We start from the raw sequence: 105946 nt of genomic DNA, 5'->3' as shown, positions 1-105946 counted from the left end.
AGCAGCAGTTGCCATCACCGGCGGTGGGAACCTTGAGCGCCTGCTCCCCTTTCAAATCACTCCCCAGCCACACACTCACATGCTCCTAGCCTTACCCAAGGGTTGCCAGCACCGTTGCAAACACACCAGCTCCACCCGAGTCATAGCAAGGATTCCAACCACGTCCATTCACGCAGCGTAGCTGCGGCACGGCAGGGATTCCTCCCAGCTCAGTCCAACATTGCTCCACGGAAGAGTCCCTCAGCACTCTCTGCCCCCCCCCCCCCAATGGTATCCCATGAGCTAATGGCACGGGATTACCTGTGCAGGAACTCTACCGGGACTTCCTAGCCCCAGATCTCATGGACCTGTTCTAGCAGCCCTGCTACCAAGGGGTGCTGAGCTGAGGATTTGGCCAGTGAGAGATCCCGTTGGGCAAGGCATAAAGCTTGGATCATTTCCACACACCGCCACTGGCTTTACTGTGCACGTATTGTGGTCTGGGGGAGGGAAAGATTTGGGTCAGGGAACTTGGGGTCACTGCTTCACAGGGCACAGCTGTTGTGGAGGGGCCAAGTCATCCCTTCTTGCTCCCAGGATGGAGAGAAAGGATGGAGAAGTGATTAGCACACTACCCTAGGATGTGGGAGGCCCAAATTCAATGCCCCGCCTTGGCACAGACTTCCTACGTGACTGTAGGGAAGTCACTTAGGTGCTCTTTGCCTCAGTTTCCCCTCTGTACAATGGGGATACTAGCACTGCCTGGTCTCACACACGGGTGTCGTGAGGATGACTACATTAATGATTGGGAGGTGTTCAGATATTATGGTGATGGTGCCTGTAAAGGGTTCCACTCACCACAGTTGCACTTCCTCCTGGCTAGATCGTGCCCTGCTGTGGAGTCTCTCTCTTCATGACTCAAAGCGCCCCCTGATTGTGACTCTGGGCCCCCCCTTCCAGCATCTGAGGTATCAATGTGCCACTGGACAAGCTGTCTGGATGCCACCTTGGACAGTCTCCATACCACTTCTGGATCCTGAACCACTGCCCAGTGGGTGGTAGGGGAACCACTGAACCACTGCCCAGTGGGTGGTAGGTGTTTTTACGGGGCCTGCTTCAACGCCTACGGAAATCAGTAGAACGATTCCCATTGAGTTCAACAGCCAATGTGGACAGCAGAACAGCTGGGCCCACTTTGCTCCCCATGACAGGTGAATTCTAGCAGAAGCCGGAATAAGATGTACGAACTAGAGCTGCTCCAAAGATCGCCAATATCTTTGATGGGAATTTAAAGAAATTTTGATTTTTTTTTTTCCAAAATTTCCTGCAAAAGTTTTTCCAATTTTTTTCTGCACAAACTTGAAACCGCAAAAAGGTTGGTTCTCTATGATCATTTTTAGTTTTTAAAAAAACAGAGTCTTCCAGAAAAAAAATCCGTTTTTGAAAGCCAAAAGTTTTCACTGACAGCTGAAAATTTTGAACCAAAAAGTCCCCTCCCCCCCCCCCCCAATTTTTGGTGGTTGAATCAAACAGAACATTTTTGACAAAAAAAATCTTTTTTTTTTTTTTTTTTAAAGTGTTGCTGTAGATCACAGCCAAGTCTGTTTATTGCACTGAACTAGTTACTGGGCACGAAGAGCTTTGCCGCTAATGGCTAATCTGTGGATCAGTCTGGTCAGCCAGGACTGGGAGTCCCTAGCACAGGGACGAGTGGCTCTTGGTTTTATTCTGCTTTCCATGTCCGGATCTCAGAGTGGTCGATCGCTTGTCTGTTCGACTCCACCAGCTGGGCAGTTGTGAGCCAACTCGTCTTCCCTGGGATTCCACTGAAATTGTTGTCCCCCAGAGCTCCAAGGTCTCAGCAGCAATGAGTCTGAAGAAATCCAGTGCAGATTTATCCAAGTGGCCTCTGAGCAGTGAACTTCAGTATCTCAAAGTCCACCCATCAAACCCTTCTGCAGCCTGTAGCTTCCTGTGGTGGGCAGAGGGATAGCTCAGTGGTTTGAGCATTGGCCTGCTAAACCCAGCGTTGTGAGCTCAATCCTTGAGGGGGTCATTTAGGGATCGGTCCTGCTTGGAGCAGGGGGTTGGACTAGATGACCTCCTGAGGTCCCTTCCAACCCTTATATTCTATGATTCTGTGTTTGCCACTAGCAAACTGAAGGATGTGAGACCCTTTGCTGAGCCTGCCCTCCCAAATGAAGAATGTTGCATTTTGTTTGAGATCAAGAACATTTACCAGGTGGTTCTTTATTCTCTGCTCTTGCCCTTGGGCCGGAGCCAGATTTATTATTCAACACCAGCTACGTTCTTGACTGTGTACATGGAACAAACAAACAGTCCCTGCCCCAAATTGCTTATAGTCTAAAGGCAGACACTGGTGAGACAGGATGCTCTGGGAGATCCCCTGCCAACGTTGATTGATTTTTAAAAAATGTATTTTGTTGTTTTCACACCCTTCTCCTGCTCTACCTCTTGCTCTATGTGGGTGAAGTGTCTTCAGACCTTGGAGAAGAAATGAATATAACATAAGAACGGCCCTACTGGGTCAGACCAAGGGTCCATCTAGCCCAGTATCCTGTCTTCTGACAGTGGCCAATGCCAGGTACCCCAGAGGGAATGAATAGAACAGGTAATCATCAAGTGATCCACCCCGTCACCCATTCCCAGCTTCTGGCAAACAGAGGCTAGGGTCACCATCCCTGTCCATCCTGGCTAATAGCCATTGATGGACTTATCCTCCATGAATTTATCTAGTTCTTTTTTGAACCCTGTTATAGTCTTGGCTTTCACAACATCCTCTGGCAAGGAGTTCCACAGGTTGACTGTGTGTTGTGTGAAGAAATACTTCCTTTTATTTGTTTTAAACCTGCTGCCTATTAATTTCATTTGGTGACCGCTAGTTCTTGTGTTATGAGAAGGAGTAAACAACCCTTCCTTATCTACTTTCTCCATACCAGTCATGATTGTATAGACCTCAATCATATCCCCCCTTAGCCATCTCTTTTCCATGCTTGGTTATTAGAGCTGTGTGACTACTTCAAACAATTCTCCAAGAAAACCAACTAATCAACCCCTTTTAGCCGCCTCCGCAGCTCTCACTCCCCTTCCTGCTTCTCACCAATGAGTTTACGGTGAGGGAGGATCCCAGACAACGAATCATTGGCAGATATTGATCGCAAACGGTGACAGGGATATCAAATCCCAGGTTCCCATGTGCAGTAATGAGTAAACTGGGGAACGCATGTGTTCCCTCGAACTTTTTTTTTTTAATTTGTTTTCCTGCTGCTCACTGATCCTTCAGTGAGATTTTGATCCTTTTTTGCTCTTCTCCCACCCTTTGGTTAAAAATTGAACCCAGGCAAATGGAGCACTGATTGCACAGAGTCAGGCTTTTAGTGAATTGTTAACGAGGAGAAGGGGCTTTTGAAGAGGTTTATTGATCACTAAGAGAAACTGTCCGATTCACAGGGGTGTCCTCACATTATTTCATGTCTTAGTAGGAAAGTGACTGGGTTTATAAGTCCAAATCATCAATGTCATCATCATCATCATCAGTGGGTCCCACGTTCCTCTTCCTCTTGCGGGCGAGCGTCTCCACCTCCTTCATGAACCGCAGACACAGCTCCTCCTGCCACGGCAGAGCCACGCACTGAACGGCGACAGGCAGCCCCATGGCTCCTTCCACGGCCTGCAGAGGAGACAAGCGTCCTAATGTCACCCAGGGCACTTGGGCACTGACGGCTCAGTCAGAAGCACCTACCAACTGGTGGGAGGGGCACCAAGGGTCAAGTGCCCCCGCCGGACCAGGCAGGGAGAGGAAGGGGCGGGGCCAGAGCCTCTCCTCTTCTAGCCATGCTGCCTGGGAGGCTGCCCGGTGCACTGGGCAGCATCCGGGAGTGGCTTTGGGGCCTGGCTGCAAGGAAGAGCAGCCGAACATGCCAGGGGGAGCCAGCGCAGCGGGAGGGCAGAACCCCACGTGGGATGGGGAGAGGATGTGGGGGGTGGTCACGTGCCCCCCTTTAGTCCCTCCCACGAGTGGCCTATCTAGAGCAGTCCTCCTGAAGTCACGGGCACTGCTAGCAGACAGGCATAGAGATACAGGGTGCCAGATCCTCAGCTGGTGGAAATCAGTGGAGCGACACTGAAATCGATGGAGTTCTGCTTTCCTGTGTGCTCACTGTTAACAAAGTTACCTCATCTGTCTCCCATCCCTTCCCCAGCCCTCTGCCTCACCCTGTCCCGTAATGCAGCCTCGTCACTAAGGAGTATGAGAAATTTCCCCCACCCGACCACTCAGAGGGAAATCAGATTGGCAGGGTAGGCTTCCCTTCGTATTGATCAGGAAATTGTCCTCTGTAATGTCAGCTAACCTCTCTCAGTCTCTTATCCCAGGGGTCGCTGTAGTGCCCTCTGTAATTCTTCAGCTCTTCTTCGTCAGCCTCCGTGACGACAGTGACCGGCAGAACCCCAGCGGGGAAGTTCAAGACGTTGTATAAATTTGTATAGGAACTAGCAGCTGGGAAGAGACAACAGAAAGAGCACTGATCATCAGGTTTCCAATTCTGTCGAGCCGCGCTTGGCATCTTGAACCCCAGCTCTGGGCAAAGTCCTTACTCCAAGGAATAGAACACTCGGAGGATTTGCCAGGTGGTGCAATCTTCACTCGTGATGAATGATCGGCAGCCATGAAAGGCTCCCTGTTGAGACGTTGGACAATTACCTTTCCCAGGACATTTCTATAAGACGGTGGCAGTCAGACGTCTCCCAGCCTTGGGCTGAGGCCAGTGTGATTCTGGGGTGTATTAACGAGAGTGTTGTATGTGAGACACAGGCGTTAACTATCCCATTCTACTCGGCACTGGCGAGGCCCCAGCTGGAGTAATACTGGGCACCACAATTTAGGAAGGATGTGGATAAACTGGAAAGAGTCCAGAGGAGAGCACAAAAATTATTAAAGGGTTAGAAAACCTGAGCTATGAGGTTGAAAACACTGGGCACGTTTAGTCTTGAGAAGAAAAGACTGAGGGGTGACTGGTAACAGTCTTCAAATATGTTAAGGGCTGTTATAAAGAGAAATGTGATTAATTGTTCTCCATGTCCACTGAAGGTAGGACAAGAAGTAATGGGCGTAAACTGCAGCAAAGGAGATTTAGGCTAGATCTTAGGGAAAACTCTCTCACTCTCAGGGTAGTTAAGCTCTGGATCAGGCTTCCAAGGAAGGCCATGGAGTTCCCATCATTGAAAATAAGTTGGACAAACGCCTGTCGGGATGGTCTAGGTTTCCTTCGTCCTAGCACAGCACAGGGGGTTGGACTGGATGACTTCTCGAGGTCCCTTCCAGCCCTATGTATCTATGATTGATAACTACTCTTTGAGTAGGTTTTTCAACCTTGAAAACTTGCTTCCATTTCTGCTAGTACCTCAACCATACCAGCCTAAATTGCTAGAGTTAGACATAGCCGGGGATTACCAAATAGCTTCCCAGGATAGCCCTTGTTAAACGCCGGACCCAAAGCAGGACACAGCATAACATTCAGCTCCAGCTCCCTCCATTTAGCAATGAATTCTGTACGGTAAGCCTAGGAAGAAAGAGAGAGAGTTACAGTTGTAACTAAGCTATAGTTGTAGCCAATCTGTATTTTCTTTGAAAAGTTGCGGGTTTTGTTTCACACATCTTTGTGCTTCCTAGAAGACTACATTATAACTTACAGAGCTGATCAAAAGATGAAAATTTGGCCAAAATTTCAGAACTGCAAAGTAATTTCCAATTCACTGGGTTCAAAGTGGGCCCATTTTTTGAGATCTATTTTCATCAAAAATCTTTTGTTCACCGAAAACCAAATTTTTGGTCAACAAAGCACATTGATAACTATTTGAATAGGTATTTCAAAATGCTGAAATTTGCCGTTTCCTGAAAAGTGATTTGGTAAACTCAAATTTTTGACTATCCATGTCATTAAAAATATTGAGAAAAACAACAAAAAACATGTCTGTGATGTTGATAATTTTTCACTAAATATTTCCGGTTCAAAAAAAGGTGGTTTTTCCAAACTAAAAAAATTTTATTTAAAAAATTTCAGCCACCTCTACTAATATACCGATTTACGTGTGCACGACTGCCCTTTGCTGGATGGAGTATCAGACTTGCTTAAGCATGAATATATCTTCAGCTAGTGGTTGAAGCCTGCAAGAATTCTGTTTTGCAAAAAAAATTCCAAGTTCTGACATTTGTTTTTGTTCCGCACTGGAATGAAAGCGAGATCTTTAGAATTTTTTCACAAGAAATCAAGAATGAGACACCAACACACACTGCAGAATAGCCAGTTAGGGCACTTGCCTAATATGAGAGAGAGAGCCAGAATCATGTCCCTGCTCCAAATTAGGCACAACAGAGGTTTGACCCTAGAGACCCTACATCCTAGGTGAATGACCTAACCACTGGGCTATTGGTTAGTCATCCTGGAACTGATGAATGTTCCATTGAAACCAATAACGTTGTTGTGAGAAGTTTCAACTGGCATTTTCCAATGGGAAATCAGTTAGTCCAAAAATTCCCAACCAGCTGGCAACAGAGGCCACAAACTCTCATGCAGATTCTACCTTAAGTCAAGTGCTGACCATCTGTGTATTTGAATCCTTAAGTTCTGGGTTCTAGTCTCAATACTTCTACATGTGATTTAACTAGCAATAATGGTATCCAGTGCTTGAAGCTATGGATATGCTTCACGAGGAAATACATGAAATTGTCCATTACAAGTTCTTCTTGTGCTATTTCTTCTTGGAGAAAGCAGGCTGAAGGATCATCTCTCCCTTGAGTGAATAAAAGCCTCTGTGCATATAAGCGTTGCCTGTACTCTCATCACCTATTCTAGAAATGCGTGTTTCTCAAAGTGAAGTATGTCTGGTTTATTTTCACGTGATCAGTTTCAGTACTGCACTGACTGTGTAGCTGAAATGACCATTTAAATATCAATATGAAATCTTGATGATCTGTCTTAGTGAGAAAAGAATATTACCGCCACTGCAACATGATGCTTCCAAAGGTTTTTTGCTGATCTGGAAAATTTACAGGATTAGTCAGTCAGTGTCAGTATGTCATATAAATAAAAGGCAGATAGACATGCCGTTAAAATGATGAGTGTCATTATTACAGAACACAAATGACCACATATATGACAATGATAGAGATCAAGCAATCATACAACATATGAGCCAAATACGGCTAGGAATACATTTAAAGAGCTTTTCAGTATTTATTTTAAAAGGGTATCACCACGTTTCTTTTCACTCAGCCATATGGACAAAATCCACAATGAATTCACTTAAATCCATTCCCATCTCGCTTCATTGTCTCTCTCACACACACAGAGAATATGTGATACTGTGATGGGGTGTAAATCCCACATGGATGGGCAAAAGATTAACTGGAGACAGTGCTCAATTAGCCCACTTTATTGCACCTGGAGGGTGTGTCAGGCTTGATTTGTTATCAGACCCATCTGGGGAGGAGCTGGGTCTTCTCTATAAAAGAAGGAAGTGAAAGCTAGGAGGAGACCCAGGACAGGACAGAGAAGCCCAGGAGGGAGAGGATTAGAGGCCCCTCACTCTGGGCCAGGAACCACAGGGAAGCTCTAGAAGAGGAGCTGGGCAAGGGTCCAGGGAAGTAGCCCTATGGGTCAGTGTTCCACAAGAGGACCAAGGAGCTGGGGAGAACCCACCAGGACTAACAGCTCGAGCCTGGATGGGCGGAGGTTCCTTCAGTTTTCTGCATTCTGTTGAGAGGAGACCCAGGACAGAGGATGTAGTGAGCTCCCTCTTTCAGGGAAGCGGCTGCTCCTGAGGTCAACCTGAAGCCCAAGGGAAGACCAGGAGGTGCTGAGGGACAACAGCCTGCTAGAAACCCTGGGAATGGGGAGAACTGCACCAGCCGTACACTGTGCAGTGGGATGAGATACAGGAGCCAGAGCACAGATGTGATGTCACTGGGTTGCAGCTGAGGCTGGCCTGAGTGAGAGGGCAGCCAGATAAGCCCAGTTGGTTCTGAAGACTCAGTTGTCTTTATATTTCCGTTGGATCTGTTAACAGACTCTAGGGAGCCGGGAAGGGGTGGGAACAAGATGACCTGGCTGGAGGGCCAAGCGACGAGAAGAGGCAGATTACCATGGGACTGCAGTGACCATCCCCTGGGGGGTGTTAGATGAGGAAGTCTGCCTTACCATGCCCAGCCACAAGGGGGAGTGACTGTGGTGAGTCAATACTCCCACAGATACATACATGTCGTGAAATCAAAAGAACGGCCACGCTGGGTCAGACCAACGGTCCATCTAGCCCAGTATCCTGCCTCTGACCGTGGCCAGTGCCAGGTGCTTCAGAGGGAATGAACAGAGCAGTACGATTATTGAGTGATCCATCCCCTGTTATCCACTCCCAGTTTTCTGGCAATTAGAGGCTATGGACAGTCAGAGCATGTGGCTGCGTCCCTGCCCAGCCTGGCTAATAGCCATTGATGGACCGATCCTCCATGAACTTGTCTAATACTTTTTTGAACCCAGTTAGACTTTTGGCCTTCACAACACCCATCGGCAATGAGTTCCACAGGTTGACTGTGCGTTGTGTGAAGAAATAATTCCTTTTCTTTGTTTTAAATGTGCTGCCTATTAAGTTCATTAGGTGACCCCTTGTTCTTGTGTTATGAGAAGGAGTAAATAACACTTCCTTATTTACTTTCTCCACACCAGTCATGATTTTATAGACCTCTATTATGTCCCCCCTTAGTCATCTCTTTTCCAAGGTGAAACGTCTCAGTCTTATTAATCTCTCTTCATACAGAAGCCGTTCCATACCCCTAATCATTTTTGTTGCCCTTTTCTGTACCTTTTCCAATTCCAATATATCTTTTCTGAGATAGGGTGACCACATCTGCTCACAGTATTCAAGTACCATGGATTTATATAGAGGCATTATGATATTTTCTGTTTTATCTATCCCTTTTTTAATGATTCCCACCATTCTGATCACCTTTTTGACTGCTGCTGCACATTGAGTGGATGTTTTCAGAGAACTATCCATAATGACTCCAAGATCTCTTTCTTGAGTGGTAACAGCTAATTTAGACCCCATCATTTTATATATATAAAATCCCACCTATTTATCTTTTTTCTGGGAATCACAGCTACTTTTGTAATTACTGTACTTCAAAGAATAACAGAAAAAAATTGAAAAATAAGAAGTCCTCATTAGTCATATACACACACAAATGTAAGGATTTCCATCATTTACTGGATGATTTAATGGCCCTTGAGGCTCAGAAGATCTGGGTTCTATTCCTGGCTCTTGTCAGTTCCCTGCCTCAGTTTCCCCAACTGTAAAATGGGGGATAATGACACTGACATCCTTTGTAAAGCACTTTGAGATCTGAGGATGATAACAGCTAGAGATTATATGATAACAGATAGAGATTATTAGATTAATGGGATTCGGAGAAAAGAAACGTTACTTGCTATTTCTATGTGATATACAAGCTGGGGCAGTTCCATTCAACACATACAGAATAAAAGTGAAAAGGCTTAATGGCATGATCTAATTTCCATTAGGTCAAATGGAAAAGACCTCAACTCGTTTCAAGGGAGCTGCTTCAGGCTTTACATGTGGGGATAGCATTCTGTAATCCGGGGGATCTCATCCAAAGCCCACTGAGGTTAATGAGACCCTTTCCATTGGCTTCAATGGGCTTTGGGTCCATTTATGTTCCCAAAAGACTTTCGCATGCAACACACAAACTCTTCAGTATGTTTCTCAAACTCGGACACCAGCTACGAGCTGGAAGTGGAAGTGCAGTGTGGGTATAGACCAGTGTCCTACTGCGATTCACAATTCATACCTCTTGTACTGCCATCCAAGTACCTTTGTGAGCTAAAGCAGGGATTCCCCGGGCCAGGTATGTAGCCACGGATGTGTGTTTTGCCCCGCTAGGAGAGCAGCAGCCTAGTCTGGCACAGAAGACGCTGAGCACAGAGCACAAATCAAAACCCAAGCAAGAACAGGGAGCTCTACATTCCCTGAGGTCATATCAGGCCTCCAGTATAAATAAAAATGATCTGCAAAAAGAAAAGGAGGACTTGTGGCACCTTAGAGACTAACCAATTTATTTGAGCATGAGCTTTCGTGAGCTACAGCTCACTTCATCGGATGCATTCAGTGGAAATTGCAGAAGACATTATTATATACACAGACACCATGAACCAATACCTCCTCCCACCCCACTCTCCTGCTGGTAATAGCTTATCTAAAGTGATCATCAAGATGGGCCATTTCCAGCACAAATCCAGGTTTTCTCACCCTCCGCCCCCCCACAAACAAACTCACTCTAGAAAACCTGGATTTGTGCTGGAAATGGCCCATCTTGATGATCACTTTAGATAAGCTATTACCAGCAGGAGAGTGGGGTGGGAGGAGGTATTGGTTCATGGTGTCTGTGTATATAATAATGTCTTCTGCAATTTCCACAGTATGCATCCGATGAAGTGAGCTGTAGCTCACGAAAGCTCATGCTCAAATAAATTGGTTAGTCTCTAAGGTGCCACAAGTCCTCCTTTTCTTTTTGCAAATACAGACTAACACGGCTGTTACTCTGAAAAATGATCTGTACAGCCTTGATTCTTATAAGGAAGGTGTTAAAATGCATAGTCTCCTTGGGAGATGTCGTCTTCCTTTCTACTTCTGATACCACGACAAGGGCACCCTTTCTATATCCCTGAATTTGATGTTGCAGAGAAGCTTTTGACAGAGCCACTTACCCCACTCCACACAGTGCGTTCAGATCTCTGGCGATTCGTGGATACTTGGAGAGAAACAACATTTGGAATGAGTGGGTCACACAGCGCAGGGAAGTCAAAAGCAGCATCGTTCAGAAGAAAGCAGCTAGTCTGCTTCAGCTTTCCATGAAAACCAAATGCTGCCGAGGCCCAACCAAAGCAGGCCTGGGTAACGGAGTCTGTCTGTTCTACTCTTTTCCACTGCAGCAGTAGAAATAGTGCAGCGGCTTGTGAACAATCAGCATTGCCACAGTGAACATATATGCTGCTCGGAGGGTACCCTCATTTCTTGAACTGTGTCTCCAAGATAAAACCCAATGGCTTCCCTTTGCAGAACAACAGTATAAGCAGAAGTGTTCATGAGACGCCCTAAAATCACGTCAACACCAGAAAACAGGAATAAACGTGCTTCTGCATTGCTTTGCCTGTCACATGTACCCATTTCCCCAGGCTTTGTACCTTCCAGATTCAATTACGTTTTTTAATCTGCACCCATCATTGTCGTTACTAAGGGCTTGTCTACATGAACAATGAGTCTGCAGCAAAATAGGGTGTGAATCTACCCTGCCACGCACTAACTGTCTGTGTGGATCCTGCTGACGCACACTAACAGTGCCTTAGTGTGCTTTCATCTAGTCCCATTGTGAATGGGTATTAGATCAAAGCACACTAAGGAACTGTAAGCCTGCATCAGCAGAATTCACATGGACAGTTTAGTGTATGGTAGATTCACCCCACAGTTTGTCATGGACTAGTTGTTGATTCAGACAAGACTTGAGTGTAAGTGAAGTAGCTCTGAATAAGCAGACACACAGGACGGTGCCCTTAAAACAATACAAGGAAATACTGTAATGAACAATCATTAAAATGATGAAACACTATACATATTTATTAGAGAGTGATCCAAACTAAAATCCCAGATCCAAACACCACCAAAGCCTTAGGATATCCAAGATTGGGATCCAAACTGGATCTTTATTGTCCACCATGAGTTTCTAGAGAAAAAGTTCATAGCAAAATGCTGGGGATTGCTCCCACCTTTGGGATTTAACTGTTTGTAGCTAAACTCTAAATCTGATCATCAGCAAGAAGAAATGGTAACCTACTGCCAGTTCCGTAAGGTTTCTGATTATTACTGTCCTGAATGACCTGTTCTGCTCTGTGATAAGGTCTTCATACAGTATGAAGCAAGGAGAGCATAGTTTTATTTTGATTCACCTGTTGGACCCACTAGGGTTTAAGTCAGAAGGAGGAGAATCATATTCTTGACGCAATTATTGTCGTAAGGGAAATGGTCCTAAATACAAGTTCTTATTCAAATTAAATTGGAGTAAATTGGAGCTTTGGTTTGGCGCTTATTCAAATTAAATTGGAGCTTTGGTTTTACACCAAGATTCCAGCGTTGCTTCAGACTGATTTATATCACAACAGCAGAACAATGCAAATAGGGTCCGGGACTTCACCACAAATGCTTGCTGTATAGATGCTCGTTGGATGCCTGTTTGCAATCTCATTTTCCAATGGGGGGGGGGGGAAATAATCAGGAATTCAGTACACATCCAAAGGCAGCCATGTGTTCCTGCTCAATTCTTTCTGGGAGATTACCTGAATGGGTCTGTACTGAGACAGCTTGCATCAAAAATATTATCACTTCTCTGCTGGTGTGTGGCTAAGGGCAACACAGCTGGTTTCAAAGAGCTCTTTTTGTACAAGGTATATTGGCCATAGACCCATGGAAGAGGAACATACTATGGGCTCATTCCCAAGTGGTGCAGAAGGCCAGCAAAAGGTTCTTATGCCACTTCAGACCCACCTCAACCTGTCTTTGAGGTCTCTAGTAGTATGTAGGCCTCTGCACGTCATTGAATTTCACCCTTTATGCCTAATGGGCACTAACGCCCGGATCATCAAAAGCATTTAGGGGCCTAACTCCCAGGTACCACCTTGGAGGCTCTAGGCCCAAAACTAACACTAAGTGGAAAAAGAAAAGGAGTACTTGTGGCACCTTAGAGACTAACCAATTAAAGTGTCAAGGGAGAGGGTCTTCCTTCTCCATCTGTGGGAACCCTCCCAGCCTGTAGACGTTTGAGCATCTCCCACTGCAATAAGCCTGCGAAGAGGATACACATCGAGGCGACTTACCACAGGCTTTAAGATGAGGGCCAGAATCCTCTTCACCAGAATGGGAAGACGGTAAGAGCTGATCTGCGATTTCAGGTTTGGATCCACAATGTCCCCTTTGCTGGGAGGTAAGGGAGAAAGGAGGCAGTCAGGCCAATCCAGTTGTAGAGTTCTGCTTCTCAGCCAGCATTTTAGCATCTTTAGATAGTAAAACGAGAACCCACATAGGCACCAACCCAAGGTATCAAGTCCTGAATCCCTGAGCGTAAAAGGAATCATTGCTCAGGGTGCAAGTGTAGATGCTCAGGAATAACTCTCTGCAACATGACACGAACGCGTCATTTCCTATATTTCCATTTTTGCAGGATTTTCTGTTTTGTTTTTACACACCTTGGGGACTTGCCTGCACTCTACTGGCCTTCTACCTTCACGTCCCATCACCCTAGTTCTGAGCACATCCACCATGAGTAAACGTATCCTCACGCGATCCTGTTGTTACTCTCCCCATGTTACAGCTGGAGCAACCGAAGCACTTGGAGATTAAACGACGTGCGTAGGGTCACGTGAGGAGTCTGTGCCAGAACCAGGAATCAACCCCACATCTCACGAGTCCAGCACCTCAGCCACAAGACCCTCTTTCCCGACCTTTCCCTGTTTGTACATGTATTATGCTGGTCTGGGGAGGTGCTCTGGGACGCAGAGTACTGTATACATCTGGCAGCATATTTTGATTTGGAATTCGGATGCTGTTGTGTAAAGTGGGGTGGGGCCCAGATATCTCAGAGACCGCATCACTCTCTGAAAACCTATCTTGACAGCTGTGGTCAGGCAGGATGCCACAGTGGATGGAGCCCAGCATGAAACTCACTGGGGCTGGACGTAGTCAGTGAAGGACCCGCCACCATGGAATTCCCTACCAGCAGGGATTAGAATGAGCTTCAATCCCTTTCAGACTTTTCTCTTTGAGAAGCCTTCTCCATCGAACCACAAGAGCAGAACGGCCAGCAGTCACGGAGACAGAAGACCAAGAACCACCACAGCGGTGCAAATGATGAAGAAGTGGAGAATATAGTTCTACCCCACAGAAATGATGCAATTCCTAAGGGTCTCAATGTCGCTTTGACGCTACAGCACCGGACCCATTGTGTGGACGTATATGATTCAGGTGAGTGTGATGTGGCAGATGATGCCATACAAGTACAACGGGCAGGGTGATTAGCCTAGACAATTGAAACTTAGCACCCATTAGAAGTGAGAATAATGGGACTGACAGAGCTTGCTCTCTGTTTAACATCCTGTAAATTTTCCCAAACTAGTATGTACTGGGAAGCCACAACCTTAGTTTCTTAATAGCGTTCCTCAGAAGAGTCTCAGCAGGATAACAGGACACGCAGAGACAACCCATCCTCCATGTTAATTTCAGGCTAACCAAACCTGGCCTCCTTGTAGAAGGAACCTGTCTGCTGGTTCCTCCTCACGCCCCCTTGCCTGCACAACGCATAGAGCCACAGCAATCGGCCACCAGCCCTGTTCAAAGAAGACGGGATTTACTTACAATTTGTCCAACAGATTTGCAGCTCCATCAGAAAAGAGGCCTCTGGTGAAAAGCTCGTCCACCACGTAATCAATCCGAGGGGGGGTAAAAGGGATGAGCTGCGTGAAAACCATCATTGCTCAAGAGGAGGCAAAGACATTATACAAAAATATGTGTTTGTGAAAACCTTGCAACCTTGCTAGAGAAGCAAAAAAGGGGCCTCAGCTTGTTCCAAATTCAGATTAGCCCCAGGTGTCCAGATGCATTTTCCCTAAACACCAATGTTGGAACACATCTGCAAAGTGTGTGTCACTGCCCCCCCTAGTGGCGGGTCCAGAGTGGATAACAGCCTACTACTTCCGGGAGCTAATGAAATTACTCCTTTACTCAAGTGGTAGAGATGCTTTGGTACTGATTGTCCCAGGTTCAAACTCTCATAAATCTGGGTCTCCCTGAATATGAAAATTTGCCCCGACCTCTGACTTATGCCCCCTGAAGAGAGTTGCCCTTTTGCCTGGCAAACATGAGCTGAATTAGGGGACTGAGAGACCAGGAGCCATACAGATTCAGATGTCTTGTTATTCGTTGGGACACAACCATAAGCAATATTATGGGGAACTGGCATGCACTGCTGTTTGGAAGCCCTGTGCCATGGTTGGAGTTTTGGAGTATGGAAAGAATTTTGACTTGACGATGTTTTAAGATGTCAACGTCAGACCAGTGGGCCAGCGAGGCTAGTGAGAGAGCAGTGGCTGGGAACAAAGACTATTGAATTAAGCTTTTCACTTTCTAATCTTCACAACAGGTTAGTGAATAAGCATGATCTCCATTTGACAGATGGAGGGGTGGGGGAAGCAGAGAAGTACATGATTTGTCCAAAGACACCTGGCCCTCTAGCCCTTTTCTTCCCTGCTTCATCCCCCTCCCTTCCCTTCTTTCTATTTAACTGATCACCTCCTAAGTAAATCCACCCCCCCCCCAAAAAATGGTGGAATTAACATGACGTTTGCCACCATCCCATTGTTCCCTCTAACTTGCATGTTCTGCCCCTTCCTTCAGGCTGTCTCTCTCCTGTCTATTTAGATGATACGCTGTTTGGGTCAGGGACTGTTTTACGCTAGGTGCTGCACGAACACCGAACAGTATAGGGTCCTGGTCTCTGCCTGGGGCTCCTAGGCGCTAGGAAAATATACATGCGTCATATTTTATGTTACTGCTGGGATTAGAACTCTGACCATCCCTGGCCCTCAGGCCAGCACTCAGCACAAGAAACGTACCGTATGCCCTGCCTCCTGGAGAAGCTTTCTGGTTTCCTGGACAGCCCGTCTCATGCTGGGCGAAGGCTGGAAATAGCCGTCTCTGTCGTAATACCCGATCCGAAGTGGGGCTGAACTGGAGTACACCTAGAAGCAGAGGAGCTTTCACTTAGGAATGGTGGGATTGCCAGACTGGATCAGACCCGAGGTCCATCTAGCTCAGTATCCCGTCTTGGACAGTGGCCACTGCCAGGTGGCTCAATTGTGGGTGAACTGAGGTTCTGTCCAACAGTAAACCATGTTCTAAGATGGTCTGGCCATAGTTGGTTCCACAGGGCTATTTCCAGAATACAGATCATAGGTTTGCAAAGACTAGGATGTTTTAATCCACGGCGCCATGTCTCACGGAGGCTCCCTCATTGAGGAGCATTCTGAGTCTGTTACCTCCTCGTCGAAGGGCAGGGGTGGCACGGTGGGGTCCAGGCAGAACATGTCGTCACACAGGAGCGCTTTCATGCACAAAGCCAGGCTGTCCACGTCCCTCGCCATTGGCCCGACCATTCCTGTAACTGCAACCACAAATGCAGGGATGCCCATCACTGAAGATGCAATGCAGAGGTGCCCCATTACATAGTCCATCTCTTGGCTAACGTGTGGGAGGCTGTTCAACAACACAGGGCATGGTGGGTCAAATGCTTGGGGCCAGATCCTCGATCCTACTCTGTTTCCCTTGCATCAGGCAGAGCAAAAGGAGAAGACAGTGTCTGTAATCTCCCTGTTGGGGATACCCCTAGCAGGGAGGAGACCCCAGAACCAGCAAAGCCAGTTCCTATCCTTCCCCACCTGCCATTCCCCAGACCAGAGGGGTGGCCAGAGTGCAACCTGCTCTGGCAATCTCCAACTGGCCTTAGGGACCCCATGCCAGCTGGTGCAGGTTAGGGCAGCCCCCAGGCTGCTCTAACCTGTATCTGGGGCCAGGCCAGGCAGAGAATCAGGGTGCCATTGCCCAGCTCCCCAACAACACACCCCTCTGCGCTGCACCCAGAGACAGCTGGATGTAGCAGACAATCTTCTGCTTAGTCATCAAAATAATCAAGATCCTCTTCTATACAGCATGAAGTGCTATGGCAGTGTGAAATTTAAAGGGACAGTGTTGTATTTCTTAAAATATCTACTCACCACTAATAAAAATGGAAAGTGACAGCACAAAGGGGCTGTAGCAGGGGCCAGGATCTGGCTAACCAACTTTTCCAATTTTCCCTGCTCAGAACTTGTCATCAACCAACCATGTCTTTAACTAGCATCCATACGTTATCTTCCAGGTAACTGGGACGGACTCACCTGATTTCATGCCGGCTATCGGACTGGCGAGACCTTGGATGCTATGAAATATATAAAATGGGAGAAACAAATTAGCAACAGGTAACGGTATTTGGAGGGAATAGCTCTGGCTGAACTGCAAATACTGCACTTGCTTCCGAAACAGACTACCGATGCTAGCGTACAGGGCGATTTTGGCAAACCAGTCAAGTGCCTGAAACCGCTGTTGGTTATTGCTAAAAGCAGCCAAGCCCGCAGGCCGTAGAGTGGCCATGCAGCAGCCTCAGCGTAACCATGGCGGGGGGGAGGGGGTTTTGGGTGCCACCGAAAGGGCAGCTTGACCCCGCGTCCTTCCTGATAAGAATTGTGTTGAAGTTGCTGACACATGCATTTTAGAAGAGCAGGATGTGCCCCAGGAATGTCGATTAGGGCCTCAAGGCTGCAGACTCTGGGAAAACCCCACACCTGGTTAATCAATAATCAGAAGGAAACCTCTTGCTGGACCATTGAAACTGCTTACTTAACAAAGTTTTCTTTAAGGGACATGTCACTGTATTAGAAATAAGGGGGAAAAGTTTGAGGTGGGGGGGACTCTTCAAGTCTGGACTGGTCTCTCCCTCTGGATGCATCTTGTGTTCCCCACTGGCAGACGGGCTGCCGCTGTGCCACTCGAGAGCCACACTCAGCTTCGGTAATCATCGAGGGTTGGGGCCGTTTTACTAACCTGTTGCAGACGTGTGTAAGTGCTTGAGACTAAGTAAAGTTTAGCTTTAAGTGAAAGCACTCATGTTGTCCTGTTTGTGCCAGCCATTGATCGGTCGGATGGCCGTGTCTCCCCAGATTTATTTCCTGACACCACCTCGCACAGAGTAAAAGTTACCAAGAGGTTTGGATTGAAAGAACCCCGGGTAACACTACTTGGTACGTGCATTACCAACATGCATTGCACTGTATCTGGTCTATAGTAAAGGGTCTCATTAAAGCAGGAGCAAGGTGGGAGGACAGAGCTGAGTAAGTGGATCCAAAGATGGGTACAGGATAAATTGTCTCATATCTTCCCATGTGGATATAATCTAACTTCCTCTACAAAGGATAGTCCACACCCTTTGAAAAGGCAGGTGAATTCTTGTCTCTATTAAATGCCCCAAAATTTAGCGAACAAAGAGTTACAGTTGCTCAGTGGTGCCTTGTACCCTTCCAGAACGTGAAGGCTGGCTAAACTTAACCCTTTGAAAATCAGGAAATACAAAATACCGTCCAGGACCAGAGACAAGGAGGTCCAAAATCAATTTCTAGCAGCCCCACCTGTCATGTGGCCATGAATGGAGCAACTCCCCTGAAGCAATTATACCCAGGTTAGCACCTAGGCATCAGTGCTTGTTGCCTCTGGGCGTTTTAGAAATGTCCTAGGCAGGGAAGCAGCCATAATACAAGGGTTATGCAGGGCACAACCATGGCTTGGGGATATCTGATGCCTTGCTCCATTGACTAGTAAAACAGATTTCACTTGTGGTCATGTGGTCATTCTCTACGTCAGCGCGTACCTCAGCCTGAATCCCGTTGGCTTGAGTCCGCACAACCCGCAGAAGCTGGACGGCACGCGGATGCTTCCAGCGACATCTGTCCCAAAGCCCAGGATGGATCCTCCTCCGGCGATCAGCGCCCCCTCCCCTCCAGAGGAACCGCCGGGACTTTTCTTGTGGTTCAGCGGATTCACCGTCTGGCCGAAGATCAAGTTGCTGCAGTCGTAGCTGAGCAAGACGGAAAGCAGCAGGTCTGTTGTTAATTATTTCTCTTTGCACACACAGCGAGAGTTCAGGGTGTGGAAATGGGCCAGTGCGGGAGATCAGCATGGGAAGGGTTTGCGGATGACGTTGGATTGGAGGGGAGTGAAGGGTGGGATGGTGATAAGAAACAGGAGGGCAGGTAACTTTTCTCCTGCGCTGGAGGTGGGAGGAATGGATTCTGCAGGAGAAGTGCTGAAAGGGAGAAGAAAGCAAAGCCAATGCCTCACTTGCACGATGTCTTTCGTGGGATGACAGAAGGAGGCCTGGGACAGCTGTATTAAAGAGAACAAGCTATTACTTTATCATGCTCTGTGGGACGTTGGTTTTCACAAATGGAATCGCCCCCTGCCTCTTCAAAACCTGGACTATCACGCTGTCCTCTTCCTCCACTCTGCCGAGAAACTGCACCAAGCCACCGGTGGAGACGTGACCCTTTGGGGGAGTGGGAAACAAAGCTCATTAGACATGCTGGGCTGACACAGTTGGAAGCTGGTAGATTTTCTCCCCAGGCTCGAGACATGGCAGCCCAATTGGTAAAAAGAAAATAGAAGACCCCCCACTCTTTAATTCAGAGACTCTTTGTCACAAGGAGAAGCTGCTTTGTGGCAACTGGAGGCGGATGGTCTCCCCACTCGGCCACCAAGCATCATCAGAACTGACCAAAATGGACCTGCAAAGGTAACCAGATAACATTCCCACCTTCCTCCCTGGGGGCGTATATTGTTGCATCTGTGGCCTACTGCTCAACTTTTCACTATAAGTCTAGCTCATCCTCCATCCCTCTTCTTGCTACATGGTCAGTCAGTACATGGCCTCTGCAGCTTTACAGTCTTCAAGATGATTTTCATGAGCTTTCAAGCGTCATACACATTTTCACCGTGTGTCATTTGTCCAGATTTTAGCCTCTTCTTGGAACTGTCCATATTTCGATTCTGTTATTATGCCTGCACGTACACAGCATCGAAGACCTTCTTTGAGTATTGTGGCACCCACACCATGATACTGTCCACCCCAAGGGTTCTTCATCCAGCCTTGATTCTTCTCCATGGCTCATTTCCATGGCTTGGGACTCCCCAGTCCCAGGATAACACAGTGTCCTCAGGAGTTTCCATTTCTTTCTGATGTTCTCTTCTCCCATAATGACCAGGCCAGAGTGTGGCTGGCTTCTGTGCTGTTAGCTGGATGATGAGGTCTCCACAATATGCTCAAGGCAGCGAGGAACCACCAATTATATCCGTGTCTCGGAGGGTATGTCAACACTACAATAACACACCCACAGCTGGCCCATGTCAGGTGATTCCCATGCACAGGGCTTGGACTGCAGGGCTATAAACCTACAGTGGAGACATCTGCAAGGGGAGAGGCTACAGTGTCCAGGCTCCAGCCCATGCCCAGATGCCTACAGTGCAATTTTATAGCCCCACAGCCTGAGCCCTGTGAACCAAGCCAGCTGACCTGGGCCAGCCGCAGGTGTCTTATTGCAGTGTACATTGCAAAGCAAGGTATGTCCACAGGTCCCATACAACCGGCCCATCTCTTTGATGCTAGAAATTAGGTGACATGGTGGTGGGATCAATCAAGCATTTAAGTTAAACTTCCCTTCCTTCGGAAAGGGATAGACATGAAGGGCCAGATCTGCAGTTGATGCAAAGCTCCCAGTTCATCGGAACTGCCTGATTTACATGAGCTAAGGATTTGGCCAATTTTCACAGCACCAAGAGGTGGGTGATATCCCGGAGTCTGTGATTAAAGAGTCTCATCGAAAGCTGTTCAAAGGTTGAGGCCATCCATTAGAAAGCTTATTAGTAGGGCTGTCGAGCGATTAAAAATGTATCGCAATTAATCGTGCTGTTAAACAATAAGAGAATACCATTTATTTAATTATTGTGGCTGTTTTCTACATTTTCAAATATATTGATTTCAATTACAACACAGAACACAAAGTGTACAGTGCTCACTTTATATTTATTTTTGATTACAAATAGTTGCACTGTAAAAAAGAAATAGTATTTTTCAATTCACCTAATACAAGTAGTGTAGTGCAAACTCTTTATCATGAAAGTTGAACTTACAAAAAAGTTGAACTTACCAATGTAGAATTATGCACACAAAAAATAACTGCATTCAAAAATAAAGCAATGTAAAACTTTAGAGCCTACAAGTCCACTCAGTCCTATTTCTTGTTCAGCCAATCGCTAAGACAAACAAGTTTGTTTACATTTGCAGAAGATAATGCTGCCCACTTCTTGTTCAGAATGTCACCTGAAAGTCAGAATAGGCATTTACATGGCACTGTTGTAGCCAGCATCACAAGATATTTACATGCCAGATGCGCTAAAGATTCATATGTCCCTTGATGCTTCAAGCACCATTCCAGAGGACATGCATCCATGCAGATGACAGGTAATGCTCAATAATGATCCAAAGCAGTGCAGACCAAAGCATGTTCATTTTCATTATTGGAGTCCGATGCCACCAGCAGAAGGTTGATTTTCTTTTTTGGTGGTTTGGGTTCTGTAGTTTCCGCTTCAGAGTGTTGCTCTTTTAAGACTTCTGAAAGCACGCTCCACACCTCATCCCTCTCAGATTTTGGAAGGCACTTCAGATTCTTAAATCTTGGGTCAAGTGCTATAGCTATCTTTAGCAATTTTACATTGGTATCTTCTCTGCATGTTGTCAAATTTGCAGTGAAAGGGTTCTTAAAATGAACAACATGTGCTGGGCCATCATCCGAGACTACTGTAACATGTTTCAGAGCAGCAGCCGTGTTCGTCTGTATTCGCAAAAAGAAAAGGAGGACTTGTGGCACCTTAGAGACTAACCAATTTATCTCAGCATAAGCTTTCGTGAGCTACAGCTCACTTCATCGGATGAAGTGAGCTGTAGCTCACGAAAGCTTATGCTCAAATAAATTGGTTAGTCTCTAAGGTACTATAACATGAAATATATGGCAGAATTCGGGTAAAACAGAGCAGGAGACATACAGTTCTCCCCCAAGGAGTTGAGTCACAAATTTAATTAACACATTTTTTTTTATCGAGCATCATCAGCATGTCCTCTGGAATGATGGCCAAAGCATGAAGAGGCATATGAATCTTTAGCACATCTGGCACATAAATATCTTGCGACGCCAGCTACAACAGTGCCATGTGAATGCCTGTTCTCACTTTCAGGTGACATTGTAATTAAGAAGCAGGCAGCATTATCTCCCATAAACGTAAACAAACTTGTTTCTCTTATTGATTGGCTGAACAAGAAGTAGGACTGAGGGGACTTGTAGGCTCTAAAGTTTTACATTGTTTTGTTTTTGAGTAGTTACATAACAAAAACCCCCTACATTTGTAAGTTGCACTTTCATGATAAAGAGATTGCACTACAGTACTTGTATGAGGTGAATTGAAAAAAATACTGTTTCTTTTGTTTATCATTTTTACCATGCAAATCTTTGTAATCAAAAATAATATAAAATGAGCACTGTGCACTTTGTATTCTGTGTTGTAATTGAAATTGATATATTTGAAAATGTAGAAAACATCCAAAAATATTTAATACATTTCAAATTGGTATTCTACTGTTTAACAGTGTGATTAATCACAATTCATTTTTTTAATTGTGATTAATTTTTTTGAATTAATCGTGTGAGTCAACTGCTTATGAGTGGTCTTTAGTCTGAAATTTTTAGGGTGACTTGTTTGAGATAAAACGCCCCTTTCAAAAGTCTAAACTCCCCAGTTTTTACAAACACCCCTGATTACTTAGAACGGTACAAGGTAGTCAACAGACCAGCAGTTTATAGGAAATACCGTGCCCACCTTGCAGCCAATGTGATCCTTGATGCTGACAGGAACTCCATACAGTAACCCTCTCTCCTTCTGCCTTTGCACTTCTCGCAGTTGCTCCTCGCAGCCTTGCATAAAATCTGTCACACAGTTCACCTCCCAGGTCACCTCCAAGGCCTTTCCATGGACACGGAGAACAGCAGCAGGGCAAACACACCGAGAAGGGAAGGGGGTATAACAATTAATAAAGACAGTATATTTGAGGTTGAAAAGAGGGACCTTGCCAAACCTTCGGAGCTCCATTTTTCAGACTTTAGATTCACGCCTTGGCCTTTCTATAGAAACTGCTAAGAAGTATGTTCATTGTGATCAGTTGTTAGGACAGTTTTGTGCTCTGAGCACTTGTCCTATTCATCTGACATAGGCCACCGAACAGCTATTAAGATTTTGATGACTTCTGGTCTCCAATGTTGCCAACTCTTGCAACATACAGCTTGGTTTCTTTTTAAAGTCCCAGCTCCTGGAGTCATGTGATGACTTGAGACTCTCAACTTTCATTTAAAAAAAATAATACCTGGTGGTTGCGGAGAAAAGCTTGAGCATGTCAGTCCGAAGGGCTCAGATACCAGAAGGCAAATAAAATGAATCCCAATGTTTATTTAATTCTCAGGATTTTTAAGCCAGCCAATCTCTTGATTTTTAGCACTTGACTTGTAACTTGGCAATACTGAGTCTCTATGACTCTGGGCCAAATTCCAATTGGTGAGCTAGAGGTGCCAGACTACATCTCTCCTTACCAATCCCCTTCCCCGCCTCCCCGCCCGCCAAGATATCCAACTTCCCAGAATGCACCTGGAGAACATAGCTCATACTTGTGTGGTGCTCTGTCACCCTCAAGTGGCTGGGCCATACATAAATGATGAGTCTTCTACAGGCTTGGGTAACAGGAGCTAAAAGAGGTTTTAGTTCACGCAAAGTGGCTCACACTTTTAGATCCAGAGGTCCTGGGTTTTATCCCCACTTCCAATGACTAGTGGTGGGTGGGGAATGATTTTCCTGTCCCATAAATTTTTTTCTCATCCTAAATGGAACAAAAAGTTGAAATTTTCATGAACTGAAAATCCGAAGGAAAAAAAGTGATTTGGGTCAATTGCAACATTTCATTTAGATTTCAACCCTTTCTTCATTTTTTAAACTGCAATTAGCTTAAATTTTGAAACAAAAAGGCCATCTCAAACGGGGAAACCAGAATTTTTCATTTAGAAATTATTGAAACATCATGTGGCCAATTTAAAAAAAAATCAACTATGTTCAGGTCAATAAAATTCATCAGAACCAAGCCTTTCCCACCAAAAGTTTCTGTTTCCACAAATCTGCATTTTCTGATTAAAAAAACCTTTCACTGAAAAATTCCTGAGCAGGTCTACTGACGACGTTACATTTATGGCTCGCTCTTCTACCTCTGCAAACACCCCACCTCAGAGGACATGTGCAGTACCCGTTCTCCACTGCTAAATATTCCAGCGCACTGCATGCCATTTCCTAGGGCTTCATACTTGCCCCCATTACCGGAATATCTGAGCATCGCTGTGGTAATTCCCCTCTCTCACCCAGCTTGCTCAGCAGAAACATAAAGGCTTCCCCTCCTAACTTTATAGGGCCAGTACACTTTGTTGTAGTCACCTGATCTATGTACGTGTAGAGGACGCTCTCTGGAGAGAGGGAACCTTCCTTCAGTTTCTCAGCCAGCTCCACAAGTGGCAGGGAGAGGATGTGACCAGCCTGTATCCTTGGGTTCTGCCAGGTGTAGATGCATTGTTACACAGGGAAGGTTTACAGAAAAGATATTACAAACAGTGGATCAATTACACTCAGGGAGTAACTTGACTGGAGCCTGCAGAGTTACAGCAGGGATGAGCTTGGCTCCCTGGGTGAGCTTATAAACACCACCCAGGAGTATTAAAAACCTCTTGGTGATGATTTATTCACGCTCCTCCTCCTCAATAGATATTCCCCTGCCAACATGATAGAATCCATTCTCCTGGACTCTATGTGAGTCCGCCCGGGTGAAGCTCCTTACAGCACTGGGGCTTATCTTCTGGTTAAATTATGGGACAAAGTAGAGACTTATTGAAAAATAAAAACATTGCTTGATTTCAGCGAGAGCACTCAAGCAGGTTGTCTGCCAAAATAAGTTAGCAATATAAACGAGTTAGCTGGGTCTGGGCAAATTAGGGGAGTGGGAAATAGTTGCAGAAATTTTATTTTACAAATTCTGACACTGATTTACAAAGTGATGCAGATAAAAACTTCTAGTAAGAACAGAAGAATCACGATACATTTTGCAGGAAACAAGCCAGAAAATAGTTCCAGTCCGAGTCTTGTAAAAGGCAATTTTGCAGCAGTTTCCCTATGAAATTGTTTTGCCATTTTTGATCAGCAATAACTTTGCTGGATGATTTCTGCCTAGCTCTGCTAAACACCTCGTACAGGGGATTTTTTAAGATCATAGAATCATCATAGGTTTCAGAGCAGCAGCCGTGTTAGTCTGTATCCGCAAAAAGAAAAGGAGGACTTGTGGCACCTTAGAGACGAACAAATTTATTTGAGCATAAGCTTTCGTGAGCTACAGCTCACTTCATCGGATGCATTCAGCTGTAGCTCACAAAAGATTATGCTCAAATAAACTTGTTGGTCTCTAAGGTGCCACAAGTCCTCCTTTTCTTTTTTCAGAATCATCATAGAATCTCAGAGTGGGCAGGGACCTCAGGAGGTATCTAGTCCAACCCCCTGGTCAAAGCAGGACCAACCGCCAGATCATCCCAGCTAGGGCTTTATCAAGATGTTCACTTTAAAGAGGTAGCCTTGCAATGCAACAGACCGTGCAGGAGGAGGGAATGCACGGGCACGCAAGATCCTGTTAATAATACAGAGCCTTCTCATGCAGAAAACCCACTAATTTCCTCTTTGTCCAAGGAGCTGCAGCAACCTCAGTGGTTTGAGTTGTGTGACACACTTGCATTACTTACTGTACAGCCTTTTCCTTGCCTAGTTAGTGCCTTGATTTTTCAGCTGAGACCCAGTCAGCATTTTCAAAAGGTAATATTTAGATGGAAAAAGAATCAGAAACGTTTGCATTCTTCTGCCCCCAATTTGCAATTGGCTATAATTGTCAGTTTATACAATCTCTGCTCCAAGGACCTTACAATCTAAGAGCGAGTAGATACACCCTGCAGCAGAGTGTGCCAAAACACCCTTCTGCTCATTCGTATGCAAGAGTTAAGCAGAAATAAAGTCCCTTTACTTGGGCCTTGCACTGAGGGCCCACAGCTCTCCAAAGGGAGCGGGGCTGAGGCCATGGAGAATGGGGGTGCAGCAGGCTGCACCTGATAAAGGGGGTATGTCACTGTATATGGAAGAAGAAAAGGAGTACTTGTGGCACCTTAGAGACTACCCAATTTATTTGAGCATAAGCTTTCATGAGCTACAGCTCACTTCATCGGATGCATCGAAAGCTTATGGTCAAATAAATTGGTTAGTCTCTAAGGTGCCACAAGTCCTCCTTTTCTTTTTGCGAATACAGACTAACACGGCTGTTACTCTGAAACCTGTATATGGAAGGGAGCTCCCCCTCGAGATGGGCTGCTGCTCGGCATGACCGTGCCCCCAAATGATTGTTCATTCCCTAAACAATCTCCACCCACTTGCTTAAGGTGACCCAAATCCGCCCCTGGCCAGAAAGTGAAAGTTACCTGCTGTTTAAACCGCTGAGCCACCTTTTCCATTCGTTCTAGACCGAGATCCCGCGTCCTCCTTGCCTGTTCCATCTTCTCCTGGATCCGCCTCTGCCCCACCCATCTCAGCGCCAGCACGGCTGCGGCTGAGCCGCAGAGCAGGGCTGCCACGGCGCGAGGATCAACCTCGCCCTCAGGCAGGAGCAGCCACAGATCTGCCCGAATCATAGCGGGACCGTCTCCCAGCCTTCACGCCTGCCGATGCGCTGGGCTCGCGAGCAGGAAAGGACAGGCGAAGGCGAGTGCTACTTAGCCGCCTGCAGCGTGCAGTCAGCTAGAGACCAGCTCTGAAACAGGAGAGCATAAAAATCCAGGGCTGGGCGTCCTAAACCCTGGACTTCACCCTGGCACTGAACCTTCGCCCCATCAGCGATAGCCGAGTGGGGGCTTCATTTCTCCTCTGTGCAGGCCAAGAGGCTGTCCTGTTTGGAATGAGATGTTGAATGTCAACGGGAACCAACGAGAGCCTCACGGGTACGAGACAAGCAGCACCCGTGTCCCTTGTTTAGTCTCTCTGAGAGCCTCCTCTCTACGGATCAGCCTCTTTCTTTCATAGAATCTCAGGGTTGGAAGGGACCTCAGGATTGCCTGACCCTGTCTCGTGAGATTCACCCCAAATTTTCCACTCTCAGACCAGGACCCTGGCACACTGCGCTGTGTACCAACCACTTATCCCCCTGCAGGTCCAGCTGGGTTTTGGTCCCTGTGTTTCCTCCCTTCGGGGACCTGGGGCCCCCGATATAGCGACCATCCGCCTCCTTGCAACAAAGTGTTTTTATTGAGTGGCTGGAACAAAGCATCAGAGAAAAAAGGGTTTTGAAAACATAGAATCTCAGGGTTGGAAGGGACCTCAGGGGATCATCTAGTCCAACCCCCTGCTCAAAGCAGGACCAATCCCCAATTTTTGCTCCAGATCCCTAAATGGCCCCCTCAAGGATTGAACTCACAACCCTGGGTTTAGCAGGCCAATGCTCAAACCACTGAGCTATCCCCCCACCCCCTGTGTTTATTTCGCCCTATCTAACAGACAGAACCAAATCAACTCACGTTCTCCTAGCCAGCCCAGCAGTGCTTAAAGGGGCCTGAAAGAAATCAGCACTCCCACGTCTGCCTGTCCCCTGGCCCATTAATTCTGCACCCAACCCTCAAGTCTACCCTGTCCCCCCATCAATTCTAACCCCATAGCCCCACTTCTGCTCCTCCTGGGGTTCTTCACGCCCCTCTCCAAGGCCTGGGGATGGCAGCGGGGTCCCCTCTACTCCTGCCAGGCATTGTTGGGAAGCACAGAGGAGTGATGTGGTTGCTCACAGGAGGGCACTGAGCTGCTGGCCTCCTCCTGTTTCCTCCTCTCCCTCTGCTTGTTTCCTGCAGCAGCCCTGCTTGGCTGCTCATCCCCAGGAGGCGGGCAAGGAAGGAAAGCAGCCAGTCAGGGGGGGTCTTCTCCCAGGCGGTGCTTTAAACACTGCAGCCTGGGTCGTGCTGGGACCACCCCAACTGGCTGTAGGCCCTGCTGTTCTCCTTCCAGCCCATCAACCTTACTCTCTCTCCCCTTGTCCCCTAGGTTCTCCGAAATGTATGTGGGTCCTGACCCACCCTATCAAGCCAGGTTGGGGGCTGCCCAGGAGACTGGCCCAGGGCTATTAAGGCTCTGGCACGGTCTCCTACTGACCCTTACGTAGAAGTGGCCTCCTTGCCTGGAGCACCCTAGACAGAAGCATTTAATCAAAACCCTCCGGACAGACACACCAGGCTAGTGCCAGATTCAGAGACCAGTATCAATCATTAACAAAGAGCACTCCCACATTTGTCGCAGCTTCCCCGTCTCCTTCCCAAGATGTGGGCATGGGGCAAAGAGCCGCAGCACTCCACCTGGGGCAAGCTGAAGGATGTCTCCATCAGACTCTGTGGTTGTCACAAAGAGAGAAATCCAGAATACAGCAATCACTGTAACTAGCTCATAATCAGAAAACGAGAGAGGTCGAGATGGGGCCCATCTAAAATCCCAGAGCTTTGTGGACAAGGTGGGTTGAGAGGGAAAACCTTTTTCCCTCCCCCCCGTAACTTTCACGATTGACCCTTCTCACTGTGGTCTCAGAGCACTTCACACTCTGATTCTTTTATCCTCAACACCCCTGTGAGGCTGGGCTGGGGTATTATCCCCATTGCACAGATGGGAAACTGAGGCACAGAGCGATTGACTTACCCAAGGTCACATTGGAAGTCTCTGGCTGAGCAGGGAGTTGAACCCAGGCTCCCAAGTCCTACATCTAGTGTCCTAACCACTGCGCAGTCCTTCCTCTTTCTATAATGGACAGACATCTGACCAACCCTGAGCTTAGGGTGCTCAAAATCCAGCTCTGAACTGTGTGGCTTAGACACACCTCTAGCAATAATTAATATAGTAACTAACCCCACTAACTAAAGGTTACAGCAGGAGTAGATGTTTTCTCATACCCTGGCTAAAATGCAACCAAGTTTAACCCATCGATCTCTGCAAGCGGTTTGGGGTTTTTTGTTTTTGCCTCTCTTGGTGTGTCTTCACTACACCATTAACCTGGCCTCTGACCCCAGTTTTAGCCCAACCCTTCCCCCCCCCCCCCATCTTCCATACACAAAAACCCCTGGCCTGGGATTCGGTGCTTACAGTGGTCTGAGAAAACTGTCTGTGGGGGATGGGAGAGGGGGTCTATCACCAGCCCCAGATGTGACCATCCTCTTGCTTAGAACTCAACCCCCCCAAATTAATGCTGTGCCCCGAGACCTCCCATCAGATCTATCCCCATGCCTGTTCTGCCCACCATCAGTTTTGAGCCCCCCCAGCGAGAAAGCTGTCAGCTCCGGAGGGAAAGGGGAAAGCACTCTGCCTGCTTTCTGACACATCTCTGATTTCTCTGCCCCAGGTGGCTGATCAGCTGCTTTCCCCAGCACCCTAAGAAGCCCCCCTCAGCCTCCTGGCACACTAAGCACTGCTCGGCTTGGAGGTGCTCTCAGCCCCAACGAGCAAGCATGGCCTGGGGGTAGCCCAGGCTCTGCTTTCATTCATGCTGGAGTGCACCCAGTTTGCAGTGAGGACACAGGTTAAGCCATTCCAGTGCGGATAGTCCTCCAGTGCCTTCCCACAATGGCCTCCCAAGAACAGACCAGTTCTCCTGCAAGTCACACAGTGGATTGGGAAAGACTCAGAGCATCTCAGCTCAAAGAACCAAGGAACGTGCCCCCCGAGTTTCCTGGAGGTTAATGCAGAAACCAGGAGGGCACAGAAACGCAGGTGAGACTTCACTGGGGGCTGCTCACCCCACGGCTAGGCTAACCCATGTGCTCAGACCAAGGGGCTGATCCCCTGGGCTAACTGCGCAGTGAAGACACAGCCTATCGTTTTGTTGCCGATTGCCATTCCGCCCTGATCCCCTCCTGGCAGCTGCTCGTCTCTAGTCCAGCCATCACACGTCTGAGGGAAGCCGCCTGCGGCTGCGAGAAGGGCCCAAGCATACTCGACAGCAATGGATTTCCGTTCTAGAACGTGGCGCTAGAATCGCCAGGCCAAGAGTTTCAAACACGACTTCTGCTTATGGGTGCCTCCATTTTTGGGAACCCAATTTAGGGTGTCTTAAAGCGGTCTGATTTTCAGAGGGTGGATGCTCGGCCCTATCTGTGAATCAGGATCTTTAAAGTGGCTCAAGCTGGGCACCCAAAATTCAATAGTTTCCTAAAAAAATCTTGGCTAATATCATCAGAGATCAATAGTTACATAGGTAAAAAGAAAAGGAGGACTTGTGGCACCTTAGAGACTAACCAATTTATTTGAACATAAGCTTTCGTGAGCTACAGCTCACTTCATCGGATGCATAAACTGGAAAATACAGTGAGGATGTTTTTATATACACACAGAACATGAAACAATGGGTGTTATCATACACACTGTAAGGAGAGTGATCACTTAAGATGAGCTATTACCAGCAGGAGAGCGGGGGGGGGGGGCGCCTTTTGTAGTGATAATCAAGTTTCTCTCCTTTTTCCCCCAATGTTTTGACCAGCAGGGGGCAGCAGGGCCACCATGTTAAACACCCCACAGAATTCAACTTTTTTGAAACTTCATAGCAAATTCCAGAATCACAGCCCAATGCAAACAGTCCAAACAACCATCCTCAGAAAAAATGTGTGTCAGATCCAGAGAACAGTCTTCCTTAGCTTTCCATGTGTTTACATCAGGCCCTGTGTTACTCAAGCTTAAACCGAGAGAAACTCCACTGAAAATCAGAGGAGATACTCCAGATTCACACCAGCACCACCCAGGGTGGAGTTAGGCCCAAGAGCTTTCAAACTGGCTTTGCAAAAACGCTTTCCCTTTTCCATAATTACCTTAAGAGCGGGCTCTCCATATTGCTCCTAGTTCGGTTACATAAATTTCAAGGCGCTGCCAGACAGTCAGAACAGGCGAGTGGATTGTAAATGTATATATTTACATCACTGCCAAATAGGATTGCAGGGGTCGTTGGATTACTCATCTGGGTCTTGGAAGATGTGGGTTCAATTCCCTGCTCTCCCAGTGTGCCGGGGACACGCAGGGGTGTGTGTGCTCCAGTCTCCGGTGGGCAGAAGGGGAGGGGCAGGGCCTCAGGCAGAGGGGAAGGGGCTGGGGGATAGCCTCCCACAATGGCACGTTCACCTGCCGCCCATGCAGAGAAGGAAGGGTCAGAAAGTCAGGAAAGGGCTCAGGGAAATGCAGCAAGGTCTGGGGTGGAACAGGCCTAGACTGCTGACTAGAGGGTCCCTGATCCGGAACACGGAGTAGAGGGTGGGCCCAGGTTCTCCAACCAGCCACTGGGGAAGTGGCACCAGAGGGGCAGTGAATAAGGAAACTGGTGGAGCCTGTGTGTGAGGAGAGACTTTTCTACCCCCTAAGGGGAAACCACAGTAGTGACCTGAGTCTCAAGGGGGCCGCAGCACGCCTGAGGTGAGAGAGGGGCTGCAGACAGAGACAGAGGCAGCAGGACAGCACGCAACTGCAGAAAGGGGCGTCGACCTGGTGAGCTATTCCCAGAAGGGCCAGGAGGAGGCACCATACCTGCCATGAGCAGAGCACCCCATGATAGCTACCTCCACAACGGATATGAATGATGAAGGAGCAAGTGAGGTGACCTGCCTTGGATGTGCTAGGTTTTCATTTCTGCCAAAGGACAGAAGAGACTCCTGGTGCAGGCCGACCGACCAGAGGAGAAGATACACGGGCTGGAAGTGCAGATTTCAACCCTGAATAACATTCGAGAAGACAAGGTCATCTTGGACAACCAGATTTAGGAAGAAACTGTTGCCACAGAGCCCAGAGGGGAAGGATCCGTGACAAGGCAACTGGAAAGAGTGGAAACTGAAGGAGGACTGGCTAGCTGCGACCAAGAGGGGAAAGAGAACCAGGAGGTGGGGTGCTGGAACGGGGAGGGGGCCAGGGCCCTCCCACTTTTTACCACAGGCCCTGCCCCTTGCCCCTCCCCTTCCCCCCCCCGACTCTCTGCTCCCCGGCCAACCTGGCAGCTGGAGCCGTGAACCTTCCATCTGCCTGGGGTGGGGGGACCCTGAAAGCAGCTCCCGGCCCATGTCCCCGCCCTCTGGGCCCCCAACCAGGGCAGATGGAGGGTCTGCAGCTGCCCGGGCAGCTCTTACCATGGCCCGTTCTGCCACATGCTATGGGTCAGTCTTCGCTGCGAAGTTAACGCAGGCCATCGGCAACCGGATCGGAGCACCCAGCTTAGCCTAGCCCAGGTGCAAGGACCACCCTGCAAAGCCTTACTAGCATTACTGTGTCCTCACTGGTGCCGTCCTCCCAGTGTGTGTGTTGCTGGGACCTCCGGTGTCACATCCCAGGGTTCTTTGTGCTGCAAATAAACTGAGCTACTCGCTGATTCCTTCCCAGTGACCTGTGGGAGAACTCATCTGGCCACGCAGGGGGGATTGTGGGACGGCACTGGAAGACTACCAGCACGGGAGTGATGTAATCTGCACCCTCACTGCAAAGTGGGTGGGTCACCAGCCCGAGTGAAAGCAGTACCCATGCTCTAACCTGCACCCTGAGCCAGGCCAGCGAGCCTGGTTGTGAAGTACCAAACTCAGGGGAGAGGGTTGTGTGTGTGTGTGGACAGGAGGGGGGCTACGGGAAGTCTGAGTAAGAGCGAACTCTGCAGTGAAGACAGACCCTACGAGGCCTGAACCGACTTACAAACAGCTCCGTGCCTCAGTTTCTCTGCCTATAATATGGGGAAACCAATACTTCACAGGCGTGTGGTGTGAGCCTTAGGCCTGGTCTACACTCATAAATTAGATCGACCCAGCTCCGCCGCTCAGGGCGGTGAAAGGTTTTGCCCCCAGTCGCCATAGTTAGGCCAACCTAACCCCCAGTATAGCTGCAGCTAGGTTGACAGAAGAATCCTTCCATTGCTCTAGTTACTGCCTCTCGGAGAGGTGGATCAACAACAGGAATGGAAAAAAACGCCTTCCATTGCCACAGGATGCATCTCCGCTACAGCATAGACACAGCCAGAGTTAGCAAATGCTTGCAAAGAGCTCAGAGATCCTTCAATGCAAGAGACGATGGCAGTGCCATGAATCGTACTAGAATGTCGGTGCTGAGGCAAGCCCCGCCACCGCTGGGCGCGCCTCCCCCACCCGCCGCCTGGAAGGGGCAGGATCCAGTGATTAGCCGGAGAACAGAAAGCACCATCAAGTTATTTAATTAAACCAAGGTTGTGCCATTAACTTCCCTGCTCGATGCAGACGGCTGGCTGGGGCAGACGAGCAACATTGTAACCCAGCGGCGTTCTATCCTGCCCGCCGTTCAAAGGTTTCTTTGACTCCTCCGGGTCAGCGTCTCCACCTCCTTCATGAACCGAAGGCACAGCTCCTCCTGCCACGGCAGAGCCACGCACTGCACTGCCACGGGCAGCCCCACTCCTCCCTGGATAGCCTGACAGAGAGAGGGAAACAGACTGATGCCCGAAGCCCAGGGGAAGCCGCCGAGGGCGATACAGGTTGTGGTTAGATGTTCGGCTGCGTGTGGGTTTTTCTCCCCCTGTGCTGCCCCAGCTTTGCGCAGACAGCCGGCACAGCAGACCCCCGAACGAACTGCCCAATGACCACCAGATCCATTATGATCTTGAGCTGTTAAATCAAAACATCTCAATTTATGACACTGTGATCCTGACCTTATCTTTTAGGAGGGGTCAGTGTCTTCCTGTTATCCGGGGGGAATGTTTTTATACCATCCTTGATATCGGGATGTTCTGGTACCACTTGATATTGGGATGTGTTTGCGTGAGTGCTTTGTGCTTAGCACTTCTTAGGAATGTGCATTTCTGCAATATCAGCCCTGTTCTTGCCAGATTCTGTGAACTCGCAGGTAGAGCATGATGTTTGCTCACAGCGTGACTTTGGCTGACTTTGCTTTATATCAGCAAAGCTTGCCCACGACTTTAGCTCAGGCCTCATACCGGGCCTTTGATACAAGGGCTTCTCTCTCAGGCTCTCTTCCTCCTAAACAAGTCTCCCGAGAGCGGTTAGCCACTGACCTTTACAAAGATCTTGTCCCACGAATCGTTATAGTGTCCTCTGTGGGACTTGAGCTCTTCCTCATCTTTCTTCGTCACCGTAGTGACAGGCACAACCCCGGTGGGAAAGTCCAAGTAGTTATACAAAATAGTGTAACTCGCTGCCACTGTGAGAGAGAACGAGAGACGTCACATTCAGGTGACCAATCGGTACGAAGAGCCTCCTTTTTTTTGGGGTACGACACCAAGAGCAAAGATTTTTCATTGACTATCGACTCCCTTTGTGAGGGAGGCGTTAACATTGTTAGCTTAGAGAAGTTTTCACTGCTGCACGTGAGGAACCAGCATGGTAGGAACATTGGACCATAAAACGCCTGACAGCCCCTCTACATCGGTCTTCTCTTTTGGAGGTCACTCCATCCAAGAATACCTCTTTTCTAGCAGACATTTCTCAAACGCCTGCCAGCGACCCTTCTCTATTCAGGGGCTTATCCCACGTCTATCACCGTGGTATCTGCTCCCGAGATTATTCCATACACAGACTATGCAACTCTCTGTAAGAACCACAGTATTGCGAAAACTTCAGGCTGTGCTGGGGAGGATATTTATAAAACATCGGGGGTAAAATTTTCAAAAGTGTGCAAGCGACTTAGGAGCCTCCGTGCCATTTTCAGAAGTGACTTAGGCACCTAAATACCTTTGAGGATTTGGGCCTAAGTCCCATTGACTTCAAAAGGAGTTAGGCCCCCAAATACCTTTGAGGATGTGGACCTATGTGGCTAGGTCTCATTGACTTTCAATGGGACTTGGTCTAAGTTATTTTTGAAAATGGGATGTAGGTGCTTTTGAAAATGTCATCCTGCATCCTTTGCTATGTGTTCTGTGGCTGTGATCTGACTTACAGGTGGACAAGTGTCATCAAAACCAGAGAACTCCACAAAGAAACCACTGCAGTGAGACTACATTAAATCCTCCGGCATTAGTGCTCGGAAACTGGACCAGCATTGAAAGGAATTTGTAACAAGTGCCTCCTGAACCGGTATCAAAACTGGTTGAGTTACTAGCCTAGACAGGACAAAACCACTCTCGGCATGGAACGAAACCTCAGTCACGCTTTCCAAAACAATACTGAAGATGGTTTGGTCCAATCTACATTAAACGAACCCATTTTCAGCAATGGTTCAACTTCCTAGCATTGGCAGGGATTTCCAGGGAGAAGAAATCTCTTGGTGCTAGGATATACCCTCATGCAGGGGATCTGAGCCTGGGGGCTGCGACCACCCTGGTCTTTCCATGTTGCTAAATGTCCTAGCTGGGTCCTAGATGGATCCAAGCTAGAAGGACAGGTGCTCCTGATGTAGGCTAAACTCCAGCCATTTCACAGTGGACTGAGAGGGCTATTAAGCAGAGTAAGAACAGATGAGTCAGAGTTCCTTGAACAACCCAAAGAGTTGAGATGGGCCCAACTCTAGAAGTTCCCAAGGAGTTCTACCTGAGATCTTCCCAGGAAATCCAATCTGAAAAGCAGGGCCCACAATTGGACACAGCATCACATCCAGATCCAGCTTCCTCCATTCAGCGATGAATTCTTGGCAATACTCCTAAGGAGCAAAAATACACTTGGAGTTCAGCGTTGATAAGATCATAAAAACGACCCTACCAAGAATATACTTAAAATAATAAACCCGGGGCCAGATCCAAATTCCTGCTCAAGTCAATGAAACAAAAAACCCTTCCCATTGACTTCAACGGTCTCTGGGTCAGGCTCCGGGTTAGCAGGATTGTCAGTGGGGCTCCACCATTAAACAGAGTTTTAAGTGTTCTTGGCAGTGGGAGTTTGTCAGGACATCTCTCCTTCTGACAAGGCTCCCAGCTATTACAATTTCAGAATAGCAAAGAGCTTTCCAGTCTTTTCTCAAAGCCTGTACATAATAATTAACAGCATTTGGCATCTTTCAACTGCCGATCTCAAAGTGCTTTTTAACGGTGGGTAAACACCAATACCCCTGGGAAACCAAGGCACTCAGCAATCAAATGACTTGCCCAAGGTCATGCAGCAAGCCAACGGAAGAGTCAGGACTAGAACCCAGATCCCCAGTCTGCCCTATCCCCTTCCTCCCACCAGTGAATGGCTGAAGATAAAACACAACCTATGACTGTTAACACACAAGACAGTGTTTTAACAGGTCTGGCTGGAAAGCAAGAATTCTGTTTTGTGAAACATTTTGAGGATTCAGAATTTGGTTTCATTCTGCATCTCTCTCTCTCTGGCCAATGGATATTATTTAGACAAAATGGATTGGCTCCAACAGAAGAGACAGAGACACTCTATAGCCTGGTGATCAGAGGACTCAGGAATTCAAATCCCTGCTTCAGATCACAGGGTACAGTAGAACCTCAGAGTTACAAACCCCTCGGGAATGGAGACTGTTCGTAACGCTGAATGAAACATTCTTTCAAAAGTTTACAACTGAATATTGACTTTGAAACTTTACTAGGCAGAAGAAAAATGCCGCTTTGAACCCTCTTAATTTAAATGAAACAAGTGCAGAAAGTTGCCTTCCCTTGTCAAATCTTTTTTTCAAGCTTCCCCTTTATTTTTTTTTTTTTTTAGTAATTTACATTAACACAGCATTGTATGGGCTCTGCTTTTATTTTTTTCGTCTCTGCTGCTGCCTGATTGTGTATTTCCAGTTTCAAATGAGGTGTGTCAGTTGGCCGGTCAGTTCGTAAGTCTGAGGTTCTACTGTGTAAACCTGGATGTCTCACAACCCAGAGGGTGAGTCTCTCTCTGGTTTTGACCAGAAAACACGGTGTCAAAAAAAAATTCCCGACCAGCTGTAGCTACCAAAACTAAAGTTAGGCTCTTAAATGCCTATTTAAGGTCCTGAATACAAGTGGCTTGATTTTCAGAGCTGCTAAGAATTTGCAACCCCAATTAAGTCACTTTAGGAACTGCAGGTGATCAGTATCTCTGAAAATTACACCACTTCTATTTAGGAGCCTAAATATGCATTTAGGGTCCCCAGCTTTAGGCATTGGGATTTGAAAGTATCGGCCAAAACACTCCTCGGGAAAGGAGCAGATTCCAAAGCCTTTGTTTAATTTTCTGTCACTCTCAGTTAGAAGACACAGGGAGCAGAGTGTATCCTCTGTATCTGCTAACGGTAAAGCTATGGAGCGGAGACCTGATTAGAATACGTGGGAGAGGAGCCTTGTTTTCATACACTATGAAAATCACAGAATTATCCAGAGGCAATGTGGTCTAGAGGACAGAATCCAGGTCTCAGTCCAGTATTCCAAACTCTACCACCAACCGGCTGGGTGACCCCAGGAAAGTCATGTCTCTCCGTGCCTTGGTTTCCCCTCTTATTTGTTGTATAGACAGTAAGCTCTTTGGGACATGAACTGTTTCTTACCATGTGCATACAGCACCAAGCACAGTGGAATTCTAGGCCTGGTCTACACTTGGAAATTAGGTGAGTAGAACTACATCGTTTAGGGGTGTGAAAAATCCACACCCCTGGGCCACGCAGTTAAACCGACCTAACCCCCACTCTAGACTGCGCTAGGCCGATGGAGAATTCTCCCGTTAACCTACCTGCCACCCCTCGGGGAGGTGAAATCCCAACGCCAACAGGAGAACTTCTCGTGTAGTTTTTTAAGTGTAGACAAGCCCCTGATCTTGGCTGGGCCTCTAGGGTCTATCACACTAATGAGTTCCAAGCTTTTTATGGTCTCTGAAAAAATGTCTCCTTGTTTAGTGGACCCGACCTGGAAGGACACCCCCAATTCAATCCTAGCCTCCAGGAAGATATTTCAGAGCTGACAAAATAAAGTAGCTGAGCAAATATATTGGACTCGATCACGGTTTACCCAAGAAATGTTTAGGGCCCAACCCAAGTAACTGGTAGCCTTTCGGCTGATGTTAATGAGCACTGAATCAGGCCTGACAAAGAAGAATTAAAGAGTGGAACCAACTGCTCCAGATGGTGCTTTACCTCAGTCTCACAATGAAGTTTCCAGAGTTCTTTCACTGACCTATAGATGTCAGAAAGAAAATTGAAAGACTTAAAGTCAACTGCAGGAGACAATTAAAAAGAAGCGGCTTTCGCACCCCACAATCTGCTGTCATAGTGTGCAATTAAGAAAGTGGGGGAGTGATTATGACTTGACTGAGGCTGGCTGTAGACATGGGGTGAAATACAGGTCAATGGGAGTTTTGCCATCAACTTCAGTGAGGCCAGAATTTCATCGATTCTACACTACAAGTAAGGATTTCAATATTGGGCTGTGGCAGGACAGTCGGGCTACAACACAGCCTGTCAAGGGGAGGCGCCATCAAAGAGACAGCTAGCACATTCCAGACAAGTGTTCGGTGAGAACGGCAAGGTAGATTCTCCATCATTTTTGAATCAAGCTTGGATGGTTTTCTAAAAGATCTGCTGTAGGATTTATTTCGGGGAAGTTCCATGGCCTGTGTTAGACACAGGCTAAGAAAGATTAGATTTTGACTCAGTAAATGTTGGTCAACGATTTCACCGCACACACACAAACCGATGGGAAAAAGAGATACTTCCATAGGCAATATCTGAAATGGACAGACAGGCGAAGCTAAAGAAATGCTGTTTGAGAACTTAAGAGTTTAATTTAAGGCTATTTACTTTGCATATTTTGACATGTGATGTTGACAATTTGTGTTTGAAGCTTTAGCTTTTTACATCTCGAGGTCTGCTCTCATGACACAATTATCGTCTCACCCCCACCCTATAATTTCCTGCAATCATGAAAATTTAAAATCGAGACAAAGAAAAATTCTTTATCACCCATCAGACTTGAATTCTGCCAAGCCTAGTTACAGAGGAGGTCAGACGAGATGACCACAGTGGTCCCTTCTGAACTAACAATCTCTGCACAGAGATGGGTGTGCTTGGCTGTCCAGCTGCCTCTCTCAGCGGTTAGACGGCACTCAAACATTGTATGACCCCTGACTTAACGATCTAATGGTTTAAAGCGTCACTGATCCCTATTACTGGCCTGAACCGGGGAAGGCTCACCACCCTCTGCTGGCGTGGAGGGTAACAGGACAGCACTTTATAGACTGGGCTTATTCCCTCCAGAGGGAATTGTCATTTCAGGGCAGACGTTGGGCAAGATTCTCACCCTGCTCTGGCCCCCTTGCATCACGTAACATGGCTGGAGCAGTGTAAAGTGTCCCTAAAAGTCCTGGGTTAGGAGCCAGCGGGGGAAGCCAGGGGCGTGAGGGAAGGACGGGTGTCTTAGAGGCAGCGCCCGTGTGTGCCATGCTGCACAGATTCAGGGGCTCTGGCCCATAGGGCAGCCCGGGAAGGTTAACACATAAGAGTGGCCACACTGACTCAGACCAACAGTCCATCTAGTATCCTGTCCTCTGACCGTAGCCAATGGCAGGTGCTTCAGAGGGAGCATTTTATTGCTTAGCCATAATAATATGAGGTTAATTTTTAAACTCAAAATGGTAAAAACACAGAAAAAGTAGAGCGAAGCCCTGATGTATTGTTCAGACTCAGAATTGTTTACCTCTCGTGCATGTTTCTCAGGACTTTTGCTAATCTAGGCTCCTAGAGAGGGAAAAAAGGAGGAAAGAAAACTGACATAAAATACAGGTTTGTTTGTTTAAATATACGTCTAACAATTCAGATGACTCTGGCTACAACAAATACACATTTGGGAAATTAAAGATGAAATGTGCATGTCTCATGGTTCAAGCAGGGGGCTGGGAGTCCGGACTCCTGGGTTCCATTCCCAGCTCTGGGAAACAGTGTAAGCTAGTGCTTGGAAGAGGGATCCGTGGGTGAGGACTCCTGGAGTCACTTCTTGGTTGCGTGACCTTGGACAGGTCACCTCAAAATGGGGATACCACCGCTTCATCGCTCTCACCCTTTGTCTGCCACGTCCATTTGGAGCACGTCTCTTAGGGTCCATCTACGCTCAAGATGTAATCTGCAATTTCCAGCTCGAGTTTAAATATACCCTTACTATACCTACGTACAGCACCTAGCGCAATGGGGCCCCAGATGTCACTGTAATACAACCAACCAACCCACAGATCTGTGACCAAGCCCAGGTTTTGACCCAAGTCCTGACAAAGCTGGACTGAGTTTTGCTTTTGTATGGAAATCCCACACTGCATAAATTGAGCCTGATTTGACTGGTAATAGACGGAGCTGGGTGAATAATATTCCTGAATAGTTCAGTCAATTATCCCCCTCTATGGCCCCAAGTGATAAACGAAGGACCTGTGAGCACCACTGGTGCGTTATTCAGCCAGCGCTGCAGATGGGTGAATACAATTTGTCCAGTAAGTTACCTGTAATTCCCACCCACCCCTGTCTATCAACAAATCATTCACCTCACTATTCAACCGGCTCCACTGGTGAATGTTTTGCTCGGCTCTAGTTCAAGGTCATGGCAAAGTGGGAGAAATTGCCATTCCCTGCCCACTTGGAAGAGAGGCAAGCCCCAGAGCTTACCCCTTCTCTCACTCATGGTACAGCTACACTGCAGCTGGGGGGTGCAATTCCCATTCTGGACAGACACACATGCACTAGCTTGGATCGAGCTAGCGTGCTAAAGACAGCAGGCTAGTGATCTCAGGACGTACCTATCCCGAGCTGCCATCTGAGGCACCATGGCCACGCTGCTACTTTTAGCCTCTCTATGCCGCTGCGTGTACTGGATGGGGCCATGCTTCCTAGGGAGTGAGAATGGGGTCCCCATCCAGAGACTGCCAGCTAAGCCAAATCATATGAGAAACTGAGACTGAACCTGCCATCCGCAGATCATTGCTATTTCTCTCCCCCTGCGTATATGGCCTGCGTTCTTAGACGGCCAGCTCTTTGGGGCAGAAATGGGGTCTTCCTACGTCTGTGGCAAATGCCCGGGCCTATTGTGGACACTGCCAGAATACAGATAAACAGTAATAATCTCAATACATAGATGAGTGGTGAGTCACCTATTTAAATTAGCTGAATAAATATATACAGTAAGTGGTGGCCCAGAGGTGGCTGTCACTTGGATGGGCACGGTGCAAAAATCAAAGGAAGTGGGGCTTAAAAGGAGACGCCTTTGTACAGCAGTGGACTGAAAACGGCTGATTAAAGACAAAATGTTTCTATCTTAGGTACTTAGCTGGCCCCCCACGACTGTAGAATCGGAGCATCTCGCAATCATTAAGTGTATTTATTCTCACACAGGGACTGCTCTCATCCCTATTGTATAGCTGGGGATCTGAGGCCCAGAGAGGCTATGTAACTTGCCCCAGGTCACACAGGGAATTGAACCCCTAAGTCTTAGGCTAGCACTCAAACCACTGAACCATTCTAGGTATGATATTTTTTGCAGACAGAAAGAGGCACATGCCGGGGGTTCACCTTGCCCACGGGCTGTCAGATGCCTCCTCTCCCAAACCCTGCTAAACTTCTCAGGGCCAAGTTCTGGCTTACACCACTCCGGCAGCACAAAGGGGCCTTAAAGCGGCAAAATAATATATGCCGACTTTAAGCCCTCTTTACACTTGCAGAGCAGTGTAAAGGGGTCTCAGTGCAATTTGAGAATCAGGCCCTCAGTGCTCCCCTTCGTCACCAGCTGTTCAATACATTCTAAGTAGGTTAGCAATAAATGAACCTTACTATTGGTTTGAGAATCCAGGACAAGAGGCGTCTTAGCCAGCCTGGTGCTTTACACAACAGAAGTAATTGTTTAACGTTGGGATCTTCTAGCTCCCCTTTGCTGAAAGAGAACAAGACATTCAGTTTATTAGGCCTTAAGGCTGCAGCTGTAGTTCTCATACCATCAACTCCCCTGTGTGGCATGTTAAAGGACCATATTTCTGAGCTCCATGAAATACTCCATTGGGTTCTCCTGAAAGCTTTACTTCTAACATTCCTGAGCAGATCAGCCTACCTAAAATTCAACTCAAAATTTACGTTCTTAAGCTGCCAATACCACTGATATCAGGGGGTGTCGGCTACCCTCAACATCCAGAAGATCTGCTTTTCTATCTAACTATTCCCCTGCTGCCCCCTCAATCACTACAGCATCTGAGCACCTCACAATCATTAATGGTTTTATCCTCTCAATAGCCCTGAGACAGGAAAGAATTAACCCTCATCTACAAACAGGAAACTGAGGCATAGAGAGGTTAAGTAACTTGCCCAAGGTCTCACACAGAGTGTCTGTGGCGAAGCATTGACCCCAGGGCTTCGGCGTCCCAGTCCAGCACCTTAACCAATAGTTCGTCCTTCACCCCTCTTTGTCACTTGGCCTTACCCAATAGATTATCCTTCGTTCCCATTTGTATTTTTTAATGAGACCCATATGTACATTTTAAAATTCCTGTGTATCTAGAAATACAGATGCAGATGCACATACAAACAGTTGCTCGAGAGGATACTTACAAGTGGTCCAAAAAGGTGGAGGACCCGTCCGCAAACAATCCTCTTACAGAAATATCGAACATAAAGTGCTCAACACGACAGGGTTTGAAAGGCACCAGCTAAAAGGGACAAATGACAGAGGGGTAGGCGACACTTTAGTGACTCAATACAGCGAGTGGCACAGAACTGGGATGGGGGACCGGTTAAAGGCTCCTGCATCTGCACGTTAGCACAATTCACTCACACCCTGTTCACCAGGGTTCACAAGGAATATCTGATGCTCATGTTCCAGCCCCCAAAACTAAAAAAAGCCCGAAGGACAAAGAAAGCTGCTATTCCTGAAACCAGTTACTCTGCACGGGGCAGCGGTGAGCCCGAGTCTGCTTAGAGCACTTGAGCACATACGGATGGAGCAGCTGTATTAACTTACACCCATAAAGAGTTTGGCCCAAAGAAAAGCAGATCTGCAGCCAGCAACTGCTCTGCTCACCCCGTATACAGCCCCTGTTCCTAATCATAGTGGAAACTGGATAAGAAACAAAGACCTGATTTCTTACACTATCATGTCTGTGGTGATCAAAAGGGATCCCCCAAACAATGGGGACCTCTAAGAATTTAATAGGCTCCCAAAGAAATTAAAATCCTACAGAATTTAATAGAGAAAGAGCCTCTCTGTAGGTTTTTTGAACCTTTCTATATAATTCTATTCCAGGGATATAGTTGTCTTTTAAATCCTATAGGATGGTTTTAACATTGTTATTTTCTATTGCATTCAATAGGACCCTTTCACAAGGGACTGGAGAATTTTAAACAAGTTACTAAAATGGTGCATTTCTCAATTAAAAAAATTAAAAACCCAAGCTGCACAAAATTACCAGACAAATGACCATTTATTTCTTGCAGTAAGTGTATGCTAACGTCATGGAGGCTGCTTTAAGGATAGCTATATACTGGACCCAAGGGTGAAGTCCTGACCCCATTTAAGTCAATGGCAAAATTCCCTCTGAAGTGTTTAGAGCAGGCTTTATGCACAGAAGCCCCGATTTGTGCTCTTTGGGTGGGACGCTGGCTGAGGCATGAAAGAAATGGGGAAGGCTGATAATGTACACTGACAACAGGCCGCTGGTGAGCCAACCAATAACGTCTCATTGTTTCCTTGTGCTATCCTATCTGTCTCTTGTCTTATACTTCGATTGTAAGATCTCTGGGGCAGGGTCTGTCTTTTTGTTCTCTGTTTGTACAGCGCCTAGCACAACGGGGTCCTGGTCTAAGTTCTCTCTAAGCTGCGCAGCAAGCTATCAAGGGCCGCGCACGCACACAGCCACAGGGGCCTGGACTGTGGCTGGGGAGAGGCATCTCTCCCCCAGCCCTGGCCCCAGAGCTGCGGCGAGAGAGGGCTGTGGGGGAGTCCTCTCTTCCTGCCGCAACTCCGGGACAGCCTGCACCCCAAGCTCCTCATCCCCAGCCCCACCCCAGAGCCCTCACCCCCCACATCCCAACCCTCTGCCCTAGCCCTGAGCCCCCTGCCACACTCCGAACCCCTTGGCCCCACCCCGCCACACATCACCTCCAAATTGGTGCACATAACAAAATTCATTCCGCACATGAATGTAAAAAAATGAGAGGGAACATTGGTCCTGGTCCACAACTAGGGCTCATAAGTGCTACCGCAATACACACAAGTGTATTGTTGTTATAAATACCGTATGGCCTGCATTCTCCAGAAGCTGCTTGGTCTCCAAAACCGCCCGTCTCATGGAAGGACCTGGCATTGTAAAAGAATCAGTGTCATAATATCCTACGCGGAGGGGCCGTGAGCTGGAGAACACCTGGAAGAAAGGGTTTTAAGGGAAGGTTGTTGGTGGTGGTAGTAGGAATGAAAGTGAAGCTTCTACCAAGAACTACAGTCACATTTTAGGCTTTAAAGCCAGGAACATATACGTATCAAATCAATCCCACTGGGCGAGTCTTGCAGGTCCTCTTGTGCCAGCATTCACATCTTCCCTCTGCCCGTATACCGATGGGTACAGATCATAGAAACGTAGGGCTGCAAGGGACCTCGAGAGGTCAGCAAGTCCAGCTCCCTGCACCAGGGTGGGACCAAGTAAACTTAGATCATCCCTGACAGGTGTTTGTCCAACCTGTTCTTAAAAACCTCCAGTGACAGGGATGCCACAACCTCCCTTGGAAACTCATTCCAGAGCTTAACTAGCCTGAGAGTTAGAAAGTTTATCTTAATATCTAACCTAAATCTCCCTAGCTGCAGATTAAGCCCGTTGTTTCTTGACCTACCTTCAGTGGACATGGAGAACAATCGATCACTGTCCTCTTCATAACAGCCCTTGACATATTTGAAAACTGTTACCAGGTCCCCCCTCAGTCTTCTGTTCTCAACACTAAACATGCCCTGTTTTTTAAACCTTTCCTCATGGGTCAGGTTTTCTAACCCTTTGATCATTGTGGTTGATTTCCTGTGGACTCTCTCCAATGAATTTCCCATCTTTCCTAAAGAGTGGCGCCCAGAACTGGATCCAGTTCTCCAGTGGAGACCTCACCAGGGCCAAGCTCTTCTTGGCCCTGGCGAAGTCTCAGCACCAAAGGCTTATGCGAAGATGGATATAGTTCATGCACATTTGGATAGGAGTTAAAGTTCATATGAAGGATGGTCTTGCAGGTAAAGCCAGAGACTCAGAGAACTTGGTCTCTTCTGACTTGGCCATTATTGCACTGCATTCCCCAAGCAAGTTATTCCCCTGCTGTGTGCCTCAGTTTCCCCACTGGTAAAATGGAGATTATATTAATCTCACAGGAGGGAAGGGAGTTGGGGAGACTTAATTTTTTAATTAGTGCTTTGAGATCCCCCCAGCAGAATGCAAGTGACTGTTATTGCTCTATTTTCAAAGGTAAAGGATAACGAGCTGCTCATCAGTGGGATGCTCTTGGAACATTTCTCGTCCTTCAGAGACCTGTGTGGTTCTTTACCTCCTCGTTGAAGGGCAGGGGCGGCACAGTGGGGTCCAGTTGGAACATGTCTTCACACAGGAGCGCTCTCATGCACAAAGCCAGGCTGTCCACGTCCCTCGCCATTGGCCCTATCCCTACTACAGCTGGAACAAAAAATCAGGGAGAACATTCATGCAACCAAACAGATGCCCACAAGGTCCATATTCAGGGGGCACAGCTTACATAGGAATTGCCATTCAGAATTAGATTGTGGTCCTCCTAGTACACGACCTGCCTCTGACAGTGGCCAGTACCAGCTGCATCTGAGAAACGTGCTAGAAATCCTGCAGCAGGCAAAGATGGGATAATCTGTCCCCAAGGAATGTTTCCTCCTGACCCCAAAATCAGAGGCAGATTTATGCCCTGAAGCATGAGGGTTGATATCTCTGCCAGAACTCTTTCCCACTCCTTCAATTCTTACTATAACAATTCTGGATGTTCTCATTCGCCATGTAAATATAGAAGGCTTCCAAGTATCTCTGATACTTATTTATTTCATTCATTTCTAATCAAGAAAATTGCCAAACTGTGTTGAGTTTTGTTGTTGGGTTTCTTTTAAGGCTTAACAAGAACCCCCACAGCTCTGTCACAAGTGGAGACAGCCTGAGCTAGAAAAGAGGCAGGGAACTCTGAAGAATTCCAGGAAGAGTTGGTCCAAGCTCTGGCCTGCCGCCAAATCTCTTGCTATGCCTCCGCACTCCCGTGAGAGAGGCAACACTTCACAGTTCAGACCTGGAACAGGACATGTGAATCAGTGCCCAGTAAGATAGCAAAGGGATTTGGGAAAGGGAAGTGCCAGCAATCTCAGGAAACCTTCAGATGTTTTTATGGCTGGCCCTTGTGAATAGACTAGTAATCGGGATCTGTCCTTCAGTAAGAACGGACACCAGGTATCATAGAATCATAGAATATCAGGGTGAAGGGACCTCAGGAGGTCATCTAGTCCAACCCCCTGCTCAAAGCAGGACCAATCCCCAACTAAATCATCCCAGCCAGGGCTTTCTCAAGCCTGACCTTAAAAATATCTAAGGAAGGAGATTCCACCACCTCCCTAGGTAACACATTCCAGTGTTTCACCACCCTCCTAGTGAAAAAGTTTTTCCTAATATCCAACCTAAAACTCCCCCACTGCAACTTGAGACCATTACTCCTTGTTCTGTCATCAGCTACCACTGAGAACAGTCTAGATCCATCCTCTTTGGAACCCCCTTTCAGGTAGTGGAAAGGAGCTATCAAATCCCCCCTCGTTCTTCTCTTCCGCAGTCTAAACAATCCCAGTTCCCTCAGCCTCTCCTCATAAGTCATGTGTTCCAGTCCCCTAATCATTTTTGTTGCCCTCCGCTGGACGTTTTCCAATTTTTCCACATCCTTCTTGTAGTGTGGGGCCCAAAACTGGACACACTACTCCAGATGAGGCCTCACCAATGTTGAATAGAGGGGAATGATCACGTCCCTCAATCTGCTGGCAATGCCCCTACATATACATCCCAAAGTACCATTGACCTTCTTGGCAACAAGGGCACACTTAACTCATATCCAGCTTCTCGTCCACTGTAACCCCTAGGTCCTTTTCTGCAGGCTGTGGCTGAAAACACACGGTTTTCATATTTGGCCTTTACCAGAACAAGCCATGAAAAAAACCCAATAGCAAAGCACCCTTTATCCAGAATCATGGGCCAGGTGCTCCCTTCAGCACCGAAGTGCTGAATGCAAAATAGAAGAGTCCTAGCAGAGGTACATCTTCACCAGCCACTTGTCCTGCACGCAAGACTCTCTATCTAGGCACTTATATATTCCCCATTACCACACTTTCCCAGGGTCTGTAGTTTTCTAGTGTGATCTTCCACACCCCACCTCCCACGCAAGAGCAGCGAACAGGCTACCAAGTTCACATGTCTAGCAAACCCAGCCTCTTGACCTGAATACAACCCAGCTCATCTCCAGAGAACATCTCAGGGTGGGGTTCTCTCACTCTGGCTAGGTTCTTCTCTCGAGCCCCTAAGGGACACTACGTCCCTTCGCAGATCCCCAACCATGTGGATCTCATTTAAGAGGAGCAAAAACCAAAGAAAGAAAGATTCCCCAATAATCAAAAGATAAAGTCCTACCTGATTTCTGCCCAGGAATACAGGCGACCACTCCTTTCTTGCTGTGGGGAGAATATAAAGACAGACAACAGAGATTTATTTTAAGATCGTGGGCAATATTAAGTAAAGTGGAGAACCAGCCGAGATTCTCAGCCACCTTCCTGTGAGTTGCTGTTCCTTGATCTGAGCTGGACCCCAACAGCACTTGAAAACAACTAGGAGTTCCTGAGATAAAAGGAATCAGGTCTATTCCTGAAGGATCTGCTTTCTTTCTTCCCGCTTTCACTTGGTCGTGAATGCTGGAGCCAAGCTTATGGAGGATTCCATTAGCTCACGACCACCGTCACATCCTTCCAAAGCATTCATACTTTGGGCTGAAGTTTTGTGGAGTTAAGTCTCTGCCCAAAGGAGAATTTGCATGTGGACGGACCTGGACACAGAAAACCCGGGTTCTAGTTCCAGCACTGCCACTGGTCTGCTGGGTGACCTGGGGCAAGTCGCTCCCCTCTCTGTGCCTCAGTTTCTCCATCTGTAAAAGGGGATAGAGATCTACTGATGATAGCGAGTTAGGTAGTGTTAATTAGGTAGCCATCTCCCCCTGAAATGAGAGTTGAGCACCTAATGCCTTTCACTGTCTTTTTAATCCCAGCCTCTCTCTCTTTACGGGAAGGCTACATGTGGTGGGGAAGGAACTACCCTGTAAGAGTGCTTCTCGTGGGTTTTGCTTTTGGGAATGAAAGGAGGAATTTGCTGAGTTCTGATAAACTTGTCTGTCAAATGCCAACATAGAATCATAGAAATGTAGGGCTGGAAGGGACCTCGAGAGGCCATCAAGCCCAACCCCCTGCACCAAGGCAGGGCTAAGTAAACCTAGCCCAACCCTGACAGATGTTCGTCCAATCTGCTCTTAAAAACCGCCACTGATGGAGATTCCACAACCTCCCTTGGTAGCCTGTTCCGGAGCTTAATTGCCCTGGTCATTAGAAAGCTTTTCCTAATACAGCTTCTTTGCTGCAGATGAAGCCTGTTACTTCTTGTCCTGCCTTCAGTGGACATGGAGAACAATTGATCCCCGTCCTTGTTATAACCACCCTTAAAGTAGTTGAAGACTGTTGTCGTGTCCCCCGCACAGTCATCTCGTCTCAAGACTCAACATGTCCCCGTTTTTTAACCTTTCCATGTAGGTCAGGTTTCTAAACCTTTTCTCAGATTTGCATGATCATTGTGCACGGTGGAAGAGGTGCCCACTCAACATGCTGCCATAGTGAAGTTACGCGGTGTCATACTTTAGACACACAGGCAAAATCCTGGTCCCACTGAAGTCAATGGCAAAACACCCCACTGACGTCAGTGGATCAGGGTTTCCACCCCGGAATGGTTTTCACTGAAGCATGAGTTACTACGAGGCAGCAAGACCCAGCGATACACAGTACCTCAGTCTTCCCCCAGTGGCTTTGAGCGCACAAATCCCACAGAAGGCAGCTGGGAAACGGAGGCTTCCTCCTACATCCGTCCCAATGCCCAGGATGGATCCACCGCTGCTAATCAGCGCCCCTTCTCCTCCGGAGGAGCCTCCAGGTGTCTTGGTGTGGTCCAGAGGGTTCACTGTCTGGCCAAAGATTAAATTACTGCAGTCGAAGCTGAAAGGGATGGGAAGAGAAAGAACATCAGGTACACACAAGGCTCGCTTAAACCCTGATCCAACGTCCACTGACCTCAATGACAGTCTTTCCATGGACTTCAATAGGCTTTGCGTCAGACCATTATAGTGTAATATGGAGTCATCAGTTACAGTAGATTTCCCTTCCCCCACTTAGCTAATTACACTGTAATTAACATGATCTTTTCCAGTTAAGTTTACAGATAAGTGTGGGGGGATGGGAAGAGGGGAAATCATATTAAATTTTTAAAAAGTCCACTTATTTGTAGAAATTTAAATTAATTCTATTTTGAACAGCTCTAAAACTGGCTGAAAATGTAGGGGGAAATTGGGGGAGGGAATCATTAGATTTTGCCCCCCCCATTTTTCATTCAAATTAGAAATACCATCACCATTTTTTCACTGAAATTTCAACCAACTCTAGTTACGTATAAACACGCTAAAGAAACAAAAATGGGTCAGATCCAATAAAAGGATTCCAGTTACTTTAACAGAGACTGGGGAATGTTGGTCTTCACAAACGGAAGCGCCCCCCGTCTCTTTAACACTTGCACCACCACGCAGTCCTCAGTAGCAGGCTGATTGAGACGCTTCACAAACCCCAGGGTGGAATCGTGGCCCTGAAAAAAATCAAAGGAAAAGAGATGGTCGATTCAAACTTCCAAATGGAGGATTGCAATTTTCTCACGATTAAGCAGCAGTGTTTGGCACAGTTTACTTTATGAAGCAACGTATGCGTGTGTGCGTATGTCTGCATGCACAACAGTGTGCGTATCCATGTACACACACACACACACACACACACACACACACACACACACACTTTAGAAGAACATTTCAAACTGGCTTGGGGAGACCCATTGCCATGCAGAATGATGCCTGACTGAAGCCCCCGAACAAAAATAAAGAGGGGGAGGAGTGGTCAACAGGAGAGCATCAGGTCACAAGGTCACATTGTAAGGAGAGTGATCACTTTAGATAAGCTATTACCAACAGGAGAGTGGGTTTGTTGGGGGGGGGGGGGGGAGAAAACCTGGATTTGTGCTGGAAATGGCCCACCTTGATTATCATACACATTGTAAGGAGACTGATCACTTTACATAAGCTATTACCAGCAGGAGAGTGGCTTGGGGGGAGAGAAAACCTTTTGTAGTGATAAACACCCATTTTTTCATGATTTGTGTGTATAAAAACAAACATCTTCTGTATTTTCCATAGTATGCATCCGATGAAGTGAGCTGTAGCTCATGAAAGCTTATGCTCAAATAAATTGGTTAGTCTCTAAGGTGCCACAAGTCCTCCTGTTCTTTTTAGGTCACAAGGAGCGATTGTAACATCTGCTCATAGCTAAACTTGGAAGGATTCGATTTTTCAACTGGTAAATTTCAGCCATGTTGCTTGCACTGTACAAGCACAAAACTAGGAAAAAATATTTCCAGTAAAATTGAAATGTACAGATAGGCAAAGTAAAAAACAAACAAACAAAAGCAACGCTGCTTGAGAACCTAGAGTTTGATTTAAGGATATTTGCTTTGTATATTTTGACACACAATGTTGACAATTTGTGTTTTAAGGGTTATAAAAGCTTTAACTTTTTGAATCTCAACAGCTGCTATCATTAATGACTGTCTGACCCCCGCATTGTCTGATTCCCCCATAATTTTCTGCAACTGTGAAAACTGTATTTGATAAAAATAAAAATGCTTAAAAAAAAAAATCAAACACTGATATTATCCATCAAAATAATAAAAAAACCCACGGCATTCTGCCAAGCCTACTAGCAGCTAAATACTTTCCTAATATTGCTTTCCCATGCAAGCAATTCACAGGGTGGGTTGCAATTGTTACTGAGAGGGAGGTGTCCCGTGAGATGATTTCTCTATGAAGAGGTTGCCTACATTATGGAAATGTTTGTGAGCACACACAAAAGTTTGTCTTAACCCATCCAGCCATTAACTGACAGAATATGCCTGACCCAGAGGCTGCTACCGACATTACAAATCATGAAGATATAGACAGCTGAAGATAAGTGAATAAGAAAGTGTTTTGCTCACAACTTTCCATTGGGCTTATGATCCTGCAGCTCTCAAGCAACTAGCTGATGTGTGCTGTACCTTGCAGTTAATGGAATCCTTTATACTGACTGGGACCCCATACAGCAAGTCCTTCTTCTCCTGCCTTTTCACTTGCTGAAGCTGGGATTCAGACTCCTGGAGGTAATCAGTCACACAGTTGACTTCCTTGGTCACTTGAAGGGCCTTTGGAAAGCAGACAAAGCCAGTGAGGGAGACAGTCATTCCAGAGATAATCCCACAACCAGGCCATGTTCTGAAACTGCCTACATCAGAGCAGAAAGTAGCTCTGTCAGTTCTTTGCTCCATTCAGGCAGCTTTATCTGAGGACAATTATTTCTGGATGTGTGCGAAATGATCATTAGAGAAAGACACCGAGACACAACCTCAGATGGTATGGCAATGTCTACAATTAGACAGGATTCTCCCACCAGTTCAGACGGACAAAATTCTTCTGTCGACCTACTGCTGTCTACATGGGGACTCAGGTCGGCTTAACTAAGTTGCTCCAGGGTGTTGATTTTTCACACCTCTGAGCCATGTAGATGGGTCACTCTGATTTTCTAGTGCAGACCAGCCTTTACACTGATGTATTTCAGAGGGGTTACCCTCATTGACACCAGCTGAGGATCTGGTACAGACAGTGCTTCAATTTATTTGGAGAAGTGTCTGTGATTATATTTTTAAAATAATGGGTTGGACATTAACTATTTGGTTTTTTTTGTTTTTTTTTAAATAAAGTCAATTCTAAGTACATGTCAAAGTTTACGAGCCATGATTAAGGATATGATTTTGTCACAGGGGTCACGGATTCCATGATTTTAGCAGACCTCAGTGACTTCTGGCTCCGGCTGCCAGCCTCCCACCGGGGCTTGGCTTCCATTATTTATTCATTATTTATTGTCCATGTCCTGTCCACAAATTTTAATAAAAAATCCCCATGCCAAAATCTTAACCTTAGACACGGTGATGGAGGACAATGAAAAGTTTGATGCTTTATTTGCCCATAAAAATAAGTTGGTCAAATGGATGTATTGATTTTTGGAAGGCAGAAACCACCATGCCCGAATCCACGTAGGCAGATGGCGTGACAGCGTGGGGTCTCGTTGATTTCACTGCCTCACAAGCATCAACCCATACAAGTCCCTTTGCACAATTGGGGCTTTATTGTTCTTTATTTACCTTAGCATGAGTTGTAGAATACTCCACAGCAGTTCCCCTAACTTGGGGCAGTGCAGGACTGTTAGCAAATCCAGCTTTTTCATGAGTCAGGTTGTGACGTGGTGAAGGATACAAACTTTCAGAATGTTAGCTTGCTTCATAAGCTCTTTTGGGACACAGATTGAGCCTAGACACTGCCCCATTAATAGCTTTTCTTTGTAGTCATCTCGAATTCCAAGTAATTCGGAACATCCCCTTTGTTTCAACGTGAATTGTTTGGAAAGGCTTAAGCCTTCAGCCCCAACCATATATTCTGTTTGCACTGAGCAATGCTCTCTTTTCAGACCTCCAAGCACAAAATCACACAGTCTGATTAGCAACAAGCCTTGGAAATACGTGCATTCCTCACCTTGTCCACGTAGGTATAGAAGACCCAGTCTGGAGAAAGAGAACCATCCCGGAGTTTCTCAGAGAGTTCCACCAAGGTGAGAGAGAGGATTGGGTCTGCATCTACATCAGGATTCTGAGGGAGGAATTAAACATGGAATCCACACGTCTGTACTTGTGAAGCGCTGGGGAACGCTGCTGGGCTCTCAAACAGCTGCTGCAATCTGCACCAGAGACGGATCTATTTTGCCAGCACTTGCTGCCATCTCTGTGTATAATCTATGTTAAATAAAACACCCCTTAAAGGTGCATAGTTAAGGCTGCAGAACAGCCATGATGCTCTGGTTGTCATACGCTCCGAACTTTTCAAAACCAGCCGCCTCTGGGCTGACTTTCCCCATGCTTGCTGTCTGCCTAAAAGTCTTTTTAGAAGTTCTAACAAAGTCGTTTCTTCTGGTTTTGGATGATGGAAGGGTCAAAGCCAGCACAATTTCCCGCCCTGAATTAAAAAAACCAAAAACTAAAACCACTTTTTAAAAAAATCTTGCTACAGCAAAAATAGAACAAACAGTGAATCTTAACACTGAGAGAGACCCCAGTTCTGCCATTTGGTGTCGGGGGATGCCGTGTGGTGTAAGGGTCAAATGGCAGAACTGGGGCCATGCTCCTTGGATTGAGCAGAACAAGTGTAAAAACAGACAAGTAACAGCTGGCTCAAAGGTCACTTCTGGGGTAGCTCTGGGGAGGTCAGAGAGCTAAACAGCCCCCCAGGCCTCTCTCAAAGATCATGAGAGACTCTCAGGCACTATGGAAAAAAGCAAATAAAAACAGAAGTACCTTAGGCCCTTTCATCTCTTAGGCTTGTATTTTAGTCCAGACCTTCCCGCTTTCCCAAGCCCCTCCTTTAACTTTCCAGCCTCCTGGACACAAACTCAGGGCTCAGTCCTGCAGGCAGCTGAGTGCCTCGGACCCTGACCCAGCAAAGCACTTCAACCATATACTCGCAGCCTCAAAGTTCCGAAGTCTCAGCCGAAGCCACTAGGTTTAATCACATGCCTAAGTTGCGAGGCTGGATCAGGGACACGTCAGTCCTCAGCAGCCTGCAGGACTGAGCATTTGGCTCAAACACTGACGCCTGTAGGTTAATTTACAAACATACCCAAGAGTGATTATGGAAGCAGGGCACTAGGTATCTCTGGAACTCATCCACGCTTACCTTCTCTAGGTTCAGATTCCCCGGTGGCAGAAGTTACACGGTAGAACCTTGTTCATCTCAAAATGAAAACTGGCTTTGAAGCAAACCCCCGCCCCGTGAGCTGAACACACCAGAACTGCATTTGGGCCCATGTGCAATGAAAACCCCTATTTTCCCTTGCCATATATCACGAGCACTGAAATCTGAATCGATCCAAATCTCATTTCTCTAAAGAAATTCTGCATCCTGAATATTATCCAGGTAATAAGACGACGGAACTCTTCCACAGCATCAGTAGATCTCGGAAAGCTTTACAAAGGAGGTTAGAATCTTTATCCCCATTTTACAGATGGGGAAACTGAGGCACACAGGCAAAGCAACTCGCCCAAGGTCCTCCAGCAGGCTAGGTCTCCTGACTCCCAGGCCATAGCTCTATCTAGCAGACCACACTGCCTTCCTAAACAGCAGGGGCCTACTACACCTGATCAACTACATGCCTTTATTTCTGAATCTATTCATCCTGGTGAAATACACTAATGATCGCAGCCCAGTGAGACTCTGGCACTGGTGCTTTCACATCACAGAGTTAAAGTGGGCAGAGGTGACGCAAGATGTGGCTGCAATTAGGATGAAACCTTTGAGACGTCAGGTGTTTAAAAAAACCTGTATAAATCTGCTCTCTCCAGTTTTATAACCCTGCCACATGCGATGCATGTGGGCTGTTCACCAGCCAAACTCGCTAATCAGCCTTGCGATTAAACTGCAGCAAGCGTGGTCAAACAAATGGGGACTGGACAGAGGAGCCAAATTCACTGACATTAAGCCTGCAAGGTGATCGGGCCTCTCTTTTCTTGCTTCTGGTCTTGCTGGTGTACGGGGAATTGAAGTGCACGTTGGCTCCCCTCCCCCAGGCCAGTTGTACTTTGTCCCTAGCAAAAGCACTGTTAGGAACAAAGACACAATGCTGGAAAGCCAGGGAGCTGGCAGTTAATGTTCAATTCACTCTTAGTGCATTGCCTCCCTGCGTCTGGAAAAGTCCCCTAGAACTCAGCAGAGAATTAACTGCCCCGCTGTAGAGTTCTCTACTGACCAAGTTCCATAGGGGTTTGGGATCATTCCCACTAAACCCTATTACAGGGGCGGCCAAACCGCAGCTCGCGAGCCACATGCGGCTCTTTTCCATTTCCAGGGCAGCGCACAGAGGCCTCCCGCAATTCTCCACCTACCAGACCAGGGCAGGGGGGAAGCTCGGAACTTCAGCCCTGTAGGAGACACCTGCCCGGGCTTGGGGCTTGAGCAGGAAGGGGGCTGAAGCCCCGAGCCCCAGAGGGCGACTCCCACAGGGCTGAAGCCCCGAGCCCCAGCAGGAGCCCCCCCCCGGCATGCCCAGCTCTGGAACTTCTGAAGATGATCGTGGGCGGCTCAGAGGGTCCCTACATTTGCCCCCCCCCCCCCAGCCTTGCGACAGGGCCCTGGGGGGTTTCTCTTTCGGACAGCAGCTCCCACCCACCCCTGCCCTGCCGCCCGGTGGCAGCTAAGCACTTGGGCCTCTCGCTGCCCGTCGGCTACAGGCAGCACGCACCAGGGCATCCCCGGCCCGGCTGGGGGCAGGTGCCGGGAGCCGGCGGGTCCGGCCCGGCGGAGTCTGGCTTGGAACTCAGCCCGGAGCAGGAGCATCGGGGCGCTCACCTGCTCCCGAAACCGCGCGGCGGCCTTCTCCATCCGCCCCAGCGCCAGCCCCCGCCGCCGGCCAGCCTCGGCCGCCGCCCGGCGGAGGCCGCTCCGCCCGCGCCAGCGGAGCAGCAGGGCGGCGGCGGCCGCGCCGCCGAGCAGGGCCGAGACCGCCGAGGCGCCCGCTCCCATCGCGGCTCCGCGTGTGAACGCCCGGGCTGGATTCCCGCAGGGGCGGCGCCGGGGCCGCGGCGTTCCCAGGGCAGGATGCAGCTGCTCAGCCGGCAAGGCAGATGCGTACGCGTGTCACTTCCGCCATGTGCAGGAAAGCAGTGTGTGTGTGTGTGTCCCCTTGTGCAATGCAGCCCCCGAGGGTGGCAGGGGGGGAGTTTCCTCTGGCAGCTGCCCCCGGCCTCTCTGAAGCGGAGCAAAACGCTGCTGACGAGCACCGCTTGCACCAAGCGGCCGGAATTTGCAGGGGATCCCCCCCCCAGCAATGATCTTAAAGTGGGGAAAGGCGTGCATTACTCCTCTGCGCTGTACTATGCGGGGAGGGGGGCTTAAAAGCTCCCGTGCATTGCCTGAAAGATTCTGCAGGCCTCTGTCTTTCAAACTTTCAACACCATGGGGGAGAGATAGCTCAGTGGTTTGAGCAGGGTTGTGAGTTCAATCCTTGAGGGGGCCATTTAGGGATCTGGGGCAAAAATTGGGGATTGGTCCTGCTTTGAGCAGGAGGTTGGACTAGATGACCTCCTGAGGTCCCTTCCAACCCTGATATTCTATGAAACTGGGGAGGGATTGCGTTAGCTAAGGTCAAGCTGATGGAGGTGTTAACAAGCCCCTCCCCCCCGGTGCCTCCCGGGATACACATTCATTTCCCAGATCGGCTTGACTTTTGCTGTAAGAGAATAATGTGAATAGTGTGTCCGTTTCCCCCCTAGGATCCCGGACAGGTGTGGCAGAGTGGAAACTGAATTTGAGCCCATCTGTAACTTCTCAAAATGGCAAGAAGAGGTTCTTAGTTTTAATGAGTTAGTTAATTAATTAATGGTTTTAGTTAATGTATTGGTTTGATCCCTTTAGTCAAGTTTTAATTTATGGCTGAAGCACAGAATGCCTACACAGATATTCACCCTTGATTTAAAGCCTAGGTAATCTGTTCCAGTGGCTTCTCAGCTAAAGAATTTGCATCTTATTTCCAGTTTGAATTTCAAACTTTTGGTCTAAATTCCACACTCCACTCTAAAGTAATAATGTCTTACTACACTAATCCCTTTATAAGGAATATGGCACCATTCTTATAGTATATGGGAGAGGACAACTATCCTTTACTTTAGAGAGAAGATAAGATGTATTCCAAAGCTATCTGGGTGATCACAGTTTCGTGGAAAAGGGAGGAAAGTCATTGCTTACAGATAATTTACCAAGAGGACACTAAACCTGATTTGTAGCAAACCTGAGATCAGATTACAAAGGCCCAGATCTATGTTTAGTGAAATACACTCAATAATCTGGTCTATCATTTCCCTTTCATTAACAATGCTGCCAATGGGATGAGCGGGAAGGTTCTCTCATGGATCGGCAACTGGTTAAAAGACAGGAAACAAAGGTTAGGAACAAACGGTCAATTTTCACAATGGAGAGAGGTAAATAGCAGGGTTCCCCAAGCATCTGTACTGGGACCTGTGCTGTTCAATGTATTCATAAATGATCTGGAAAAGAGGTAAGCAAGTGAGGTGGCAAAGTTTGCAGATGATACAAAATTATTCAGGATAGTTAAGTCCAAAACAGACTGTGAAGAGTTACAAAGGGATCTCACAAAACTGGGTGACTGGGCAACAAAGTGGCAGCTCACGAAAGCTTATGCTCAAATAAATTGGTTACTAAGGTGCCACAAGTCCTCCTGTTCTTTTTGCGGATACAGACTAACACGGCTGCTACTCTGAAAAGTGGCAGGTGAAATTCACTGATGGGAAATGCAAAGTCATGTACTTTTGAAAACATCACAACTATACATAGAAACTGATGGGGTCTAAATTAGCTGTTATCACTCAAGAAAGAGATCTTGGAGTCATCGCAGATCGTTCTCTGAAAACATCCGCGCAGTGTGCAGTGGCCGTCAAAAAGCAAACAGAATGTTAGGAACCATTAGTAAAGGGATAGATAAAAAGACAGAAAGTATCATAATGTTACTATGTAAATCCATGGCACGCCCACATCTTGAATACTGCGTGCAGTGCTAGACACCCCATCTCAAAAGAAGATCTATTAGCACTTGAAAAGATACAGAGAAGGGCAACAAACATGATTAGGGACCCGCTTCCATATGAGGAGAGATTAAAAAGACTGTGACTGTCCAGTTTGGAAAAGAGACAATGGGCGGGCGGGGAGGGGGATAAGATAGAGCTCTATAAAATCACGACTGGTGTGGAGAACGTAAATAGAGAAGTGTTATTTAGCTCTTCATATAACACAAGAACCAAGGGTCACCCAATGAAATTAACAGGCAGCAGGTTTAAAACTAACATAAGGAAGTATTTCTTCACACAATGCACAATCAACCTGTGGAACTCATTGCCAGAGGATGTTGTGAAGGCAAAAAGTGTAACTGGTTTAAAAGAGAATTAGATAGGTTCCTGGAGAATGGGTGCATCAATGGCTATTAGCTAAGATGGTCAGGGATGCAACCCCATGCTTTGGGTGTCCCAAGCCTCTGACTGACAGAAGGTAGGACTGGACGACATGGGATGGATCACTGCGGAATTGCCCTGTTCTGTTCATTCTCTCTGAGGCATCTGGCATCAGCCACTGTTTGAAGACAGGGTACTGGGCTAGATGGACCATTGGTCTGATCCAGTGTGGCCGTTCTTACGTTAGGTTCTGATGCGTGTACACAATTATCCAAGTTTTCATCATTTCTGTGTTTTCTTCACTACAAGTCTCCTCTGCAGAAAAATGAGGTTAAAATAGTTCCCTAAGAATAGGGCTGGGCACAAATTTTCCACGTAACCCTTTTTTTTTTAGAGATGGAAATTTTTTCTTTTTTTGGACAAAATGCAAAGTGTCTGCTTTCTGCAAAAAAAAAAATCAATTTTCGTTCATGAGGAAACTATTTTGTGTGTGTGTGTGTGTGGTTTTCAGCCATTTTCAGCTGACCTTTGTTTTTGTTTGGTTGGTTTTTAATAAAAAGTCAAAATGTTCTGTGGAAAACCATTTTCTATCTAGCGCTTTTCCTTAATCATTCGTAAATGTTGGGTTATTGGATCATGGGAATGCTGACATGCTGGTATTGGTGTTATTTTTTCCTCTTCAGAAACGATCAAAATAGTGTTCCACCTTTCTGACTTGAGCAGTTCGTCAATTGTTGGTGTACTGTGGTTTGTTTCCATTAGGAGGAGGGCTTGATGATGGATCTTTGATGCGTCAAGGAAACTTAACTCAACCCATAAAAATACCAACAAAGAATTACACAGACTTTGTACAGATAAAGGGAAAAGATCAAGTGCTGGCTACACAAAGTGCATTATTTGCAGTGGTGCGGTTTTTAAAAATATAGCTATAAAAATAATTTTCTGGCTTTCTTCCCACTTAACTATATTGTAGTACATGAAAACAAGGAAACTTACAATTAGGAGTCATCACTTTTAAGGCCAGAAGGGACCATCCTGATCTCTGTATAACACAGGCCAAAGAAACTCACACAATGATTTCTGCTTCAAGCCAGTCACTTCTGGTGAGTGTATCCATTAGAAAGATATCCAGGCTGGATTCACAGACTTCAAGTGATGGAGAATCCACCACAGTTCTAGGTAAATTAATTGAAAAAGACCCTGAACGCTCATCTGAAATGACACCCATCAGACTTGTCTTGGTTTGAAGTTGTGTCTCTCTTCCCTTCTGAATTGTCTGCTGGATACCTCTTGTGACCCAACAAAGTAATGAAACCTACAGCAATCCTGTGCCCAAATGCAGAATTCTTGTAAGTTTCGATACATTTTCAAGCATTAAAAATAGAAGTGTGGACGTTGTGGCTTGGGGTCTCAAGCCCACAATTGTCCCTGGATCGAAGCTCAGACAGTTAGCCCGAGTGTCTGCAGGAACTGCTAACTTGAGTCTGTCTACCGGGCTGGACAGTTCATTCCCAGCTGTAGCCATATCCTGTGAAACCAACCAAGCCCTACTAAGTTGCTGGTAATTTATGTAGCTGTGAATACAGAAGCTACGGTTTTATTTGTAATGCAGCCCTCTGGCCATATTAGAAATCAGAACAAAACAAATGCAAGGTAAGGTGAGGGGTTTGTGCTTGAGAACTTTGATAGTAACTATTTTAATTTTCAAATACTTGTTCACAATGGGTGTTACTAGGCTAATAAGATGAAGACTACCTGTGACTGTTAGAGGTTTAAAATTAGGGCTAGTTGAAATTTTTCTGATGAAATGAAATTTATCATGCAAATTGTCTGCTTTTGACTGAAAATTCTAATATTTTATCATAAAAAGTATTTATTCTGGCTGAAATTTCACCAAAACATCAATTTTGTAGTGAATTTTTTTTGACAAAAATGAAAAATAATTAACTGGGGGAGGGGACTATATCCCAACCAGCTCAGTTTAAAATCCCTAGTTTTTTAAAGGCTGTCAAATTTTAAAGGGGGGACACACCCAAACTGTAAATTGAAGTTGTTGAAAGAGAGACAATAACATGAATTTTTTGAGTAATGAGTTCCTACAATTCTGGCTAAGTCTGAACTTCCATTTTTTCCCCCCATTCCGTTGGCTTTCTCTGTAATGGTTTAACACTGGATTCACACCACTGTTAGCCAAATAAATAAGAGCAAAGTAGTATTTTAAGCAGGACGTTGCCCGGTATATGGGCCTTGTCCATGGTGGATTTAGATCCTTGCTGGAATAAACTTGCTCCTGACGACAGACTGATGGCTTATTCTTAGCAACTTAAAGTTTTAAAACCATCAGCCTTTCCTCATTAACACACCCGGCTCCTTTCACCCTGGCCCTGATGCACCAATCTCACGCGTCTACACTGCAAAACCAAACCACAGCAGCGAGTCAGACCTCGGACTTGTGCTACACGGCTGAAAATAGCAGTGTAGGTGTTCCTGCTTGCGTAACCCACACACCTCCTGGGTGTGGTGTTCTCTGTCCCGTCTAGTGGCCCTGAGACCACTTAGAGCGAGATTAATGAGTCTGCTCTAGAGCCTCAGCTAACAGCCAGTTGGGTTTTAGCTCATGGGTAGAGGCTCATGCACTAAGCTCCAGAGGTCCCCGGTTCGATCCCGCCTGCCGACGACCGGGGTCTGCCGGCGTTACATTTGGACTGGAGCCTGGGCTGTGACACCCTGCGACACCCTGCGAGGCGGCTGGGTCTGGGAGCCCGGGCTCCCGCCTGAGTGGGAATGCCCACACGGCTGTTTTCAGCCCGGTGGCGCGAGCTGGAGTCCGTTGACGGGGCTCCGAGACTCGCTTCCACGGGGTTGCTGTTTTGGACGTAGCCTGGGCCTCTCCACCCCAGGCAGTGCTGCGCCGCGTGCTGGATGTAAGCGGATAGCTGTGGCGCGATCGGGGGCCCCCCCTGCCTTTCAGGGAGCGCGAGCCCCTGGCTGAGGGGGCAGGGGGCTGGCCCCGGGAGGTTCCGCGGCCCCGGGGAATGGCAGTTGGAAGTGGGCAGTTGGCGGGAGGCTGAAGGCAACGCCCAGGGCGGCGGGGTCCCCCTGCGCTGCGCACGAGGGGCCAGGCAGCGATGAGGGGGCAGAGCGATGGGAGGGACGGGGCCTGGGGAGCAGGGGCGGGAAGATGAGCTGAAGAGAGAGAGAAGCAAGGCGTAGCCTGAGGGGAAATAGGGAGAGAGCCTGGAACGCCCCCCAACAGAGAGGTCAATGTGCTGCTCCTGGCTCTGAGATGGGGGTACAGGGAGGGGGGATGGAGGGTGCAGGGTAGGAAGGAGGAAGGGGTTGGGTGTGGGGGGGAGGTGCGGGGAAGGAGGTGGATGGGATGGGGTGTGGGGGCTGTGGGGAAGGAGAGGGGGTGGGGGAATGGGGTGCAGGGAAGGATGGGGGTGGGGGAAGGAAGGGGGATGGGGTGTGAGGGAGTTTGGGGAAGGAATGAAGATGGGGTGGAGGTGGGGGGGCTGTGGGGAAGGAGGGGACATGAGATGGGTTGGGGGGGATGGGGTGCAGGGAAGGATGGGGGTGGGGAAAGGAAGGGGGATGGGGTGTGAGGGAGTTTGGGGAAGGAGCAAAGATGGGGTGGAGGTGTGGGGGCTGTGGAGAAGGAGGAGGAATGGGGTGGGGTGTGGGGGCTGAGGGGAAGGAGGGGGGATGGGGTGGGCTGTGGGGGCTGAGGGGAAGGAGATGGGGTGGGGGAATGGGGTGCGGGGAAGAATGGGAGTGGGGGAGGGAAGGGGGATGGGATGTGAGGGAGTCTGGGGAAGGAGTGAAGATGGGGTGGAGGTGTGGGGGGTTGTAGGGGGATGGGGTAGGGGGATGGGGTGCAGAGAAGGAGCGAGGAAGGGGGTGGGGATGGATGGGGGAGTGCAGGGAAGGAGCAAGGATGGGAAGGTGCAGGGTTTGAATTCCCGCCTACTTCCTCTTTGTCTGATGTTGCTGGGAGTTAAACCCCCCAGGGGATTGGGCCCCTAGTGTCCGCCCCAGCAGGCCACCTAAGCCAGCCTGGTGCAGTGGGCTGACCTTTGGTTTGCTGCTCAGCCTGGGGCCCACTTCTCCCACCAGTAGCTCCCACTCCTGTCAATGGAGGCTGATCAGATCCTGCAGCGACAGGACACCAGGGCGTGGGGTGAGGGGAACGGATCTTACCGGCCGCGTGGCTGCACCTTGCAGAGCTCCTCCTGGCAGGAAGGCCCTGCAAAATGTCCCCACTCCCACAGCCCTGCTGTAGCAGGGACCTAGGCCCTTTGGGAAAGCAGGGCCTTAAAGCGAGACCCCTTGAGAAGCACCAACATCCAGCGCTTCCATTTTCTGACCCTCCTTTCGCTCCAGCGGTCGTGGTCTGTGCTGCTGGTGGCTGATCATGGGTGGTATTCGAATGGCTCCGAAGCGGCCCCTCCTTACTGGCCCTGTCGATTTTAGGGCGCCCTGGTAGCTGGTGAGGCCCGTCTCGCTATGATCCCCGAGAAGATGCGGCAGCTGCTGCCGGAGGTGGAGCTGGATCCCAGCGTTATCTCCGTCCTGCTCTGCAGCTCCACCGTGGCCTTCCTGGTGCTCAAGTGGATGGTGAAGAAGCTGGTGCAGCAGAAGATGCAGGAGGCGAGGAGGAACCGAGTGCGCGCCCTGGGACAGATGGAAGAAGCTGTCCAGCAGTTCAAACAAGAGGTGACACATCTGGGTATTCCTCTCATCCTCAGAAAGGATCATGCACGCTCATCTCATTAACAATCTCACATATATATGTCCTGGGTCCAGCTGCAAAGAAACTCCCCTCAGAGCCGGGAGAATGAATGATCCCTGAAGTCTTGTGACTTCTGCCCAAAAAGTTTCCTTTATAATCTCCTGCACAGAGGGGGCTTAGCTGTCAACCTCACCCCACAGCACACAGACCTGTCTCCCAGCGTGAGATTTGCTTTGTCCCCTGATCATCCAGGACCCCAGGACGGCTCCAAGCTTGCTAGCCCCACTCACGGAATAAGGAACTGCTCATCTTAAGGGCAACAGGATCAGACCCTAAATTATTTGCAAGTCTCCTACATAACCCCAGACTGTTTAGCTGAGTTGCAACCTGGTATGTCAGAATCAGTGAACTCATTTGAATGCTGTCTGAGCTACAGCCCCATCTCCTGTCTACGCAGTGACCTACCACCTGGGGAGACCCTGAGCTCATTCTTTTTTATGGGTTACATGAAATTCGACTTTACCGTGCACCCTGCCGGTAGCAGTTGGCGCTGGTGGAGCTGGCTGAATTTGATGTAATGCATTGCGTCATAGACCAGACCGCATCTCAAGTTAACAGTTCTGAGCTACGCAGCTATAAATAATGTAGCAGCAAGAGATCCTTAGCAATAAGTCCAGACCACATTCGGCATGGAAACTTGCAAATGAGCGTCTATGTGTCATATACCCTATACTGCAGTGATGTAAAAACTGATTTTGTTTGTGTTTTCAGCCAAATTTCCTGGGACAGCATTGGGGGGAAAAGCAGCTGTTTGCTCAGAAATTAGAACCGTTTGGGAATGAAAACAGGAAATCTTGCAGATTTTGTTCTTTTTTTGGGCTTGGGTGGAATTTGACCATCTTTGCAATGAAATGCAACTGTCTTGAATTCACAGGTCTTCAGATGTCGATGGGAATCGCAAACCCAGAGACAAGATAGAGAGAGAAGCTGACCCCGGAAGTGGGGGGCAATTCTTTGTGAGGGCTGGTCAGAAAACAGGGGGAAATATTTAGGGGGGAAACAACTGATTGAAAGTTTTCACCTGCTCTGTGCTCTACACAATAATTGCCATGTATCTACTACACCTTGCAGAACCCAGAGGTACAGGCCAGTCGCATCCTCTCTCTGCCGCTTATTGAGCTGGTCAAGAAACTGAAGGAAGGTTCCCTGACACCAGAGAGTGTCCTCTACACATACATGGACAAGGTGAGGAACTCATTCCTTCTTCAGGAGAACAAGGATGTGGTTAAAGCACTGGATTGGGACTCAGGTGATCTGGCTTCAACTGTAGACTCTGACACACATCTCCCTGTGTGACCTTGGGCAAATGAATTAACCTGCCTTGAGCTCTGCTAACCAACTGTAAAATGGGGATTATAACGCTCCCTTTAACTCGCTATTTAGTCTGTAAGATCTTCCAGGCAGGGACTGATGCATTATGTGTCTGAACAGTGCCTAGCACAATGGGTGGCCCTGATTTTGGTTGGGTCCTCCAGGCCTACTCTAACAGATACAATAACAATAACTGGTGCTAGATTTAGGATAAACTGGGATGGTTTGCTTAACATTTCTCTTTGAAGTAAGTTATCAGAGTTGGTTAGATCTAGGGCTGGCCCTCTGCACTAGGGCAAATTTCCCCTGTAGATTTGTTGGGAGTTTTGCCTGGACCAATGCCACTTAGGGCTTGTCTGTCTACACACAAAATTGTTCCTGATTAGGTCCCTGGGTGGAAATGCTTATTCCAGAGACAGAATGTCTTGTTCTGTGGGGTATTGAAAACTGAAAATTGTGATCTATCACTTTAAGTTCTCAGGTTTTGCATCCGATGACGTGACCTGTAGCTCACGAAAGCTGATGCTCAAATAAATTTGTTCGTCTCTTCGGTGCCAGGTTTTCCTCGTCCTTCTTGCACACTAGGGGGCTCTGTAGGGAAGCATAAGACCTGCCTAGCATGCAGCAGCAGTCAGTCTGCAGCTAGCCAGATAGAGTAAGGTGGAGTGAGTTGTGCCTTTTTGTTTTAAGGAGCAGCCTGTTTTGTCTCTCTCTGTTGTTGAGTTTTTTGTTTTTTGTTTTTTGCATTCTTGTGTGTGTGTGTTATGGGTCTGAATTCTGAGAAGTAAAGTTGTGTTACATTGTAACCTTGCAGCAAAAGTATTTTGTGTTTTTTTTATCTAACTTCTCTATTTCTATGCCATGAAACACAATAAGGCATTCTTGTTTCAGAATAAGAGTGTCCACACCTGGAGTTAATCAGGAATAGCTATTGCACTTTAACTAACACCCTACCTTAATCAGAAACAACTTTCCAGCGTAGACCTGGGTACAAGGTTTTGCTTTTCTTCCTTAGTTATAAAGCATAAACTCAGATGCAGGGTGAATTAAAAGTCTAAAGAGGTGAATGACCCTTTCTTTCCCTCCTGTGGTTCCTCGGCAAGGCCTTAGAAGTGAACCAGGACGTGAACTGTGTGACAGATTTTATTCAGGAGTGTGTGCACCTGCTCCAGGAAGTGAGGACGCAAAAGAAGAAAGGATCGTTATATGGTGTTCCTGTCAGTATCAAGGATCCCATTGGATATGAGGTGCTTCTGTATTTCCTTTTTTTAAAGACGCATGTCATGTTGAGATAAGGGAGTGCAATACGTTGGGGTTGGTAATAAAATACATGGACCACTGTATTGAGAGGTATAAAGAGCAATAGTTCATGTGGCTGTGCACTACTGCCCTCTGCTGGATAGAAGTGAAACTGTTCATATGTGTCAAAAGCTCTATGCTGCTGCCAGTGATCAGAGATTCTCCTTTAGTTCAATGGGTAAGGGGCTGTGCTTTTGGAGCAGGGGGTCTGAGTTCTATCCCTACTGATGCTGTGAAGTTCCATGTGGCTGTGGATTCATTACAGTGTCATTACACTTCATTAAAAGTATTGGCTCAGCCCTGAAGTATCGGTGAGCTTGATTATGGCTCTGCCATCAGAGTGTGAGTGCAATGAGACTGCACCGAAACAGCATCAAGGCCAGGTTGGCAGAAAGATCCCTGTGATCGATTGAGTCAGCTGCCTTGAGGGGTGTGGAGATATCAGAGGGGGGTGACTTGCAGAGGGCTGCGGGGGCAAAACGGGGTGTCACACTGCTCTCCAGTCCATAGCCTAGTCCATGGCTAGGACTGGAGAGCAGTCAGGACATGTGGGGGAAATCGCTCAGAAATATGACCCCGAGGAGAGAGAGGAGGACCTTCAATGGAGCTGCCAGCCCTTGTATCATCATTAGTGGCCACGTACCAGAGGACACGGGGAGGCAGCTGCCTGTCCGTTTCCACCCCTCACATCAGGGCTCAGAGGTTTCATTCGTGGTGACCATGGTGTCAGTCCCATGTATCTAACATGCTCTGTGTCTGCCCCCGTTCCAAGGGTCACGTCTCCACCTGTGGCTTGGGACAGTACCTCGGCTACCCGGAGCAAGAGGACAGCGTCTTAGTGAAGGTGCTGAAGAACCAGGGGGCCATTCCGTTTGTGAAAACCAACATCTCCCAGTGCTTGATCAAGTAATTGGCCGGTTCTCCTCGTGACAAAGATTGCTACTTTTCTATATCCCCCTGCCGTGGCGATCGGTGTGGGAGGGTGGAAAGACAGCTATTGACTCCAGTAGCCTTCAAATCTGGCTCTCAGTGCTTAGTGAGAGAGAGAAACTCCAAAGGCCAGACTGTCATTGCCTTGCCCGTGTGACTAATCATGTTGGCTCAGATCCAAAGGTATTTAGGCACCTAACATGAGTTGAAATCAATGGGAGTTAGGCGCCTAATAACCTCTGAGGAACTGGGCCATTGTCTTCTCTGGGACTTCTCTCAGCAGCAAGGTGGTCCCAACTGGACCGTGAACATTCAAGATCCAGTGGAAGTTAATGTATCCCTTCTTTCTGTGCTCAGTGTAGGGTGCCCCTCACCCCACCAGAGAGCCTTCCCAGCGCTGCTGGGGATTTTGCTTCAGGAAGGTGCTGATGGAAAGGGCTGAGCGAGAGCTACACGGCTCTTAGTAACTCTGTGCACTTGGGGTGGCTCAGGCCCTGCTCCCCCTTCCTGCGTTTACCTCAGAAATGCTCACACAGGGCAGCAGCAAGGGCTCCGGCAGCTCCCGCTGGGAGGAAATTTCCATGCAGTTCTCTTGTTGTGCCATCAGCTGCAATAGTCCAGGCACCTATGCAGGAGAAATATGCTGAGGTTACTGCTCTCCAACAGATAGGACCCTACCAATTTCACAGCCATGATAAACGGGTCATGGACCGTGAAATAAGTCCTTCCCTGTGAAATCTGATCTCCCCCGTACTGCTGGGAGTGCCCCAGCTGGGGGCTCCTAGCTGCTAGTCCGGGCGGGATGCGGTGGGACATGACTTGTCCTTCCCCTACACTACTGCTCTCGGTGGGGAGATCAGACCCACCTCCAGAGGGAGTGCAGAAGTGAGGGTGGTACCACCCTCACTTCTGTGCTGCAGCAGTCCCAGAGCTGGGCTCGGGGTGCCCCCAAATGGTCCGGAGCTCCTGGGCATGGTTAATCCACCACTGGCCAAGACTAGCAGCTGGGAGACCCTGGCTGGGGCGCTCCCAGCAGAAATGGGGAGATCAGACCCACCTCCACCTCCGGGAACCTCCTCCAGGTGCAGGAAGCTCCGGGGCTGCAAGAAATGAGGGTGGCAATCCTGTGACCCCCTACAACAGCTTTGCAATCCCCCGTGATCCCCTTTTGGGTTGGTTACAACTCTGTGAAATTTCAGATGTAAACATCTGAAAACGTGAAATTGACTAATTTTCAAATCCTATGGCCGTGAAATTGACCAGAATGGACTGTGAATTTGGTAGGGCCCTGTCAATAAAGGACTATATTGTATGTGGATCAGGGGCATAATGGAGATCCAAACTTCTACCCCCCCGCCCCCCGCCATTGTTCTCCAGTTGTGAGCTGCGTTGTACCTTATTCACCAGTAGCGAGTGGCCTGTGGTTGTCACCCTTTATTGAGATCACTGTTGAAGTAGGAGTCAGGACATTTGGTCTCGGATGATCTGCTGGGCTCTTTTGCCCGTCAGCTTCAATGGTCTTTTGAGCTGAGATTTGGGTGCTGTAGTCACTTCAGACATGTCCCCGGAAGGTGAGAGGTTAAGCAGGCCTGCGTGTCCTTCAGCACTAGAGAAGGGAATGTGATGTAGGGAACTGAGCTCACTTCTATTAACTGACTGATGCTTTCCATCTCGCTCAGCTACGACTGCAGCAACTTGATCTTCGGCCAGACGGTGAATCCGCTGAACCACAAAAAAAGCCCCGGTGGCTCCTCCGGAGGGGAGGGGGCGCTGATCGCTGGAGGAGGGTCCATCCTGGGCTTTGGGACAGATATAGGTGGGAGCATCCGCCTGCCGTCCAGCTTCTGTGGGCTGTGCGGGCTCAAGCCGACGGGCAACAGGCTGAGGTAAGTGCTGAGACCTGTTCCCAGCTGGCCGAAGGGCTGCGTTGGTTTCTGCGGCACTGACAAGGGACTGATTGTTGATTTCTGCAGAGCCCCTCACAGGTAACAAGGAGCTTCCATGGCACAGCATGTGCTGAGACCAAGTACCCCCCACCCTGAATTGCTGCCACTGGGGGTGAAAACCCATTGCCCAAAGCCAGCCTGGTCCTCGGCCTTGTGAATCAAATCCAAGCCTATTGAAAACCCAGCCCCCTCTCTCTGAGTATCATCACAGACCTTGAAAGGCTGTGTCCAAATGCCACTGAAATCATTGGGAAGACTCCAAGTGGTCTCAGTGATCTTTGGATTGGGGCCTGCATGGGCAGGTCTTGTTTTAAACTCCTTGGGACTTAATTCTGCCTTGCAGGGTATGAGTAACTGCCAGCGGCTTCATTTGGGACCCAGATCTGTATCCTGTGGTGGAGAATAGGACCCTAGTGGATTAGGCGGAGGGGCTAACGCTGAGCTGCTCCCCTTCCATTCTCAGTGGTTACCCCATTGAGAGGGGCACTGTATATTTCCAGATTATCTGTGCAGAAAAGGGATTGGCCTTTCCTCATTAAAGGTGATCCAGTAGGCAGTGAAATCCATAGGAGCCTTTCCCTTGATTTCACTAGGTGCTGGGTCAGCTGTAAGCTGATTCATCCCACAACTGGGTGGGTTTCTCCCTTATCACTAAACTTGGCAGTTGATCTGCTGACAGATATTAAATCTATTTCTCTTGCCTGTCCCCCCTTCCCCCTTCAAATGCCTTCTATTGTTATCCACAGTATTTATGTGTTTGTTTATTTCTATCTCCCATAATCCCTCCGGAGCTAGCGGCCCTGTCAGTTACGTCCAAACAGGTGAGCCATTTTTTCAACTACCTTTTCGGTCTGAACCTCTGGCAACAGATATTAACCACGGTGAGGGTCTCCGAGAGGAACTAGACTGGGACACAGGCATTTAGGGTTCCATCCCTGGGTGACTTTGGGCAGGACACTTCACCTCTTGGTGTCGCAGTTCCCCATCTGTAAAGTGGAGGTAATAACCCTTCCTTTGTCTCTTGCCTACTTAGTCCCTTGTCCCAAAGAGTTTACGGTCTGTCTTGTACAAAGCCGACCTCCGCTTGAGGCCTCTGGGTTCTACTGTAATGCAAAGAAATACTAATTATAATGGAAACTGTCCTACCTCGATGGTGAGCCACTCAGTTGGATATGAAATCTGGGAAATGCTCATTTAAGTGCAAGTTTCAGCCAAAGGTGGGATATAGTGACTGGGACTCAGATCCACCAAAACTTCCGCTGTCCCTAGAATCATAGAATCATAGAATATCAGGGTTGGAAGGGACCTCAGGAGGTCATCTAGTCCAACCCCCTGCTCAAAGCAGGACCAATCCCCAATTAAATCATCCCAGCCAGGGCTTTGTCAAGCCTGACCTTAAAAACTTCTAAGGAAGGAGATTCTACCACCTCCCTAGGTAAAGCATTCCAGTGTTTCACCACCCTCCTAGTGAAAAAGTTTTTCCTAATATCCAACCTAAACCTCCCCCTCTGCAACTTGAGACCATTACTCCTTGTCCTCTCATCTTCTACCACTGAGAATAGTCTAGAACCATCCTCTTTGGAACCACCTCTCAGGTAGTTGAAAGCAGCTATCAAATCCCCCCTCATTCTTCTCTTCCGCAGACTAAACAATCCCAGTTCCCTCAGCCTCTCCTCATAAGTCATGTGTTCCAGACCCCTAATCATTTTTGTTGCCCTTCACTGGACTCTCTCCAATTTATCCACATCCTTCTTGTAGTGTGGGGCCCAAAACTGGACACAGTACTCCTAGGAATAGCCCCTCTTCCCATCCATGCTCCCTAGCCCTTCAAGAAAGGCGCTCTCTTCCCATACACTCTCTTTTCTGCCCCCCTGACCCACGGACTTCTTGCTGTGTCCCTCCCTGGCTCAGCTCTGGGACAGGCTCAGCGGGTCAATTTCTCCAGTCCTCACTCAGGCAGACCTGTTTTGTGACAGCCCCTTATTAGACCATAGAAAGCCCTTTATTCATGCCGGGCTAACTATTCACAGCTCTGCCCCCGGGACCTTGAACTTGGACCTTATCCACATTTTGGAGGGGGAGGAAATGCTTTTCTGTGTGTGTGTGTGTGTGTGTGTGAGCGCGCGCACGTGCAGGGGGGTGGGTGGGTTCCTTCTTTCTCCGAGATTTGGTACCTTAGGAGCAGTTCCATCAGAGATGCTATATGGGCAGAGTGCACATGAGGAGGTCAAACTTAGACATAAATGGAGTTTCTTATTCAATGAGCTACACAGTTCATTCTAGATCTTCAAAATATTAATTTACCTCTATTATCACAACTGTAGACAGACATGGAGACTGGTGTGTATGCTACAGGCATACCTGGCCTTGATACACCTGGCTACCTTGGGTGGAGCTCAAACATTTGGCTTAGTGGTTAGCTGCACGTGTGTTCTTTTACTCCAGTTACAGGAATGGTCGGGCCAATGGCGAGGGACGTGGACAGCCTGGCTCTGTGCATGAGAGCGCTCCTGTGTGACGACATGTTCCGCCTGGACCCCACCGTGCCACCCCTGCCCTTCGACGAGAAGGTAGGTCATTGAATGGTGACCAATTAACATTAGACAGTCACACTGATTAGGCTCCTTCTTTTGCTGAAATTTACGTTGTGGTCTAAAAAGCCGTGATGATGTTGGCTTAGTTGGCCAACGTCTTCACATCCTACGACCTGGTATCCTTGGGGTCAGGGTGTGGGAGAACATCCTCTGGGGACCCTCTGACATGGGGAGGCCCTGGAATGTGTGGGGCTTGAAGGAGGCTGTTGGCTAGAGCCTCGGAGACAGAGAGAAAAACAGAGCTGAGCACCCATGATGGAATCACAACCAGAGGGCTTGTTGGGAGAGAGAACCCACTGGGGACAGGATCTTTGAGTTGGGAGAAGGGAATCAAAACCTCCTAGGATTGGGCTGAGGGTGAAGGTTTGCCATCATTAGTTCCAGCTGGGAAGAGTCTGGTCGATAGTGGTTTAATCCCATTTTTCCCACAGTTCTAGAGACGTTAAGGACAGGTATGTCTCCTTTCAGGTGTACTCCAGTTCCACCCCCCTTCGGATCGGGTACTATGACACGGATGGCTATTTCCTGCTACCTCCTTGCATGAGACGGGCTGTGCATGAAACCAGGATGCTGCTGCAGGAGGCTGGACACATGGTATGTTCAGTGGCACCAGCCTGTTTGTTCATAGCCAGATTCATTCACATAGTCCATGTAACTGCATGAATCCGACATTTCAGAAAAATATTTTTTCCTGAACCAGAATGAAAAACCGAAATTTCAACACTTCCTATGAAACAAAACTCTTGAAAACTTTGCTTCAGCTCAATTGGTGTTTTGTTTAATTTTCAATTTCAGTGTCGTTTCCGTTTTGACTTTTGGCATGTGGTTTTTAAATTTTAAAATACACTTCAACATTCTTGAAATGCTTCATTTTGATACTTTTAAAAGCAAAATTTGGTTGAAATCAGCATGTTCCTGTGGAATTTCAGTTTCGATAAAATGGCATTTTTCGATGGAAAAAGACATCTTCAGCCAGCTCTAATTTCTCTCCTTTCCATTCAAAGGTAGCACTCAGACTTCCTCCTGCATATTAGCGTTTAAGACTCTGTCTAGGTATTTCTACTGTACTCATATCTGTGCTGTGTAGTCTCTCCATTGGATGTAAATTATTCATCCACTTTCAGGCTACCAGGTAAGTTGTTCTGGGGAACAGACGGACGCTCTCAGTAATTCTTCTGTGTCACCTGGCCCCACTAAAGTCTGGAGTATCTTTTGCTCTGAATTTTAAAAACAAAAACAAACACAGTATTTATGTAGGACTTGTGGGCCAGCTGGAGTAAACTGGTGACCTCAGTGGAGCTACGCTGGTTTTATTTTTGCCAGCAAAGGACCTGATCCTATGTGTTTTGGTGTTGCTTTTACCCTTTGGCAAAATGGTTTTAGTGACTAAGAAACTGGGAGTTGCACCTGACTCTCTGTGGACTTCCCTTTTGACTTTGGGCAAATCACTTATGTTCTTTGGGCCTCGGCTGTAAAAGGAGGCTAATCAGACCTTTAGAGGGTGCTTTTGGTTCTTTGGCTAGAAGATGCTGTACAGTATGACTTTTAGTAAGACAAAATGTCAAAGAAAAAGGATAAATTGAATAAAAGAAAACAGGAAAAGCTTTCTCTCCTCTCCTCTCCTCTCCTCTCCTCTCCTCTCCACTTTCTTTTAAAATCTAAGTATTTACACCCATGTTATGCAGGAACTCTTAAAAAAACCCCACAGCCATTGATAAGCATTATTACACTCCTAGGTGTGTTCATGTCATCTAGAAAATTAGCCTAGGCAGGAGTTAAATGATGATAATATTATGGGCTACTATGCGACTTGCACCCTTAGAAGTGTCCCGGGTGAAGATGGGTGCTGAGTGAGAGTCCTGTTTGTACTGCAGATCTTGGCTACGTGGAGGTAGGGTGGTCTTGTGAAGAAAGCACTGCAGTGACACTCCAGAGATCTGGGTTTAATTCCTGGCTCTGCCAGGCAAATCCCCTGATCTCTTCCTTCGCCCAGTTATTTGTCCAGTGTAGTTTGATTGTAAGTGCAAGGGCTGCACTGCAACAGGATTGGGTTGCCTACATCCCTTAGGACCTTTCAGATTGCACTGCAAGTCCTTTGGGGCAGCGACTGGCTCTTACCATGTGTACGTACAGCGCCCAACGCAGCGGGGCGCTGATTTCAATTGGGGCCTCTGGATTCTACCAGAATATAAGTAATCGCAAGGAAGTATTGTCCCCTGGTTTATGAACCACCTCGTCTTTCACCCAGCTGATCCCGTTCATCCCCCCCCGGATCGACTACGTCATGAACGAGCTCTTCATGAAGGGCCTGTTTGCCGATGGCGGCGCGGCTTTACTTGAGAAATTGTAAGTGTGACCTAGCGTGCCCATGCGCAGCGGGGCGGGTGGAGCTAGTGACAGCAGGCTGGGTCTCCACAACGAAGCCCTGGAGTGAGTGAAAGAGCAACAGGCACCCGGGACCATTGCCTAGCAGTGCTGCGGGCCTGTCTGCTCTGCCTTCCATGGAGTCCTGCCTGCTTCCAGCGGGGCGAATGTGGGCCGGATCTGCTAGAGGAGGGGCTGGTCCTGACAGGCCGGTGGAGCTAAGCCCCACCAATGAGGTAGTGCTTAATTTGTAATGAAAGAGGTGCCGGGGCTCAAGCAATGTTTTTTTACACTCATACCTGGTGCAGCAAGCCCAGAGGTGCTGGGGCGCTGAGCTGCCTGGCCTAGAGGCGCAGCAGTTTGGGTGTGTGGGAGGGGGCTCAGGGCTAGGGGCACAGGGTTGGGCGTGCAGGGGGGTGCTTACCTTGTGGTGGGGGGGCTCCCACTGGCACAGCCCTGCAGCTCCTAGGCAGTGGAGGGGCTGGGGGGGCTCTGTGCTGCCCACACCCGCAGGCCCTGCCCCCGCAGCTCCCTTTGGCTGCAGTTCCCGGCCAATGGGAGCTGCTGTAGCAGGTGCTCGTGCCCCTCCACCATCTAGGAGCTGCAGGGACGTGGAGCCAGGGAGGGAGCTCCTGTCAGCCCCGCCAACCCCCCTGCCCAGCACCAGCAGGGGTCCCAGGCCACCTCCCCCAGCACCCGTGGCATCCCGGACAACCCCCCCCCAGAGCACCTACGGTCCCCTGCCCAAGTTTTAGTCACAGGTATTTTTATTAAAAGTCATGGACAGGTCACGGGCGGTGACTTTTTGTTTACTGCCCATGACCTGTCCATGACTTTTACTAAAAATACCCGTGACTAAAATGGAGCCTTAGGTATGTCTGCACTACACACACAGCGTTTCCAAGCCTGTGCTTGAGCATCCACACCGCTTTGTAATCCTGGGTTTATAGTTTCTGGACCTGGGTCTCCCAGCTGTGCTCACACGTCCATCCTGCACCACACAGACCTTCTGACTCAGCTCTGTGGCTTGAGCTGTGTCCACACTGCAGAATGACGGGGCTTGGACCTGAGTCTCAGTGGGACTTGGGCTTTGACCACCCCCCAAGCAGGGTCTTATGACCTGGATCTGGAGCACTTGCAGACCTGAGTCACATGGGTGGGTGTCGATGGAAGTGGGGCTTGTGCGGAAACCTGAGCCAGAGCCTGGGCTTAGTGTGCGGTGTAGCCGCACTCTGAGACTGCAAGGGGCAGAGGAAGGAAGCACTGAACTGGGAATACGGCCTTCAGCTGGGCTATTGGGGTTCGGCCACAGAGCGTGGGGCCGAATGTCATTTCGCTCGCTGCTCGAGCCCCACCACTTGTGCTGGGCACCAGCTGCCACTGGACTAGAACCTCTGGGCCAGTTCCTGTTGGGCATACCCTGGCGTTTATCCAGGCAAGGGGCCAGCCAATAAGCCAGCCGGTGCCACTGAGTGATGCCATGAAGAAGAGTAACATGATAACCTAGGCTACTGCTGCAGGGAGGCTAGGAGGCAGGCTTTTCCAGCCTCTTGCTTAATAACAGGGGAGAGTTTATTTCTTGCACCTTATGCAGTGGCTAGCGCACAGGTCTGCAAGTCAGCTGATCTGGTGACTGCCTCTTTGCAGGAGCCTGGCCTGGTCTCCAGGGGATCTCTCAGTCTTAGGTGTACTCGTTTGCAAAGAACGTTGATCTCCTTGGCTGAAAGGGGCTAGCTGAGGTCCGTATTATATAATGAATGTCAGACATCTTCTGGCTAGGAATCAGCACTGGGTAGGCCCATGGCTCATCCTGACTGCCTCCTTTCTGTCTCCCTTCCCAGTGAACTGGACACTGTGGATCCCAACTCCTGCTCCCAGATCAATTGCTACAAACTCCCCTTTCTCCTGAAGAAGATTCTGGCTTTCCTCACCAAACCCCTGGTAAGTTACCTCTTCTTCCCTTCAGTGCCGGAGAGAGGGCACGTTTCACACTCACAGCTGGCTCAGGGGGGACTTAGGCCCCGATCCTCAAAAGGGCTAGGCACCTAATTCCCATGGACATCAATGGGAGACAGGCACCTAAATTCCTTTGAGGTCTGGTTCTGCTCTCACTCAGAGTGGCTTCAATGCAGTTACTCCTGATTTACACAGGGCGAGTGAAAAGCAAGCAGGCCCCCAGAGTATAACCATCTCCTTCTGGGTAACACGTAGTGTATTGACACAGTTTGGGATAGTTGCTCGGGGAAAGGGTTAACATGGTAACCCAGCTTAAAGCCCAGCTTGTAACCTTACATCCTGAGTTAGCTCACTGCAGCGTTATTCCTGACTATCAGTGTGAACCACGAACCATCACACCAGACACTGAATTCAGGAGATGCCTAGGAACAAACTAATAACTCAGAAATGTTGGTGAGCAAGCCAGGACATGGACACTAGGGAGAGACACAGGGATGGATCCATGGGGCTTTGGAGTCCAGCGAAACACTCCTTGGAAAATCTAAACAATGGGAGTGGTCCTCTCTCCATATAGGAATGTGCACAGCCTCCATAACCTTCAGTTCTGAGTTCCTCCCAACCCCCTGGGAGGCAGAGCAGGGATCCCCATTGTAGGTCAGCTGAGACAAGTGACTTGCCCAAGGACACACTAGAAGTCAGTGACAGAGCTGGGAATTGAGTTTAGCTCTTCCAACATCTCAAGCCCCTGGGCTAGCCTTCCTCTCTTTGTGCTGCTCTTTAAACATTAATGTTGTTTTTCTGGTTGGTTTAAATACTCAGCCAGTCAAATTTGCCCTTGGGCAGAAGCCTAGCACTAAGCTATCCCGGGGCTAAAGTGCGACTTCTGTGAGTAATAGGGTTTGTGCTGACCTTCTGCATGGGGTGAATTTCACCCATCAGGCAGGATGTAAACTGTTTTCCATTCTCTTCCAAGCCACAGCCATAAGGGAAGGGAGTGGCTAGAGCAGGCAGGTAGGAGTCAGTATTCCTGAGTATTATTCCCAGTTCTGCAGCTGATCACTGTGCCTCAGTTTCCTCATCAGCAAAGTGGGGATAACGATTCATGCTGCTTATGTTGAGATCCTCAGCTGTAACACGCTGTGCAAGCACAGCAGAGTCTCGTTGTTAGTATTTTGATTTTGCAGAATTAAATGTTTGGGAAAGATACATGAAGTTAGATCATTCATAATTAGGGGCCTACTAAATTCACAGCCATGAAAAATGCATCACGGACTGTGAAATCTGGTCTTCCACTGTGAAATCTGGTCTTTTGTGTGCTTTTACCCTATATGATACAGATTTCCCGGGGGAGACCAGCATTTCTCAAATTGGGGGTCCTGACCCAAAAGGAAGTTGCAGGGGAGTCACAAAGTTATTTTAGGGGAGTCATGGTACTGCTACCCTCTCTTCTCGCTGATTTCAGAGCTGGGCGGCCGGAGAGCGGCAGCTGTTGGCCGGGCGCCCAGCTCTGAAGGCAGCCCCCCGTCAGCAGCAGCGCAGAAGGAAGGGTGGCAACACCATCCCAGGCCACCCTTTACTTCTGCACTGCTGCGGTGATGGCTTTGCCGTCAGAGCTGGGCTCCCGGCCAGCAGAGGCCGCTCTCCGGCTGCCCAGCTCTGAAGGCAGCGCTGCCGTCAGCATCAGAGCAGCCGTACTGCAACCCTCCCCCCCTACAATAACCTTGCAACCCCCCCAGAACTCCTTTTTGGGTTAGGACCTCTCCAATTACAACACCATGAAATTTTAGATTCAAATAGCTGAAGTCATGAAATTTATGATTTTTAAAATCCGATGGCCAGGAAATTGACCAAAATGGCCCGTGAATTTGGTAGGGCCCTATTCATAATCTTCAGTTTTGTCACTAAAAGACTGTGCCCATGGTAAGTTTGTTAGTGGATCACTTGCAGTGTCTGTGCTTGCTTGACAACACGTGCATCCCGGTGTGTGCCACATCAGTGCCTCTGGAGCTGTTTGAGCAGAACCCCTTCCCCTGAAAACCTTTCTCGACGATCTGCCCTGATTCTGGCTTCCCGATGATGATGATGCTCATTGACGGTTTTATGTCTCTTTTCAGTTCCCTCGATTCTCCAGTTATTTGAATGCACTGTGTGGAGTGTGGTAAGAGGCGGTTTTTTCAACTTTAATTCTGTTCAAGTAACTGTAGAAAATGATGATTTCACAGTACAGTTTATAGCCGTGTAGAAGCAGAAAGATCTTTCCAGCACAAGTTCCTTGCTTCAGAATGACTTTGCTGGGCTGACATCTGATGGCATTGTTCCTGGGACATCACCGTGAATTGTGACCTATGTTCTGTGTAGAATCAACAGGGGTGGGTGAATGGATTGTAAATACTTTTGAACCAGTTGCGAAGTTGCTACTGCCACCTATCGATACAACTGAAAGGTTGCAAGCGATCCTTAGAGCAAGCATGGAAACTGCTATTACCAGCTGCTGGGGAGAATAGTCCTGTGAACAGTGACTGCTCATTTGCATAACGTCACAGAAGGGCATGATGTGGGGGAGGGTATAATCCATGAATAGTTATTGCTCTAGGATCTGTGTTAATTATGTCACGTCCAAGTTCCTATTCTGGCTTCATTTTGAATCCCTGTGTCAACGTTAAAAGCAGCTGCCATAACACACAACGCAGTCTAGAAAGGATGGGGGTTGAATGGAAGAGAAACTGAGGCAAGGTTGGGTTGCGGGGGAATTCAACTGGGAGGAAAAAAATTAAATTCTCAAAGCAAAATATAGGGACATTTCCGATTTGAAGCTTGTTTTCTAATTAAAAACCAAGGAATCCACGGGGTAGAAGAGTGTAAAGAAAATGGACCAAATCTTATTCCCCTGTGTAGCTCTCCCATTGGTGAATAAGGCCACATCGGTTCCTTGTACAGTGTGTGTGTTATAAAGTGCATGGCAAACAGAAGGACAGATCTTTTGTGTAAATAAGCACGGCTCTCTTGACTTCAGTGGAGCTAGGCAGGCACTAGCTCAGGATCTGGCCCAGAATGTCCACTCCAGTGAGGGGAAAACATGACATCTGGGTGAAAGAGTCTGAGAAGGGTTGCAGCTTCCTGTGGACTAGAAAGACCCTGGCTGAGAATCGGTGAGCGGCGGCTGTGTTCACCTGATCAGTCTCAATGACGCTTTCAGCTCAACAAAGCATTTGCGCACAGGCTTATGTCAACGAGACCGAGGCCTGGTCTACGCTACCGAGTTAGGTTGATCTAAAATGCAGCTCCCACCGATGTAACTTGCCCACTGCACCGACTTCATAGCCCCACCTCCGCGAGAAGCGCAGCGCTTAGGTCGATGCAGTTAGGTCGACCTAGCGTCAGTGTTGACGCTTCGTCACTTACATTGACGGGTGCTGCCTTTCAGAAGCCGTCCCACAGTGCCCCACCCTGACAGTGAAATCGGTGCAAGTGCAACTCCTGGTGAAAATGCACACTGCCAACGCAAGAAGCGTCGTGTGGACGTGCAAAAGCAATCCAGTGACTGCAGTGGCTGTACGTCAATGTAACTTTTGTCGCCACTAGCACTTTTGCTGGTAAAACTTTTGTAGGCCAGGAGTGTGAAAAAACCAGTGCCCTGACTGACATGAGTGTCACCGACAGAAGCACCTGTGTGGACAGCACTATGTAAGTGGGAGACGCTCAGCTGCAGCGGTGCCACTGTAAGGTCTCTAGTGTAGACGTGGCCTGAGGTAGACTTAATTGTGTAGTGCTTGAAGTTAAATGTGCATAAGTGCTTTGCCAGATAGAGATCCTAAAATCAGGGCCTCAGAGTTGAAGAGCAAAGCATGCAAGCAGATCCCCATGCACATAGACCCCTGCTCCTGTGTGGATCCCTTCTGCTTTCACTGCCGCTCTGGGCAGGCGCTGAGCTCCTTGCAGGATTGGGGCCCTGGTGATGAGTGATCATTTAAAGAATTTAGACCTACTATGTCGAGGTGCTACTGAGTTTCCTGGAAATTAAAGGACCCAATAGATTTCTGCAGGAGCTACACAGTTCATAGAATATCAGGGCTGGAAGTGACCTCAGGAGGTCGTCGAGTCCAACCCCCTGCTCAAAGCAGGACCAATCCCCAATTTTTGCCCCAGATCCTTAAATGGCCCCCTCAAGGATTGAACTCACAACCCTGGGTTTAGCAGGCCAATGCTCAAACCACTGAGCTATCCCTTTCCCCTAGAGCCACATTTTTTTATCCCCTTCAAATTTCAGGGCTATCTGAATCAAGGCTCTTGGTTCAGGCCTTTGCAGAAACGGGCCAGCTATGAAATTTGGACCCCAGTTATTCTCCTGGGCCCATTCCAAATTCCCACATATTTGAAGTGTGTTTTGTGTTAAAAGAGAGTTATGTTGCCTGGCGTATCTAGGGGGGGTGTCAGTGTGTTAAGAAATTGGACGGCGACTGCATTGTGCTTTATCGATATTTCATCCATTCACACACCACCCATATGGAGACACTGTGTCCGAATTTGGTAGTGAACCAGTCACCTGCCCGCTCAATAATCTCTGTCACTTTCTTCTGTCCGGCTAATTTTAGGTCGCCGAAAGAATTCTCGAAGCTGCATGCTGCATTGATGGTAATGTGACTTTTTCAATAGAAAAGATAAAAAGCACTGTTAACCAGACAGGAAATGAGGAAATGAACTATTGCCCCAGTCTCATAGTGGCCATTGCACTGTCAGTTGCATTGTCATCAACTGATACAACCTTTAAACCAAAATCCTGTAAGCTCTTCACCCTACAACAGCACCCATTGGGACACATGCAAACTCAGCTCTTCTGGATTGGACATCTAGGCTTCTGCTAGCATCTTCCATGCCACCAAAGAGTTTGCATGCAGTCCCAGCAGCGTGGAACATTAGCAGGAAATTACCAGCCATATATATTGGAGAGGGAATTTTCTGTGAATATTTTAACTGTTCTAACTAGGCTCTTTTACCAGGCCTAGCCTAGTGGTATCTGAATATTTGTGCTGTGTTCATGCTATGTGTTTACTTTCCATAAATATTCTAGTAAACAAGCTTTACTAGTGCATGTGCAGGTCAAAAGGAAATTTTATGCACAAATAGTCAGTGACAGTGAATCTCGAATTGCAGAACTAAAACCAACCACAATGCAAACTTTGAAGCTCAGAGAACTATCCCCTCAAATATGCAATTTGAAATTTGCGCGGCTGTTAGTTAGGCCCTGCACACAAATCATCTAATCCAGGAACAGAAATCATCTCACGGGACCGATCAACCAATCAGGTCTTTGATCAACTGATCAAAGGAGGGAGTTCAAATATTCCCACTAAGCTATTTGCAAACAATCTGCAGATCAAGACTTAGGCATTGGAGAAATTGGTAAATCGTGTGGAATAAGGAATATCTAAGAGAATTTTCCAAACTGTTTGCAGAGGGTGAAACTCATAACATGCCATGCAGAGGAGCAAGCACAAGAGCTGTGTGCTACTTAAATCTTACCTAAACCCGCATTGACATAGGGTCCATAAGAGTTGTTCTGACCCTCTATACCGGGGTCAATTCCACCTGTTATTTTCTCCAGATTACTCACCCAGATCACCTCGTGGGGACTTAATATTTATAAAACACAATCAGATCCTCAGAAGAAAAGCCAAGTGTTATAATTACATCCTACAAATTGGGGCAATCCTGGTGCTGCCTTGTTCTAGATATACCGAAGGGAATTCCTCTCCAGATGGAGAGACCTGGATCTGGATGTCGTCCTGTGTCCTGTGTTAGGCCCTGCCTTCACCCTGGGGTATCCTGGGAGACTCATTGGTAAGTTGCAGTGCAAGAAAGAACTGGCCTAAGGCATCCTGCAAAATTTGAACCAAACCACCTCTTTGGTGGGTCAGGAACCTTTGATTAACTCTTTCTCCCCTCTCCCCAGTTTTTGCCAGCATCTGAAAACTGTGCAAGCCATTAAATCTCAGTCTGGTTGGGTGTCTTCAGAGCCAGGCCATTGTATAAAGAGAGAGGCCGTTTGCCAGATCCCCAAAGTGGGGAGAAATGGATTCTGTGTTTGAAGCTGATAGATTCTGATTTCTCTCATGGATTTTGCAGTGTCAGGATACTAGACCCCTGGTTAGGTTCTTCCTCCCAGAGAACTCCAGATTTTATATTGTAATAGGATGGGTGGTAGCTATAGACACTACTGCTCTCAGGAAGTTCCCAGGGCTACGCTGCACAGCAAGCTGACAGCCAGGCAGTCCCTGCTGGCTACAGATTTTATACACTGATATCCGAAGTAAGATTTGAACTCCCGAGAATGCTAGAGGCTCAAGGTGCCGGCGTTCAATCAGCTAGTGTAGGTGTGTGTCACTGCCTTGTCCTGGAGACAGTGAGAATTGGGTACTTATGTAACAGGCCCCTGCACTGCTAAGAGCTGAGTGCAATCCTCCTTTAGCTCAAGTGGCAGGTGTCTCTGCTTTTGGAGCGGGAGGGTCTGACTTCGAGCCCTGTTGCTGACAGGATAATCCTAGTGTGCAGTAACAGAGTCCTATATGGCCCCGGATTTATTACCATATTCTGTGCATCCCATTTCCAGCTGCTGTTTCCTCTACCATGTTGTACAACGTCTTAAACTTCCCTGCCGGGGTTGTGCCAGTCACCACCGTTACGGAGGCTGATGAGGAAAATCTGAAGCATTACACAGGGCACTACGATGACCCCTGGGATAGGAGACTGAGACAGGTCAGTTTCACAGTGATGAATCCCCTTTGTTTTATGGCATAGGCAGGTTGGAATTTGGGGGCAGCAAGGCCTTCTTTCGACAGATCTTGCTGTATCTCATGATAGCAAACTGTCCAGGCCAGATGCAGATTTCACAGCTGAATGATTCCCTAGATCCATAGAGTCTACATGTTTCAGAGCAAGGGTGACTGTCCACCATGGCGTGTAGATAACAATCCATTATAATGACCAGGCTAGTGTGTATTTGTGCACCACTGCCCTCTACTGAATGGAATCAGAACTGCTCCACTGTGTGTCATTGGCTCTATATTGTTCATGACGATTTTCCTTTAGCTCAAGCCGCAGGGAGCTATGTTTCTGGAGTGGGAGGGTTGGAGTCCTGGCCTTGAGGTTGCGATGGCATTCTGAGGGGCCATGGCAGCCGGGGGATGTCTTAGGTGGCCATAGACGGTTCTAATATCCACAGACATGGATGCTGTCATACCGATCCCAATGAAGGAGTTACTGAAAGATCACAGGGTGGTTGCTTTCTAGTTTATTGTCCCCTTGCGGGTTGTGAGTGTTGTACAGTAGACCTTGTCTCTCTCTTTGGTAGATAGGGCCTGTAGCGAAGTCAATGACTCACTGGTGCGGCGCCTCCTGCTGGTCGTCTTGGGAATTAGCTCTCCAGCATACGGCGCACCTCCTCCTGACCGGTGTCTCGCCTGCCACTGGCCCCGTGTCCCTCCTGGACCCCAGTGCCCCTTATCCTGGGTTCTGCCCTTGCAGTACCCCCACATTCTGGGTCCCCCCTCCCAGGGGAACCCCCAGCCCTCTAAATCCACCTTGCCTCAGTGGCTACTGCCAGTCATCATCTAGCCCCCGCTCACTGGGGCAGACTGCAGTCTGTAATGGCCACTCATCATTGGCAAGGGGTTAGGACCCGCTGCCTTTGCCTATTCCTGGGCTGCCCCTCTGCAGCCCCAGTACCTTTTTGGGCCTTTAACAAGGCCTGCAGCCTGGGGTTTTACCAGGCTGGAGCTCCCCAGTTCCCTTGCCCTAATCCCCAGCACTGCTCTGCCTCAGGTACCCTTCTCTCCCAGGCAGCCAGGTCCTTTTCTCTCCAGAACTAGAGAGACTCCTCCAGCTTCTGGCCCACAGCCCTCTTATCGGGGCCAGCTGGGTCCTAGTTGAGCTGGCCACAGCTGGCTGCTTCCCCAATCAGCCTAGCTTTCCCAGCCGCAGCCCTCTCCAGGGCTGCTTTTAACCCCTGTTCTGCGGGAGTGGGGCAGCCGCCCCACTACAGGGACCAATTCTGCTCTGCACAGCAGAGAGGCTACCGCCTCGATCCACTGCGACAGGGTCCCTGCTGGGCCAGGGAAAATTTCCCTGGGGTGGGCCAGGCCGCTGTGTCCTGGAGAGCACTCTAGCGGGTGGCCACCTATGCACAGCCAGGCCCACTAGCTCATGGCTAGCTTTGCTGCTGATGGCAAAATAACCTGCAACCCAACTCCCCTGGGGAACGTGGGTCATGGCCTAACATATTACCAGCCGCACTCTTGGCCCCAGTGCAATCACAGGGTGTGATGGCAGTGCATGTAGATATACCCAAGGGAGCTTTCATTGAGCTGGCCATGAATGCTCCAGCGTGGGATGTACAAGCCAGCCCAGAACCCTGGATAATTACTCGTGTCCACTGCTGCAGCTTCACTGCTCCTGAGCTGGCCAGATTAAAGCTGGAGGGGGTATGTCTGCACGGGGGTACCCGTAGTCCAACCTCGGGTCCTGTGGAAGGATCCTTCCGTTCTTCTTTCACAAAGAGAAGGAGGCTCTAGACCAGGGGTGGCCCACCTGAGCCTGAGAAGGAGCCAGAATTTACCAATGTACCTTGCCAAAGAGCCCCAATAATACATCAGCAGCCCCCCAGCAACCCCCCCCCCCCCAGCCCCGCTCCCAGCACGTCCCATCCACGGGCAGCCCTGCTATCAGCGCCTTCCCCTCCCTCCCCGCACCTCCCAATCAGCTGGTTCGTGGCGTGCAGGAGGCTCTGGGGGGAGGAGGGAGGGCACTGCAGACTCAGGGGAGGGCCCAGGAAGGGGTGGAGTGGGGGCAGAGCCAGGGGTTGAGCAGTGAGAACCCCCCAGCCCATTGGAAAGTTGTGGCCTGTAACTCCAGCCCTGGTGCCTAGACAAGGAGCCGCACATTAACTTCTGAAGAGCTGTATGTGGCTCCGGAGCACAGGTTGGCCACCCCTGGTCTACAGGCCCGGCTCCCCATGGCAGCACAGGTCCTTTGAGTGTCCCTAATAATATTCCACTGCTTTTCTCTCCTCCGCAGGCTGTGGAAGGAGCCGTGGGGCTGCCCGTGGCGGTGCAGTGCGTGGCTCTGCCCTGGCAGGAGGAGCTGTGCCTTCGGTTCATGAAGGAGGTGGAGAGACTGGCCCAGAGGCAGAAAAAGCAAACTGAGAATAACTTACAGCATGGAGGGTCCCAGGCTGATGCGGGAAGAGATTTGCGGAATGATGTGCAAAGAGCGCTACCTCATACAGCGGGGCAAAGTGACATGCAAGCGCAAGCATCCCGCACGACCGTGCAAACGAACATGCTAATGGATGTGCAAAGAACACTAGCTCAAACTGATCTGGCCGCTGACGTGCAAAGTGATGTGCAAACAGAAGCCTCCCTCATGACTCTGCAAACGGATGTGCAAAAAACAGGACCTCAAACTGATTTGTTAGCTGACTTGGAACCGCACGTGTCCCCACAGTCCTCCGGCCTTGATGTGCAACCAGACGTGCAAACACAACTAACCCACCCTGACAGTGAAACAACGCCATGCCAACCTGATGTGCAAACACAACTAATCCAACCTGATGTGCAACCCGATGTGCAAACACAACTAACCCAGTGTGACATGCAACCTGACGTGCAAACACAGCCTTCCCAACCTGACGTGCAAACACAACTAACCCAATGTGACATGCAACCTGACGTGCAAACACAACCAACCCACCCTGACATTGAAACACAACCATGCCAACCTGACGTGCAAACACAACCAACCCCACCGGACATTGAAACACAACGATCCCACCATGACGTGCAAACTGATGTGCCAACTGCCTAATGGATGAGGCGCACTCTGCCTTATTGGGGACCAGAAGTGAAGAACACCACGTGCAGCTGAAAGGAGAATTTGGATCAGCTGATGTAATTACCCACATCTCCCTTTGATTAGGACACCAGAACCAACCCCTCAGCTCTTGTGAAAAGTGCCAAGGTTTGGTCACGAGAACTACATTTGAACTCCCAAAGTTGGCACCTCCCCCCATAGTACAGCGCCCCCTAGCACAGAACTGGGGCATTTGTTCAACATGGAATCCACGAAGAGAGAAACCAAATAAATCCCTGTTTGCAATTCCGAGAGCCCGTGGGGTTTGTGAACCTCGGGAGGTGGAGAAATTGAATGGCTTCTCTTAATGGCCAATGGCTAAACCTCTCACAACGATCCTCTCCTCTTCAGGGAAGCTTGCAGTGCTCAGTGCTTTCAGTGCTCTCAGGAATGTGGCAAGCGAGTCTCTTAAAGTCATCAAAAAAAGCCAGGCCCTAATTACATTTCTTCAGTCGGGGTGTGTGTGTGTGGGGGGGGTAGTGCTTGCGAGGTGCTCAGGTGCTAGAGTCCAAGAGCATCTATGCAAACAGATGGGGGGGGGGGCAAAAAAAAGGGACTTCCCGCCCAAGCCCGGTTTTCACTTGTGTGACCCATGGCAGCCTTTGAATTCAGGGCTCCAGAGGTGAACGGCTGATGGCCAAGCCAATTTTCTAACCATTCTGGAGGAAACAAATAGGATAGAAATTGACTCGAAACACTTTGGCCAGCTAAGCTCCCAAAAGCGTTTCAAACATTGAAAGCCTAATGTGCAGTGCTTCGTTTGTGTCGGAGTTTGCCAGGACTGAGCCCAAGCACCTCCAGGCCTGGCAGTTCCTAGCCCCAGCACCTCTGGGCCTGGCAGCTCAGAGCCCCGGCACCTCTGGGCCTGGCAGTTCCTAGCCTCGGCACCTCCAGGCCTGGCAGCTCAGAGCCCCGGCACCTCCAGGCCTGGCAGCTCACAGCCCTGGCACCTCTGGGCCTGACAGTTCATAGCCGCGGCACCTCTGGGCCTGGCAGTTCCTAGCCCCGGCACCTCTGGGCCTGACAGTTCATAGCCCCGGCATCTCTGGGCCTGGCAGTTCCTAGCCCCAGCACCTCTGGGCCTGGCAGCTCAGCGCCCCGGCACCTCTGGGCCTGACAGTTCCTAGCCCCAGCACCTCTGGGCCTGGCAGTTCATAGCCCCGGCATCTCTGGGCCTGGCAGCTCAGAGCCCCGGCATCTCTGGGCCTGGCAGCTCAGCGCCCCGGCACCTCTGGGCCTGACAGTTCCTAGCCCCAGCACCTCTGGGCCTGGCAGTTCATAGCCCCGGCATCTCTGGGCTTGCTGCATCAGGGATGAAAGTCAAAAAAATTGCTTGAGCTTTCATTACAAATTCAGCACTGCAAATGAGCATAACTCTGGAATCTGCTTCGCTCTCCCAAACCAGCCAACAAACAAACCCCACCTGGTCCTCCCCTCTTGCCTCCGCTGAGGTGGCCTGGGACCTGGCATCTTGAGCTCCTGCCTTCTGAGTGACACTGGCGCAGAAGCACATTTGAGCTGGAGGCCCCTTCTGGAACGATGGAGCCCCCACCTTGGGATTCGTCTCCCTTGGTCCAGAATAGTCTGAATCTGTTGATGTTCGGGATACGCTACAAACCCACCTCTTTCCCGAGGCTTGTGGGGTGGGAAGGAGGGAGGGCTGAGCATGAGTGGGTGGCATGCAAGGTTCCTCCAGGGCTGTGACCAGGGGGATAGCTCCTGAAAAAGAGTCACAGTGGTTTCATGGTTAAGCCATGGGGCTAGGCCTCGGGAGATTTGGGTTCTGTTCTCAACTCATCTGCAGCCTTTCGGCCTAATTGTCAGAGATGCCGAGTATCCAGAGTTTTCACTGGCTTCAGTTAGAGCTCAGAGTGCTTGAAAAGTCTGAAAATCAGTGATCGTAGGTATGGCACACTGATCACTCTGTTTCCCCTCTGGAACAGAGGGCTGATCAGAATTTCCCACCTCATGGCGGGTGGGGGTGAGGATCAATTCCTTAGTGCTTGGGAGGGGCTCAGGTGCGACAGTACAAAAACGTCTGTGCAAAGAGATGGGGAGCAAAGAAAAGGGACCCTCAAACCCAACTTAAACTTGTATGACCCATGGCAGCCTTTGAAGTCAGGTCTCCAGAGGTGAAAGACTGACGACCAAACCCTGCCTCCCCGGTGCGCTCCATCTCTCAATAGCCAAAGATCAGTGTGTTAGTCACACTCAGGAACCTATAAAAGCTTGCGAAGGTGCAGTAGTTTGGCATGCAGCCAGCCCCAACGCCCAGGGAATTAAAAGCATGGGAATGTCATCGGAGCAAATCCAGCTGGACTTCCCAGATCAGCAGAGACCAGCTGTCCTTGGCAGTGGCCATATTGCGTTGCTGGGAGGTAGCTTCCGTCCTCTTGTTTCTGCCAGTGCGGCAGGCCCGCGTCGCCTCCCTGAAAAGGATCGGATGGGTTCTAGCAAGGGGAACTGTGCAGAAGCAGGTACGAAATGCTCAGCAATAACAGCAGCAGGCCCTGGGAGTGGGAGGGGGCCATAACTATCTGGAATAGACGATCTCCTGCCAGAGGACACCGCACTAGTCCATGCTAGTTCCCAAACTGTTATCCGTGGGTCACTTGCTCATGACTCGGAGAACTGGCTGGTCACATGCGGGTGGCGCCGCCTCCCGCTTTCCACCACAGGAATGCAGGGAAGAAGCAACCTTGCCCCCAGTGTGTCCTGTTGGTCTCAGTGCCTGGTTCTGCTGCGTGTAGGGGGGCTGCTCTGATAGAGGAGATTCCACCTGTGGAGTTTCCTGTGAGTTCTCCCAGTGGGAGGGAGCGTGGCCAGAGCTGGAAGAAGCAGGAGGGCTAGGTCCCCAAAACACACAGATCCTCCAAGATCGACGCTGATTTGCCCCCAGATCTGTGGCGCGCCAGTGCTTCTGGATTGGGTCCCGGTGTTTCCCTGCCAGCCTGGCTCTGGCAGGCATCATTCCTCTGCTCTGCCAGTTGCTGCTGGAGGCGCAATGGGGGTGACTTCTTGATCTCTGTGTTACCCAGGTGAGGAGCCACACTCCCAATAGCTCCGGCTCCTCCCACCCCAGCCGGCACCTAGCTGAGCCCCCCTCTTCCAAGCCACCCACTCCCAGACCCCCTGGATCCTCCCCTCCACCACCCATGTCGCTTTCAATATAGATCTGGATCCTCCCCTGCACTGCAGTCAATGCCAAGTCACACCAGCTCAGGATCTGGCCCTGGGCCTGTAATTGGTTTCCTTGTGCAGCATGATGAAAGAAAATTAGGGACTCACTGTGATCGATGTCCCCTTCCTCTTACCTCCTTGCAGATTAACTTGGGGCCTAATTTCTAGCCGGGACTGCCGGCATTGCAGCAACCCGCGTCAAAACAGCTTTGCATTTAATGTGAACATTAAAAAAGAAAGAGCGAGAGAGAAAGGGAAAGAAAATGTAAGTCGCTAAAAATATTCCCGCAGTTGTTTTACACAGCTGAATGAAGATAATTTTATTGGCAATTGTGAGTGATTACTGTATTATCTGCAGTCAGAGAAAGTTATTTTTTGAACGCTAAGGGAATTAATGATACATAAAACGATGTTCATAGTGACTGCATTCATCAGCAGAAACGCTTTGCAGAACACTGCCACACTGTGATTACTCCAACCGGCTTGGAAAGAGAGTGCGGGAGAGAGAGGTGGATTCTGGATATTGCCAAAGATTTACATACATTTACATTCGGAAAGGCTGATCGCCGCCCGAGCTGATTACGTGGGAGCAGAGTCTAACTGATCTCCTGGCTCGAAAGCCTTTAAGTGGGGACAGTTTGGTCACTTCCCTGTTAATGGTGGCACCCGCATATATATTAAAGCAAGGGGTGTGTGTGTGTGAAATTCAGTTTAAGTGATCTTGGGTAATAAAACCTTTGAAGATGCAGCCAATAGTTTTGTACAGCCTGAAATGCTCTTCATAATCACAGGCAAAAAGTCAAATCTTTAAGGGAGACGAGGTGCGGGAGGTAATATCTTGTATTGGACCAACTTCTGTCGGTGAAAGAGACGAATTTTTGAGCTACATGGGGCTCTCCTTCAGGTCTGGGAAAGGTCTCTCCTCCTGGGACCAACACGGCTACAACAACATGGCAAACCACACATCTTTACGGGGCGCTCTGCATTTGCCAACTCTCTGTACACTGAAGTGACTGATTCTGAAATAAGTGAATGTCGTGTGAGTTGATTCGTAGGGGCCCAATCAAGAGCCCACCAGAGTGGTCTTGGATCCACCCGTGGACTTTATAGCTACCCTGGTTCTTTGTAGTATTCTGCTGGCCCTTCGCAGAAGGACGGGGCTAGTCAATAAAGGGAGTGTTGAGATGGCTGCCAGACGGAGCAGCCCTCGGCAGAAACTCTGAGATTGCCTGACTCTTTTAGGATATGTCTACACTACGAAATTAGGTCGATTTTATAGAAGTCGATTTTTAGAATTTGATTTTATACAGTCGATTGCATATGTCCACACTAAGCGCATTAAGTTGGCGGACTGCGTCCTCACTACTGTGGCTAGCATCAACTTACAGAGCGGTGCACTGTGGGTAGCTATCCCACAGTTCCCGCAGTCTCCGCCGCCCATTGGAATTCTGGGTTAAGCTCCCAGTGCCTGATGGGGCAAAAACTTTGTCGCGGGTGGTTTTGGGTACATGTTGTCGGGCCCCCCTCCCTCTCTCTGTGAAAGCAACAGCATACAATCGTTTCGCATCTTTTTTCCGGGGTCCCGTCCACCTGCCCCGCTCAGTCCGCTGCTTGCCTGGATGATCGGAACCCCAGGCAGGCAGTGGGCTGAGCGGGGCCGGCGGATGGAGCCCTAGACCGGCAGCGGGCTGAGCGGCTCAGCCCGCTGCCGGTCTGGGGCTCTGTTCGCTGGCTCCTGCCAGCCAGGGTCCCATCCGCCGGCCCTGCTCATTGCCATACCATGGCAAGCCTGGAGCCCGCTCAGCTCACCATCACTGTACGTCTCCTGGGTGCTGCTGGCAGATGCGGTACTGCATTGCAGCAATTCCTTGCCTTTGCGGCAGACGATGCAGTAGGACTGATAGCCGTCGTACGTCTCCTGGGTGCTCCTGGTAGACCTCGGCGAGGTTGATCGGGGCGCCTGGACAGACATGGTTATCCTCTTAGAGCACCGAATGGGAGTGACTCCAGGTCATTCTCTTCTTTAAGTTTCGTCTCATGGAGATGCAGTTCTGCCTGGACTATCATGCGAGCTGGAGGCTTCTGCCTCAGGCTGCTCTCCCAGCCGGCAGCACTGCCCGGTTGAACCTAATCCAGCCTGCCCCTTGCTCCCATGACTCATGAAGCCTGGACAGTATTAAGGAGCAGTTCAACTTGTGGAATGACAAATCCAGAATGAAGGATTGAACTCTATGGGCCACGGTAAGATGATTTCACAGTCCTAGATAGCATTTAGTCCCTATAAAAGGCTTCATGAAAATTTTCCCCCACCCCCAACAAAAATGTTAATTTATCAGGGCAGCTGAAAGGGTAAGGAACCCGGGACTATAACTTAGAGAGAGCTTCCATATTATTTAACTCATAATTGATATAATTCAAAGTAAAATTTCACAGAGCTGTCTGTTCTAAGACTGAAAATGCAGGAGGGGAGTCAGAAAAAGGAACAGGGACCTGTTTCTGCCTGGTTTCAAACCAAGGACTTTCTCGTGTCAGGTGAATGTGATAACCACTGCACTACAGAAACCCAACTGGAAGGTATCCCTCACGTGGTCCCTAGTATACTTTATGTAACGGGGCTGTGTATTGCTAATAGTTTGGTGTGTCACGGGGCTTCTCTTTTTTTGCCCCAGCCTTTGCCGAATGGACAGGAATGGTTTCTCTCGCTACAGAAGCTACCTAATGCAATGTCTATATCTCTGGCCTTGCTGCGCACAAAGCAGTCATGCCCCCATGCAAGGCTGGCACAGCGCGGCGTGCATGTCACACAGCGACCGGGCTCGGGCGGGATCGCTAGCGAGGCACGAGACTTTTGCTGTTAAGCAAACACAGCAATTCTTTCCTGGCCTCTGCCGCTGAAAGCCTCCATGCAGTAAGCTGTGCCCTATCAGTGCGGGAGGACTGCATGAGCTCGGAAACCATGGCATCGCAAGTGCGTTTTTTTCGCCTTCTAATCTGCGATAACCGCAGGGACGGAGATGAGAGGGGGAGCGTAGAAACGTTCTGGGGGGACTGCGTGGTCACCTGTGCTGCTGAGTGTGCCACGGTGGCCAAACAGGACATGAAATTCAAAAGTTCCCGGGGCTTTTCCTGTGTACCTGGCGAGTGCATCGGAGTTCAAAGTGCTGTCCAGAGCGGTCACAGTGGAGCACTCTGGGATAGCTCCTGGAGGCCAGTACCGTCAAATTGCGTCCACACTACCCCAAATTCGACCCAGCGATGTCGATTTCAGCGCTAATCCCCTCATCAGGGAGGAGTATAGAAATCGATTTTAAGAGCGCTTTAAGTCGACCAAAATGGCTTCGTCGTGTGGACGGGTGCAGGGTTAAATCGGTTTAACGCTGCTAAATTCGATCTAAACTCATAGTGTAGACCAGGGCTTAGACACAGTGGAGGTGTCTGGGAACCCTTGCCATCGGCCAGAATTTAAGGAGACTGTAAGTCAACTGTGGACAAATGACTAGATAAATGGTCAGTTCAGCGACAGTGAACCCTGCCTAAAACAGCCACTCACGGGACTGACACCAGCTGGATCATCGCTGGAGCAGTCAGGGCATGGGGGACCCTTTGAGACGGTCTTGTAACACGGGAGCTTGATTAATTCAGGCTGCTGCCTTGCTCCTGCCCCAATAAGGGGAGTTAATACGCAAAGAGATGAGCTGCTGCTGTAAGTGATTTTCAGTGGGAGAGACTGGGTCCAATTTTCTGCTGTGCTTCCTCTGGATTCTGGGCTGCTCCAGGCTCCCACGCTGCCCCCATTGTAAATGAGAGCCGTCTCAGCTGCTCGGAGATACAACAGCCCATCCTACATTGCCAATGGGCTGCAGTGCAGCCCAGAAGCCCAGTAACACCATAGGTTACAGGCCCACCCCATCCTGCCCCCAACCCGCCAGGGGTTGGCTGAAGGCATGTGGGCCTGAGCCCTGGCAAGTTGCAGAGTGCGCAGAACGGAAGGATCGTCCAGTGGTTAGCACGCAGGCCCTCGGGGAGCTGGGGTCAGATCTCTGCTCTGACTCGGACGGCCTGTGTGCCCTTTGACAAGTCACTTAGGCTATGTCTACACTGCAGCTATGGGTGTGGCTTGCAGCTTGCGTGAATGTACCCATGCGAGCTAGTTTGCTCCACAGAGAAGCTCACAAGCAAGTCGATACCCAGGGCGGATCGGGTGGGCATGTACAGCTTGTGCCATCCTCACTTCTATTTTCAGCATGCTAGCTAGAGTACCGCTGGGATGGGCACATCTGGTGAGCTGCAAATCTCACCTGCAGCTGCAGTGTAGAAGTCCCCTTAGTTTTTCTGTGCCTCAGTTTCCCATCTGTACAATAGGGACAACCACACATGCCTACCTCGCAGGGATGTTGTGAAGATGAAGACTGTGAGATGCTTGGGGGCCAGGGACATTAATTGCTGTGGGAGGCGGCTGCCCCACACAGGTAGATGGAGGGTTAAAGCAGGCCTCAGGGAGCCTGTGCAAAACCCAACCAATGGGAAGAGGGCTTGTAGAGAGCCAATGAAGGGAAAGCTTGTTGGAGCAGCCTATCAGGGCCAGGGAGGGCCATATAAGAAGGGCTGCTCAACAGAGCAGGGGTAGTCACTCCCTGGAGGGTGAGGGAGGAGGACTGGCTGCTTAGAAGGCTGGAGCACCCTAGATAGAGCAATGCTGGGCAGGGTCTGCAGAGTAGGAGAAAGCTCCAGGCTGCCAGACCGAGGCCCTGATACAAGGGCGGAGAAGGTGCTAGGGCTGTGGGGAAGTGGCCCAGGGAAGGAGACGCTGGAGTTGGAGGAAGGGTGGTACGTGGCTGCCGACTATAGGGTCCCTGGGTTGGGACCTGGAGTAGTGGGTGGGCCAGGGTACCCCCCACCCCCCTTTGCCACCACTGAGGGGAGTGGCCAGTGCATGGCCTGCAGTCTGCCACTGAGACGAGTGGCTAGAACCTGGACTGCAAATTGCCACTGAGGCAAGTGGTTGGACTTCAACTACCTGAAGGGGGGTTCCAAAGAGGATGAAGCTCGGCTGTTCTCAGTGGTGGCAGATGACAGAACAAGGACCAATGGTCTCAAGTTGCAGTGGGGAGGTCTAGGTTGGATATTAGGAAACACTGCTTCACTAGGAGGGTGGTGAAGCACAGGAATGGATTACCTAGGGAGGTGGTGGAACCTCCATCCTTAGAGGTTTTTAAGGCCTGGGTGATTTAGTTGGGGTTGGTCCTGCTTTGAGCAGGGAGTTGGACTAGATGACCTCCTGAGGGCTCTTCCAACCCTAATCTTCTATGATTCTATGAGTGGGGACTGTCTGTCCCACAGAAGGGGGTGGGGGAACCGAGTGAGGCACAGCCGGAGGGCTGTGTCCAGAAGAGGACTACACGGTCTGTGGAGCGATGTGGGTCCTGGAGGTGGAGACAGAAGTGACGACGGGCGAGACACCCCTTGAGGAGGGCGGGCTGGTGACATTGAGCTAATTCCCAGAACAGCCAGCAGGAGGCGCCATGGTGGCAAGTGATGTGCCCTGTTACACCCCCACAGACCTTGGTTTGCCCCCCCCAACTTTACATAGGTCCATATGCTCCATTCCTTCCCCAAGGCATTGCAGGGTATTATATAATCACATAATGTTCTATTGGCTGACACAAATTTGCTCCCCCTCCCTGAGTTTTTCTGAAATGACACCCCCCTAATGGGAGCCATATAAGTCCCCTAGATATATTTAATACTAGAACAAGGGACAGAGTCTGTCCTACTGTTGGATGGTTTATGCCCAGAATTTAGGTATTTTTAGTCATAATAATTAATCCTCTTAATTTAATAGCTATTTTAAAATACCAGTGAGCCCCAGGTTTGCTTGGCTTAACCACGCCGCAGCTGCCCTGCAAACGTTGCACCTCGTGCTAGGCCTGAGAACCAGCCAGTGCAGCCGACGCGACCCAAAAGAGAATTGCATGCTTCTCTTTTAAATATCCAGGAAAAAGGACTTAACAAAAACGAAATGCAGGGCAATTAGATCTTAAAAGCATGTCCAGCCTCAATCACCTAAGGGGTTGCAATCAGATAAGAAAATTTGCTTTTTAAAAATATACTCCGATTCTTAACTTGGCTTATCGCTTTATTTTGTGTCCCATCCAGTTAGAGGGACAGATGCTGCAGGGCAATGCAGCTTTTCAAATTTAAACCACTAGAGGGCGAGATTGAACTTCCATCCTGCCATTTGATGTGGGTCACCCAAACAAACTGGGATTTTGGGTAAGAACCTGGTGCTGAAAGCGAACGCTCTCCCCCCACCCCGGTTCACTCCTGAGCAGCTGGGGGCTGTAGTTATGCTCCCAGAGTATGTTTGATAATGGAAGGAGCCTTAAATCTAGTCACTAGAATTAAAGGGACATTGTCAAGCTAACTTAGAATCAAAACATAGGTCTGGGGTGCTATGCTGGCCCCACTGAACTCAGTGGGAGCATTGCCAGTGATTCAGTGAGGGCAGGATTTCTCACCCCTAGTCTTTAAAAAAGAAAGGGAGCGGGCAGGTGATAGGTGGACAAAAATTCGGGCATGAATATTTTGAATTTTTTTTAGTGCTGCAGGCAATTTAAATAGCAAACTTAGATTTAAGCACCCCCCTGCACAAACAACACAGCATGGTGCTCATGCAGGAGAGCCAGCCAGGATGTGACATTGACTCTACAGGGCCTGGCTTCACTGCAGAGTTAACCTGGTCCGGGTCAGCCCAGCCCAGGTGTGGGCAGCCAAGCTGCAGAGCCCAATCCTGAATGACTGTGTCCTCCCTGGTGCTGCATTTCCCCTTGTGGCGTCGGTGGGACATCTGGGGTACGTCCCGGGGCTCTTTGCACCGCACTAAGCTCTGTGATTCCGTCCCAGTGAACTGTGGGAGTGTGACTCTGTCTGGTTGGGCAAGCAGGGGGAAGAGTGGGGAGGCGCTGCCGGACTGGCAGCACTGGAGTGGTTTAGCCTGTGTCCTCATTGCAAAGAGGGCATGGGTTTCAGCCTGAGTGACCGTGACATCTGAGTTGTAGGCTATCCCCTAGGATGGGCCAGCTAGCTTGAGTTGAAAGCACCATCACACTCAAGTTAGAGGTTTTTGTGTGTGGATGGGAGGGGAGTTAGGGGTAACAGTCAGGTAAAAGCCCAAATTAACTCTGCAGTGAAAACATACCTATAGAGAGGGACCCGTCCTATAAACCTTCAGTGCCTAGAGCTTCTTTTGGCCCCCAATCCTGTAACCGGATTAGCATGAGCAGACCCTTGCACCTGGCACAGAGTTTGCCTGTGTGGGGCCAATTGCAGGATCGGGGCTTTGGCTTATGACTTGACCCCTATAAGCAGCCAGCCCAGGATCACGGTCTAAACCTAGCTTTGTGCAGAACATGCCCAGGGAGTTTGGCCCTTGGCAGTAGTCTGAGTGGGGTTGGACCCAGGGTGAGCAAATATTTTAAATGGGGAAACTGTTAAAATTCTTTGGATTCTAACTTTTTTTACCCCAGCATTAATGGCCAGATCCCAAGCAGCTTCCGCTTCGGTGTTCGGCGCCCCTCAAGATTTGGCCCTTTTTCTTGACCGCATTCTTTGCTGCTCATAACCCATTGGATTGCCTCCCTCCTCCTCAAAGCCGGGTTGCTGTATTCCAGTATTTAGCTTTAACACTGAGGTCCTGATCCTTATATGTACCCCCAGGCAGGGATGAAACCCATGACCTCTGGATTTAAAAGCACAAGTCACCACAGTCTCGGAGGAAGAAGCCAGCTGCAGTTTTACCAGCTGTTGCTCGCATAAGCCACTACTCAGGGGTTGGCCAGAGACCTACACAGTGCATGCATATATATGTGTCCATCATGTGAGTATATGGAGGGGAAGGCTAGCACATGCAGGGCCGTACGTAGGTGCTTGACTCCTCTGTGCGGGCCTCCAGGATGGGCTACTAGCTGGTTCTAAATAGGCAAGCCAGACAAAGGGTGGGAAGGGAAACTGAGGCACAATGGGGTAAAGCCTTGCCCAAGGTCATGCAGCAGGTCAGTAGCAGAGCTGTAACCACAAGCCTGTCCTGCCTCTTGGTGCCTCGAGCACTTTCACCCAGACTTTGAATGTCAGGATGGTGAGGTGTTTTCGAACAAAGGGTGGTGCTCCCTCCGGCCAGTGTAATTAGCATCAGCGCGACTGTCTTAATTCCCTTATTTATTGGCATGCCTCCAGCACTCAGGACTGTAGTGCCTAGCAGATACTCTAGAAAGTGCTGAGTATCCCCAAAGCCATTGGCTTCAATACCTCTCAGCACGGGGACCTCGCTAATTAACTACAGGGATGTTTAAAAGTATCTAACTTGCTCTGACATAAGGTGAGTGACATGTACTGAGGCTCAGAGAAAGTAATTGATTTTCCTATCCTTGTTTTGCAGATGGGGAAACTGAGGTCCAGGAAGGTTAAGTGACTTGCCCAAGGTCATGCAGCTAGTCAGGTGTAGAAACTTGGGACCTCTTGAGTTATGCTCATTCTTATAGATCAGGCTGCTTCCCAGTCCTGGTGTGGCAATGGAGCAGGAACTGTCTTTTTGTTCTGTTTGTACAGCGCCTAGCACAATAGGGTCCTGGTCCATACAGATAAATAAATTTAATTTTATTATTTATTATTAAGACAATAGCAGGGTTCAAAAAAGAGCTGGATAAGTTCATGGAGGATAGGTCCATCAATGTCTATTAGCCAGGATGGGCAGGGATGCAAAACCATGGTCTGAAGTGTCCCTAGCCTCTGTTTGCCAGAAGCTGGGAATGGGTGACAGGGGATGGATCACTTGATGATTATTTGTTCTGTTCGTTCCCTCTGAAGCACCTGGCACTGGCCACTGTCGGAAGACAGGATACTGGGCTAGAAGGACTGTTGGTCTGACCCAGTATGGCTGTTCTTATGTTAATTAACAGGGTGACTGCTTGGGATACGTGGCTGTTAAGACTTTTTGTGTGTGTATCCCCTTCTAGCCAGGAGTCTACACTTTGTTGTGTAGACCAGGCCTCCATAAACCAAAACCAACCTGATCCATTGAATCTGAATGACTTTTTGTTTTAGAGTGAGGGGAAACAAGAAAGAACAAAAATAAAGTCTGTGTGTGTGAGAGAGAGAGAGAGAGCACAAGGTGCATGTCTCCTTTGTTCCAAAGCGGCATGTAACACAGCACACAATGGCAGCTGCCTCCAGTAGACACTGAGAAACTTAAAGGTGCAGCACAGAAAAAAAAAAATCATGAGAGTTAGATGGCTAAATACGGTTTAGTACAATTCCGGTTGGGAGTTAGAAGTTCCTGGGAAGGGCTCAGCTGTCTGGCGGTGCTGCTCTTTCCTAACTGCTGACATCACATTTCGAATCTGGGGCCGAGGAGTGGGGCATAAGGCAGAGGCAGAACAGCAGGCCACCGTGCCCTGCAGCTGGCTAGCTTCATGTTGGGGTCGGGCTCGGCAAGACCCCCAGGCTCAGATCCTCCATGGTATGTAGGCCCCTAACTTCCATTGAAATCAATGAGAGTTAGGCGCCGACATACGCTGGAGGATCTGGGCCCCAGTGACTGGCTAGACCCTCGTGACTGGATCAGGCTCCGAGTGGAGGGAGAACTAGCATGTCAGAAGTAGCAGGAAGACGAGAGCCCCTGAGGAGTACTTAGATTGTCAGCTGTTTGTACAGCCCCTAGCGCAATGGGGTGCTGGTCTGTAACTGGGCATCCTAGACACAACCACAATACAAAGAATGAACTATAATAGAAATAACACAAGGACCTCGGCTGGGAGGAGTAACTTGTTTTTGCATCTGATGAAGTGGGTTTTAGCCCTCGAAAGCTTATGCCCAAATCAATTCATTAGTCTTTAAGGTGCCACAAGAACTCCTCGTGTTTTTTTGTTTTTACGAGGCTCTTTCCTGGACGATCAGGACACCTCCCTGGTATAATGCCACAGGGGAGTTAGGCACCAAGGAGACACTGGGAGATGCATGTGTACGAAAAGTTCTTGGCTGGCCCTCAGCTTCTCGTCCTCTGGCCGGGCGGCAGGAAGATGGGACACCCACCAAGCACAGAGGCCCTGTTTTTAAAAAAAAGAAATAAATAAACGCGTCTTTCCACTCGAATGACGTGAGTAGGCCGGGAGTTGTCAATATCCCGGCATAAAAATGCTGACATGGGGGGAGTCAATCAGCTTGGTGCGGCGTTGTAATATCTCATTTTATCCGCGCCACGCTTTATTAAATTCTCATAAACCTGTCAATGGGGAGAGCCATCATTTCACTTTACCCCATTAGCTCCACACAATGACGTCGGGGAAGGGAGGCGAGGTGGGGATGAAAAGGGGGAGGTAGGGGGAAACAAATCAACAGCCCCTCCCTCCCCGACCGCAGCCAAATGCCGCTCCGCCACGAGAATGTAATAACGGTGGCGCCCAGGGAAAGTAATTGAATTAAGTGGCTTTTGTTAATGGTTTTAAGATTTAGAAGTGTAAATAATAGTTAGGGCTCTTTAATGGGACTTTGGTTTTAGGGAACTGCAGAAAGGCTTTGCTTATGTCAGGCTGGTTTGTTACTTCCTCAGCGTCATGCCTGCAAAGCATATTTGGCAGTTTTAAAGCTGACTGTGTTTATCATCCCTCCTTTCTAAGTTCAGCCAGAGCTTAATTCGGGAGCATTTGCATGAGCCCTTCTTAGTCAGCCTCCAATCAGTTCTTCTCACCGCCAGGAATAAAATATTATTTCTCTGGAGCGGCTTGGGCGAACTTCTTCACTGAGGGGGTTACGTGGCTCAAAAGTCCCCAGTCCAATGCAGAGCCTGTGTCCCCAATGGCTGCTCCTTCCCCAGATCCAGAGCAGGGCCTGATTCTGCTCCGTTGAAACCCACGGCGTTACGCCAGGGTTCAGGGAGGATGAGCCGGGGGATTTAAAGTGACTTTCATGGGAGCGCCTTCTGCTTAAAATATTAACGGCTTTTCATTTTGGACCCTATCAAAGGGAAAGAATAGAGGCTGATTTAGAACGGCCTAACCCAGATAGGGCTAAACAAACAGCGTCACGTTATGCTGCAGGATAGGACATTTTTAGCACTGTGCTTTTGCAGAGGGCACTCGCAGCATTGCTAATTAATTAAGTTAATGAGCTGTATCTCGGAGACAAGTGTTCATCTGAACAGAATGGGGGACTTGCAATTTATTCAGATTCCCTTTTAAAAAAAAAAGTCATTAACAGGGAGTTAAGGTTGCCTGATGCTGCCCCATCCCCTTCCAGAGTGTGCAGGGTGACTAAATTTAAACCTCTAAACCCAAGCGTTACAATAAAACCACCCACTCCACCCCATCACCTTAACTCTGCCCCCTCGGAGCTAGCAGTAGCACTAGGAATAAACACAGTCTGCAGCTCCATTCTTGCTTGGGAGCATAGCTCCTGATCCTGACGCTGCTGTAGTGTTGTCCCTCCTGAGGTCTCTTCCAACCCTGATATTCTATGACTCTAGCCAGGATATTCTATTATTGGAAACAAGCACGGTGACCGGAGTGCAAATGGCCAGCTGTTTGCTTGGCCCTTAAACACATCTGGGTCACTTGTACACTATTCACTAAATAGCAATGTTGTAAATCTGCTTAGCCAGGCTCCTTGAGACACAGTCTCTTAGAGTCATAGATCCCAAGGCCAGAAGGGACCAGTGTGATCATCTAGTCTGACCCCCTGGATAACACAGGCCAGAGAACTGCCCCAAAATAATTCCTAGAGCAGAGCTTTTAGAAAACCATCCAATCTTCACTGAACAATTGTCAGTGACGGAGAACCCACCACAACCCTTGGTCAATTGTTCCAATGGTCAATTATTCGCACTGTTAAAAATGTACACCTGATTTCCAGTCTGAATTTCTCTAGCTTCAACTTCCAACCATTGGATCATGTTACATCCTTCTCTGCTAGAAAGAAGAGCCCATTATTAAAGATTTGTTCCCCATGTAGGTACTTGTAGACCAGTGGTTCTCAACCTACTTATCATTGTGGGCCACAGTGAGGGCCTGGGCTGCAGGCTGAGAACCACAATGCCTCCCCCCCGTCCCTCAAACTCCCCTCACAGGTCCCTATGCCCAGCGCCTCCTGCCCAGAGACCCCTCCACAGGCAGCCCTGGACCCCCTCCATGCAGGGCTGGTTGGTGACCCAGACCCTGTGGGGCCGGTCGGCAGCCCCAGACTGCTGCCAAGCGGGGCCTGGCGGCGACCCTGACCCTAGACTCCCGCTGTGTGGGGCAGGCAGGAACCTGGACCCTGCCGCATGCTAATTGGGCCACTTGCGGCTCACGGGCCACATGTTGAAAACCACTGTTATAGACTGTAATCAAGTCACATCCGTAACCTTCTCTTTGTTAAGCTAAAAGGTTTGAGCTCTTTGAGTCTATCACTATAAGGCAGGTTTTCTAATCCTCTGATCATTCTCATGGCTCTTCTCTGAACCCTCTCCAATTTATCTCCCTCCTTCTTGAACAATGGGCTCCAGAAGTGGCCAGAGTATTCCAGCAGCAGTTGCATTTACTCAGCAGAGAGATTAAACAAAGGGTTCCGGGTCCATTGTCTGCAGAGTGAATCGCTCTTTATCTCATGGCTATGGACTTGCTTTTCTGCCGTTATTTCCACACCTGGAAATGGTTTTTTCCACCTGGGTAATTTTGGTTGAAACTAAATAGCAGAAATCCTATTCCGAAGGCCAAGCCTGCACAAGCTTCGGAGAAAGACCCCAAAGCACAAGTAGTCAACAGTGATGTGTAAGGCTTAAATAACAGGTTACAATTACCGATTATCCCAGACTTAAAATTGAAAAACTAAATACATTTAGGAAAAAAATAGTTCCATGTCTCCCTTCATACCGACTTGTCCAAAATGACTCCTGGGTTTTGTTTATTTCTGGTTCTGCTTTTACCTATAACGGAGCTGGGATGCTGCTGTACCCTTCCTTCCCTGCCTTCTTAAAGAGCAACATAATGTTCACACGTGATTTCATGCTAGCAGGGACAACATCAAAGCAGCCCTTTCCTCAGCAGAATTTTCTAGCTCTCTTACTCACCCCTCATTGCCACAGTATTTACTGTCACACACACCCATAGGAAGGAAGGAAGGAAATGCTAGTTTGCTTGCTTTACAGATAGAGAACTGAGCCATGGAAAGACTAATTAACTTGCAGAGAATATTTAGGCAGAAGCAGGACTTGAACCCAAGCCTTCTAGAGCACAGATGAATGGCCTAACCACTGGACCAACCAGCCTTCACTAATAAAGCCTTGCTTCCTACTAACTTTCCCCAGTCCCTGGGTTGCTCTCTTAGTGGCATGCCTGGCTGGAACTTCCCAGCATGCTGTTCTGGAACCGTCCCTTTAAATTGGGCAGAGCTCGGGAGCCACAACCCTAAAGCGGCCATTTTGCACCTAGCAGCCACAAGTGCCATCTTGCTCCCTTGCAGCTGGTAAGTCCCAGTTATGTTTTTCCCTTTTTGGCTGATGGGGAGATGTCCTTTCCCCCAGCAGTAACATTTAGCATGCACGAGCCTTGGGCATTTCCCCCCTTGCATTAAAAATGTGGAATTGAATGGGATTGTAGCTATGGAACGGTGTCTCCTGTGTCCTGCGCCTTTCAGTTTCTTAGCACTCTCCCTGTATGCTAGACAGTTGATCGGCCATTTTGTTCTTGTAGCTCGGGGCAGATTGCCAGAGGAGGTAAATGCACTGCGCTCTGCCTCTCTCAAGGAGACTTTACCTGTGTTCTTTCTTGTTCAAAACTTTTTGCGGTGAGACCTGTGAACGCTTTGAGATGGTGCTTGGTTCTGCACGGAAGCTGCTGTATTCCCAAAATGTTGTGAAAATCTGACATTTTGGGTGAAGAAAAACAGCAAAACATTGCTCCAAAAAGTGGTCCATGGTTCCACAGACCTCTCCTGTCCCATCCTCTTGCAGGTGACCAGGGACTAGGCTGACCAGACAGCAAGTGAAAAATCGGGATGGGGGTGGGGGGTAATAGGAGCTTATATAAGAAAAAAACCCAAATATCGGGACTGTTCCTATAAAATCGGGACATCAGGTCACTCTCCCAGTAACCATCTGGTACAGGAGAACTGCAAGAAGGGACGTCCTCTTCTTATAAGTTTGGGAAGCACATAACACATTTTGGACACAACCTCAATGTTTAACAGAAAGGGGATGGCTACCCAGGGACAGTTTCACAGCCCTTGCAAAGCCAGGGATCACGTCTTTCAATGAGCCAGAGGGAAACTTCTAGCTAAGGGCCAAAGCTCCTAGCCCCTCAGTGAATTGGTGAGTGGAGCTCTCAGGCCCTGATTCCCTGCTGCCTTGCACCATGTGTAGTCTTTATAGTAAGGCCCAGATTCTCACAGGTATTTAGGTGCTTAGCCCCCATAGGATTTAGGTGCCTAAATAATTTTGAAGATCTGGGTCTCAGCCCCTTCCAGGGTTGGACCCTGTGAAACAAAAGACCGGACAACGTCCTAGCTTCCTCATCCCCGTATTGGCTACAGAGAGCAGAGAAAGAGGCAGTTCCTTTAGATACCCAGTGTCTCTGCTGCTCAAGCCCCTGTTCCCCATGCTGCAGAGAATGTGCCCTGACAACAGATGCCCGGCGTGGCAGTTTGTGGGTACCAGGGAAATAGGGGCAGATTCTGGGACTGGAATGAAAAATGCTTGGATTAAGCACGAAGAAAAATACTCTCCTATGAGACTTTCTGTGTCCTCTGCGGGAGCATCATCTGGGGGTGGGGGTGTGCTGAACAGCACCTCGTAATCCAACTGTATAGCAGCCAGGAAGAGATTTACACAACCATTGAGCTGGGCGAGGATTATTTAATGCTCAGAGATCCATTAAATAATTGACTGGCCATGATAAGACCTAGGCAAGGCTAGTGCTGCAGATACAGTGCAGGTTGTTTTTCATTAACGTTAGAAGGCGCCTCCGATGGGGGTGACATTTGCCCTGTGTTCTTTGGCGAGGCTTAGCGTGAGTAGATGAGGGACGATACAGCAAACAAAGCAGTTTCAATATAAATGTTGCTTGCACCAGATTAAGTGATTGCATTTAACAGCATCAGGCAGGCCAGGAGGGGATATTAAGGCCCTGATTCAGCAAAGCATTATTAGTCCAGGGCAGCATTTCAGCACAGGACTTAAATGGAACGTCAGCGTGAGTTTAAGTGTTGTCCGGATCTGGGGCGCTAAGAATTTAGGCCCTGCTCCTGCTCCTGCTGCCATGGCAGTCAATGGCAAAAATTCCACTGGCAGTAAGACTAATTAGGATCTTTCATATGTGGTGGTTTGTTGGAGCAGCCAGCAAATTAGCAAACGGAGTGTAATGCAATGTAGCAACGCTCAGGTTCTGCAATGATCGTGCGTCATGGGGTTCTGTGTTTTATTTCCCCTCAATTCCACACCAATCCAGACCAAACATTTGAGTCTCAAGGCTATTTTCTAGCTTCAGGCATTGCAAACTCTGCCTGGCCTCCCAAAATCGCAGCTGGGCTCTTTCTGTCATTCTCTATTAACAAAATTCTGCAGTGGGATCTTCTTAGTAAAGAGCTCTGTTGATGATGCAGGAGGCAGAGTAGAATCTGGCTCTCCCTCCTGCAGTGTAGACATGAATCATAGAAGATTAGGGTTGGAAGAGACCTCAGGAGGTCATCTAGTCCAAATCCCTGCTCAAAGCAGGACCAACACCAACTAAACCAAACATGGCCTAAATGCAGTTCAGGGTGATGATCATTAACCTATGACAGTGGTATGGGCTTTCCCTCTCTTCACAGTGTAGCCCGGGGAGTCTGTTGTACTTATTTTATCCAGTTCCATTCTCACTTCACTTTGCATCAAGTGATCTGATCTTCAGTCACTCAACAGGAATCAGAGTCCTTTGGTCTGAAGAACCCCAAACTTCAGAGTGCGAGGTTTGAAATGCTAGATCTGAATTTTGTAGCGCCAGCCTGTATCTAACCTTGGGCTTTGTGACCATCTTAAATTGTGCACACTGCCTTTTAGGGCCCCTCTATCCTGTGAGTTTCTTCTACGGCATGTGAGGAAAAGTGGAAAATCAACTCGCTGCCACTCGGCCATTAAGTTTAAAAACAACTTGTCTCACACTCTGTTTAGAAGCATTTCAGAGGGAGGAGCTAACCCTGCCAGGCTGGGGAAGGAGAGCCCAGATGAGGAGCAGGAGGTAGAAAATGACATTATATTGTCTCCTAGCTCAGAACATTCGTTGATTACATATTGCCCATATGGGGCCACATTGGGAGGGAGTGCCATCTAGTGGTAAGAGCAGAAGACGTGGCATCTACCCTAGCTCTGCATCACCTGGAAAGTCCCCCATAGCCAAGAAGATCACCCAGAGATTGATCTGTGTCTGGCCCTCATCACCATGGCTTTTGGGGACAGGATTGTGCTTTTGTTCTGTGTTTGTACAGCGCCTAGCACCAGGGAGTCCTGGCATGTGACTAGGGTTCTGCAAACACAATACAAATAATAAAAATAACCTTAGCCATCCTATCCACCAGATTCCTGATTATTATTATTAATTTCCTCTTTGTATTATGGTCGTGCCTGGGGTTCCCAACTGAGATCAGGTCTCCACAATGCTAGGCGCTGTACATACATACAGCAAGAGTCACCCCTTTCCTGGTGAGCTTGCAATCGAAATAGACAAGAAAAAACACAGACGGGTTAGTGCTGTAACTCACAAGCAGAGTGAGCAGTGGGATGGCCTGCTGGTGTGTCCTGCTGCCACCGGAGTGGGCTAAAGGTGATGGAGGTCAATGGGCCTGTTGTCTTTAGTCAGTCCGGCAGCCAGAAAAAGAGTCCGGTAGCCTCAGGACAGAATCCCCTTTATAGTCGGCCACCTCTTGGCTCTTCTATGCTGCCCCAGAACTGTGATCCCGTTGGGAAAAGACTTTCCTAACCCTCCTTCATAAGTGAGACTGTCAGAAACGGGGTGGACCTGGGGATGATTTATAAGCTATGTTTATTTGATCATACTAATTACTCCTCCCTTCTCTGCTCTTTTTTGCTCTCTCTGTCTCTCTGGTTTTCAGATTCTGTGAAGTCAAAGGTTTTGGGTTCATGAGCCTGGTGTACGTTAGGGAAATGAAACTGGTCTAATAGCCAGTTCGAAAAGATGACTTGGGAGGAGGGTTAATGAAATAGCCAGGTAGAGCTAAACTGGTTCAGTCTGAAGCAGTTGAGAGCCAGTGTGGATGCAGGCAACCTCAAACAGTTCAACTAGTTCTCTGGCGACTGTCCCATAATGCACTGCTGGCCTTTCACAATCTCCTGGGAGCTGAGCCGGGAACGGTGGGATAGGCGCCCAGAAGGCAATTGAGACTGAAAGTCGTTTAAGGACTGCGCTCGTGTGGACACGAGGTGAAACTCAAACAGGTTCAGCAGCGCTA

The 105946-nt window shown here is 48.6% G+C and overlaps 3 protein-coding genes across 5 annotated transcripts; 1 reads left to right on the top strand and 2 right to left on the bottom strand.

The window, feature by feature from the left end:
* Positions 1 to 3400: 3400 nt before the first annotated feature.
* Positions 3401 to 28733, bottom strand: LOC141992566 (vitamin D3 hydroxylase-associated protein-like). 2 transcript variants are annotated; one of them, XM_074961811.1, is made up of 16 exons: positions 28591 to 28733; positions 26346 to 26809; positions 24277 to 24390; positions 22627 to 22770; positions 19113 to 19246; positions 18572 to 18778; positions 17049 to 17089; positions 16152 to 16276; positions 15729 to 15854; positions 14473 to 14570; positions 12939 to 13038; positions 10779 to 10822; positions 6999 to 7038; positions 5453 to 5561; positions 4353 to 4498; positions 3401 to 3670 (listed from the first exon to the last, which is right to left on the bottom strand). In XM_074961811.1, exons 2-16 carry the CDS (start codon positions 26553 to 26555, stop codon positions 3497 to 3499), a joined length of 1812 nt encoding a protein of 603 aa, XP_074817912.1. In that variant the 5' UTR covers positions 26556 to 26809; positions 28591 to 28733; the 3' UTR covers positions 3401 to 3496. The 2 variants fall into 2 exon arrangements, with proteins under 2 accessions (XP_074817912.1, XP_074817913.1); XM_074961812.1 differs by lacking the exons at positions 6999 to 7038; positions 10779 to 10822.
* A 3165-nt stretch (positions 28734 to 31898) lies between these two features.
* Positions 31899 to 55767, bottom strand: LOC141992565 (fatty-acid amide hydrolase 1-like). Of its 2 annotated transcripts, none has more exons than XM_074961809.1 (15): positions 55594 to 55767; positions 52732 to 52845; positions 51204 to 51347; positions 49576 to 49709; positions 48863 to 49069; positions 47451 to 47491; positions 45322 to 45446; positions 44043 to 44168; positions 42361 to 42458; positions 41593 to 41692; positions 39482 to 39522; positions 37924 to 37963; positions 35415 to 35523; positions 33944 to 34089; positions 31899 to 33342 (listed from the first exon to the last, which is right to left on the bottom strand). In XM_074961809.1, exons 1-15 carry the CDS (start codon positions 55765 to 55767, stop codon positions 33214 to 33216), a joined length of 1728 nt encoding a protein of 575 aa, XP_074817910.1. In that variant the 3' UTR covers positions 31899 to 33213. The 2 variants fall into 2 exon arrangements, with proteins under 2 accessions (XP_074817910.1, XP_074817911.1); XM_074961810.1 differs by lacking the exon at positions 55594 to 55767 and adding an exon at positions 53547 to 53576 and having other exon boundaries at positions 31900 to 33342.
* A 6944-nt stretch (positions 55768 to 62711) lies between these two features.
* LOC141992980 (vitamin D3 hydroxylase-associated protein-like) lies at positions 62712 to 85515 on the top strand. Its single transcript, XM_074962321.1, has 15 exons — positions 62712 to 62921; positions 64069 to 64182; positions 65412 to 65555; positions 66380 to 66513; positions 68217 to 68423; positions 69264 to 69304; positions 70929 to 71053; positions 71546 to 71671; positions 73326 to 73423; positions 75283 to 75382; positions 77512 to 77555; positions 79990 to 80029; positions 81127 to 81235; positions 82005 to 82150; positions 84467 to 85515. Exons 1-15 carry the CDS (start codon positions 62712 to 62714, stop codon positions 85253 to 85255), a joined length of 2427 nt encoding a protein of 808 aa, XP_074818422.1. The 3' UTR covers positions 85256 to 85515.
* Positions 85516 to 105946: the final 20431 nt, after the last annotated feature.

Source organism: Natator depressus, chromosome 8, assembly GCF_965152275.1.
Source record: "Natator depressus isolate rNatDep1 chromosome 8, rNatDep2.hap1, whole genome shotgun sequence".
In the NCBI taxonomy this organism is placed as follows: Eukaryota; Metazoa; Chordata; order Testudines; family Cheloniidae; genus Natator; species Natator depressus.
Note: the sequence above shows the minus strand (reverse complement) of the source record. Positions and strands in the feature narration are given on the sequence as shown.

Excerpts from the sequence above, each read along its gene's own strand:
- LOC141992565 (XM_074961809.1), bottom strand. The coding sequence starts at position 55,767 with ATGGGAGCGGGCGCCTCGGCGGTCTCGGCCCTGCTCGGCGGCGCGGCC. Across the intron at positions 35,524-37,923 it reads AACTTCATTGTGAGACTGAG|GAGTATTGCCAAGAATTCAT; the intron begins GTAAAGCACCAT and ends TTTGCTCCTTAG. Across the intron at positions 34,090-35,414 it reads ATTTCCTGGGAAGATCTCAG|TGGCAGCGAGTTACACTATT; the intron begins GTAGAACTCCTT and ends TCTCTCTCACAG.
- LOC141992566 (XM_074961811.1), bottom strand. The coding sequence starts at position 26,555 with ATGATTCGGGCAGATCTGTGGCTGCTCCTGCCTGAGGGCGAGGTTGAT. Across the intron at positions 18,779-19,112 it reads GTCCCACAGAGCATGATAAA|CTACGACTGCAGCAACTTGA; the intron begins GTAATAGCTTGT and ends CGTCTTGCTCAG. Across the intron at positions 16,277-17,048 it reads GATAGCCGGCATGAAATCAG|TTACAGGAATGGTCGGGCCA; the intron begins GTGAGTCCGTCC and ends TTGTGGTTGCAG.
- LOC141992980 (XM_074962321.1), top strand. The coding sequence starts at position 62,712 with ATGATCCCCGAGAAGATGCGGCAGCTGCTGCCGGAGGTGGAGCTGGAT. Across the intron at positions 75,383-77,511 it reads CTTTCCTCACCAAACCCCTG|TTCCCTCGATTCTCCAGTTA; the intron begins GTAAGTTACCTC and ends GTCTCTTTTCAG. Across the intron at positions 82,151-84,466 it reads GGGATAGGAGACTGAGACAG|GCTGTGGAAGGAGCCGTGGG; the intron begins GTCAGTTTCACA and ends TCTCCTCCGCAG.